General features: G+C 43.0%; 5 protein-coding genes and 1 long non-coding RNA gene across 9 annotated transcripts in view; 3 read left to right on the forward strand and 3 right to left on the reverse strand.

The window, feature by feature from the left end:
- Positions 1 to 10,695, reverse strand: part of fbxl6 (F-box and leucine-rich repeat protein 6) — a 27,183-nt gene extending 16,488 nt beyond the window's left edge. Inside the window, exons 1-2 of one of the 2 annotated variants that reach the window (XM_014177030.2) lie at positions 10,458 to 10,695; positions 1,577 to 1,756 (exon numbers count right to left, since the gene is read on the reverse strand). The gene's annotated coding sequence lies outside the window, so the exon portion shown is untranslated. The remainder of the gene's footprint in view (positions 1 to 1,576; positions 1,757 to 10,457) is intronic. The other variant, XM_014177031.2, reaches the window with a different exon arrangement.
- On the forward strand, positions 9,942 to 23,042 carry LOC106588228 (solute carrier family 52, riboflavin transporter, member 2). 2 transcript variants are annotated; one of them, XM_014177034.2, is made up of 5 exons: positions 9,942 to 10,076; positions 18,225 to 18,363; positions 18,567 to 19,422; positions 19,664 to 19,787; positions 20,565 to 23,042. In XM_014177034.2, exons 2-5 carry the CDS (start codon positions 18,234 to 18,236, stop codon positions 20,772 to 20,774), a joined length of 1,320 nt encoding a protein of 439 aa, XP_014032509.1. In that variant the 5' UTR covers positions 9,942 to 10,076; positions 18,225 to 18,233; the 3' UTR covers positions 20,775 to 23,042. The 2 variants fall into 2 exon arrangements, with proteins under 2 accessions (XP_014032509.1, XP_045565629.1); XM_045709673.1 differs by lacking the exon at positions 9,942 to 10,076 and having other exon boundaries at positions 18,055 to 18,363.
- Positions 10,474 to 16,526, forward strand: LOC106588226 (uncharacterized). The gene is made up of 2 exons (XM_014177028.2): positions 10,474 to 10,576; positions 12,908 to 16,526. Exons 1-2 carry the CDS (start codon positions 10,513 to 10,515, stop codon positions 15,649 to 15,651), a joined length of 2,808 nt encoding a protein of 935 aa, XP_014032503.1. The 5' UTR covers positions 10,474 to 10,512; the 3' UTR covers positions 15,652 to 16,526.
- Positions 23,043 to 24,690: 1,648 nt separating the features above from the next.
- Positions 24,691 to 31,779, forward strand: LOC106588229 (riboflavin transporter 2-like). The gene is made up of 4 exons (XM_014177035.2): positions 24,691 to 26,486; positions 28,149 to 29,189; positions 29,373 to 29,496; positions 30,305 to 31,779. Exons 2-4 carry the CDS (start codon positions 28,192 to 28,194, stop codon positions 30,512 to 30,514), a joined length of 1,332 nt encoding a protein of 443 aa, XP_014032510.1. The 5' UTR covers positions 24,691 to 26,486; positions 28,149 to 28,191; the 3' UTR covers positions 30,515 to 31,779.
- Positions 31,780 to 43,049: 11,270 nt separating this feature from the next.
- On the reverse strand, positions 43,050 to 115,194 carry nfatc1 (nuclear factor of activated T cells 1). 2 transcript variants are annotated; one of them, XM_014177036.2, is made up of 10 exons: positions 114,790 to 115,194; positions 111,260 to 112,295; positions 110,918 to 111,077; positions 106,620 to 106,822; positions 104,492 to 104,664; positions 103,578 to 103,718; positions 86,524 to 86,579; positions 58,554 to 58,686; positions 55,137 to 55,727; positions 43,050 to 48,762 (listed from the first exon to the last, which is right to left on the reverse strand). In XM_014177036.2, the coding sequence occupies exons 1-10, from the start codon at positions 114,806 to 114,808 to the stop codon at positions 48,707 to 48,709; spliced, it is 2,568 nt and encodes an 855-aa protein (XP_014032511.1). In that variant the 5' UTR covers positions 114,809 to 115,194; the 3' UTR covers positions 43,050 to 48,706. The 2 variants fall into 2 exon arrangements, with proteins under 2 accessions (XP_014032511.1, XP_014032512.1); XM_014177037.2 differs by lacking the exons at positions 58,554 to 58,686; positions 86,524 to 86,579.
- Positions 115,195 to 117,112: 1,918 nt separating this feature from the next.
- Positions 117,113 to 121,695, reverse strand: LOC123730935 (uncharacterized). Its single transcript, XR_006762374.1, has 2 exons — positions 121,440 to 121,695; positions 117,113 to 117,510 (listed from the first exon to the last, which is right to left on the reverse strand). It is a non-coding gene; the product is annotated as an uncharacterized lncRNA (long non-coding RNA).
- Between the last annotated feature and the right edge of the window lie 15,278 nt (positions 121,696 to 136,973).

Raw genomic sequence — 136,973 nt, forward strand, 5'->3', positions numbered from 1 at the left:
CTGCACACAATTCCTGGAAGCTGAAAATGTCCCAGCCTGCATACTCAAACATGTTTGGGTTGCTCTGGGTCAACGTGTATAACATATTGTACATTTTGCAAATTCGGGGGGGGGGGCATTGCGCCTGCATATGGAGAACCAATCCAAAAGTTGCTCAAAGCCACTCAAAATGTGAGCTAACCTCCCCTTCTACACAACCTGGTCTCAGAGCATTTCGTATTATTATGTATGTACATCTGAGAACTCTGTTTAGTGTGATATGCTACATTTCTTGTGGTATGTATTAATTTGTGGATGTTGATCAAACATTTCATATGATATGTTACAAATAACAATTCACATGATGATATGTTACGAATTTGCAAAACGTACAATATGTTATAAATTTGCTAAATGTATAATATGTTTTGAATTCCAATTCGATGTGGCTAACATTAGATAGGTGGCTAACGTTAGCTAGGCTAAGGAGTTAGGTTAAAGGGTTAAGGGAAGAGTTAGCTAACATGCTAAGTAGTTGCAAAGTAGCTAAAAAGTAGTAAGTAGTTGAAAAGTAGCTAATTAACTAAAATGCTAAAGTTGTCCGTGATGAGATTTGAACACGAACCTTTGGGTTATATGCCCACTCACCCCCATCCACCCCGACCAAGCAACCTCCTTTCATACCATACCAAAAGTGGCAAATCACACTAATTTGAGTGTGTCGGATTTACATTTACTATGTTACGTCTAGTCCATGAGACCAGGCTGGGGAGGGTGCATGCAAGTCCAGAGAGCTGGTTGGGGAAGACTGGGAGAGATGTGTTGGCCTCAGTCCATATGACCTACAAATGGTAGATGCAATGACGTGGAACAGTACTTACAACCAGTGGTGAACCGTGATTAAGGGCAGGTTGAGTTAATAAAGCCGCATCCAAACATGGTCTCTTTTTTGTTTTCTTGAGTAAGGCAGCTCCAAAATGCAGGTGTTTCAGCCTAGCTCAGTGCTTTCTGTGGTGGTGGAGCAAGCAAGCAGAAAATATGGAGTGTAGGGGTTGGTAATTTTCTCTAGGCCCAGTGTTCTGTCTCTCATGGGGACACTACGTCACTGCAAAATCAACGGGTAGAGCTAGAAAATTCAAGCTCCTTGGGTGCTGCCATAGAGTTATAGTAGAAGTGCCCATCCAAAAAGGCTCAAGGTCATTGGCCACAGATAGAATTACCTCAAATCACGTTACATCTACTGTAGCTTTGATTGGACTGAGCATGTCAACATCATCCTTTCAAAATCTTAGCTAGCAAGCTAGCAGTCATCATCATTATAGATAAAATGTATAGGTGCTCATCGGCCATAAACATTACATAACAAGTAGGAAATCATAAATTCAACAATGAGTGGTTTGGAAGGAATGAGTGGCAAACTGCAAGATTGCAAAGCAACTTACAGACACAGACAGTAATGCTAGTGACACATAACATAGGGACTATAGTACATCGTTTCTCAACTTTTACTGTGGCCGGTGAAACATAGTCCTCTTTTAACCCGCTCATGTTAAAGACACATACAACATGTAAAAGCACTACTGGAGATACAACTCACCACTATAACTGTGTCTCTGTTGCCTCCCTGTTGTGCAGTCTCTCTGCATCTTCTTTGCTGTTACTCTGTCTGTCTGTCTGTCTCTGTCAGTCAGTCTCTTTCTTCTCCTCTGTTGTCACTGTCTTTGCGTCTCCTTGTGCCCCTCTGTTGTCACGGTCTGTCACTTCTAAGTGTTCAATGCTATTAGATATAGAGCCAACATATTAAGGAACTGGCAGTACATCAGTGTCTCTCTGGTTTCTTCCTACCTCCACTGCCCTCACCTCTGAGCTGTCTCTGCTAAGCCCAGCATCCTTTCTCCCAGCACTGGTACTAGAAGACCAGGGGACCACACTACCTGTGCTGGGCCCAGCAACATCCTAGGGTAACACTTTAATTAAAGGTCAATCATTTTTGCTCACCGTTTATTAATCCTTACTCCCACATTTGTAAATGTTAGTAAGCTAGTTATTCACACGTATATATATCTTTCCTTAAACATCCTTTGTAGTATCCTTGTTCTTTTACCAGATACAGAAGGAATGTCTACCAATGGCATGCCCATCTTTCTGTGAGAAATTACACTGGTCACTCAAAACATTTAAGTATAAATAGCACTCACTTTAGAATAGGGACTGCAAAAAGACTTGACTAATGATTAGCAAATTGTTTATTAATGTGGGAGTAATGATTAATAAATGAACACAATTTATAAATGTCTTATAAATGGTTTATTACAGACCCTTAAAATAAAGTGTTACCCATCCTAGTTGTGAATGATTAAAACACATATTAGACAAAGGAGGAAATCAGCAAATAAATGCCTTATATATTACCATTGGTTTATATAATACAGCCTAGCTACATATTTAAAATTAGTGCATTTCAAGTGTTTCCCCCTGCAGCCCTGCCCACTTTAGACAAGTGTTTACATATTAGGCTATATGTAATTCAATTGAAGAACACAAAAGAGAGGGAGACTGACATTTATTTTACTTTTTGGCTGTAGCCAATGGCTACATTAAGGAACTGGCTGTCTCTCTCTCGGTTTTCTTCCATCGAATTCAATAAACCTGTCAAGTTACGATGCCGGGACTAGTTTATGTGGATGTGGATAGATTTCCAGTGTTGTGCTTCGTTTGACAGTGCCGCATGCATATGTGTATCTTTCTGCCAAGAAGTGACAGGCCTTGGGGCTAGGCGAAGGGGACTGCAAGATGGCAGACATGAAAAAAAAGGAGAAAAGTGGAACATACTCAACATGGCCATAAGTATGTGGACACCCATTCGTCAAACATCTCATTCCAAAATCATGGGCATTAATATGGAGTTGGTCCCTCCTTTGCTGCTATAACAGCCTCCACTCTTCTGGGAAGGCTTTTTACTAGATGTTGGAACATTGCTGCAGGAACTTGCTTCCATTCAGCCACAAGAGCATTAGTGAGGTTGGACACCAATGTTGGGCGATTAGGCCCTGGCTCGCAGTCGGCATTCCAATTCATCCCAAATGTGTTCGATGGGGTTGAGGTCAGGGCTCTGTGCAGGCCAGTGAAGTTCTTCCACACTGATCTCGACAAACCATTTCTGTATGGAACTTGATTTGTGCAAGGGGGCATTGTCATGCTGAAACAGGAAAGGGCCTTCCCCAAACTGTTGCCACAAAGTTGGAAGCAGAGTATCATCTAGAATGTAATTGTGTGCTGTAGCGTTAAGATTTCCTATCACTAGAACTAAGGGGCCTAGCTTGAACAGTGATAACAGCCCCAGACCATTATTCCTCTTCCAACAAACTTTACAGTTGGCACTATGCATTCGGGCAGGTAGCATTCTCCTGGCATCTGCCAAACCCAGATTCATCCGTCGGACTGCCAGATGGTGAATCGCAATTTTCCAATGGCGTCGAGCTTTACACCACTCCAGCCGACGCTTGCCATTGCAAATGGTGATTTTATGCTTGTGTGAGGCTGCTAAGCCATGGAAACCCATTTTATGATGCTCCCGACAAATCGTTCTTGTGCTGACGTTGCTTCCAGGGGCAGTTTAGAACTTGGTAGTGAGTGTTGCAACCGAGGACAGATTATTTTTTACGCGCTACAGTACTCGGCGGTCCCATTCTGTGAGCTTGTGTGACCTACCACTTTGCGGCTGAGCCAATGTTGCTCCTGGAAGTTTCCACTTCACAATAACAGAAATTACAGTTGACTGGGGCAGCTCTAGCGGGGCAGAAATTTGACAAACTGACTTGTTGGAAAGGTGGCATCCTATGACAGTGCCACGTTGAAAGTAACTGAGCTCTTCTGTATGGGCCATTCTACTGGCTCAGAATACCGATAACTGATATTAAAAATTTTAGCAGCCTTTTAGGCATTCCAGTACAGTTAAATAGTTAACACACACGAACGCAGCGGTCTAAGGCACTACATCTCAGTGCAAGAGGCATCACTACAGTCCCTGGTTCGAATCCAGGCTGTATCACATCCGGCCGTGATTGGGAGTGGCATAGGGCGGCGCACAATTGGCCCAGCGTCGTCCGGGGTAGGCCGTAATTGTAATAATTTGTTCTTAACTGACTTGCCTAGTTAAATAAAGGTTAAATACAAAAAGCTTCAAACTGTAACCAGTGCCTGCAACCTGGTTCAGGTTATCAGTCAACCTACCAGGGTATTTACAAACAGCACAGGAATTAAATCATCCACATGTATTGATCACATCTTTACTAATGCTGAAGAAATCTGCTTTAAAGCAGTATCCAAATCCATCGGATGCAGTGATCACAATATAGTAGCCATATCTAGGAAAACCAAAGTTCCAAAGGCTGGGCTAATATAGTATATACGAGGTCATACAATAAGTTTTGTAGTGATTCCTATGGTGATGATGTAAAGAATATTTGCTGGTCTGTGGTAGGGATGCACGATATATCGGCGAAGATACCGTAATCGGCCGATATTAGCTAAAAATGGCAACCTCAACACCGGCCCGATGTATAGTTTAACACCGATGTGCAAAACCGATGTCAAAGCTGCATACCTATAAAACGTAGGTACATGACGTAATGACGCCACGTAAAATGTAGCGCTACACGTGCAACACAGCATTTCTAACCTTGCCCGAAATGTCTGCTGTGTTGATTGAGCAGTCAACAAGTCGAGCAGTCATTTCAAAGAGTAAGAAAATTTCAGCGAGACAACTCAAAGGCGAAATCCATTAACGCCAAGATAATGGTATTCATTGCCCTTGGCAATCAACCGTTCTCTGTCGTGGGTGATGTTGGCTTTTGCCGACTGGTCGAGCACCGGTGCACACTAACGTTACCAAGTGTGCTATTTTTCAGATGTTGCCCTACCGGAGTTGCACAGTAATAGCATCACTGCTATTAGCTTCACGACTGACATTTGGACCAGCGATATCAGCCCCATGAGCACGCTGAGTCTGACAGCACAGTGGGTCATTGAGGATTTTGTACTGAGGAAAGTCATATTTCATGCTCATGAATGTGCTGGTTGTCATACCGCTGCTGCCATTTCAATGGCATTTGAGAACATGTTTGAAACATGAACACACCATCTCCATTCGAACAACTGACTTGAGAAATAAGCTCATCAACTGCGCCTGCAGCAGACGTGATACCCTCCGTCATGGCATTGAAACGCCTGCTCAACAACTGGTGACACAGGCCGTGAACAAGCGATTCGGTGGAATTCTCTCTTTACTGTGTCGCCACCATGCTCGATGCTATGTACAAGGACAGACAAGAAACAGGGTTTACGTGAAATGTTACATACATAGATGGAAACGGACAGACAGAGCTGAAACTTCACTGCTTGACATGTATGATGAAATCCTGGTTGAGAATGAAACGACTGAACAATTCGAAACAGCACAGCAAGTAAGTGAAATAAATAGGTTTTGATTATGCCAACCAAATAACTTTGTGTGTGTGTGTGTGTGTGTGTGTGTGTGTGTGACCTTTATTTAACTAGGCAAGTCAGTTAAGAACAAATTCTTATTTACAATGAAGGCCTACGCCAGGCAAAACCCTAACTCGGATGACGCTGGGCCAATTGCGCGCCGCCCTATGGAACTCCCAATCACGGCCGGTTGTGATACAGCCTGGAATCGAACCAGGGTCTGTAGTGACGCCTCTAGCAGTGAGATGCAGTGCCTTAGACCCCTGCGCCACTCGGTGGGCCACTTGATGAAAGCCAGTAAATATTTAGGTCACCCATTGCAGCTTCCCACAAGAATGGGCAGATGAACCTGTAGCCATATTACTTCAACAGCATTTAACATGAGATACTATTCTAAGCTTTATAAGAATGTGGCTCTGAATATAGACAACAACACCGCCCCCATTGGCATTGATGTATTTTCTGTAGATGTTATAACCATGTATTGCTACCATGCATTTCAGAGATAGTCAGAATATGAATGTCATCTGTTACTAGCAAGCTATCGATTTCATGAACCTTATTTCTTAGGCTACATACGTTAATGTAGGCTATTTTTAGCACAATTAAAATACACAGACAGTCCACGAATGTACCGTTATTTTAAAACATGATGACTTGTGTTTAGTAAAAAGCACTGATTAAAGGTCTAGCAGGTGGCTACTGCCTTACCAATGTATTAAAAGCCAATCTAATGACTTGTTAGGATATATTGCAAGTAGTCTAGGGTCTAAATGTTCCCCAGAATCCCCCTTCCCTAATTAGCCTACTATAGTAGGTATGAAATATATTTCATACAATATACCACCCAAATATTAGGCCTAACTGGCCTAAGCTATATGATCTGTGTCAGTGTGCATGAGTGTGTCACCCAGAATAGCTTTTGCTCTATAAGCCAATATGTACTCCATATACAGTGATTTGCGTTGTGGCCATTTATTTCACCTTGGAACATGTTTTACAACCCACATTTAATACAAATGTCACTTAAATATGAAAAAATATATCATGAATATATTTGTAATATATCAGGAATAAATACAGGTTATTGACACGTTTCTACTATTAAGTGGGGGACTTTTATTAAGAAAATGTACAAAATTTGGTGCTTATTTTGTGTTTCTGAGGAGACGCTGCTTCAGTTTGTGCTGATTGTACGGAGATTGTACGGAGATTGTGACATTCGGTTAAATGGCGTCCCTTGAGAAGGCAAGAACAAGATGTATGTCAGGAGAAGTGCAGTATTATCATAAGGGGATGAATACGAAGGAATAATGGAGGGAAAAAGAGAGGCAGAGGTCTAAGAGGGTGAGCTTGAGTCAGATAAAAATGGCGGTAAAAAGGGACATGGTTTGTTAAAGAAGAATGGTCGAAATTGTAAACAGAGTGAGCTGAAGACTGGAGGAGAAATGGAAGTGAATGAGGGCGAAGTATCTGAGGTGATAGGTGTGGTGAATTTCTCAGAGCCCGAGGCTTGCACCGAGGGTTAGGATAAAGATGAGTCTGACAGTAGGAGTGAAGTTTTTGGAAAAAGTGGACCCTTGCCTTTTGGCTGATCCATTTGTGGTTTCAGAGCGGGTGAAAACAGAGTTGGGTGCTGTGGAATCGGTGAGGGTAACCAGAAGTGGTCTTGTGATAATTGTTTGTGTTCCTGCTAGTCAGAGGGAGAAGGCACTCTGCGTTAAAATAATGGGGGCAAGAAATGTAAATTGTTTTGCTCTCTAGAAAAGGGCGCCATTGAAAGGAGTGATTACTGGGGTAGCAGTAAATGTAAAAGTTGACCAACATAAGGGGAAGATTGCCTGTGTTTGTGACGCTCGCCGTTTGGTGCGACGCAGACAGGGTGGCGTGAGTAGAGAAACAGAAGAGTCATTGTCTGTTCTTTTGAGTTTGATGTTGAGTCTAGGCTTGACAATGATGTTAGGATATATACAGTTGAAGTCGGAAGTTTACATACACCTTAGCCAAATTCATTTACACTCAGTTTTTCACAATTCCTAACATTTAATCCAAGAAAAATTCCCTGTCTTAGGTCAGTTAGGATCACCACTTTATTTTAAGAATGTGAAATGTCAGAATAATAGCAGAGAGAATGGTTTATTTCAGCTTTTATTTCTTTCATCACATTCCCAGTGGTTCAGAAGTTTACAAACACTCAATTAGTATTTGGTACATGGTAACTTGGGTCAAACGCTTCAGGTAGCCTTCCACAAGCTTCCCACAATAAGTTGGATGAATTTTGGCCCATTCCTCCTGACAGAGCTGGTTTAACTGAGTCAGGTTTGTAGGCCTACTTGCTACCACACACTTTTTCAGTTCTGCCCACAAATTTTCTATAAGATTGAGGTCAGGGCTTTGTGATGGCCACTCCAATACCTTGACTTTGTTGTCCTTTAACCATTTTGCCACAACTTTGGAAGTATGCTTGGGGTCATTGTCCATTTGGAAGACCCATTTGCGACCAAGCTTTAACTTCCTGACTGATGTCTTGAGATGTTGCTTCAATATATCCACATATTTTCCTCCCTCGTGATGCCATCTATTTTGTGAAGTGCACCAGTCCCTCCTGCAGCAAAGCACCCCACAACAGGATGCTGCCACCCCCGTGCTTCACGTTGGGATGGTGTTCTTCGGCTTGCAAGCCTCCGCCCGTTTCCTACAAACATAATGGTCATTATGGCCAAACAGTTCTATTTTCGTTTCATCAGACTAGAGGACATTTTTCCAAAAAGTACAATCTTTGTCCCTATGTGCAGTTGCAAACCGTAGTCTGGATTTTTTATGGCGGTTTTGGAGTAGTGGCTTCTTCCTTGCTGAGCGGCCTTTCAGGTTATGTCAATATAGGACTCGTTTTACTGTGGATATAGATACTTTTGTACCTATTTCCTCCAGCATCTTCACAAGGTCCTTTGCTGTTGTTCTGGGATTGATTTGCACTTTTCGCACCAAAGTACTTCATCTCTAGGAGACAGAACGCATCTCCTTGATGAGCGGTATGACGGCTGCGTGGTCCCATGGTGTTTATACTTGCGTACTGTTGTTTGTACAGATGAACGTGGTACCTTCAGGCATTTGGAAATTGCTCCCAAGGATGAACCAGACTTGTGGAGGTCTACCATTTTTTTCTGAGGTCTTGGCTGATTTCTTTTGATTTTCTCATGATGTCAAGCAAAGAGGCACTGAGTTTGAAGGTAGTCCTTGAAATACAGCCACAGATACACCTCCAATTGACTCAAATGATGTCAATTAGCCTATCAGAAGCTTCTAAATCCATGACATCATTTTCTGGAATTTTCCAAGCTGTTTAAAGGCACAGTCAACTTAGTGTATGTAAACTTCTGACCCACTGGAATTGTGATACAGTGAATTATAAATGAAATAATCTGTCTGTAAACAATTGTTGGAAAAATTACTTGTGTCATGCACAAAGTAGATGTCCTAACCAACTTGCCAAAACTATAGTTTGTTATCAAGAAATTTGTGGACAGGTTGAAAAACGAGTTTTAATGACTCCAACCTAAGTGTATGTAAACTTCCGACTTCAACTATAAGTTATCCTGTACGAGCTTTTGTGCCGAATACATTACGTTGTTGCAGGTGTAAAGCTTATGGTATGTGGCAGCAGTGTGTAGGAGGGAGGTTCCTAGGTGTGAGAAGTGTGTCGAAGGGCATGAGACAAAGGAATGTGTAGCATTGGGGAAAGTAGTGGTACGTGTTAATTGTAGAGGTACCCATGGGGCTGGGGATCAGAAATGTCCCGTGCGAGAGAGGCAGGTTGAGGTTTCCAGGGTTAGAGTAGTGCAGAAGTTGTCATATGCTGAGGCAGTGAAGAAAGTAGAGTAAGATGGGTCAAGGGGGAGGGATCCTGAGAGGAGCGGTGTGAGTAGTAGATCTGTACCAGTACAGAGGAATAAACTAAAAAGTGATATGTTTCAGTATGATTGGATTTTTAACATTTATAGCAATGGTTATCAACAGTACTGCAGGGATGGAACGTAAGTTGCAGAAAATTGAGGTTGTGGTGGTGCTGCAGAGAGGTATTTGGGTGTGCGAGACTTGACATCAGAAGAGTTACAGGGTGTGTTAAGTGGTTGTGTCCCATCCTTTCAGGTTGTTGGCCTGAGGTAGGACTAAATAGATTAAAATAATGGGGTTATTTATTTAGATTTTTTTGTGAGTATTGCTTTGGTAGGGTATTTGTTTATTTATTTTTCAAGCAAAGTATAAGGGAGTTTGATGTGGGACTTTCCCCACAATCTGTGTCTTTCCCTTACTATTTTCTTCTGCTTTGTATTTATAACTTGTTTTTATTCTTAACCTCCTGGTTATTAACAAATCTACTTGGAGTCTAGTAGGTGGCAGTAACGCAACATATTGGATGCCAACCGCCGTTAAACCTCATCGAAGAAGATACTGCTTCACATACACTATAATGGATTGACAGGAAGGATATCCCAAGCTAACTCTGTGGAGGGAAAACACAGCAGCTGTTACTAGCATTGCGTCTGAAATTAATGACAAAAATTGACGAGTCTGCCGCCCAAGTATTACAATTAAAAAGGAGATACGCGGTAAGCGGTTTTGTACTAAATTGTATGCTTGAAATGCAGTGTAGATATTCCGAAAAATCTGTTCGCTTTCATATAAGATAATACAATCGCACATATCTTTCAAGGTAACGTTAGCTAGCTGTATGTAGCCTAGCGCGTTAGCCAACTAGCTTTTTCCTTATTTTATATAAATCTATTTTCATGGTTAACTATATAGTTCCAGCTAAGTAGGTGAGCCCTTTCTAATGGCCCTTTAGCTTGTAGCGCTAGTATATTAGCTAGCATTGTTTGCTTGCTAGCCAGTTAGCCAACTACAAACACGCCTGTTTGACCAAGCTAACTAGCTATTTTGGTCGTTGGACCGAGCTCATATTCACGACTACATAGAAAGGTGACAGTTACCTCGGTGTTCCTCCAGATGTTTGTATACCTGCCTCCAAATCATTCTTGAGATATCATGGAGGAAGAACAGGACTTTACTCTGAGCGGTCCAAATACTGCCAGGATTGATGCTGATTTGAGTGAGTATGGATTTATCAGTCGCATTTATCTAGCTAAAGACAAACTACATGTGCAATCACGGCCTGCAATTCGGTGCATTACTGCATATGCGGAATCTCTCTTTGTACTTCTATTGGTCAATTTTTAAACTAGGACAGACGGGGGCGCTCCAGTAAAGTTGAATGCCAGCCGCCTATAAACCCCGCAGAAGAAGAGGCGGGGGCGACATGCAGGAAAACCCCTAATTGCGGGCTGCTGTTGCACAATATTGCCTTTTTTAAGAGTTTAATGTCCAATGTCATGATGCATATAGTTTCAGTACTATTTTAAATTAATCAAATTATTGTAGCTAATCCTCAAAGCATGTGAAGTGTTTTTTTTTTTTTACAAGTTTTATAGGCTCCAGTTAATAACTGATAACATACTTAACTATATTAAGATGATAGTTCGCTCCAAAATCGAAATGTGTCAGCCTGTTTAAAACCTCAATAGTGGTCCATCAAGTTTGTAGCTCAAGCTGTTCTTCAAACAAATAGGAAACGTTTGTGCTGGATAGACCACAGATGGAGTCGGACTTGGACTCCTCTTGACATTAGACCACCTTTGAGATCACTTATTGAATCTTCTGAACAGCATTCAAAACGGCACTGTTTGTTGTAGCCTATCCATCACTGTGTCAAAGCTAGCTAATGAGACCCTCTTCTGATTGGTTGTCGTGCTTTGTTTAACTGATAATTAGCTGTGAATGTGACGGACAATTCTTCTTTGCTTAGTTTCCCTTGCTGATTTGAATGGGCTACTAGGATTTTATCATCAAATTCATGAGAACACGGTTGTGTGTGTGTGTGAGTGACTTGTTTCAGGAAACTAGGTGTATGTCATTATCAAAATCAGTTTTTTGGCAGAAATGCCTTCTGGAACTTGTGAACTTTCATGTGCCTTAATAAGAAACTTGTATGCCATCTGTAAATATGAATACAATTGTTAAATTATGAGCCTAGTTGGTTTAGCCATGGAAAAAGACAACCTTCTCGCAAGCCATGATTGGGCTGGACATGCCGAGAGATGAGTTTGGTTTGGTCTGCCATGTAGCACGCTTCTGTCTATAACCATGAAATGGTCTGTATGTGTAGGTAATCCTTTCTAATACAGATTTTTTTGAGATATCACATAGTACATCTGCATAAGTGTTCCTCTCCACTTTCTGGAGGACCACGTTTTGAAATCATTGGAATTACAGTATGATACTAAGGAGATGGAGAAAATCTGGCATTTGATTGCAAATATGAAGACAGAGTCGAAAACAGAACACACAGAAAGCTGTTTTATAAAACACGTCTCTGGATAACATCTTCAAACTAAGGGCAACCATGGCATCGGTGATAGAGAGGGTGAAGTGTCCATCCATGTATACAGGTAAAATAGTCTAGCTAGCAACAATTTCAGATATTACATGTCTAATTTTGTCATTCGTTTTCATTTCGAGTTAGTGTAATGTTAGCTAGCTAGCTAATGTTAGCTGACTGGCTAGCTCAGAGCTATTTGCATTGCTAGTTATAGCCTAATGTTAGCTAGCTAGCTAACATTGAACCTGGTTGGTTAGCTACCTGCAGATTCATGCAGGGTAATGTTGAGTTGGAATTATGGTTAATTGTTTAGCTAGCTAGCTACATGTCTAAACCAAAGACTTCACTATTCAAGTAACTATTTCAATAGAATGTTGATGTCACTGTGACAACTATCGATAGACGTAGCTCGAAAATTCGCTCTGGCTATCTACTCCGATTTCAGAGCACTCTTGTCTGAGTGTGCCAGAACGCAGAATAACTGATGAATTTACGAACGCTCAACACCCGCTCAAATATGAAATATATTTTGATTTATTTTACTACATGATTCCGTGAGTTATTTCATAGTTTTGATGTCTTCACTATTATTCTACAATGTAAAAAATAAAGAAAAAACCTTGAATGAGTAGGTGTTCTAAAGCTTTTGACTGGTAGTGTATATAATGTGTTTGTGGATGAATTTACTTCTACCAGATGCCTTTCTATGAAGTTTTTGTGCATTTAGGCCACTGCGCTACGTTTTTGCTCATTTGAAGATCCATTCAAAAAAAGTACTAAAGTTGAACAATTACAAGGCTGAGGGGGCAGTCACTACTTCCTGGTTACTTTCAGTGTATTCTCATGAAGTTCAGCTTTGCAGAACACTGATAAATGCAGGCCAAATCGCCCACCCCTATGTCTTACAATCTTTGATTTTGGAGCGAACCACCACTTTAAAGAACTATCTTTTAGAATCTGTATTTTATTACTTTCTGTTCTAATATAAATCAACATTTCTTTCAGGGGATGACAACTTCGATAAGCTTGCTGCAGACTACTTTGGATCTCAGACTGGGGAAACATTGAATCTAAATGAAAAACCATGTAAAAACAGACTTCTGATCCAAGTGGGACTTCTGAGAGAAGACAACCAACTCTCCTGGGGGGCAGTGGTAGACTGGCTTCAAAAGATTTTCCCAATGTATCAGTCTGCAGATTTCCGTTGTCTGATTGAAAGAGGCATTGCAACAACTTTAAGTTTGAGTGGAGATGCAAGACGAGCCTTCCTTGAGTCAAATGTTAACTTTGAATTCGTTGGCCCAATATGTGACAGCATTGGAGTTGGTAGAGCTGATCTTTTGGAAATGACAGATTTTTCTGAGCAAGCAGAGTCTATTGAGGTCACAAATGGTTTGATACTTGAGTTGAGTAACTTTGTCATCAGGGAGAAAATTGACCCCATTATCTTGGTGTCTTGGTTACGTCAATTTGACCCAGAGTTTTGTAGTGATGGTAACATCCAGAAAGCTAGCAAAGTCCTTCAGGCAAAGCTAAAAAAATTCAGACTACATTACCGCAATTACCAAACAACCAGACATAGAAGAAATGCTCAGATGGAAACCTTCCTTCAAAGTCCATTTGAACTTGTTAAAGACCCAACTGACGGAAAGAAATCGGGCAAAAGAGGAAGAAAGAAAAGAGTCTTTTTGTCAAAACTTGATAAGCCAGTGGTGAAAGTCTTCAAAGAAGAAAATGAGACTTTTGCCATAACACCAAACGAAGAGAGTGTATGGGAACCTTACTCTCAGGTGAAAGTGAAAGAAGAATACGAGTCTCCAACTGAAGAAAGTCCTCATGCAATGAACCAAAACTCACTCATTTTGATAGAGAATCCTGATGCAAGCAAAGGAGAAGCCCTCACACTGCTTGACATCGCTATGCTCTCTGTCCAAAAACTGTCAAGTGTGTATGGTGGAAAGACTGATGCTTCCAAACAAGTTTCCCTTGATCTTCTCAAAAACCAGTACACACTAACATGTAAAGAAAATGTAGCAATGAAATTCTTTGAAGAGAAAGTTGTGTCTCTTAAAGATCAACATTCCATGGCATCACCCTTGCGTTTTCTACACTACAATGCCCATTTTCTTGTTGACGTTCATGACGCAATTGAACAGCAGATGATGAGCTTCGAAAATGAGATCATGCAATCTACTGGAGAAAAACTAGGCCGTGACAGGAACCCGAAATTCCGAAGATTTGTGAACTTTTCTGAAAGTTCTACGTCACGCTACATCCACATGGCCTGTGATGTCTTGAGTCCTCGTGCTGCATCAAAGCAAAACTACAGAAAACACTGGATAGCTTTCTGTGAAGAGAAGAACAATCCCTCCAAACTAACAGTCAACCGCTCAAACCGATTTAATAACTACTTTGAAGCAGCAGCGGGTCTCATACACCATCATGGTGAGATTGCCCTTTTCTTTTCCGACCTGCTCTTACTGAACAACGATGAATGCCCCAATGTAATTCTGGAGAGTGTTACTGATGATGCCAATGATGACGTCATACAGTCACTTGTATGCGTTCTCGCCATTGTCTACTGCAAAATCCTGGGGCCTTACTGGCAACTTCTGAAGAGTGGAGGAGAGTACTCACTTTTTAGCCAGTATATACTCTGCCTCTACCAAAAACTGCTTGAGTGGGCTAAGGATGCCTCAGCCCTCCTTGAGCCAGATACCATTGCAAATGTGTTTCTCCAGTTGCCTCTGCAAGAGAAGACCTTTGATGGGGTTTTTTCATACTTCACAACTGGCATGGGACACATCCATGTTGACCTAATAAGGGTCTGTCTGCAGAAGATGGTGAAAGTAATCGCGGCTGTCACTGAGGTCAATCTGAGTGATTTTTTGCCTGGAGGCGCACATTGTCACAACCCCCCTCTGGAAATTTCCACACAGCTGACAACCTGCACATTTTGCGTCTTGATGGCCGAATACCCCTTTGGTCATGCCTACCCATACAAAAGGAAGAGGCCAGATCGACTTACGAACCTTGCATCAAATATATACGAAGAACCAGAGGGCCACTCTATTCCATCTGAAAGTGGTTCTCCTGGTGGTGCAACAAATGCAGAGAGGGCAACATCTGACCCTGTTCCAAGAGAAGAGTACTCTCCTCCTTCCAAGAAAAAGTCTCTTGACCAAAGCAAAACCCAGAAGAGGCCAGTAGGACGTCCGAGAAAATATCCTGGTTCAGTGACAAAGGACCAGCAAGACGAAACAAACAGAAACACGGTAATTGCTGCTGTTGCAAAAAACGGAGGACCTTGCACCTGTGAGCAAGATGTTGACAGACTATTGGCCCGACTAGATGGGACAAGCCATGCTCAAAAGCGCGAAGCAATCCGCTGTGAGATCAGTTACCAAAAACTGGTCCTGGACTCCAGAGACCCAAGCCTGAATCATATTGGTTTTTCACTCGCAGACATGATCTCTAAGCTGAAAAGTGTGTTGCCTGGTGACGTGTGTAGTTTGGATGATGTCTCAGCCTCTGTACAAGAGAATGAGCATGCCAACGAGCATAATGAACAACAGAGCGAGCATGACACTGTCACTATAACCCCTGCTGATGCTCAATCTGGTCAGAGTGTTGACTATGAAAGCAACAAAGGGGTTTTGGGAAAGGGTCAAAGAGGTATTGACTTGGGTGGAAACAAAAACATTGTTTCCTACCAGAGCTACAGAGGTAACTTTGATGAATTTTCCTAGAGATTTTAGAAAGTTAGCAACAAAACTGACACATGCGCAACTACGGTGAAAAGCAGATGGACCGTTGATAACATGTAAACTATATTTTGTCTCTTATGATTATTGAAAACAAAGTTTCAAGTACAATGAGTACTTGTCTCTCAAATACATTAGAGTTGTTGGTTAGCTTGCTAGCAAATTTTAGCCATATTAGCATATATTAGACATCAGTCAAAACACCTAAAAACAAGGCATGGTATGGTATCAAGAACGAGATCAAACGAGCTTACAATTCACCACATGATAGTTTCTTGTCATTGTTGCTAGCTATCTGGCCATCCAGAACCATAACACACAGCCTTTTGGCCCTTTGAAGCGCAAACATCGTTTTTGTGATGTCAGCTAACCCGTCTATAGGAATGCTAGCTTCACCCGAATCTTGTTCGTTGAGGCCAGCTTGATATGTCACCAATATTTGAGCAGAAGCAAGTAAAGCAACTTCCCTGAGTTTGACAGAGCTTATTGATTTTTGATGACTGTCATTGCTCTTTGTAAATCGTACATGCCCAATACGTCACCCGTACCAATTGTATTGGTTGGTCCTATATGCCCTCTGCCATTTTAGGCAGGGAAGTTTATTTTCTTTTTTGTGGGAAATATGTGTTCAAGACATGTTTGTACCATCATAAAGTTGTATGTTTGATGTTTAATCTGAACAGACATTATCACGTGTGTTGCAACTCCTGTAAGTGACATGTTTTCTATCGCCCCCCCCAATTTTATTTTCCAATCAAATGTGATGTGAAATAGTTTTTGTATGATTTCACCTAGATTTATATTTTGTACCTGGAAAGAGGATGGAATGCAAACAATATAATAAAGTTTTGTATACTTTCCCTTTTGTCACAATGTTAATTGATATACATGCACATACGGTCAGGTCCATAATTATTGGCACCCTTGATGAGCAAAAACATATTACGTTTGTTCTGTCTACCACACTGTAACTTATATTTACATTACATTTAAGTCATTTAGCAGACGCTCTTATCCAGAGCGACTTACAAAATGGTGCATTCACCTTATGATATCCAGTGGAACAACCACTTTACAATAGTGCATCTAAATATTTTAAGGGGGGGTTAGAAGGATTACTTAACTTAACTTAATAGAATAGTTAACTCACACACACTACCAAGCTTGTCTTGTTTGTGGTGCTGGGAGTTACTGCTCCAAAAATCAACATTGTGGGGAAAAATGTGTTATCAGGCCACAATTTCCAGATGTAAGGTTTTACACTGAGATGCCATTTATCTTTTACGCAACCTGTGATATATTGGACTATTTTAAAGTGTTGAATGAACATTTTAAACATTCTTTTGAGGGTGCACAGTGGGTGTCTGTATTCAATTTGTTTCCCCCTTTATGTCACACTGGGTAATCTGCTGTTTAGATATTAACAAAGCACAACCTGCTCCTGTTTTGGAAAAATGCTGAGGGATGGGGCTGGAGTAATGTAACCACACTCAAATTCAGTGTGCTATGGATACAGACTGACCACGCATGAGATCAAAATACATTTACATTTTAGTCATTTAGCAGACACTCTTATCCAGAGTGATTTACAGTAGTGAATGCATAGATTTCATACATTTTTTTCCCCCCGTACTGGTCCCCCGTGGGAATCGAACCCACAACCCTGGTGTTGCAAACACCATGCTCTACCAACTGAGCCACACAGGACCCCAATGATAGTTTTAGTCATGTTGAGGCTTAAGTGTTTGTTTTAAAATTATATTGTTTACAAACGGAGTAAAACAAGCTTATTGTGGGTTCTGATGGGGTAAGACAGTTGAACTAAGGTCATGAGTCATTAATAGGTTAAATTATTCAAGAATCAATGGGTATCATTTATTTAACTCAAATCGATGCACCAAACGCAGATTGCCACTTTTACTGAATCAACTCTCAGTTCTGAATATTATAATAGGGACCACTGAACATTCTGAAGGGTTTGTTTATGTGGTTATATAGCCCAGTAGGTCAATTAGTTCATTATTATGAAATGATTTGTTAGAAGGTGTATTGGGAAGGTGTATTAGACATACCGACTATAATGCAGTTGTAGTCAATTATGTCAGTGCATTTATGTAGACCGTACTACAATACAATTGCATTTATAAATGATCGATCACATCTTGTTGAGTAATTCTGATACATATCTGTGCACTCGATATTCACACCAGCACACTAAATCGAAGGACCGAGCGGGTGGATCGGTGTTCACTCTGCCTAGGGAAATGTGCCTCACTTTTCCGGTGCCATGCGCGTCTACCTAAATCGCATGCACTGTATTGAGCCTCTGAAGTGCAGGAATGCCCGCCTTCACAATCCCTAGAAGCTCTCTGAATGGCTACATGATAAGGGGAGGAGAGTCTACCCTTCACGTAACACGACACAAATCATAGATATTGTTTCTGCGGACGCATTTACTCAACTCGAATATCCTTCTGGCTGACATTTTAATAAGAAAGGGCATCGGCCCCACTTTTCAAACAATACATAACGTACATTTTGTCTGTCTTCTTCGTCAGAGCGGCTAAATGGCGGGTACTTGGTGGAATAGTGCCGCTTTTACTCACGTCCTTGTGGCTCTTTTCGGTATGGGTTCCTGGATTTCCGTGAACTGTCTCTGGGTTGAGCTACCCGTGGTTGTCAGAGTTCTGCCTGAAGGTTAGTATCTGATTCCAAACATGGTTTTTTTAATGTGCTTTCATTGTCATGTTATTCGTTTATACCATTCTATAAGAAATACTGGTTTGTCCTTTTACAGTATTATTATTGAGTACAGACACTTGCATGAAGTCTAGGCTAAAAGACTAGCTTAATCCTGCAGTGTATTCTGATTGACACTGACCATTGTTTTCTATATGTAGAGTGGAACCTGCCGGTCTATCTGTCAGTACTGATAGCCTTTGGGAATATAGGTCCGATTGCTGTGACCATAACGCATCACTGTGCCCCAGGACAGTTAAATGAGCGCCTGGTCATCCACAGTATCCAGGTTCTAGCAGTGGTGGCATCAATCTTCCTAGCCATCTTTTGGTCACAGGTGGCCACTGTGGCAGGGGAAGTGAGATCCGTACCATATCTGCTGCTCACGTTTGTTTTGGCTCTGGTTTGCTGTACGTCCAATGTCACCTTCTTGCCCTTCATGTTCCGCTACCCCCCTCAATACATCCGCACATTCTTTGTTGGCCAGGGGCTCAGTGCCCTGTTCCCATGTTTTGTGGCTTTGGGGCAGGGTGTGGGGAAATTGGAGTGCAAATCGAAGAATGGCACAGTACAGGCACACTACCTGGAAGAGAACTTCCCTGCCCAGGACTTCTTTTGGTTCCTGTTTGTAATGCTGACAATCTCAGCCCTCTGCTTCATGGCTTTGACGCGTAGAGAAATAACAGAGCCAGCATCACAGGAGACCCCAGAGCCTGAGATGGTGATGACAAAGGATAATGGGGAGGAGACCCACCCGCTCCAGAATGGAGGAACACTGTTGTCTGAGGACCAGGTGGAGTTGGAGAAAGCATCCCCGGTCCAAACCTTCTGGACGCCACGCAACATCTACCTGCTGGTGCTACTAGGTGTGTCCAACGCCCTGACCAACGGAGTCCTTCCCTCTGTCCAGAGCTTCTCCTGTCTGCCCTATGGCACCATGACCTATCACCTTTCTGTGGTCCTTGGCAACATTGCAAACCCATTGGCCTGCTTTGTGGCCATGTTTGTCCTCTGCAGGTGAGTAGATATGACTGAGTTAGACTTAATGATTAGTGTGTAGGCCTATACCACAGTTGTGTGTTGCACCCTCATGTACAGTAATTGATTGATAGAAATATTCATATTGATGTATGAATATTATAATGTAAATATGGACGGACACTAGACCTAGATATGGTTTGGAATAATTGTACATGGTTTATTAATGTTGAATCAGGAGATCTTACTTGTGGGTGTGTTTTTCCTCTCTGTGTTGCAGGTCATCTGTGGGTCTTGGTTTCATGTCTGTAGCAGGTGGGGTCTTTGCAGCCTACCTCATGGCTCTTGCAGTGCTCAGCCCCTGCCCTCCTCTCTTGGGGAGCCCTGCTGGTGTATCCTTGGTGGTAATTTATTTCAACCATCATCTATTAACTACTAGGCCTGTCAGTGCTATCATTGTGGACCTTGTTCACTACAACATTGATTGAGGCTACTATTAATAATGAAATAACTTTTTATCTTGAAGTGCATTCACTTCCTGGGTTGCCAATGTTTTGTGTGTGTGTGTGTGTGTGTGTGTGTGTGTGTGTGTGTGTGTGTGTGTGTGTTGTGTATGTATACCTGTAATGAGGACATTTTAAGATCGCTTTAGATTAGGTGTGATCCAGACCTGAGTTCAAATACATGTGTATTAAGTATTTGTCATTTAAATACTTATGTTCTGTGTATTTGAGTGCTTTCAAATAATCTGTTGCCAAATCAACCTCTTCTATTTGAGCTATTTTAAAGTGTTTTTTTTATATATAATTCTCTATAAATAACCTGCTATTTGAAACTATTTTCAAATAATTCTTTCCAAATACATTATTTCCAATAACCCTAGGACCAAACAGACCTGATATCAAATGTATAGGAGTATTTTAATATTTGCATTTGAAAATACATGCCAATACTTTCCAAGTGTATTTGTAAATGCATACCAAAATACATTCCAATTTAACTATTTCTATTTTCAAAGAAAAAAAATCCAAATGCTTACTTTAAAATGTATATGAAAGTAATTTAAATAATTAAAATAACACTTGAACCCAGGTCTGGTGTGATCAACACAATGTGTAGCATATTTAGAGTATCGGTAACCCGAACGATTTACACACTGACAGTTCTCTGTTTCTACACAGGTGGTGTCCTGGATCATCTTCACTGGTCTGTTCTCTTACCTGAAGGTAGTTATTGGGACGCTGCTCCACGAGGCTGGCCATGCTGCTTTGCTGTGGTGCGGTGTCTTCATCCAGGCTGGCTCACTGATAGGAGCCCTCTCCATGTTCCCCCTGGTCAGCATTTACCACATATTTGCAAGGTCTCAGGACTGTGTGGACAACTGCAGTTAGTTAGGCACCAGGAACCACAGCTAGCTGGGTGATCACGTCAGGGAGGGAAGATGGAACACCCTTTCCAGGCCCAGAAGGGTTGATGGGGGGGGGTTCTGTAAGGGCTGAGGAAAGGCATTCCAGGGGTAATGGGAGCATTGAGTTGCTGTGTCCTGGTTAAGGGGATGTAAGTGCCTGTGATGCAGTGCCGCAAGGGATTTTTAAAATTATTGATCTAGTTTCTTGGTTTGCTGAAGGAGCTGCTATTACCGGTATGTTTTCCCACTAAATCATGTGACAAGTCTTGTTTAATCAGGGACTGAATCAATAACACCCATTCATCCAGTTTGGCTGTCCCCAGGCCTTAGGAGTAAGAAACAAACACATTAATGGCCAGTTTCAGAGAGACAGAATAAGCCCAGTCCTCGACTTAAAAGCATGCTCAATGGAGAATCTCCAGAGAATGCAGAGAGTCCTGGACAGGGCTTAATCTTTGACTTGGATAGTGGCCCTATGAAACTCAAAAACCACGTTTCCATCCACAGCTTTCGTGTGATTTAAATTCATATCATATAACAAAAAAATCACGACAGCTGTGATGGAAACAGGACAGGTCGGTACAATTTTATAAATGCTGACAGATCATTTCCTGGGATCTTTGTCTAAAATTAATAATGTGAGAAATGACAAATATTGACGATCATCATATCGAAGTAAACTTGTGATGATATGGTGTGTGGTCCTCCCACTACGTCTTGGAGAAACCGTGCAGTTTATTAGGCTACAGATTGTACAAATTATGAACTTCACAGCGTGGTGAAAGTGCAAGGTGATCTTGATGCTTTATCTTATTCTGGTGACATGATGATCGATGCTTGAATGTTGTTTGACAAATTAACAGATTCTTGCTCTTATCCATAATCATCTCATGTGGACTAGCCTACCCGCACAGCCTGTCCGCACTGGATCTGCCGAATGTTGGCACGTGCAAAGACCAGAGTAGGCACATTTGCTATTTAACGCAACAGTTTTTGTGACTACTATCTGAGAGTTTAGACTATTTGAAAATGCGATGGAAACCCATTGTACTTTAGATTTTTATTTGTTACATGAAAACGTACATTTTGTATGCGCACCTCTTTTTATCCGTAATAAGTCCGTTTGGTGGAAACATACCACTGGTGGAATTTTTTTGTATTTTTTTAAATGCAGGTTTATTTTATATTCGCATGAAAATCTGTCACCAATTGGATGGAAACCTAGCTATAGACAGGTTTTAATACTACTGTTTCTCAGGTACAAATACCTATCCAAAGCTAACCAACAATGAATGGATACAAAATGTAACTGGAAGCTATTCACTTTCAGCCATTGACTGAAATGTTTAATTTTAGTCCTCTACTTGTTATTTCAAATACCTACGCTGCCCAAATCAAGGGCAGCCATTTAGTAAATTGACATTCAAGTTTTGATTTACTATTGGAGCAGTTGAATATAACTTGTAATTGATTATACACAATTTTGTTCTGAGTGCTGTAGTAACAATATGAGTTCGTTTTGCTGCTGAGTGGGGTTGTTATCATGCACTGTTGTGTAGCCAATCATTATTATGGCTCTAGTACAGCGGTGTTTTAATCCAAGCCTGGAGGTCCAGAGTACTGCTGTTTTTCTGTTCTACCTCATAATCACCTGCATTCACCTGGTGTCCCAGGTCTAAAGCAGTCCTTGATTTATAGGGGAAGAATGAAAATCAGCAGTGGAATTGTCTTTGAGGTCCATGTTTTGAATTTGCCTGTTCTAGGAGATATTTATATTTCTGCCATGTCTGTCATTTGGTATGTCATTGTCTGCCATGTCAGAATCATCATTCCAGAGAGATTATAGTTGAAGCTTATTTTGTGTTGTCCTGATAATTATGAAGAACTACTTGTTTATTTCCCTCCAGATTATTTCTCCATACACAATGTGATTGTTTCTTTCTACTAATGCCCTCGTCTCCTGTTGCGTTTTATCATCCATGTAATTTGGTGTTGAATCCTTTTTGATGACCATTATTTTTTAATTATTAACCGTTCCAAATGTTAGCCTTCCTTCAGATAAATGAAATGTTATCTTATTATCTAAAACATTTCGGTAATGTTGAAGCCTCTGTCTTTAGGCCAAACACCAGTGCTAAGTCTGATAATGTAAATGCGACCTAAGTTAGCCTACTAAACACGTCTTGACTGAGACACAAAGGGTTTCGGCTTTGGAAGGAATAAAGAAAATAAAAGAATCTGCTACGCGTTAGTACCTCCTACAGTGACTAATATTGGAAAACTTGCTGCTCAATGGAACTTATAGACTTTATGTTGACAATATAGAAATAGTATTGGTCCAACATGCATTGACTCTTTAGTCATGTTTATATCGTCACTATCTGATGAAAACCTGTTCAGGAAAAAAACACCTTATTTCCCCATTAACGAGAATACAATTATGAGACATCAAGTTATTTTGAATACACTTTCTTGGCCCTAGTCTTGAAATGTACATTGAGGGAAGTTACTGCTTTCAACAATTGTATAATAAATATTCAAATAGTCAAAAACGGAGTTAAAGGTTTTTGTCAGATGGCGACAATATTTTACTATACATTTTCTATATGACCATTTTTGTACAGTGGGGCAAAAAAGTATTTAGTCAGCCGCCAATTGTGCAAGTTCCCCCACTTAAAAAGAGAGGCCTGTAATTTTCATCATAGGTACACTTCAACTATGACAGACAAAATTAGAAGAAGAAAAATCCAGACAATCACATTGTAGGATTTTTAATGAATTTATTTGCAAATTATGGTGGAAACTAAGTATTTGGTCAATAACAAAAGTTTATCTCAATACTTTGTTATATACCCTTTGTTGGCAATGACACAGGTCAAATGTTTTCTGTAAGTCTTCACAAGGTTTTCACACACTGTTGCTGGTATTTTGGCCCATTTCTCCATGCAGATCTCCTCTAGAGCAGTGATGTTTTGGGGCTGTCGCTGGGCAACACGGACTTTCAACTCCCTCCAAAGATTTTCTATGGGGTTGAGATCTGGAGACTGGCTAGGCCACTCCAGGACCTTGAAATGCTTCTTACGAAGCCACTCCTTCGTTGCCCGGGCGGTGTGTTTTGGATCATTGTCATGCTGAAAGACCCAGCCACGTTTCAACTTCAATGCCCTTGCTGATGGAAGGAGGTTTTCACTCAAAATCTCACGATACATGGCCCCATTCATTCTTTCCTTTACACGGATCAGTCGTCCTGGTCCCTTTGCAGAAAAACAGCCCCAAAGCATGATGTTTCCACCCCCATGCTTCACAGTAGGTATGGTGTTATTTGGATGCAACTCAGCATTCTTTGTTCTCCAAACACGACGAGATGAGTTTTTACCAAAAAGTTATATTTTGGTTTCATCTGACCATATGACATTCTCCCAATCCTCTTCTGGATCATCCAAATGCTCTCTAGCAAACTTCAGACGGGCCTGGACATGTACTGGCTTAAGCAGGGGGACACGTCTGGCACTGCAGGATTTGAGTCCCTGGCGGCGTAGTGTGTTACTGTTGGTAGGCTTTGTTACTTTGGTCCCAGCTCTCTGCAGGTCATTCACTAGGTCTTCCCGTGTGGTTCTGGGATTTTTGCTCACCGTTCTTGTGATCATTTTGACCCCACGGGGTGAGATCTTGCGTGGAGCCCCAGATCGAGGGAGCTTATCAGTGGCCTTGTATGTCTTCCATTTCCTAATAATTGCTCCCAAAGTTGATTTCTTCAAACCAAGCTGCTTACCTATTGCAGATTCAGTCTTCCCAGCCTGGTGCAGGTCTACAATTTTGTTTCTGGTGTCCTTTGACAGCTCTTTGGTCTTGGCCATAGTGGAGTTTGTAGTGTGACTGTTTGAGGTTGTGGACAAGTGTCTTTTATACTGATAACAAGTTCAAACAGGTGCCATTAATACAGGTAACGAGTGGAGGACAGAGGAGCCTCTTAAAGAAGAAGTTACAGGTCTGTGAGAGCCAGAAATCTTGCTTGTTTGTAGGTGACCAAATACTTATTTTCCACCATAATTTGCAAATAAATTCATTAAAAATCCTACAATGTGATTTTCTGGATTCTTTTATTTTTCTCATTTTGTCTGTCATAGTTGATGTGTACCTATGATGAAAATTACAGGCCTCTCTCATCTTTTTAAGTGGGAGAACTTGCACAATTGGTGGCTGACTAAATACTTTTTTGCTCCACTGTATATGTTTTTTAATGTGAAATGAAAGGTAAACTAGTTTTTCAGTCACTGATTTTACATTTCCGTGTAAAACAAAATGTGGCCTTTTGTAATCCTTCTTTCCTACCTTAGATCTAAGACATATTTGTTGACAATCAGCTAATTATCTTTAGCTCGCTGTATTAACAATCCTTTTGACTGCCTTTCAGATATGGTGACTCAAAATCAATTGACATTAGAAGTTTGGGATGTTTGGAAAACCAATGAAAAAATAGGAGTGTTGAAGAATCTGTTACATTTTGTTCCTCAGAATGTGATGTTGAATCACCACATACTCAGAAAAATGAATCAACCTCGATTATTCAATCTCAATGAGAGATTTGCAATTAAAACTTCCAATCAACAGCTACTTGTTTTGTAAGCTTTGACAATATGGCAAAGTAGTTACTACTTGGCTCAAATGACAGGAAGGGTGGAGGTAGCAGTTTTTCTATTGCCTCTTGAGACTCGTTATTACTCCTCACAGGAATTGCCTTCTATGGACTGAAGTTGCATTGTTATGGGTGAACAAAGCCCTAATGCAAAGCACAGGTCTCATCCTGTTGCTATTCATTCTCAGGAAATGTTACAGAAGAGTTATCGAAATATCTGAATGCATTTGACGTGCCTTTTAACCAGGATGGTATTTTGGCCTACATTATCATTAATGATAATTGTTTGGGTCATTCAGTATGCATAATGTTTTCCTATGGAATTTTAGTCAGATCTGTTTTGTTACATTCAGGACAGTTTTGCCTAGTCCTTAGTGTAATTTGGTCAACATTCCAGTAGATAAAGTTAAAGCACTGTTTGGCTTGCTTCATTGCTTTGGTTAATTTTTCACCTGTTACTGTGGTTATGGATTGCATTTCAAGATCATCACCAATTTAACTTTCTCTGTAAAGCAGTTTGTGAACCAAAGTGAAATGAGGGAAAAGTAATCAAGTATAACTTCAACAAAAGTTCAAGATCAAACCATTTTAAAACTAATTTTAAAATGTGCTCTGTAGAAATGGATGGAATTTGTGTATATCAGGAAAAACAAAACATTCTAAGCCTTAGCTAGTTCTACTCTATTTCCATCTTCCAGCTTAGCTAGTTCCCTTGATCTCCTTAGGGAGAATTAGAGAAATGCTTAGATACAAGAATGTTGACTCAGCCATAAGTTGAAAAGAAACAATGAAAATCTTGGTGTTGGTGTAATTATTGTAAACCATTACATGTGATGTCTCAATGGAAAATATCCTGAAGTGTGCCTATTGAGGGAACTGTGGATGAAATATCAACTCAGGTGTTGAACAAACATGTGTCTTGGTTGGTTGACAAAAGCACACCCACCAAGGAATGGGGCTATAATCCCCAGGTTCCCTCAGAGGAATCCTTCAGTGCATAGGACTTTGGCTTCTCTGCTCTGCAGAAACTCTGACTGAACTCCCTGCTGTCTACCCAACGTGAGTATATGTGCACGGATGCATGCCATCCTCTTCTTACTGTTTTTTAAATGAAGTGAACAATCTGTACTCTTATCTTTTGGTTTACTTTGTGCACTTGCAAAGGTGTAAAATATCATTTGAATAGATGGAATATATTTTATGATTGTGATGCATGCTTTTTCATGTATGTGTAGTCTACTTTTTTGGACTTTGTTTTATTTTTACCTGAAAATGTTATTTCTGCTGACATGAAAGTCTGAGACATCTGTTTCAATGTCTTGCTTTTATCTCCTCTTTTACTTTTAACTTAGGAAATGATTTTCTTACATCGTGTCCTCTATTATTTTTTTCCATTCCTTTTGAGTTGTTTTTGTACCAGATCAAAGACACTGCAGCAAGCTGGTTTCCTTGTCAATAAACAATATCCTGCTCAGATGTTTTTATAGTAGTTATGCAATACTTTTACAGTATAGGTAACCAATGTTACCTTTTGGCTGCTTCATGGTGATATTTGAAGAAAATTAAGGAAATGTGACAGTGTCCAATTCACTTTGTCATAAGGTATACTGGGCAGGTCTTTCAGTATTGGAAGCGTCATAAAGTTATTTCCACTAAAGCATTTTTTACATAATCATTTGTTATTTCACATCTGAAGCCTTGTAAGAATCTGTAATGAATTTGACATTGTCACCTTTAGCAGAGAGCTTCAACTGATAAGAATCTTCTCCCAGATGACACTACAGGTTTAAGTGGCCAATATCTGTCAACAGTAAAATAACATTTTACAACACACCTTCAGACAAGACGTTGTCTGGACCCTTAGTTACAAAACCCAATGTTTTAAAAATGTGTTTATGTAAGGCCGAGATTCAATCCACAGCATTTTCTAGAGCAGCGCACTACACAGCTCTGTAACACCTGGGTTGAATTATGTCTTTAAAAAAATACTGGGAAATCATTTGGCATGTATTTTTTTACACAACCAGAAGTAGACTTTTCTCAGTGAGTTGAGCCACTTAGCTCCTAAATATATTCAGCTGACTAATTAATAACTATCAGGAAAGAGTGTTTGGTATTTGCTTAGCTGAAAGGGGATTAAACTAAGGTGAAATGTGCGGGGTCTGCATCGGATGACTAACGCAATTTTATAACTTTTATGGTTAATGTATGGTAAAGTGACAATGGTTCCCACCCACCATAGACATCATGATGTTTACTGATGTGCCTGCATTTTAACTAATAACATCATGGTTCTGTTACAAGCCATTAGTTTGTTTACCTGCATTTCAGTGGAGAAAGTAAAAACACTTAGATTGGAGTCAAGTAGACTTTATAGATTTTGGGGGTACTAAATGTCACATACCATAGCAATCGTTGAGTAAACACAGGAATAAGTTACTAAGCTGGAAGGAGTATGCCTTACCAGCTGCACGGGGTGAGTGAGACGATGTTTTCTTTTCAAATAGATGCGGTCGAGACGTGTGTTTGTATCGGCCGTTGTTGTGGATTTGGCGTTCTACTCTTTAACCTCAAGCGTTGCATCATTTCAACCTTGTAACACATTGCTTTTTTCTTTAAGCAAAGTACATTTCTGTGAATAACAGACAAAGTGTAAATATAATCTGTGTTAATTTCATTGTATTTTATGCTGCCCTAACTCTTATTTCTATCTCATTCTAGAATCTACTTCCGAGCACACCAGTGTTCAGTACCCAGATTCACAATGTCACTTTTCATCCATATATTGGCCTGCCTGTTTGGCATGGGCTCCTGGGTGTCTATCAATGGACTATGGGTAGAGCTGCCTCTCATCGTGCCCCAGATCCCCGAGGGTTGGTACCTGCCATCCTACCTATCCGTCCTCATCCAGATGGCCAACGTGGGACCCCTGTTCATCACCCTCATGCACCGCTTCCGCCCTGGGGTGCTCAACGAGACAGTGGTCATCTATGTGATCATCTCCCTGGGCGTGGTGGCCAGCTTTCTCCTGGCCTTCTTCTGGAAGGAGACGCTGGTGGTGGCGGGCGTCCCTCGCAGCGTGGCCCTCCTCCTCCTTACCTTCTTCCTCTCCACTGTGGACTGCACCTCCTCTGTCACCTTCCTGCCCTTCATGATGCGTCTGAAGCCCCAGTACCTCACCACCTACTTTGTGGGGGAGGGTGTCAGTGGTCTGCTACCTGCCCTGGTAGCCCTGGTCCAGGGGGTGGGGGTGGTTCACTGTAACAACTGCACTCGGATGATAAATGACACTGGCTCAGTCAGTCTTAGCTACGAACTTCAGGCTCACTACCAGCCGGCCAACTTCTCAGCTGAGGTGTTCTTCTTCTTCCTCTGTGCCATGATGTTGGTGTGCCTGGGAGCCTTCATCCTTCTGAACTACCACCCTGCCGTGGCCCAGGAACGCCCAAATGCCCGCTACCCTAACGGGGTGCTGGAGAAAGGCGAGGCAGCTCAGATGAACCCGACAGAGCAGAAGGCCATGATCAAACAGTCTGATATCAAGACCAAAAGCTGCTTTGGGACTGGGATGTACAGCCGGATACAGGTGCTGTACATGTTCTTCATCCTGGCCTGGGTCAATGGACTGACTAACGTTGTGCTTCCCTCAGTGCAGTCCTACTCTTGTCTGCCCTATGGAAACAGTGCCTACCACTTATCGGCCACCATGGCTGCGGTGTCCAACCCTCTAGCCTGCTTTATTGCCATGTTTTTCCCAACAAGGTTAGTTTTGTTCAAATGTATTTCCAATAAATATGAATGAATCGTTATTTAATTTACTCATTATCAAGTCAATATATGTAGGCCTATTTGTAGGCTTATTTTATGGCCAACAAAATGAGACAATTATTAAACTGCACCTCCTAACCCACTAATAATGATAATGTTACTGTCATCCTGTCACAGGTCCTTATTGCTGTTGGGGGCTCTCACATTGTTTGGCAGTGGGGTTGGAGCCTACATTATAGGCATGGCAGTACTGAGTCCATGTCCTCTGCTGGTCAATGAAACCTCAGGAACCTTCCTCATTGTATGTTTCCACAACATAAATTCACAATGTACAGTGTGGTTGGAAATTATTGACACCCTTGATAAAGATGCGCAATAGACTATAAAATAAACAATTAAAATACTTAGCTACTGTATATTGTAGACAAAAAAAGGGTCAAAGATCATACCCCCAAGACATGCTAACCTCCCCCCTCTGTAACCTTCTCATTGATTATTAACAATACATTCAGGCCTATCCGTAATCATGGTAGCATCCACATTAATGTAGAAGTGTTTAGAAACATATTCTTATTTGCAATTAGTGACTCCAAAATGACACAGTACATTATTTACCATGCATTTATATTGGACACAAATTAATCTGAAACACAACCAAAGCTAACTGCAAATAGATCCAACAAGTTTGTAGAGTCACAAACTTGATGTAGTCATTGCGTGCTAGGAACATGGGACCAAATACTGAACTTTTGACTACTTTATTTAAAATAATCTTTAGGGATGTCAATAGTTTTGACAACTACCTTTTGAGAAAAATATATATTACTAGTTAAACAAAATCTCTTTCTCTGAGCAATTGTATAAGAATATAATTTCCCCTTTAAAAAAAAACGATAGCTCAGTATGTGGATTTTGTTTTTTTATAAAGTCATTATTGCTCATCTTTATCAAGGATGTCAATAATTTCAGACCCCACTGTAGTTCTATGCTACAGATGAAAGCATAACATAGAGGACTACATCTCATAGAAATAATTATTACACATACAGTATATGGTAAACATTACAATGGATTGAATAAGTAAATGTTATACTTGTTCCTTATCTCAGGTGGGCTCCTGGATCTTCTTCATCCTCACTTTGTCCTATGTTAAGGTGATCATTGGAGTTATCCTCCGTGATGAGGGCCACAGTGCCCTCGTGTGGTGTGGAGCAGTGGTGCAGTTGGGGTCCTTCATGGGTGCAGTTACCATGTTTCCCTTGGTCAGTGTGTATAGTTTATTTTTATCAGGAGACCCATGTAATACAAAGTGCCCTTAAATTATGCTAAACAACGATGATCCAGGCATATTCTAAGAAACATATTTGATTAATTCTTCCGAAGCATGTGTACTTCATTAGTAAAATGCAATTGAACAACTAACTAGTGAGGTGAACAGAATTCAACCAACTCGTCATAGTAAAGTAAGGTATACCCTATAAGGTTCAGGGTGATTTACTATTTGGACAACACCCTCCAAGTATCTTGTCATGTGACATTGGTGCTATTGATAAGCTACCGTCAGAGCCTCTTTTCACTTTACACTAGCAGCTTGTGGATAGTAAAATTAGGGGCTTTTGTCAGTGCATGCAAATAATACCAGGCAGTGAATAAGTACCTTTAGAGAGTAGCACATACCAGAAAGAACATTCAGCTCTCTGGAAGATAAAAGCCTAGTGTTTTTGTAGTAGACACCATTGAATAAATGGACTTGTGATTAGCTATGTCAACTATTATGGTTGCCCTAATCTAATGTTGACAGATCAATGTCTGACAGTTTGGACTTCACAAGAGTTATGCGGAGAGTCTTGAATGAGCCATTCTCACAGTGGAGAATCTTTCATAGGAATTCAGTGATTATGTAGCAATTTTAACATTTGGTCATTTATTTACTCATTTGGTCATTTGTTTACTCGGCTCCCGAGTGGCGCAGCGGTCTAAGGCACTGCATCTCAGTGCAAGAGGCATCACTACAGTCCCTGGTTCAAATCCAGGCTGTATCACATCCGGCCATGATTGAGAGTCCCATAAGACAGCGCACAATTAGCCCAGCGTCGTCTGGGTTTGGCCGGAGTAGTCCATCATTTGTTCTTAATTGACTTGCCTAGTTAAATAAAGGTTACATTTTTAAAAAGTTAAACAAAAAAAATTAGCACAGGGGTTCCCAAACGTTTTCACTCTGGGCCCCCCCTTGAACATCCCACGTCCCCCATGCGCCCACAGCTTATTCCTGCTATTCTACACATTTTAGCAAATTTTCTTGCAATTTACATTTTGCCATGTCTAATGTGTATTCATGTGATATTTGAGTGACTCAAAAATTACTATCCATTGGCTAAAAAAACCAAAAAAAATAAAAGTTAGCTGACAAAAAAACTAAGCAAAACAAAATGTTTGGAGGGGGGCACCCAACTGCTGATTTATCAGACGCTCTTATCCAGAAGCATTTAACTTAAGGTAGTTCGGTAAGACGCATATCACAGGCGTTGTAAGAAAAACTTTCCTAAATAAAGCAGCTATCAGCAAAATCAGTGCTAGTAAGAAAGACAAGGGTGTTTAGTTTCGTTTTTCTGACTAAACATCATGCCTGGTTGTATGATTCAGATAATGATTTTCAACCTGATTCATTTACAAATCACATGTTTATTCTTATACTGTACAAGTCATTTAAGTATATTGACAAAACAAAACAAAAAATGTTTTGTCACATACACCAGATAGGTGCAGTGTAATGTGGTGTTTTACAGGGTCAGCAACCATTTGAGCAAATTAGAGTGCCCTGGCCATGGGCACATCAACAGATTCTTCACATTGTTAGCTCAAGTATTCGAACTAGCGACCTTTTGGTTATTGGCGCAATGCTCTAACCACTAGGCTACCTACCGCCCTGTATTGTAGTATACTGTAAACCTATTACAGTTAATTCATATATTGCAGTGGCTTTAAGTGTTTAGAATGGATTTGACAGGTGATAGCAACAAACTTTACATATTCAGGGACAGTCAACTAAAATGTTTAGGCTATACAGAACCATACAAGGCTTTTTCATAGCCGATCTTTGAGAGTATCTCTACCGCTCCTGCTGTCTCTAGAGAGTTGAAAACAGCAGGTCTGGGACAGGTAGCACGTCCGGTGAACAGGTCAGGGTTCCATAGCTGCAGGCAGAACAGTTGGAACTGGAGCAGCAGCACGGCCAGGTGAACTGGGGACAGCAAGGAGTCATCAAGCCAGGTAGTCCTGAGGCATGGTCCTAGGGCTCAGGTCCTCCGAGAGAAAGAAAGAAAAAGAGAGAATTAGAGAGAGCATATTTAAATTCACACAGGACACTGGAAAAGACAAGAGAAATATTCCAGATGTGACAGACTGACCCTAGCCCCCCGACACATAAACTACTGCAGCATAAATACTGGAGGCTGAGACAGGAGGGGTCAGGAGACACTGGCCCCATCCGATGAAACCCCCGGACAGGGCCAAACAGGTAGGATATAACCCCACCCACTTTGCCAAAGCACAGCCCCCACACCACTGGAGGGATATCTCCAACCACCAACATACCATCCCGGGACAAGGCTGAGTATTGCCCACAAAGATCTCCGCCACGGCACAACCCAAGGGGGGGCGCCAACCCAGACAGGAAGACCACGTAGAGTAGGCTATTGCCACCTATACTAATAAATGTTTTATTTTGAACAGGCATACCGTATTCCTTGAGTAAACAGGTATCGTATTAGATGTACTAGGCTGGCAGCAGATAGCATGAACACACGCATAGGAACAACTAAACAGTTTAAAAGGTTTTCTGTATAATTTGACTTTAAGGCCAGTAAAATAGTTGTAGGGTTGTAACAAATGTACAACCATATTAGTTATGCGGACAGTTCTATAGGCACACTTTCCCTGGCCCTGATTTCTTTACAGCAAATATAATACTCATGTTGCACCACCACATCACTATAACAAGGAAATTCACAATCCCACATACAATCCATCCATTCTCATCAATTTCTAAGAAACTCTTTGCCAGAGCAGTTGGCAATACTATAACCCACACAGCCACATTGCACACCTCTGTAAACCTGTACATTTTCAGCGATGGGTAGGTTGTGGGGCATGTCACTGCCACAGCGCTCCGTGCAGATAAAACACAAATTCATGGGTCCCCCTATAAGCAAATAGCCAAACTATAAATGCCCTAGTTCTAAATGAGTGAAGAGTGGAAAAATGAGAGGAAGTCTATGAAAGACTGACAGTATTGCATCGTGAGGAAGATGGAGAGATTTAAATTAAGGATGTCCAATGTTCTCTTTGCTGTAATGGAGAGCCACAGACGTTTTGGGATTACTGGAACTTCAACAAGAACGGTGACAATATCAACGGTTGGGAAAAGGGCTCCATAGGCAACCTGGGTGTGGCATTTTCCTGTGCTGATAATTGTCAAATTATTGTCATTTGTCAGATTATCAAATTGCTGGGTTACAAACTCCATGTCTTCAGGTTAAGTTAGAAGTCTGAAAGAATAGGTCAGTCATCTGTCACTTTCATTCTGCAGTTTAACAGACTTTCTGTTCAGATACTAATGAATAAAATACCCCGATAACATTAAAGGGGATATCGGCAGTTCAACTCAGAGGTTCAACTCACCATTGTTTTGGTAAATAGCTGAGGGATGGAGTTGGAGAAATGTAACCACTCTCAAATGTATAGTCAGAGCTAATGGGGAAATTAAGCTTATATTTTGGGTTGTGATAGGGAACGAGAGTTTGAGTTATATTCTTTAAGAATCAATGGGTATATAACATTTTAAAGTCCACAAATGTATGTACCAATCACTGATTTTTCTGCATACACTCATTTCTTAAAATATCAGAAAATGTGATTTACACACCAATGTGTTTAAAAAAAAAAATTATCTTCCAAAAATCAAGGTATTATAAGCAATTGTACATTACTTTGTATAATAAAAATAATAGGTCTTTAATTTGTTACATTCACTGCTAAAATAGACTAAATTTGACTACGAAGATGTGGTACTCAAGCTCAAATGGTGGTCCTGAAGCTTTTGACTGTGATTTGGAGGTCCTCGGAACGGAAAATGTTAACTGAATAAATTTGTTAATCCCAACATTTCATTCAAAATGTACACTGCTCAAAAAAATAAAGGGAACACTTAAACAACACAACTCCAAGTCAATCACACTTCTGTGAAATCAAACTGTCCACTTAGGAAGCAACACTGATTGACAATAAATGTCACATGCTGTTGTGCAAATGGAGTAGACAACAGGTGGAAATTATAGGCAATTAGCAAGACACCCCCAATAAAGGAGTGGTTCTGCAGGTGGGGACCACAGACCACTTCTCAGTTCCTATGCTTCCTGGCTGATGTTTTGGTCACTTTTGAATGCTGGCGGTGCTTTCACTCTAGTGGTAGCATGAGACGGAGTCTACAACCCACACAAGTGGCTCAGGTAGTGCAGCTCATCCAGGATGGCACATCAATGCGAGCTGTGGCAAGACGGTTTGCTGTGTCTGTCAGCGTAGTGTCCAGAGCATGGAGGCGCTACCAGGAGACAGGCCAGTACATCAGGAGACGTGGAGGAGGCCGTAGGAGGGCAACAACCCAGCAGCAGGACCGCTACCTCCGCCTTTGTGCAAGGAGGAACAGGAGAAGCACTGCCAGAGCCCTGCAAAATGACCTCCAGCAGGCTACAAATGTGCATGTGTCTACTCAAACGGTCAGAAACAGACTCCATGAGGGTGGCATGAGGGCCCGACGTCCACAGGTGGGGGTTGTGCTTACAGCCCAACACCGTGCAGGACGTTTGGCATTTGCCAGAGAACACCAAGATTGGCAAATTCGCCACTGGCGCCCTGTGCTCTACACAGATGAAAGCAGGTTCACACTGAGCACGTGACAGAGTCTGGAGACACCGTGGAGAACGTTCTGCTGCCGGCAACATCCTCCAGCATGACCGGTTTGGCGGTGGGTCAGTCATGGTGTGGGGTGGCATTTCTTTGGGGGGCCGCACAGCCCTCTATGTGCTCGCCAGAGGTAGCCTGACTGCCATTAAATACCGAGATGAGATCCTCAGACCCCTTGTGAGACAATATGCTGGTGCGGTTGGCCCTGGGTTCCTCCTAATGCAAGACAATGCTAGACCTCATGTGGCTGGAGTGTGTCAGCAGTTCCTGCAAGAGGAAGGCATTGATGCATGGACTGGCCCGCCCGTTCCCCAGACCTGAATCCAATTGAGCACATCTGGGACATTATGTCTTGCTCCATCCACCAACGCCACGTTGCACCACAGACTGTCCAGGAGTTGGCGGATGCTTTAGTCCAGGTCTGGGAGGAGATCCCTCAGGAGACCATCCACCACCTCATCAGGAACATGCCCAGGCGTTGTAGGGAGGTCATACAGGCACGTGGAGGCCACACACAGTACTGAGCCTCATTTTGACTTGTTTTAAGGACATTACATCAAAGTTGGATCAGCCTGTAGTGTGGTTTTCCACTTTAATTTTGAGTGTGACTCCAAATCCAGACCTCCATGGGTTGATAAATTGGATTTCCATTGATTATTTTTGTGTGATTTTGTTGTCAGCACATTCAACTATGTAAAGAAAAAAGTATTTAATAAGATTATTTCTTTCATTCAGATCTAGGATGTGTTGTTTAAGTGTTCCCTTTATTTTTTTGAGCAGCATATAATGATTTATACATCACATTGTTGCTATGGATTTTCCTTGTACACACAATTTACAGTACAATATCTGAGTGGCAGACCACATGTAACAACACCTGCACAGGATCGGTACATCCGAACATCACACCTGTGGGACAGGTAAATAAAGGATGGCAAGAACAACTGCCCGAGTCACACCTGGAATGCACAATCCCTCCATCAGTGCTCAGACTGTCCGCAATAGGCTGAGAGAGGCTGGACTGAGGTCTTGTAGGCCTGTTGTAAGGCAGGTCCTCACCAGATATCACCGGCAACAATGTCACTGGTTATACGCTGTAGCGGCAGGATAGAACAGCAGCGTCTTGTAAGACAAGGGGTGGTGGGCTATGTATTTTTGTAGATAACAGCTGGTGCACAATATCTAAGGAAGTCTCAAGCTATTGCTCGCCTGAGGTAGAGTATCTCATGATAAGCTGTAGACCACACTATCTACCTAGAGAGTTTTCATCTGTATTCTTTGTAGCTGTTTACGTACCACCACAGTCAGAGGCTGGCACTAAGACAGCATTGAATGAGATGTATTCCGCCATAAGAAAATTCTGGACCACCTTTACAACACATAGAGACGCAAACAAAGCTCTCCCTCACCCTCCTGATTCCTGCTTACAAGCAAAAATTAAAGCAGGAAGCACCAGTGACTAAATCAATAAAAAAAGTGGTCAGATGAAGCAGATGCTAAGCTACCGGACTGTTTTGCTAGCACAAACTGGAATATGTTCCGGGATTCCTCTGATGGCAATGAGGAGTACACCACATCAGTCACTGGCTTTATCAATAAGTGCATCGATGTCGTCCCCCACAGTGACCGTACGTACGTACCCCAACCAGAGGCCATGGATTACAGGCAAGATCCTCACTGAGCTAAAGGCTAGAGCAGCCTCTTTCAAGGAGCGGGACTTTAACCCGGAAACTTATAAGAAATCCCGCTATGCCCTCCGACGAACCATCAAACAGGCAAAGCGTCAATACAGAACTAAGATTGAATCGTAGTACACTGGCTCTGACGCTCGTCGGATGTGGCAGGGCTTGCAAACCATTACAGACTACAAAGGGAAGCACAGCCGAGAGCTGCCTAGTGACACAAGCCTACCAAATGAGCTAAACTACTTATATGCCCACTTTGAGGCAATTGGCACTGAAACATGCATGAGAGCACCAGCTGTTCTGGAAGACTGTGTGATCACACTCTGTAAGACCTTTAAACAGGTCAACATTCACAAGGCTGCAGGGCCAGACGGATTACTAGGATGTGTACTGCGAGCATGCGCTGGCCAACTGACAAGTGTCTTCACTGACATTTTCAACCTCTCCCTGTCCGAGTCTGTAATACCTACATGTTTTAAGCAGACCACCATAGTGTCTGTGCCCAAGAACACTAAGGTAACCTGCCTAAATGACTACCGACCCGTAGCACTCACGTCTGCAGACATGAAGTGCTTTGAAAGGCTGGTCATGGCTCACATCTACACCATTATCCCAGAAACCCTAGACCCACTCCATTTTGCATACCGCCCCAACAGATCCACAGATGATGCAATCTCTATTGCACTCCACACTGCCCTTTCCCACCTGGATAAAAGGAACACCTATGTGAGAATGCTGTTCATTGACTACAGCTCAGCGTTCAACACCATAGTGCCCACAAAGCTCATCACTAAGCTAAGGACTCTGTGACTAAACACCTCTCTCTGCAACTGGATCCTGGACTTCTTGACTGGCCGCCCCCAGGTGGTAAGGGTAGGTAACAACACATCCGCCACGCTGATCCTCAACACAGGGGTCCCTCGGGTGCGTGCTCAGTCCCCTCCTGTACTCCCTGTTCACTCATGACTGCACGGCCAGGCATGACTCCAACACCATCATTAAGTTTGCCGATGACACAACAGTGGTAGGCCTGATCACCGACAATGACGAGACAGCCTATAGGGAGGAGGTCAGAGACCTGGCCGTGTGGTGCCTCTCCCTCAACGTGATCAAGACAAAGGAGATGATTTTGGACTTCAGGAAAAAGAGGACCGAGCACTCCCCCATTCTCATCGACGGGGCTGTGGTGGAGCGGGTCGTGAGTTTCAAGTTCAATCACCAACAAACTAACATGGTCCAATCACATTTACATTTTTACATTTAAGTCATTTAGCAGACGCTCTTATCCAGAGCGACTTACAAATTGGTGCATTCACCTTATGATATCCAGTGGAACAACCACTTTACAATAGTGCATCTAAATCTTTTAAGGGGGGGGTTAGAAGGATTACTTTATCCTATCCTAGGTATTCCTTAATCTTGGGGCAATGTGGGACGCTAGCGTGCCACCCGTGGTGCACCCTATCAACAGCAGGTGCATTTCAAGAGCAGCAAATTTGAAACCAAATAAATGTCAAAATTCACATTTTTCAAACATACACTCTTTGAAAGATAAACATCTCCTTAATCTAACCACGTTGTCCGATTTCAAAAAGGCTTTACAGCGAAAGCAAAACATTAGATAATGTCAGCAGAGTACCAAGCCAGAAATAATCAGACACCCATTTTTCAAGCTAGCATATAATGTCACATAAACCCAGAAGACAGCTAAATGCAGCACTAACCTTTTACAAACTTCATCAGATGACACACCTAGGACATCATGTTACACACAGCATGCATTCTTTTGTTCAATAAAGGTCATATTTATATATAAAAACAGCATTTTACATCGGCGTCTGAGTTGACTAACTATTTTCCCCTCAAATGCGTCCTGGGAAACAGCGCATAATTCCATTTATTACTATTCGAAAACAATTTTTTAAATTTATATTGTCAATCTAACATTTATAGATGAATATCTCTTGAGAACACCTGTCATACCAGATTTTAAATTAACTTTACTGGGTAATCACACTTTGCGATAAAAGGAGATGCGATACTCAGAAAATGAGCCTGGAATACTAGCGCCGCGCCATCTTGGAACAATCGCATGTCACATCTCATCTTGTATAATATTGTCAATAATCGCCTACCTTTAGTTGTCTTCATCAGAAAGCACTTCCAGGAATCCCAGGTCCACAACAGATGTATTTTCGGTCGAAAAAGTCCATAATTCATGTTCCATTAGCCTGCTGTTGGTAGCGTGTCCTAGGGCTATCTCCAAATCTTCCGACGTGCGCGGGACAGAAGTTTAGGAAAATTTACTTTTCCCCTCCTCTAGGTTCGTTCAAACATGTCAAACGTTGTAAAACATTAATCTTCAGGGCCTGTAACACCAAGAGAGCCAATAAGATTCGACGGGTACGATTGCAGAGTGTTTTGAAACACTCCCAAAGGTGGGGGTAGACAGGGCCGCCGACGTCATAATGGTGATGGCCCATCCCCTGTTACCAATTTCCAACGCGTCTCATTCACTGAGTTTCGACTGTATAAGGCTCAAACCACTGTGAAAAGACTGGGGACATCTAGTGGAAGCAATAGGAAGTGCTCAGTGAACCATTGCTCACGGTTTGATTAATAGGCAAAGTGATGAAGTCGAGTCCACAATTCAGAATTACACTTCCTGTTTCAATCGGTCTCGGGGTTTTGACTGCCATATGAGTTCTGTTATACTCACAGACACCATTCAAACAGTTTTAGAAACTTTAGGGTGTTTTCTATCCATATATAATAAGTATATGCATGTCCTAGCTTCTGAGTTTGATTAATAGGCCGTTGAAAATGGGAACAAATTTTTTTCAAAATGCGCTGTGGCCCCCTATCCTAGGGTAGCCCCAAGAGGTTAAAGAGGTGGGGTTTCAGGTGTCTCCGGAAGGTGGTGATTGACTCCGCTGTCCTGGCGTCGTGAGGGAGCTTGTTCCACCATTGGGGTGCCAGAGCAGCGAACAGTTTCGACTGGGCTGAGCGGGAACTGTGCTTCCTCAGAGGTAGGGGGGCCAGCAGGCCAGAGGTGGATGAACGCAGTGCCCTTGTTTGGGTGTAGGGCCTGATCAGAGCCTGAAGGTATGGAGGTGCCGTTCCCTTCACAGCTCCGTAGGCAATCACCATGGTCTTGTAGCGGATGCGAGCTTCAACTGGAAGCCAGTGGAGAGAGCGGAGGAGCGGGGTGACGTGAGAGAACTTGGGAAGGTTGAACACCAGACGGGCTGCGGCGTTCTGGATGAGTTGTAGGGGTTTAATGGCACAGGCAGGGAGCCCAGCCAACAGCGAGTTGCAGTAATCCAGACGGAGATGACAAGTGCCTGGATTAGGACCTGCGCCGCTTCCTGTGTGAGGCAGGGTCGTACTCTGCGAATGTTGTAGAGCATGAACCTACAGGATCGGGTCACCGCCTTGATGTTAGTGGAGAACGACAGGGTGTTGTCCAGGATCACGCCAAGGTTCTTAGCACTCTGGGAGGAATCACACCAAGACAGTCGTGAAGAGGGCACGACAAAACCTATTACTTCTCAGGAGACTCCAGATCTTCAAAAGGTTCTACATCTGCACCATCGAGAGCATCCTGACTGGTTGCATCACTGCCTGGTATGGCAACTGCTTGGCCATGACTGCAAGGCACTACATCAGTACATTACTGTGGCCAAGCTCCATGCCATCTAGGATCTCTATACCAGGCGGTGTCAGAGGAATGCCCTAAAAATCATAGACGGTACCGGAGTGCCAAGTCTAGGTCCAAGAGGCTTCTAAACAGCTTCTTAACAGCTTCTACCCCCAAGCCATAAGACTCCTTAACACCTAATCAAATGGCTACCCAGACTATTTGCATTGCCCCTCCCCCTCTTTTACACCGCTGCTACTCTGTTATCTATGCATAGTCACTTTAATAACTCTACCCACATGTACATATTACCTTAACTAACCGGTGCCCCAGTACATTGACTCTGTATCTGTACCCCCGTATATAGTCTCGCTATTGTTATTTTACTGCTGCTCTTTAACTTTTATTTCTTATTCTTATCTGTATTTTTTATTTAATTTTTTTAAACTGCATTGTTGGTTAGGGGCTCGTAAGTAAGCATTTCATTGTAAGGTCTACACCTGTTGTATTCGGCGCATGTGACTAATAAAATTAGATTTGATTTGATCTAAAACAGCACTGACCACCACTGAATTCTATGTACACTAATCTTCCTTCATTGCCATGGGTTGAAAAACAATGTGTCAATTTTCTGAATGAATCAAACCACCGTTTTCTTTATTTCGTGCATAAAGGCCCTCCAAACTTGTTTTCTATGATTCATCAATACTTTCCTAAACCTAAATCTACAAGATCAGAGTATTTTTAAATCTACCAATTGGTGCTGAAACAGAGCCGAGTAGGCTGTGCATAGCCTATATTTAGATGGCTTTCTTTCATTGATCCCTAATATTCTGAACCTGTTCTCTCTATATCTAGTGAGTTTGTTGATAAAAATTATAACTAAAAGGTACAGCATATTTAAAGGGATGGCTTAATTTAAAATTACAAACGCTATTCAATCAAAATTCCACATCTGCTGGCCAGCAAGTGGGAGGGTTGTCAGCAGTTGCATTCAATTTATTCAGAGCACGCATGATAGCTACACCTGCAGAGCGCCTTACATGTCTGAATAAGATACGTCTGAATTCCAAATACTGAGAGGAAAGGCATGGGAAAGGCGTAATTGCTAAGTCGGAATCGGACACATTTTGCATAGCAGGAAAGGTTTGGTGAAAGTTGTAATGGAAGAGATTTAAGTGGATGCAGCGTATTTGTTCCATATTATGTATTCTGCAATTTTGTAAAGATTTCTTATGCTTTTCATATGCTTCCATGGGCTGGATTCAATACATATCATGGGAAGTATCTCAGAAGATCAGCAGTATAGCTCGATTGAAATGTAAAGTCAACGTTTACTAATACACCAGACAAGGCCTGGGTTCAAATATGTGTGTATTTGAGTATCTCGTACTTAAAATACTTTGAGTATTTTCAAACACACAGCCCAAAACAACTACTTTTATTTGAATGGCTATTTGTAAAAACTATGTAGACTGCCAAATTATATTTGACAGTATGTTCAAATACTTATTTCAAATACCTGGGGTAAAATGCATTGGAGTGCATTTGAGTCGGTGTATTTGAGTTTTTCAAATACTTTCCGATTGTATTTCAAAATACATACACATATTCAACTACTTGTCTTTTCAAATGAAATAATTCTGAATACTTACTTTGAATGTATTTCAAAGTAATTGAGGTATTTGAACCCAGGTCTGCACCTGTAAAGAGTCATGCCTGACAGAGAGAAGCTGGCCACTGGAGGTCAGTATACACCATACTAACACCTTTTCACATAGGAGACATTGGACTTTGTCTCATTCAACATCTGTTTATTCTTCTGTTTATTTCCTAACATCTTACAGTAGCCGGAGATAATACAATAGCTGCCAGTTGAGGACTTGTGAGGCATCTGTTTCTCAAACTGGACACTAATGTACTTGTCCTCTTGCTCAGTTGTGCACCAGGGCCTCCCACTCCTCTTTCTATTCTGGTTAGAGTCAGTTTACACTGTTCTGTGAAAGGAGTAGTACACAACGTTGTATGAGATCTTCAGTTTCTTGGCAATTTCTCACAATGAATAGCCTTCATTTCTCAGAAAAAGAATAGACTGACATGTTTCAGAAGAAAGGTCTTTGTTTCTGGCCATTTTGAGCCTGTAATCGAACCCACAAATGCTGATGCTCCAGATACTCAACTAGTCTAAAGAAGGCCAGTTTTATTGCTTCTTTAATCATGACAACAGTTTTCAGCTGTGCTAACATAATTGCAAAAGGGTTTTCTGATGATCAATTAGCCTTTTAAAATGATAAACTTGCATTAGCTAACACATTGTGCCGTTGGAACACAGGAGTGATGGTTGCTGATAATGGTCCTCTTTACGCCTATGTAGGTATTCCATAACAGAATCTGCCGTTTCCAGCTACAATAGTCATTTATAACATTAACAATGTCTACACTGTATTTCTGATCAATTTTATAACTATTACTAAATTTAACTGAGTGTATTATTAATTAACTAAATATAACTGTCTAAAATCTAAACTACATGAATGTAATATTCAATATAAATAATTGAGACAACTGTAGCATTCAAAAGAAGGTATTTATTATTGACAATGCATACAGTATATGAAGCAGAATTGGAGCCCACAAAAAAAACTTTGAACAATGAATCTGCATATCTGAACAATATAATAGTCAACTTTTCAGTAAACATGGCTTCATGGCTTTGTTAATTTCCTTTAAATTCATGGATTAAGACTTAATATAAAAGAGCAGAAATAAATGCAGTTGTAATAAGGGAACTTATGCGAGCTAATGATACAATGAAGCAAAAATCGGATTATTTAGCATGTATTCAGTCTAGCTATTGTGCATTCTACAAACTGAATCTTAGAATTCTATATATTGTAGTGTATTATATAGTTAACCATTTGGTAATATGAGGAGCTACATGAAACACTTGAATAAACAAAGTACATGCTATAAGAATAAATACATACTTATAAAAAAAATGTAAAAGTTTTTGATCTCCTACGTGAGAATATTGCTTTTCACCGTTGTTACCAATTCTTTGGATTAAAGGAAATAATAAATGTACATAAGAGACACCTTTTTCTATTACAGTCTTAAATGCATACATTATTTGAGAAACAAACGCTATATCAGCATATTGCATAGGTATCCAGGAATTATTTTCAAGTTGACAATTTAACCAAAGTGAGATGATTTCTTCCTTTCATATGAATGAAAGAATGATTGCTAATATATGTATTACCAGATTCCCCACTGTTTGTACAAGCGAAACAAAAAAAACTGAATTTCAGGGATGGCATGATTAGTGTGGCGAAAACCTGCTGTATATGCTCAATCCCATTCACATATTTTTTCCAGCATAATTCTTTCCCTCAGTATCTTGTAGACAAGAACTACACAACTATGTAATACCTATGTAAAGGCAATTCATTTGAATTAGCATATGGCAACCATATGAAGCAGAAGCAAATCAAGCATTGTCCAGTAAGCAACAGAGTTATTATCACAAGCTGACTATTGGCTAATCAAGCATATGAAATGCAAACATTGCATTATCCCAACAGGACAGACGGCACTGGTACTTGAGATGACATTTTGGCTTTCCAAAAGGCACTAGCCTTGAATATCTTCAAAATCCTCTTGACAACATAGCCAACACATTGCCCTAGTTGTATTTCCTTAAAATAAATATACACCTGAACAGATTGAGGTCTTTGTCTTTTATAAGGCATGTGCTTTTAACTCACTGTACTCAAGGACTCAATGTTGATGCCATTTCTCAGTCCTTGGGTGACTTGAAGAAATGGCTCAAGTCACAAACATACAAAGCTATACTAAACAACAGATCAAAAGTAAAATTGAACATGCAGGTAATGCAATCATTGGTGAGTGTGAACAAGTGCTTAAAGGTCAACTGCCCCTTGGAACTAACATCACTGGTTTTAAACGGCCTATGTGGCACCGATATGAGTCAAATTCATTCTAGTGTCAAAATTGACTGCAAAGTGTAAATAGAATAATTTTTATTATAAAGTCAGTCTCGTCCAAAACAGAGTTTTGTAAGTGCGTTCGTCACGACTTACTAGGGGGTTGGGTATGGATTACTTACATGGCCACTTTTGCAGATGATGCCCAATTGCCTAGAGACAACACGTTGTCGTACCATGTGGACATTTAATGTCAAGTCTGCATATGGATACAACACACGCACGTTTCCCTCAGCAAACAGGAGTGAAAATAGGCTTCCATAAAGTTGCTGCAAACTCCCAATGCATTTCAACAATATTGCTAGATGGCCAGGAATAGATTGTACTTGACACAGTCAATTCTGCTGCCTGTCAACCGTCAAACGACTGGTGTTGGTGAGTATGTTAGCCGAATAGATAAATGGTACTAGCTATTTAGTAGCTACTTTTGGTTATACATAGGGTGTGAAAAATGCCATCATAAGGCGACTGGCTACCTCACTTTCCTGTTGAAATCATATCTTTTCTCGAATCTGCAAGACATAAAACAATATAGAGGTAAGATGGATATTGATTTTGAGACATGGCATGTAGTATTTTCATATTTTAGTATACGCTTTTCATATTAAGTCAATTCCTATTTAAAAAAAAGATTTCTCACAAAAACAAACGTATCTCTGTGAAATGTCACTGACCATAAACCAAGCGTTTTATTTTCAAAGCTTTTTATATTTAATTCACCGCTATGTCAACAGAGCTCCGTGCTTATTATTGGATGTATTAGGTTACTAATGTTAGAGAAAGACCCCACGGAACGATTCAGAACATAAATAATCATATTTGTCTTGGTAAAATTTATTTTATAACATAAGGAAGTGAAATATCATCACCAAAGCACGTTTTCACCCACTCTGGGCAGGACACCCTATTATAAAACATTATTTGATCATGCTAGCGAGCCAGGCTAGCTGTGATACCACAGATGAAAGGGGAATGATACTGTAACTAGATAAATACATTACTCTAATGTGTAATGTGATGTAGCATGTCAGAGGAAGATGTGCATAGCTCACGTTAGCTGGTTACCTTGGTAACAACAGATAACTGTAGCCCATTGGCATTTAGGGTCAATAACAGGGCAAGCACTTGGATACTAGCTTGTTAGTTAGTCATAGGATGTAGCCAGCTTGTTTTCAATAATGTTTTAACTCGAACTGGATAGCTAATGTTACGTTAGCTAGCTAGCCAATTCATTTGAAACTCGTATAAAGATATAACTAACCCGGATTTACAAGTTAGGTCTCTAGCTAGCATTCGGGGGCTTTGTCTGCTAACCCAAAACAACATGCCTGTTCTCATAAAAGTTTATCATGTATTCTCTAGGGCAAAAATAAATGTAGGATGGCACTTGTCTACTGTAAATATAGCTATGACTCTGGCAGCAAATAGCAAAACATATCAGTAAACATTCAGCAACGTAGACAGCTGGTTGCATAGCAATGGCATCAGCGTCACCGGCCTGAATCTATTCCGTAGTTACAGTCCCTCTATTAGCATATAAATTGCTTCCAAACTAGAGGAAATTATTTCTCTTGCTATATTATTAAGTGATGATATGTTATTCCATTCACAGGCTACATACAAAACCTGGTGGATTTGTTGTTCAGCAGCTTCGTGAGTAACCCCATACCATATTAGGAGCTGTTACAGAAGGCTGAGGCAGTGGTGAGGCACCAGCCCTGCTTCAGAGTAATGGAGGTCACATTTGGTGTGGTCAATGGTCAAAATTACTATCTGTCCTGAAATTCACCTAATCACCATTCATAATATAATGAGTGCCGTGTATATATGCATGTATTGTATGTTGTAAGGAGGTGGCCCCTTCCACTGTGCCAATGGACTACTCCTGGGCCTCAGTGAGTAATGCCAACCAGTCAGTGCCATGCTGGCACGTGTCCCTTGTGAATTAGCTATGAATCAGGATTTCTGATTGGCTATGTTCAACCGTGAAATAACTATTGGCTTCCATGACTATATAGTGACAGTCTTTCTCCCCGCCTTTGGGATATAGGATCTGGGTCCCATATCGGAGCCGAAGTCGGGCTCCTTCATGACCAGTATCTGTGACGAGAGGGGCCTGGAGCTGATCTACACTGCCATGCCCATCAGGCATTGGCAAACACCTCAGAAGGGACAAAAGGTGATTACTAATAAGAGAGTACATCGCAAGTGTTTAGTAATATCACCCTTTCAATACATGTCACTCATTAACTCTTCCTCATTTTTCTACAGCTGGGCAGAAGAGATGCTTTTGAAATGGAGTCCTCTGACTGAAAGACAAGTTGATACTGATGTCTGAACTGGGAGAGACGTTGCACTCAGCATTACAATTATACAAGACACATCTATTACTTTGTATCATCTTTTGTTACTATTGAATTGAATGGTACTATCAATAGGGGGGAGGGACCCTGTGTATTCTTCAAAAATGTCAGGGAACTCTTGTCTTACACAGGACACCATACAGGAAGGTACAATATTTGCACATTATCAGAACACTTCTTCTACAGTATTATGTGAAGTATGGTTTATTATACATAGAACTGTTACACTTGAAAGTTATCAAAACACTTTGTTTAGAATATCTACATAAGTTTAACAATTGCACTCTTCTCATATTACTCGGTAGGCTCCTGGATGGAGCCTTGAATTGGTCAGTTAGCCTACAAAGTGGTATGAAAAGAGGGCCATTCTCCTGCATCTCACATCTGCCTGTAGTTATTGAACTCTGCCTGCAGGACCCATGGGTTAAGGCAAACTCTGTCATATCCAGGATGGACTGTCATGCACTCCACTCCTCCTGCGACCTGACTGCACTTGTCTATAACCTGTAATACATTACATAGATTAAAGGGACCTCCCCACCCAGAGAGCTGTGCATGTCAGTGTGTGGTTAGACAGACAAATCCTTAGATTTGGCCAAATAGAATGCCGTTCTGGTTAGACAGCTGGAGTTGTACTCAGTTGTACTCTATTTGCTAGCTAAGTGTAGGCACATCAATATGATATTTACATTATACAATACTTTGTCTTTGTAACACAAACTCATCCCTTTTTTGGGGGGGGCGATAAATGTCAAGCTGGTCTATGTTTGTGCAATGTCAAGATGTAGGCTAGGCGACACCTGTTTTAGGGATATTAGTAGTTTGGGGATTTGTCCCCCTGGGAAAGATGTAACAGTGGACATAAGGAGAGATGAGACAAAACTAGCCAGTTATAGAATATTGTGTTGGTGGACAGCTGAGCTGACTTAAGTGCAGGCGTTCAACTCGAGGTTTAAACCATTTCCACGGTAACATGCATTACATTACTTGTCGAAACACTGAAACTAAGTTCTAAGCTACTTTCGTAGCAAGGTGTTGTAGAACGAGTGTCTTATGAAACACATTCCAGACACTGTCTCTTGCTATCTTGCCATAACTGATTTGACAGAGAAATATTAGCTAGATAGCTGCAGCTGGCTATCCTATCACCAAGCTACGCTAGCTACCTGCTGTCAGCTTGACTAAACACAGGCTCACACATACTGTAGAACTGAATTAGCTGACCATCTTGAGAAGGCGAGTCAGTCAGGAGGGGAGAAGTCATCTTCAAAACGTTGTTCTCGCCATAGCAAAGCTAGCTTGTTTGTTGTGATTCCGCTAGCATTTCTTTATGAGCATTGATGAAAAACAAGGCCAAATCAGGAAGTGCAGTTGCCCTTTAATTCTCACCATTTCCTATTTCCAGTCAAAGGCACTTATTTTGGATTAAATCATCTCATTGAATTGCCAGATACACAAAACAATCTGAAGCACTGTACACAAAACGTACACTCAGGCACTGAATCATTTACAATATCTGCAGACAGAAGTGAAAAAACAAAATTATTGGTCCACTAAAAAGCATACTTATTGGGGTTGAGGCTGGAAGGTGCGGTGCTGCATAGTACGCCTGTTTTTATTTTCTGAGAGATCAGCCATTTCATTTCATCTTCAATTTTTATACATTGGCGAATCTTCTGAAAGGCACACATTAGATTCTAATCTTCAAGATGCTCAATCTCTGTTCCCCTTGGTTGTTTTTTGGGCTTCCTGCATACTGTAGTCCAAGCATGCAGACGTTGTAAAAATGATTGGTACAGTATGGTATTTCCCTTTCTTCTGCTTCAGTCCTCCTGTGTCCATGATGAAAGTGGTGCTACGCATGACTGTGGACAGAGATGCTTGAGAGGTCGTTCCTGATGATCTCATTGACTGTGAAGAAAGGAGAAAGATGTCAATATCTCCCAATCTACATCAAAGCATCTCCGGTACATTCTTAGAAAAAAAGGGTTTGAAAAGGGTTATTCGGCTGTCCCCATAGGAGTCCCCTTTGGGATCCATGTTAAACCCTTTGTGGAAAGGGTTCTACACGAAACCCCAAAATGTTCTACCTGGAACCAAAAAGGGTTCTTCAAAGGGTTCTCCTATGGGGACAGCCGAAGAACCCATTTAGGTTCTATATAGCACTTATTTTTTTAAGTGTATAGTTCATAGTATTTGAGAGATATAGCTAGGTGTTTTAGCAGGTAATACGTCATGATGCGTACAGTGTGCAAAATATAGTCATTTGTTCAAATGGAAAATAAATGGAGTCTTTTTAACACAGATGAATAGAAGTCTCAGACTGTTTGGTTTGGAGAGGATGCAGCGTCTTGCCCTCTACAAAGGATCCAAATGCACTTGTCATCCACTTGTCTCTCCCCCTTTCCTGCCTACTGCCACTCTTTCAGTGTTCCCACAGTCGGAGAGCCTGTCCCCTTTTATCAGCTGTGTTCTTTGGCTGATGGGAGGGAAGTGACCAAACACCAAAGGGACCAATTGGAACTAAACAAACAGCAATGTGCCAGTGTGTGCCTTCTGAAAAAGAGGATGGCAAAGGCAGCCATCTTGATTGAGGAGTCCACCATGAACCAGCAGTGTCAGACTCACCAAGAGGACCTGACTCTCCCTTTACAGTGCTTTTTCTGGCAAGCCTTATCAGATCTGGAATCTGGCAATATTTCACAATCTGGTAACATCTGCATAACCTAAAGCTTTTAGCAAGAAAAGGTCTCCTTCATATTAGAACAAGCTATGCCCCTTCATTACTTGTGAGACCGAATCACCATCTGTGTTATAGTTGCTTCAGTATCTGTATATAAATAAACATTATTTTCCTATGACGATAATAGGATAGGATAAAGGGTCAATAGTACAAGGCACTTCTTTTCATTTACACAGACACCTGATTGAGGAGCTTGGAGGAAAATTCCTTACTTGATAGTTTTTTTTCAATTCAGAGGATATATCATTTAATAGTACTAAATGAACCAGCACCACTATCATTTAACAGCCTCTGTCTGAATCTCAAATGGCACCATAATCCCTAAATAGTGCACTACTTTTGACCAGAGCGCTATGGGCCCTGGTCAAAAGTAGTGCATTATATAGAGAATAAGGTGGTATTTGGGACTGAGTCTCTAACCACCTCGGCAGCAGCTCCTCCTGGACTCAGATCTAGCCATAGGCCAAGGATGTGTCTCACAGCTCCACCAGATAGCAGCCAGATAGGAAATGAATGAGGGGAACACCCCTGGAGCCTGGTGGTGGAAGCCAAGCCCACGAGCCTACAGAGGAATTCCCTTTGACCGGACACTGGCCCTGCAGCATTAGCTCGCTCCCATTACAGCCAGGAGCTGGGGCCTGGAAAAGCAGCCTGGAATTGTGAGATTCCCTCCCAAAAAATGGGGTGGTGCTTTTTCATCTATTGTGGTGCGGTGCAGCTCTTCCCTGTGTGGCCCAGCCCTGACACAGCCACTTCCTCTCAGCCTTCTCCCTCACTTCCCTGCACAATAAGAGTGACAGGGTGTGCCTAGCAGTGTTTGGCTGGTCCCGGAGGAAAATCCCAGAGGTGTTTACATGGTAGAGAGAAGTCTTTGTGGTCCAAACAATGTGCAGGTCAAACTAATTTGACATGATCACAACCGGTGGTATAAATGTACAGAGGACAGAGCTGAATGTGAGAAACCGAGACCCACATAAGCAACCAATAAACTGAACTAAAGAGGCATTCCATAACATGTTCAGGGATTTCAAAGACAAATCACTTGAATTTTGATAATAGGGAAGCTCTTTTATTATGGCTACAGAGTACAGTACAAACTTCCCTGAATCTGAGCCGTCAAGTCGTCTAGACATAAAGTTAATATGTTTGGCCAGCTGATTGACTGCTATGAATAAAGAAATAGGAAAACGATCTGTGTTGGCTAAATGACGGAGTAGAGCTCTCATACGTGTGTGTCATAGAAACACACAGACACACTATTACGTGTCTTTGAGGACAGGGGTGTATTTCAATGTGACTTCATGAGGAACTTGGCAAGAGCAGATACTTGTTAGTGGAATTATGGCATTTTTATTCAGGTACATTAAATCACCTCTTGATCTGCCATAATAGTGGATCTAGAAAAAAATGGCTATTCAGTTTCCAATGGTTCACTTCTGTGCTAAAGTTTTATCTTTGTAATACATCATCAGCAGACGATTTCCAAGCCCATCTTTCAGATATTAGCAAAGCATGTGCTAGGAGAGCAGGCTAGCCATCTTTCAAGGGAGACCTTGGAGTATTCCCATTCAGTAATATGGAAGATCTGTGCTTCTGTGGGGATAATGTACCATACTAGGCCTCAGCTTGAATTTGATTGAAATCTTTAACAACTCTACTTAGGTTCAGTGCAAGTCAAATTTACATCATGACATTTTCTAATGCATACAAGGTGCATAGCTTAATTTCAACATGATCTTCAGAGTCCCACACTACTTCTTAGTCTTTGTCAGCAGCAAGGTGTATAACTTGGCCTTTCAAAAAGAATAGCCATTAACCACAAAGTGAAGAAATAACTACATCCTGAAATGGATCCCAACCCCTTCACTTTATTCTCCCCAACCCCTGCCACGTGTGTCCTTCCCAGAACTCAGTCCACTGGCCCGGCCGTCACTCGTCTGTTTGATCTGGCATTAACCTTCTCTGCATCTGGAGGTTATGGGATATCCTTTTCCAAACTCAAACAACCAGGGACGAGTTGTGCTCCAATGTCTCGATACATACAGTACATACATCAAGTCATGATGTCAGACATAAATCGGAGACATTAATACATCAGAAACATCCACACCATATCATCACCTGCCCATTTAATGACCAACATGGTGGATGGATTACGGAGGTTGAATAGATTTGCAGAAATATGCCACATATGGTTCAATAGGTTCTAGATATCTGCTGAACATAGAAAATATACATCTGTAAAAACATTGTATTTTAAAAAGATTGACAGCAGTTTACATGAATCTAAATCTGGGATTGATTATTAAATGTAAGTGTTGAGTTTAACGCCAACTATGTTGGTGGTAAATCCTACAGTGCTGTAACAAGAGCAATGTCCCCCTTTCTGAACCAGTGCTGTTCATTTTGACACTGCAAAAGCAAGCTGACCCACTGACTACAAGCAGAAAACACTATGGCTTACCCCCACCAAGCCCACACCGTTGTCTGTTTATGTCTGTTGCCATGGACTACATTTCATTCTGTTGCCACATTTCATGTGAGGGATCTAATTGAAAAAATTGAACCGTTGATCTGTGTATGTTTACGGATGATTCAGGCTCCCCGCCCTCAACAAAACGCTAAAAATAGCCTCCCGTATGAAAGTGACAGTAGCATGTGGAACTGGTTACTATGACGATGTTCAATACAGAGTCTTGCGATAGAGACATACTGAAAAACTGTGTCGTTCGAAGCAAACAATCCAGATGGGAATTTCTTGTGTGAATGGCAAGGACCGCTACTGAAGGAACGGTGGAAAACAATGACTCTGAACCGCTAGAGGAACAAAGTCAGTCACACCATTCACAAAACAATTAGCAGATCAGCGCTGTTAGCCTCATTAAGGGTTCCAGAGCATCAACAACCATGCCAATAACGAGTGTTTCTGTCAACACAATACATCTGTACTACAGGACAACCGGTCCACTAACATGCTAACTACCACCTTTAAAACCTATTAATATTCACAGAAAAAGACAAGCCCTGAAACAGTGAGGAAGGGTGGTGGACACGCACGCATGTACACACACGTCCTCCAGAATATGGCCACATGGCTGGACCATATTCAATATTGGATCATGGTCATCCAAAAGCCACATCATATCTCCTAACCAAAACCGCAAAAGTGGTTTTGTTTCCTTCCTTAGGTTGAGAATATTTACCAAAATGTTGAGGGAATCACAATCTCAAGCTATAACCTTAACCTCCCTCCCCTCCTCTCCCTCAGGTCTCTCTCCTCTACTACCCCTGGCTCTCAGCTGTGACTTTACAGTAACAGTACACTATGTGACCTGGTCCTCTACTCCTCCACTGCCTCAGGCCACAGTGGCAGCAGGCTCAGGCAGCATCCAGAACGCATAAGCTCCAGTCAGTAGCTTTTATAGCCACGTGGCCTAGTCAGAGTTTCCATGAGGAAAGAGGTTTGGAACCTCCTACAGGAGAATCTGAGAAATGGTAGACAGACAGGGGGGATCCTGAGACTGTAGGTTAAATGATAGCACGGTGAGGGAGATACTGGGATGATGGAAGTCAGGGATACCTTTTGGTGGTGTGGTAGGACAGTTATTAAGCATGGGGGTCAAAATATTAGAGGTCTGTTGTATACAGCTTTGTTTCACACTAAAATTGAATGTATGGACATTCCATTAAGATATTCACATGGAGTGGCAGGTAGCCTAGTGGTTAGAGCGTTGGGCCAGTAACCGAAAGGTTGCTAGATTGAATCCCCGAGCTGACAAGATAAAAATCTGTCCTTCTGCCCCTGGACAAGGCAGTTAACCCACTGTTCCTAGGCTGTCATTGTAAATACAAATGTATTCTTAACTGACTTGCCTAGTTAAATGAAAAAATATATATACTGTATCTCACCATTTTAAACGAATAAAAAGCTAGGAAGTATGACTTCAGCGGCCAAATCTAATGATAATTTTCACAAATCAAATTTCCTGTTAGTGCTGAAACTAATTGAACAGAATAAGTTACTAGTCCATGGACAGTAGGTGTCTCTGCACAAAAGAAAAATATTATATTTGTCTATGTGAACTTTAACGAGCATGGTCGACAATGAATTAGTGTACCACCACACCTTAGTGAGTCAATAAAATACAAATCCACATGTAACCGTGCCAAAACTCCTGTCCACATTACTGTAATTATACCTCTCCTGGTCCAAATCCACATGTAACCGTGACAAAACTCCTGTCCACATTACTGTAATTTTACCTCTCCTGGTCCAAATCCACATGTAACCGTGCCAAAACTCCTGTCCACATTACTGTAATTATACCTCTCCTGGTCCAAATCCACTTGTAACTGTGCCAAAACTCCTGTCCACATTACTGTAATTTTACCTCTCCTGGTCCAAATCCACATGTAACCGTGCCAAAACTCCTGTCCACATTACTGTAATTATACCTCTCCTGGTCCAAATCCACATGTAACCGTGCCAAAACTCCTGTCCACATTACTGTAATCATACCTCTCCTGGTCCAAATCCACCATTGTTCACTAAGTGTACAAGAGAAGCACAACTCCTGATAAATGTGGTTAGTGATAACTTGATTATTAGAGGAGCGATGTGAATAACCTACTACAATATAAGCTCTGCTGCTTGATTTCCCTAGACAGACAGAGCAGCCTAACAGAACTTCAGTCAGTGTGTTATTTAACCAGACTGTTAGCAGGAAGGGGGCAATTAGAATGGTTGGAGCGTAGCTCCAGCATAACAACCAATCCACCAGGGCTAGGAAGGCCCAGCCCAACCCAGCCAGACATTTGAGCTCAGTTCAGTTCAGCTGGGGTCTGGTGCAGATCACATCAAAGAGCTCTACTTTTACTGCTGCTGATAGCTGCTGGTTAGCGACTCTCCCAGCTCCAGGTCTGAAGGATGGTTTCCTCCCAGTGATTGATATGAGGCCAGGCAGCACTGTTGTCTAGCTAACCCCAGGGAAGATCATTTATCCCATTTATTGCAAATCAGCACACAGCCCAGAACCCTTAGTGGTGGTGAATGCTGGAATCCCAGACCAGTGAGATCATAAAACTGGGTTTCTAAAATTCCCCAGCTTGCACTCTGCTTGGGAGGAATGGTAGAGGAGAGTTGTTTATTTTATCAGTGGACTTTTAAAAGGCCTGGCCATTATTCAGGGGCTTCAAAGTACGATATTTCAACCACAGACCTACCAGGGTTCTATGATCTAACGGTAAATCCCTGTTCTAGTCGGCTGATAGCAGTAGGAGGAATTAGGACCAGAGGGTGTTAATCATAAATGCCTTTCTCACTAAGTTCATGAGAAGGCAATTACTGTAAATAGTGACTGATAGTAGCATAGCATAGTATTGTATTACGTCAAGTGTGCATTTACATAGCTTCTAAGCAGCTAGCTACACAAAAAATGATTTACAATATGCCAATAATATGATTTACTGTATGTTTCAATGGTGGCTTTAATTGTCACAGTGCATTAGGATAATCTGGAGAGGTTTATGATTAATAACTCACCATCATCTAGGTACATCTGGTCCAGTTCCTCTGGCTCCTGTTTGATGTTAATGGCCAACGTGGGGCTCGAGGAGCGGCTGCCTCTCTGTTGGGTCACTGGGCTGGAGCTGCCACTGATGGGCTGGGGCGGCGTTAGGCAGTGGGTAGGGGAGAACGGGGCTTCCAGGCAGCTGGTGTCAGGGGTGGAGGGCTGTGAGCCTGGTGAGGATGAGGCACTACTGGGTGGGTAGAGGACAGATTGCGGCTGGTAGCATCCAGGACTCTCTTGGATGATGGAGACATGTGGGATCGGAGACTGGGATGGGCCTGCTGACAGGCACTTGGAGAAGGGCGTGGTGGGTGACAGGTCATGCAGTTTGGGACTTGTGCTGGGGGAGGATGAGGAGGACAGTGAGGAAGGCTTCCCTCCCAGTCTCCGTTGGCAGGCGGAGTAGGTGCCCCCCACACACGGCCGGAGTTCTGTGGGTATAATGGAGGTCATGACCTGTGGGGTGTAGTAAGGCTTGGGGCGAAGCGCCAGGCCAGGGCCACGCTGGGGACACACCTGGGGGGGGTCGTAGTCATCATTCGGCTCCGTTTTTATCATTGGAACTGAAAGAAGGAGAAAAAGGAGAGGAAAAGGAGTAAAATGAATAAACATACGGTTCGATCTCCTGTCGAGTGTACGCGGGTGAGTGAGTGACTGAGTGAGTGAGTGAGCGAGTGAGTGAGAAAATGTCAGTGAGTGAGTGTGAGAATGTGAGTAAGTGAGTGGTGTGTGTGTGTGAGTGAGTGAGTGAGTGAGTGAGTGAGTGAGTGAGTGAGTGTGAGTGAGTGAGTGAGTGAGCAAGTGTCAGTGAGTGAGTGTGAGAATGTGAGTGAGTGAGTGTGAGAATGTGAGTGAGTGAGCGTGTCAGTGAGTGAGTGAGTGAGCGTGTCAGTGAGTGAGTGAGTGAGTGAGTGAGTGTCAGTGAATAAGTGATTGAGTGAGTGAGTGAATAAGTGAGTGAGTGTGTGTGTGTGTGTGTGTGTGTGAGAGTGAGTGAGTGAGTGAGTGAGTGAGTGAGTGAGTGAGTGAGTGAGTGAGTGAGTGAGTGAGTGAGTGAGTGAGTGAGAAAGTGTCAGTGAGTGAGTGAGTGAGTGAGTGAGTGAGTGAGTGAGTGAGTGAGTGAGTGAGTGAGTGAGTGAGTGAGTGAGTGTCAGTGAATAAGTGAGTGAGTGAATAAGTGAGTGAGTGTGTGTGTGTGTGAGTGAGTGAGTGAATAAGTGTCAGTGAGTGAGTGAGTGAGTGAGTGAGTGAGTGAGTGAGTGAGTGTCAGTGAATAAGTGAGTGAGTGAATAAGTGAGTGAGTGAGTGAGTGTGAGTGAATGAGTGAGTGAGTGAGCGAGTGAGTGAGAAAGTGTCAGTGAGTGAGTATGAGAATGTGAGTGAGTGAGTGTGTGAGTGAGTGAGCGTGTCAGTGAGTGAGTGAGTGAGTGTCAGTAAATAAGTGAGTGAGTGAATAAGTGAGTGAGTGTGTGAGTGAGTGAGTGAGTAAGTGAGTGAGTGAGGGAGTGAGTGAGTGAATGAGTGAGTGAGTGAGTGGCTCGGATACCCACAGCCAAACAAACACTCTCATCAATGAGACTCTGTGTCTTTTCCACCCTGCTGAAAATATTCAAAAATGAAAAAAGGGAGAGACAAAAGGGGATGAATCATCACCACAAGAGACTTCCAGCTGGTTCTACAATAAAAATGCCTATTTTCTTTGGATCAGACCCCGGCAATAATATTCTATAAACGTGCATTATGAAATATGTTGCTGCTGCAGAAGTTTCATACTGTACCCAAACATGAAATACAATCCTGCTCTCTCAAAAAAACACACAAAAAACTGTTTTACCAAATATGCTATGTATTGCTCCTTCAAACCCCAATATTTCAAGACGTGGCTCAATATTGAAACAAAATGGTGCCTGCAAAATGCTTTGAAGATTTCAATGATTATGCTTGTGGTGACCATGGTTGAGTTCAGAAGGGCCCTTTCTCCACTGTCTTGTTCTCAGTTCCCAGCCCTTGGCTACCAATACCAAATTCCTGTGTGGATCGTGTTGAACATTACATTTCAACAAGATCCACACGTGTTGAACATTACATCTCCTCCTGTATGATTCTCGGTCAATCTCGCTTAACGGCTGATGCCGCAGTCCACTGACAACCGACCGTTAGCACCGGTTTTGAACCTGAGATTTATCGTGCATCAAAAACTAAACTCGATTTGCACACCTAAAACGAGTGAAACCAAGCTACATCCTGCAACACCCAGCCTTGCTGAGCCCGCTGTCAAGTGAACAAGGTGAATTCTGATGAGACGAGTCATGCCAACAGCAGGTTTACAATAGCAAACCGCTTCTATTTTAGACCCAGTAGGAGGAAGTGTGTCTGCAAGCGACAGGATAGACTAATGCGCAGACACAACACACAGATGAGTAGGATAAGTGCAATGTTTGTGTTACCACAAAATCTGAGAGTGTGCCTTAGCATCTCCGCAATAAAAATATGTGATGTTGCTGAAATAACAGTACTGTTAGAAATGCCTGGGTAAGTGTACTGTAACAGAAATGTTTGTACTTCTGCAGGTTTTATTGATATATGCAAGTAAAAAAAAATTTTTTATAAGCGACAGTCATTTCCATCTCATTAGGTGTAGGCTTAATCCACATAATTTGGAGGGATATCAAATCTTCTTCTACTGTAGCTGTCTGGACCTAATGTGTAGACTACTAGAGTGTGTGGCATGACTTCACATACCACACTGTCCAGACAGCTTGTTTAATGAAGAGACTTGAGTCTAACCCTTTAAGAGACACTGACCAGGCCCAGTGTCCCCTCTCTCCCCCCTCTCTGACTCTCACCAGAGGCTGAGGACAATGCTGCACTTTCAGAGGGGAAAGCAACTGAGGCACGTCAGCGCCCACATACAGGACTGGGACCGCAGTTGAATCAGAGCTTTGAACCACCCACTGGATACTAGCTTTCTCCAAGCCGGCTGCAATTAGAAGTGTTTATTTTTTTACATTTGATCTGGTGTGGCGTTTTTCATTTAGTCTGGCAACAGTTTGGCTATTCAAAAAACAGTGTTCCCCTCCCCTTTTCCACTCTGGTGCAGTCCACTCCAAGTGTTCTTATAGCTGCAGGTATGGAAAATGATATATTTTATGGAGATCCATTTTTACAATGGGAATAACCCAAACCATCGCTTTGTTCCTTACTTGAAAACCACCAAAGACGGAATACAGAATGTTTGTGTTCTTTTCTTCAGATGTAAAAATTGTGCTTAAAGTTTTCTTATTGGTCTGGGATATGAAAGGACAAGGATAGACAAAAGAGGAGTAGGGGATAGGGTGCTGGGTAAAAAAAGAGAGAGACGGAGACAGACAGAATGAAAGAGAGTTTACCATTGGCAGACATGTAGGTGAAGTGCTGGTACTGGCTCCTTTTCCTCTTGCCATTGCACACATAGAAGTTCACCTGAACAGGATTGGATATCCTCTGGTTCCGATAAGGAGGGATTTCAATGAGAAGAGATGTCTGCAATATAAAGTCAAAGGCAATGCCATCCATAGTGAGATGCAACCGAGTGCCTTCAGAAAGTATTCACAGCCCTTGACTTTTTCCAAATGTTGTTGAGTTAAAGCCTGAATTTAAAATGGGATAAATTTAGATTGTTTGGTCTCTGGCTTACACACAATACCCCATAATGTCAAAGTGGAATTATGTTTTTCATTTGTTTTAAACAAATTAATCAAAAATTAAAAGCTGAAATGTCTTGAGTCAATAAGTATTCAACCCTTTTGTTATGGCAAGCCTAAATAAGTCCAGGAGTAAAAATGGGCTTAACAAGTCATATGATAGGTTGCATGGACACACTTTGTGTGCAATAATATTGTTTAACATGATTTTTGAATGACTACCTCATCTCTGTACCCAACACATACAATTATCTGTAAGGTCCCTCAGTCGAGCATTGAATTTCAAATACATATTCAACCACAAAGTTTAGGGTGGTTTTCCAATGCCTCACAAAGAAGGGCATCTATTGGTACAGTGCTTGCAAAAGTATTTACCCCCCTTGGCATTTTTCCTATTTTGTTGCCTTACAACCTGGAATTAAAATAGATTTTTGGGGGGTTTGTATCATTTGATTTACACAACATGCCTACCACTTTGAAGATGCAAAATATGTTTTATTGTGAAATTAACAAGAAATAAGACAAAAAAACTAAACTTGAGTGTGCATAACTATTCACCCCCCTTACTAAGTCAATACTTTGTAGAGCCCCATTCTGCAGAAATTACAGCTGCAAGTCTCTTGGCATATAAGCTTGGCACATCTAGCCCCTGGGATTTTTGCCCATTCTTCAAGGCAAAACTGCTCCAGCTCCTTCAAGTTGGATGGGTTCCACTGGTGTACAGCAATCTTTAAGTCATACCATAGATTCTCAATTGGATTGAGGTCTTGGCTTTGACTAAGGCATTCCAAGACATTTAAATGTCTCCCCGTAAACCACTCGAGTGTGGCTCTAGCAGTATGCTTAGGGTCATTGTCCTGCTGGAAGGTGAACCTCTGTCCCAGTCTCAAATCTCTGGAAGACTGAAACAGGTTTCCCTCAAGAATTTTCCTGTATTTAGCGCCATCCATCATTCCTTCAATTCTGACCAATTTCCCAGTCCCTGCCGATTAAAAACATCTCCACAGCATGATGCTGCCACCACCATGCTTCAATGTGGGGATACTGTTCTCGGGGTGATGAGAGGTGTTGGGTTTGCGCTAGACATAGCGATTTCCTTGATGGCCAAAAATATCAACTTTAGTCTCATCTGACCAGAGTACCTTCTTCCATATGTTTGGGGAGTCTCCCACATGTTTCCTTATTTTTTTCTTTAAGCAATGGCTTTTTTTCTGGCCACTCTTCCATAAAGCCAAGCTCTGTGGAGTGTACAGCTTAAAGTGGTCCTATGCCAGATACTTCAATCTACGCTGTGGAGCTTTGCAGCTCCTTCAGGGTTATCTTTGGTCTCTTTGTTGCCTCTCTGATGAATGCCCTCCTTGCCTGGTCTGTGAGTTTTGGTGGGCGGCCCTCTCTTGGCAGATTTGTTGTGGTGCCATATTCTTAAAAAATGTTATTAATGGATTTAATGGTGCTCCATGGGATGTTAAACATTTTGGATATGTTTTTATAACCCAACCCTGGTCTGTACTTCTCCACAACTTTGTCCTTGACCTGTTTAGAGAGCTCCTTGGTCTTCATGGTGCCGCTTGCTTGGTGGTGCCCCTTGCTTAGTGGTGTTGCAGACTCTGGGGCCTTTCAGAACAGGTGTATATATGAGATCATGTGACAGATCATGTGACACTTCAATAAACTCCACCTGTGTGCAATCTAACTAATTATGTCACTTCTGAAGGTAATTGGTTGCACCAGATCTTATTTAGGGGCTTCATAGCAAAGGGGGTGAATACATACGCACGCACCACTTTTTCGTTTTTAAATTTTTTAGAATTTGAAACAAGTTATTTTTCATTTCACTTTAACAATTTGGACTATTTTGTGTACGTCCATTATATGAAATCCAAATAAAAATAAATTTAAATTACAGGTTGTAATGCAACAAAATAGGAAAAACGCCAAGAGGGATGAATACTTATGCAAGGCACTGTGGATGGGTAAAAAATAAATAATCAGACATTGAATATCCCTTTGAGCATGGTGAAGTTATTCATTACACTTTGGGTGGTGTATCAATACACCGAGTCACTACAAAGATACATGCGTCTGGAATCAGTTGCCGGAGAGGAAGGAAACCACTCAGGGATTTGAGGCCAATGGTGACTTTAAAACAGTTACAGAGTGGCTGTGATAGGAGAAAACTGAGGATGGATCAACAACATTGTAGATACTCCACAACACTAACCTAAATGACAGTAAAAGAAGGAAGACTGTACGGAATAAAAATATTCCAAAACAATACTTCAAAAAGTTTTTATCCTGAATACAAAGTGTTATGTTTGGGGCAAATCCAATACAACACATTACTGAGTACCAGTCTCCATATTTTGAAGCATAGCGGTGGCTGCATCATATTATGGGTATGTTTGTAATCATTAAGGACTGGGGAGGTTTTCAGGAGAGAAAAAAAAGAAACGGAATGAGCTAAGCACAAGCAAAATCCTAGAGGAAAACCTGGTTCAGTTTGGTTTCCACCAGACACTGGGAGATTAATTCACAGATAAGCAAGGACAAATCAAGGACAAATCTACACCGGGGTTGCTTACCAAAAGACAGTAAATGATCCTGAGTGGCCAAGATACAGTTGACTTAAATCTACAGCAAGATCTGTAAATGATTGTCTAGCAATGATCAACAACCAATTTGACAGAGCTTGAAGAATTTTGAAAATAATAATGTGCAAATGTTGCACAATCCAGGTGTGGAAAGCTCTTAGACTTACCCAGGAAGACTCACAGCTGTAATGGCAGCCAAAGGTGCTTATACAAAGTATTGCATCAGGGGTGTGAATACTTACAGTACCAGTCAAAAGTTGACACACCTACTCATTCAAGAGTTTTTCTTTATTTTTACTATTTTGTACATTGAAGAATAATAGTGAAGACATCAAAACTATGAAATAACACATGGAATCACGTAGTAACCAAAAAAGTGTTAAACTAATCAAAATATATTTTATATTTGAGATTCTTCAAAGTAGCCACCCTTTGCCTTGATGACAGCTTTGCACACACTTGGCATTCTCTCAACCAGCTTCATGAGGTAGTCACATGGAATGCATTTCAATTAACAGGTGTGCCTTGTTAAAAGTTAATTTATGGAATTTCTTTCCTTCTTAAGGCATTTTGAGCCAATCAGTTGTGTTGTGACAAGGGAGGGATGGTATACAGAAAGACCAAGTCCATATTATGGCAAGAACAGCTCAAATTAGCAAAGAGAAATGACAATCCATCATTACTTTAAGACATGAAGGTCAGTCAATGCCGAAATTTCCAGAACTTTGAAAGTTTCTTTAAGTGCAGTCGCAAAAACCATCAAGCGCTATGATGAAACTGGCTCTCATGAGGACCGCCACAGGGAAGGAAGACCCAGAGTTATCTCTGCTGCAGAGGATAAGTTCATTATAGTTAACTGCACCTCAGAAATCAGACACATCTCAAAGACACATCTCCACATCAAATGTTCAGAGGAGACTGCATGACTCAGGCCTTCATGGTCAAATTGCTGCAAAGAAACCACTACTAAAGGAAACCAATAAGAAGAAGAGACTTGCTTGGGCCAATAAACACGAGCAATGGGCATTAGACCGTTGGACATTTGTCCTTTGGTCTGATGAGTCCAAATGTAAGATTTTTGGTTCCAACCACTGTGTCTTTGTGAGATGCAGAGTAGGTGAACGGAAGATCTCCACATGTGTGGTGCCCACCATGAAGCATGGAGGAGGTGTGATGATACTTTGCTTGTGACACTGTCTGTGATTTATTTAGAATTCAAGGCACACTTAACCAGCATGGGTACCACAGCATTCTGCAGCGATATGTCATTCCATCTGGTTTGCACTTATTTACAATTTTTTTATTTTTTATTTTACTTGGCAAGTCAGTTAAGATCAAATTCTTATTTCAATGATGGCCTAGGAACAGTGGGTTAACTGCCTTATTCAGGGGCAGAACGACAGATTTTTACCTTGTCAGCTTGGGGATTCGATCTTGCAACGTTTTGATACTTGTCCAACACTCTAACCACTAGGCTACCTGCCGCTAAGTGGGACAATCATTTGTTTTTCAACAGGACAATGACCCAACACACCTCCAGGCTGTGTAAGTGCTATTTGACCTAGAAGGAGAGTGATGGAGTGCTGCATCAGATGACCTGGCCTCCATAATCACCAGACCTCAACCCAATTGAGATGATTTGGGATGAGTTGGACCGCAGAGTGAAGGAAAAGCAGCCAACAAAGCATTCCAGGTGAAGCTTGTTGAGAGAATGCCAAGAGGAGAGTGATGGAGAAAACAGTCTATGACTTGGGTGAATGGAGTCTGACAATTTTATGGGCTTACCTCTGACTCCGCCTATTATATAGGTCATCGATTGCAGGAAGCTTGGCCCCAGTGATGTACTGGGACGTACGCACACCACCCTGCAATAGGTGCTACAGAGGGTAATGCGTACGGGCCAGTATATCACTGGGGCCAAGCTTCCTGTAATTCCAGGACCTATTTACCAGGCGGTGTCAGAGGAAAACCCATAAAATTGTCAGAGACTCCAGTCACCCAAGTCATAGACTGTTTTCTCTGCTACCGCACGGCAAGCGGTACCGGAGCGACAAGTCTAGGACCAAAAGGCTCCTTAAAAGCTTCTACCCCCAAGCCATAAGACTGCTGAACAATTAATCAAATGGCCACCGGACTATTACATTGACCCTTCACCCCTACCTACAGTTGAAGTCGGAAGTTTACATACACTTAGGTTGGAGACATTAAAACTCATTTTTCAAGCACTCCACAAATTTCTTGTTGAAGTTTTGGAAAGTCGGTTAAGACATCTACTTTCTGCATGACACAAGTAATTTTTCCAACAATTGTTTACAGACAGATTATTTAACTTAAAATTCACCGTATCACAATTCCAGTGGGTCAGAAGTTTACATACACCAAGTTGACTGTGCCTTTAACCTGTTGGGGCTGCACAGGACCTCCAAAGCCACCTGTTGTCCTACTACCAGTTCCACCAGCTGATCTGCGCTCTGCGGGTTAGCTTGCTTGCTAACTTTTTAGCTGCGAGAGGGAGAGAGCGTAGAAATGTATCTATGACCACTTTCTCGATGGTTGTGAGCGTCAGTGGTTCAGCAGTTAGCCAGCTCTTGGCCAGCCTACTTACATCTTGCATTTGCGATCGGGGGGGATGCTGTACGATCATACGCCTAATCATGGAATCTTTGTGCCCTGCTAATCAGGGTGTAACCATACCGGCGCAGGGTTTCCTTTTTCAGCCCCTCGTAATGCGTCGCATTGTCAGCCTTCAGATCCTGATAGGTCTTCTGTGCCGCACCTGACAGGAAGGGTGCTAGCAGGCTGGCCCATTGCTCATGGGACCATTTCTCCCTAGCTGCTGTCCTTTCAAAGGCTTGGAGGTAAGCCTCGATGTCGTCAGCCTCTCAGCTTCAGTATAAACCTACTGGGTTTGGGATGAGAGACTGCTGCGCATGCCGCCCTGCCGGCCTGGGCGGCTGTCAGCTGGCTGAGTTCAGCTCGCAGGGGGAGCGGTCTGCTGATGCTGTTCCTCCAGCAGCTCCCAATACATAGCCTGCTGGGCTATGTTCGCCTCCACCAGCTGTTTCACCAATGCTTCCATGGTGCTCTGTGTCTGTTTCGTTATTGAGCTTGGTTTGCGGTCCTCGCATTCTCCACCACATGTAGCAGGTTTAAGGGTGTGGGGTTTCCACATACGTGTTTCACAACACAACACTCTTCACCAACACTCTTCACCAACACCCTTCACCAACACCCTTCACCAACACCCTTCACCAACACTCACTTCCCTCTCCATTCTCTGCCCCTTTGTGCAGGCCGCTTCCTCTTTTATCCCCAAGTACTCCCTGGCTTAATGAACCACAGGCTTGCCTCGTTGGGGCAGGAAGTCCATATAAGGCTCAGGGGTGGAGCCAGCGGGCTGCAAGGTATCTCCCTTCAATCACCACTCCCCTCACCTCTCCCTGCCGTCTGCCACAATGCACACAGATGCAAACAGAGACTGATAGTTACACATACACTGAGTGTACAAAATATTAAGGACACCTTCCTAATATTGAGTTTCACCCCTCCTTTTGCCCTCAGAACAGCCTCAATTCGTCGGGGCATGGACTCTACAAGGTGTCGAAAGCATTCCACAGGAATGCTGGCTCATGTTGACTCCAATGCTTCCCACAATTGTGTGAAGTCGGCTGGATGTCCTTGGGGTAGTGGACCATTCTTGATACACATGTTGAGCGTGTAAAACCCAGCAGCGTTGCAGTTCTTGACATAAACTAGTGCGCCTGGCACTTAAATATTTTGTCTTGCCCATTCACCCGCTGAATGGCACAATCCATGTCTCAATTGTCTCAAGCCTTAAAATCCTTCTTTAACCTGTCTCCTCCCCTTCATCTACACTGACTGAAGTGGATTTAACAAGTGATATCAATGAGGGATCATAGCTTCACTTGGATTCACCTGGTTAGTCTATGTCATGGAAATGTCCTTAATGTTTTGTATACTCAGTGTACATACAAAACTGGCCAAAATATCGTGAAACATTTATTTTGCGAAGTAAAGACACACCTGAGATATGTCACAGATGGCCATCAGGTATGTTTCTTTAAATCAGCCTCTTTATCCTGCACTGTCATTTTATATCCAGTTCAGGCAGTGTCCAGTGCATTCGGAAAGTATTCAGACCCCCCATTTTGTTACGTTACAGTCTTGTTCTAAAATGTGACTACTGCACAAATGTGACTACTAAATATGTTGCTACTGCTCTCAATAACATTGCTGCCCTGAATTTATCAGTCGCTATCGACAAAGGTCAGTGGGAAAAAGTTGTGATGGACGACCATCGGGCCATGCTAGGCTGACTCTCATTTCATAACACGTTTTGAAATCAGTGGAACACAACAGGACAAACAAGCTGTGCAAACTAAACGGAAACAACACAGGATGTCTGATAAAAGGGGTTGCAGTCTGCCGTGAAGCTTACATCCATGTATACAGGTAAGAATCTAGCTACAGATTCAGTTATTATACGTTTCTAATTTGGTCAGAAAGTTGTTTTCATTGCAAGCTAAAGCTTGCTGTTAGCTAGCCAGCTGGAGTTCGATGGCTGGCTTGTTAACTAACAATAAGCCAAACGTTATTTGGTTAACTTTAGCTTGCTATGACAATTGGTTTGTATTGCTAGTAATGTTACTCTATGGATTGGGATTATAATTTTTTAGCTAGCTAGCTAACGTTAACGTGACATGTCTAAACAAAAGATCCCAAGTTAAAGCTTGCTGTTAGCTAGCTAACGTTAGCTGTGGTTAGGTGGCTGGCTTGCTAGCTAACATTAACTTATGTGTAGGAAGTGTGTGTAATGTTAGTGATGTTTTCTCAGAATGCCATTTTGCATCGCTAGTTATAGCCTAATGTTAGCTAGCCAGCTGATGTTAGATGGATCCAGCTTCCGACAGGGCAGGCGGAGGGGCAAGTTTCGGGTCGAGAGCCAGACCCTGTCCCACACCGGGGCCTCACTGCGGTGACGGTCTGCGTCAACTTTCTGGCGCAGTACGGTGCGCTGAAGGTGGACATGGGCGGCGTCCCATGTTTCCTCCGCACGCCGGAACCAGTCGTCCACCACAGGAGCCTCGGTCTGACTCTGATGTCAAGGAGCCAGAACCGGCTGATACCCCAGTACACACTGGAAGGGAGAAAGGTTAGTGGAGGAGTGGCGAAGTGAGTTCTGGGCCATCTTTGCCCAGGGCACGAACGCCGCCCACTCCCCTGGCCGGTCCTGGCAATAAGACCTCAGAAACCTACCCACATCCTGGTTAACTCTCTCCACCTGCCCGTTACTCTCGGGGTGAAAACCTGAGTTAAGGCTGACCGAGACCCCAGACGTTCCATGAACGCCTTCCACACCCTTGACGTGAACTAGGGACCCCGATCAGACACTATATCCTCAGGCACCCCGTAGTGCCGGAAGACGTGTGTAAACAGGGCCTCCGCAGTTTGTAGGGCCGTAGGGAGACCGGGCAAAGGGAGGAGACGACAGGACTTAGAAAAACGATCAACAACGACCAGGATCGTGGTGTTACCATGTGAAGGTGGAAGATCGGTTAGGAAATCCACTGACAGGTGCGACCTCGACCGTTGTGGAACGGGTAAGGGTTGTAACTTACCTCTGGGCAGGTGTCTAGGAGCTTTGCACTGAGCGCACACCGAGCAGGAGGAAACATAAACCCTCACGTCCTTAGCTAAAGTGGGCCACCAGTACTTCCCACTAAGACAGCGCACTGTCCGACCAATCCCAGGATGACCAGAGGAGGGTGATGTGTGGGCCCAATAGATCAGCCGGTCGCGGATAGCAGACGGAACGTCCAGACGCCCAGCTGGACACTGAGGGGAGCGGGGCTCTGCACGTGACGCCCGCTCAATGTCCGCGTCCAGCTCCCACACTACCGGCGCCACCAAACAAGAGGCGGGGAGTATGGGAGTGGGATCCATGGGCCGCTCCTCTGTGTCATACAGCTGGGACAATGCGTCTGCCTTAACGTTCTGGGAGCCTGGTCTGTAAGAAAGGGTAAATACAAAACGGGTGAAAAACATGGCCCACCTTGCCTGGCGAGGGTTCAGACTCCTCGCCGCCCGGATGTACTCCAGATTGCGGTGGTCAGTCCAGATGAGAAAAGGGTGTCTAGCCCCCTCAAGCCAATATCTCCATGCCTTCAAGGCCTTGACGACAGCCAACAACTCCCAGTCCCCCACGTCATAGTTTCGCTCCGCCAGGCTGAGCTTCTTTGAGAAGAAGGCACAAGGGCGGAGCTTCGGTGGCGTACCTGAGCGCTGAGAGAGCACAGCTCCTATCCCAGCCTCGGACGCGTCCACCTCCACTATGAACGCCAAAGAGGGATCCGGATGGGCCAGCACGGGGGCCGAGGTAAACAAAGCCCTCAGGTGACTGAAAGCCCTGTCCGCCTCAGCTGTCCACTGCAAGCGCACCGGGCCCCCCTTCAGCAGTGAAGTAATGGGAGCCGCCACCTGACCAAAACCCCGGATAAACCTCCGGTAGTAGTTGGCAAACCCTAAGAATCGCTGCACCTCCTTTACCGTGGTGGGAGTCATCCAATTACGCATGGCTGCAATGCGGTCACTCTCCATCTCCACCCCTGACGTGGAAATGCGATACCCTAGGAAGGAGACGGACTGTTGGATGAACAGGCATTTCTCAGCCTTGATGTACAGGTCATGCTCCAACAGGCGACCAAGCACTTTGCGCACCAGGGACACATGCTCGGCACGTGTAGCGGAGTATATCAAAATGTCATCAATATACACCACTACACCCTGCCCGTGCAGGTCCCTGAAAATCTCGTCTACAAAAGCTTGGAAGACTGATGGCGCATTCATCAACCCGTATGGCATGACGAGGTACTCATATTGCCTAGAGGTGGTACTGAAAGCCGTCTTCCACTTGTCTCCCTCTCGGATACGCACCAGATTGTAAGCGCTCCTGAGATCTAGTTTGTTGAAGAAGCGCGCCCTGTGCATTGACTCAATCGCAGTGGGTATGAGCGGTAGCGGGTAACTATACCTCACCGTGATCTGATTTAGACCCCGGTAGTCAATTCTTCTTCACAAAAAAGAACGTGACTCCTGGGAAGTGCAGCATCTACCAGGAGAACTATCGCACAGTCGCCCCGTCGATGAGGTGGTAATTGAGTCGCTTCTTCTTAGAGAAGGTGAGAGCCAAATCGGCATATTCAGGGGTAATGCGCATGGTGGAGACCTGGTCTGGACTCTCCACCGTAATAGCACCAAGGGAAACCCCTAAACACCTACCTGAGCACTCTTGAGACCACCCCGTGAGAGTCCTCTGTGGCCAAGAAACAGTGGGGTTATAACAAGCTAACCAGGGTAGGTCCAGCACCACGGAAAACGCAGGAGAGTCAATAAGGAAAATACAAATTTTCTCCGTGTGACCCCCCCTGCGTCACCATGCCCAAGGGAGCGGTGACCTCCCTAATTAACCCTGACCCTAATGGTTGACTATCTAAGGCGTGAACGGGGAAGGGCACATCCACGGGAACAATGGGGGTCCCTAAACTATGAGCTAACGCTATATCAATGAAATTCCCAGCTGCGCCTGAATCTACGAGCGCCTTATGCTGGGAAAGCGAGGAAAACTCAGGAAAAGTGACAGACACAAACATATATGCAACAGAGGACGGGGTGACGCCAGAGCGCCCTGCCTGCTGCCTCGATTCCCAGAGGAACCAACCCGGAACCGACCAGCAGTGTGACCTCTGCGGCCACAGATGGTGCACGAGCGGAAACCCCCTCCGGTCTCCCTGCGCACCGCCCCTCCCAGCTCCATGGGTATCGGAGAGGGGGTGCGGGAGGATGGAACCACCAGACCCCAATCTGGAGGTCCGCGAGTAGCCAGCAGGTTGCCCAGCCAGATAGACAGGTCCACCAGCTGATCGAAAGTGAGGTTGGTGTCTCTGCAGGCCAGCTCCCGACGGATGTCCTCGCGCAGACTGCAGCGGTAGTGGTCGATCAGGGCCCTGTTGTTCCATCCCGCGCCGGCAGCCAGGGTTCTAATCTCCAGGGCAAACTCCTGGGCGCTCCTCGTCTCCTGCCTCAGATGGTAGAGGCGCTCACCCGCCACTCTGCCCACGGGCGGGTGGTCGAAGACTGCCCGGAAACGGCGGGTGAACTCCTCAAAATGGTCCAACGTCGCATCTCCCTCTCTCCACACGGCGTTGGCCCACTCCAGGGCTTTCCCGGTGAGGCACGAGATGAGGGCGGACACCCTCTCACAGTCCGATGGAGCTGGGTGGACCGTGGCCAGATAGAGGTTTAATTGAAGGAGGATCCCCTGGCAGTTGGCAGCACTCCCGTCATACTCCTGTGGCAAGGAGAGACGGATTCCACTGGGTTCAGGCGGGAAAGGGGCGCTCAGGGGAGACCCCGGTTGTGCTGGTGGGGGCGCTGGAAGAACTTCCTGTCTCTCACAGCAGTCCATTGTCTGGACAATGCGGTCCATGGCGGCACCAAGATGGTAAAGTATTACTGCATGCTCCTGGACGCGCTCATCCATCTCAATGGCCGGGGTACCTTCTCCTGCTGACTCCATAGAAGGGTCGGAGATTCTGTAATGGGTGCATGTTGGTGGCAGGGAAGTCAGGCGCAGGAGAACGAACTTGGTATAAACGGAGTCGTTTAATAAAAGTTAACAAAACTCCAAAACCAAAATATAAAAATAATCAAAGTGGGTACAAAACCCGTCGCGCACCAACACATAACTTGCACAAACATACAATCAAACAATCTCCGACAAGGACATGAGGGGAAACAGAGGGTTAAATGCACAACATGAAATTGATGTGATTGGAACCAGGTGTGAAGGAAGACAAGACAAAACCAATGGAAAATGAAAAATGGATCAGTGATGGCTAGAAGGTCGGTGACGTCGACCGCCGAACACCGCCCCGAACAAGGAGAGGGACCGACTTCGGCGAAAGTTGTGACATCTTGTACATACTGTATAAAAAAGAAGAGGCGACTCCGGGATGCTGGCCTTCTAGACAGAGTTGCAAGGAAAAAGCCATATCTCAGACTGGCCAATAAAAATAAAAGATTAAGATGGGCAAAAGAACACAGACACTGGACAGAGGAACTCTGCCTAGAAGGCAAGCATACCGGAGTCGCCTCTTCACTGTTAACTTTGAGACCCGTGTTTTGTGGGTACTATTTAATGAAGCTGCCAGTTGAGGACTTGTGAGGTGTCTGTTTCTCAAACTAGACACTAATGTACTTGTCCTCCTGCTCAGTTGTGCACCGGGGCCTCCCACTCCTCTTTCTATTCTGGTTAGAGCCAGTTTGCATTGCTCTGTGAAGGGAGTAGTAAAGAAGGCCAGTTGTATTGCTTATTTAATCAGATCAACAGTTTTCAGCTGTGCTAACATAATTGCAAAAGGGTTTTCTAATGATCAATTAGCTTTTTAAAATGATAAACTTGGATTTGCTAACACAACGTGCCATTGGAACACAAGAGTGATGGTGGCTGATAATGGGCCACTACGCCTATGTAGATATTCCATACAATATCTGCCGTTTCCAGCTACAATAGTCATTTACAGCATTAACAATGTCTACACTGCATTTCTGATCAATTTGATGTTGTTTTAATGGACAAAAAAATGTGCTTTTCTTTCAAAAACAAGGACATTTCCAAGTGCCCCCAAACTTTTGAACGGTAGTGTAAGTATTCAGACGCTTTACTTTGTTGAAACACCTTTGGCAGTGATTAGAGTACCGAGTCTTCTTGGGTATGACGCTACAAGTTGGCACACTTGTATTTGTGGAGTTTCTCCCATTCTTCTCTCCATATCCTCTCAAGTTCTGTCAGGTTGGATGGGGAGCTTCGCTGCACAGCTATTTCAGGTCTCTAAAGAGATGTTTTATCAGGTTCAAGTCTGGGCTCTGGCTGGGCCACTCAAGGACATTCAGAGACTTGTCCAGAATTCACTCCTGCATTGTCTTGGCTGTGTGCTTATAGTCGTTGTCCTGTTGGAAGGTGAACCTTCGCCTCAGCGCTTTGGAGCAGGTTTTCATCAATGATCTCTCTGGACTTTGCTCAGATCATCTTTCCCTCGATCCTGACTAGTCTCCCTGTCCCTGCTGATGAAAAATATCCCCAAAGCCTGATGCTGCCACAATCATGCTTCACCGTAGGGATGGTGCAAAAGAGTTCAATCTTGGTTTCATAGGACCAGAAAATCTTGTTTCTCATTGTCTTTTAGGTGCTTTTTGGCAAATTCCAAGCGGGAGTTTGACTTCCGTTTGGCCGCTCTACAATAAAGGCCTGATTGGTGGAGTGCTGCAGAGATGGTTGACCTTCTGGAAGGTTCTCCCATCTCTACAGTGGACCTCTGGAGCTCTGTCAGAGTGAATATCGGATTCTTTGTCACCTCCCCGACCAAGGCCCTTCTCCCCAGATTGCTCAGTTTGGCTAGGCGACCAGCTCTACGAAGAGTCTTGGTGGTTCCAAACTTCTTCCATTTAAGAATGATGGAGGCCACTGTCTTCTTTTTTGAGATTTTTTGTTACCCTTCTCCAGATCTGTTCCTCATCACAATCCTGTCTCGGAGCTCTACGGGCAATTCCTTCAACCTTATAGCTTGGTTTTTGCTCTGACATGCCCTTTCAACTGTGGTACCTTATATAGACAGTTGTGTGCCTTTCCAAATCATGTCCAATCAATTGAAATGAACACAGGTGGACTCCAATCAAGTTGTAAAAACATCTCAAGGATGGTCAATGGAAACAGGATGCACCTGATATAAATTTTGAGTCTCATAGCAAAGGGTCTGAACACTTACAGTTGAAGTCAGAAGTTTACATACACATTAGCCAAAATATATTTCAACTCCGTTTTTCACAATTCCTGACAATTAATCCTAGTAAAAATTCCCTGTTTTAGGTCAGTTAGGATCACCACTTTATTTTAAGAATGTGAAATGTCAAAATAAAAGTAGAGAGAATTATTTCTTTCAGCTTTTATTTCTTTCATCACATTCCCAGTGGGTCAGAAGTTTACATACACTCAATTAGTATTTGGTAGCATTGCCTTTAAATTGTTTACTTTGGGTCAAACGTTTTGGGTAGCCTTCCACAAGCTTCCCACAATAAGTTGGGTGAATTTTGGCCCATTCCTCCTGACAGAGCTGGTGTAACTGAGTCAGGTTTGTAGGCCTCCTTGCTCGCACACACTTTTTCAGTTTAGCCCACACATTTTCTATAGGCTTGAGGTCAGGGCTTTGTGATGGCCACTCCAATACCTTGACTTTGTTGTCCTTAAGCCATTTTGTCACAACTTTGGAAGTATGCTTGGGGTCTTGTCCATTTAGAAGACCCATTTGCGACCAAGCTTTAACTTCCTGACTGATGTCTTGAGATGTTGCTTCAATATATCCACATCATTTTCCAGCCTCATGATGCCATCTATTTTGTGAAGTGCACCAATCCCTCCTGCAGCAAAGCACTCCCACAACATGATGCTGCCACTCCCGTGCTTCACGGTTGGGATGGTGTTCTTTGGCTTGCAAGCCTCCCCCTTTTTCCTCTAAACATAACTATGGTCATTATGGCCAAACAGTTCTATTTTTGTTTCATAATTTCTCCAAAAAGTACGACCTTTGTCCTTATGTGCAGTTGCAAACCGTAGTCTGGCTTTTTTATGGTGGTTTTAGAGCAGTGGCTTCTTCCTTGCTGAGCGGCCTTTCAGGTTATGTCGATATAGGACTCATTTTACTATGGACATAGATACTTTTGTACCTGTTTCCTCCAGAATCTTCACAAGGTCCTTTGCTGTTGTTCTGGGATTGATTTGCACTTTTTGCACCAAAATACGTTCATCTCTAGGAGACAGAACGCGTCTCCTTCCTGAGCGGTATGACGGCTGCGTGGCCCCATGGTGTTTATACTTGCGTACTATTGTTTGTACAGATGAATGTGGTACCTTCAGGTGTCTGGAAATTGCTCCCAAGGATGAACCAGACTTGTGGAGGTCTACAATTTTTTTTCTGAGGTCTTGGCTGATTTCTTTTGATTTTCCCTTGATGTCAAGCAAAGGTAGGCCTTGAAATACATCCACAGGTACACCTCCAATTGACTCAAATTATGTCAATTAGCCTATCATAAGCTTCTAAAGCCATGACATCATTATCTGGAATTTTCCAAGCCGTTTAAAGGCACAGTCAACTTAGTGTATGTAAACTTCTGACCCACTGGAATTGTGATACAGTGAATTATAAGTCAAATAATCTGTCTGTAAACAATTGTTGGAAAAATTAGATGTCGAAGTAGATGTCCTAACCTACTTGCCAAAACTATAGTTTGTTAACAATACACTTGTGGAGTGGTTGAAAAACAAGTTTTAATGACCCCAACATAAGTGTATGTAAACTTCCGACTTCAACTGTGTGTAAAGAAGGTATTTTTGAAATATTTTTTTTGTTTATAAATGTTTAAAAATGTATAAAAAACTGTTTTTGCTTGGTCTGTGGTGGCTAATTTCCGCATTACCAAATGAGGAGTTACAAAACACCAGTCCGAGTGTAACGCCCTGGCCATAGAGAGGGGTTTTTTGTTCTTTATTTTGGTTAGGCCAGGGTGTTACATTGGGTGGGCGTTCTATGTTCCTTTTTCTATGTTTTGGTATTTCTTTGTTTTGGGCCGTGTGTGTGGCTCCCAATCAGGCACAGCTGAAGCTCGTTGTTGCTGATTGGGAGTCACACATAAGGAGCATGTTTTTCCTTTGGGTTTTGTGGGTAATTGTTTCTGTTTAGAGTATTTTCCTAACAGGACTGTTTGCTGTCGTTTTTGTTCATTTTGTAGTGTTCTCTTGCTTTTTTTTAATTAAAATTCAAATGATGAACACATCCTCTGCTGCACCTTGGTTCCCTCTTACAGACAGCCGTTACACCGAGTTAAACTACATCTTTAATACTTAATTAAGATACTTTTGCAAAAGTTCATGACCCCCAACAATGCACTCTCTCGAATGAATCATTTAATGAGGTGATTACAGAATGGCTACAGGGATCTTTTATAGCAACGATACCCTCTTCAACGTACATTGACAAACCACAGATACTTAATAACAGTTCACAAAGGTTACGTTTTGTATGACAGATATCAATAAAACACATCAGACAGTAACTGCTATGTCAACAGGATTAATGGTATAGCCCAGTATCTGGTCTTCTTAGAACTGTCCCTCCCTGGTACGGTATTGAACAGAACTATTTCATCCAATGGCATATATCAATTGTCAACTCTAGATACTCCCATCTCAAGCAAACCCCCTCTTGACCCCACTCCTGGACAGGCTCACTGGGGGCAGTGAGCCTCTAGGCCATATATTATCACAGGATAAGTGTGAGATCTAAGAGAGGACATACAAGGGTCCATTTACTGCCATAATCCTCCCCACAATAAAGACAAGGAGGGAGTGACTTGCTCACAGACATTGTGGAGACAAGTCATTGGTTCCCCATTAATCACGCCATCCCTTCACATGGTTTAAGAAATAGGTAAAGACACATTCCCATGATGACAAGTCTGACCTCTCCCCTCTCTGGTCCCCAACTGTCTGAGCCCCAGCTAAGGTAGACATGCAACTGAAAAGACACCAGAGTCCAATGGACACTTTCTAATGACAAGTACCTCAAATAAGCATATTATACTAATAAAACATCTTAATTATCTATGTTACCCAACTAATTCTGATTCGTCCACGACAGGTCATTATGGGCTATTGTGTGTAGATTGATGAGGACATTTTTTTATTTAATCAATTTTAGAATAAGGCTGTAACATAACAAAATGTGGAAAAAGTCAAGGGGTCCTTTCCGAATGCACTGTATGTGATACTCCAGTCCAGATGGGGAATACAGTGAAAGCCTATACATTAGGTAAGGTTATACAGTAAACCATGGTGGTTTTCATTGTTATTAACTCTAAATTCATCCAGGGAGTATCCAGACGTTTCATTTCCCCCGGCACTGCTCCCTGCTGTCTGTGGGGGGAACGCAGGCCAGGACTGAACGTGTGTGACTTGGTTCAGCCCAGACTGTGAGCATACCACAGTACTACACTGCATGGAGTTTTACAGACCTGGGTTCAAATATTATTTGAAAACATACTAATACTTTTAATGTTTGCTTTAGTCTGCCTGGAGTGCCAAGTGACTGGTGCTGGTGCAGTTTTTGAGACTATTCTATTGGATTTATTGCACCAGGCAAGCTTAATCAAGCCCAGCTCAAGTATTTGAAATTAATTTTAATAGAATTTCTACCCATGTCTGGAGTTTAATCCTTAAGAGTCTATTGACGCAACAGTGCGTCAACCTAAGTAACATAATGAAAATTTCCTCATTAAAATCTGTCAGTTTAAGCTAGAGATATCTGTTTTTTGCATGGGTTGCGTCTCAATCAACCACGTCCGCCTATGTCGGCCTTTCGCATCTGCAGAGGAAGGTGGCTGAGCTACAGCGGTCTTTGTCATGGCTTCTCACAAAAACATCTGTAGCATCTGAACGGTTTGGAACACAAACTAATATGACCACTCTATGGAAAGATGAGACTCTTATGATGGTGTTCTCTGTTTTGCTCTACGACGCCCACAAGTGTCACGGGACTCGTGAAGGTAACCAGTACTGTTTTTGGAATTATATTAATGGAAGTATGGTGGCAGTTCTGTGCCAAAAAATGTGTTAAATTTGTATCCAAAAACTAAATATTTCTCCTAGATATAGGAAAGACACTACAAAACCATATTCCTTCTGATTTATTTTTGGAGTGTCTATTTTGCCATTTATGAATGTGTTATTCAATGCCTTTCTATGGGCTATGATAGAAAAGGCCAAATTCAATTACATTTATAAAATACAATAATTGATACCTACATGGGTCCTAAAATTCTAAATCAAATAGCTAAATTATCCATGGTATGAAAATCTTAAAACAATTCCATATGTTAGTTAGTAGAACTCCCCCACAAAGGCTTAGACCTTTTGAGGTTAACACAATCTATTGCAGACTTATGGAGGTGCTGAGCAGTAGCCAGACTGGAAATCATTTATCTTGGCATAAGTCTTTGGAGGAAGGCTGCCCCTGGCAGGTGCAGGTGAGGCCTGACACACTTTACATAAAATCAGTACAGCCGTAAACTAAAGTGAAGCCAGATGAAGCACTTCTGTTGCATTGCACGTTCCGGCTTCACTCCGCTCTATTCTCCGCACTGATAATGAGTCAGAGGATTAGTTAATGAAAAAGGGTCAATATAGAGTTTACTGTTTTAATCCATCATACTTTCAGCCATGAACAGTGTCTGGGGTGCTAGGGACTGTAGACAGCATTTATTTTATAGAGAGGGTGGAAAACAATAAGAAAGTGAGCAGAGAGGTTGCTATTTGAGAGGATCAAAAACACACAAAATATTAATTCTTTCCTCATTCCTACCAGATGGCAATTGCGCTACAACCACTATTTATCAGTTTCTCAAGAAACTAACTTTTGAGTTAATTGGCAATGACATGTTTAATTGCACACCTTATACCTAATTTGAGTAACTCCCGTCACAACAGAAATTGTCTATATGACCAACCCTAGACCAAAGACTGACATACCAGACACTGAGAAGTTACAGTCTAATCAGCTCATCATTCAGGAGTAACACCTCTAAATGATGATTTAATCTCCTCTTTGAGTCTGTTTAACATTTTCCTTAGTGCTGAATGTGTTGTCTCACAGCTTTGTGGCACAATAGGCAAGGTTAAACCTGGCTAAGGCTCTGTCGGTGTTTAGAATGGGACTGATCCAGCAGTCTGGGCTGTGGAGAATGCCCCTCGTCTGTTTGAGATTCACACAGATGTGTCCCAACAACAACAGTGAGTGTGTGCCCTGCTGACAAAAAACAGCATAGACCAGCATAGGCTGGTGACCAGCCTTCATTGTGTTTTCGCTGGTGACCAGCCTTCGTTTTGTTGCTGCTGGTGACCAGCCTTTATTGTGTTTTCGCTGGTGACCAGCCTTTGCTGTGTTTTGGACACTGGTGATCAACATGAGCTGATGATCAGCGTAACAGCATATGCTGGTCACCCACAAAACTAGCATCAAGTCACATTATACTGGCCGGCTAAGTGATGTCTAATTTCTATTGGAATCCAGCCTGAGTGGGAAGTTCCAACAATTGGAACTTTTATTCACCCACAATCTGCATTCACAATGACTGCCAGGGTTAAGAAAATTAATGGACTAGACTATCTAAACCATTTCAACTGGAACAACCATTTCAGTAATGGGTGCAACTAACAGCTCCAACTAACAGATTGGATTAGATTAGAAAAATGTATGTTATCTATCTTTGTGTAGCATAAGATAAATTAATTGATTAATTAGTCAATCAATGTACATGCCAAAACATAGATGTTTAAACAAACAATTCTAAAAATCTAATTGCAATAGAGCATGCTGGGAAATATGATAATAGTCATGGTTTTGCAGACCAGCTTCAACAGACCATGCTGGACCAGCATACACTCAAAAAAAGTTATTGAGAGGTTCTTTGTCAGGGGTGAGGGGGATAATAGGGGTGAGGCGGATAATAGGGGTGAGGCCGCCTTCACTCACTCCGCCAAACATACCCTTGTAAAACTGACTATCCTACCGATCCTCGACTTCGGCGATGTCATTTACAAAATAGCCTCCAACACTCTACTCAGCAAACTGGATGCAGTCTATCACAGTGCCAGCCGTTTTGTCACCAAAGCCCCATACACCACCCACCACTGCGACCTGTATGCTCTCGTTGGCTGGCCCTCGCTACATATTCGTCGCCAGACCCACTGGCTCCAGGTCATCTATAAGTCTATGCTAGGTAAAGCTCCACCTTATCTCAGCTCACTGGTCATGATAACAACACCCACCCGTAGCACGCGCTCCAGCAGGTATATCTCACTGGTCATCCCCAAAGCCAACACACCCCCTTTGGCAGCCTTTCCTTCCAGTTCTCTGCTGCCAATGACTGGAGCGAATTGCAAAAATTGCTGAAGCTGGAGACTTATATTTCCCTCACTAACTTTAAACATCAGCTATCTGAGCAGCTAACCGATCGCTGTAGCTGTACATAGCATCTGTAAAAAGCCCATCCAATCTACCTACCTCATCCCCATATTGTTTTTATTTACTTTTCTGCTCTTTTGAACACCAGTATTTCTACTTGCACATCATCATCTGCACATCTATCACTCCAGTGTTAATCTGCTAAATTGTAATTACTTAGCTACTATGGCCTATTTATTGACTTACCTCCTCACGCCATTTGCACACACTATATATAGACTTTCTATTTTTTCTACTGTGTTATTGGCTGTACGCTTGTTTATTCCATGTGTAACACTGTGTTGTTGTTTGTGTCGCACTGCTTTGCTTTATCTTGGCCAGGTCGCAGTTGTAAATGAGAACTTGATCTCAACTAGCCTACCTGGTTAAATAAAGGTGAAAAAAATATATATATCTGCATATCAGTAAGGGTTCTTTACTGCTGAGATGGTTGTGAAGAACCATCCTGTGCTTTCCCTCTCCGCCATGTTTTCCTTTTATGTCATGAAATGCTACACTGTTAAAAAGTTCCTATAATTTATCGGACATTACAGGCTACTGGTTGCAGTGAAAGTAAGGTAAACATCAACAAGTTACTGAATTTGCACAGCTGAATTAAGGTGTCATTGCAGTAAAAGGACAGTATGCTGATGAATGCTGGTTACTTGAGACTATACCTCACTTGGGATTTGAACTCACAACCTCTTGGTTGCTCATGACCTGAGATTGGAATACATTTCTGCACTTTGCTAAAGGTTGCCCAGAATCAAGTCAATAATTGTCAGATTATCTGACAACACCAACGTAAAAAATAGCAGTGCTCCGGTACACTTGATGTAAAGTGGGCATGAATGCTTTGAGGATTTGAATTTGCAAGCTTTTGGGTGGAAGTGCATGAATGTTTTAGCAGTGCCACCAGGTACATATTTATTACCAAGAACATATATCCACACACTCTCAGAATTAGGGTACAATTAAGGTACAGTGTTGTTCACTGGGTACAAAAAGGTCAAAGATACACATAAGGTACCTTCACATGGTACTGGTCGGTTCCTTTTAGGGCACATGTGGAGATAATCTAGTATAAAGGTACATTTTTCTGCCCACTATTTTGAATATAAGGTACAATCATCACTGCACTTTGAAATGTAGTTGGGGGCAATGTACCAGCGGGTCTTATTAGCATATTTGGGGGGATTATCTAATATATGTGTAGTTGTGCCAACCATCAGTGGAAGTGTTGTACCAGTTTAAGTGGTTGATGATTCAGTTCTGTAATCTTTGTAAGAGAATGTGACATTAAAGAGCTGCAACGTTAAGAGATTGGTGTGCATTTCACGGTAACTTAATGGAAGTTAATTGCCTGGAAGTCGCTGTGAATCTTGCGTTACCTAATTGCAACCAGCTGTCAGTAAGTTATTGTACAATTCACAGTATCTTAATAGCCAGTAGCTGCTACTAACTCACTTGTACCTAGGTGGCAGTAACTTACTGGCAGCTTAACTTGCAACCAGATATCAGTAAGCTATTGTAAAATGCATTGTAACTTACTTGCAACTAGCTGCCAGTAGCTCACTGTACCTTCACTGAACTGTTCTGATTACAAGAAAGCTTGACAACTTGTGACAACTACTAAGTATTCTTTGTGGTGAGCAAACTTGGGAACCAGCCTCACTTGGCCTTAACCTCTTGGTTGGTAGCAAACTGACCTTCCTTTCAAACCACCAGGTCAGTGAGCGTGGCAGAGATCAGCAACAGTAAATTACTGTGAATTTTACAATAACTACTTGCAGCAAGCTCTACATCTGCCCTTCTAGGCAGAGTTGCAAAGAAAAAGCCATATCTCAGACTGGCCTATAAAAATAAAATATTAAGATGGGCAAAAGAACCCAGACACTGGACAGAGGAACTCTGCCTAGAAGACCAGCATCCCGGAGTCGCCTCTTCACTGTTGACATTGAGACCCGTGTTTTGCGGGTGCTATTTAATGAAGCTGCCAGGTGAGAACTTGTGAGGCGTCGTTTAATCAAACTGGACAGTCTAATGTACTTGTCCTCTTGCTCAGTTGTGCACCGGGGCCTCCCACTCCTCTTTCTATTCTGGTTACAGCCAGTTTGCGCTGTTCTGTGAAGGGAGTAGTACACAGCATTGAACGAGATCTTCAGTTTCTTGGCAATTTCTCGCATGGAATAGCCATCATTTCTCAGAACAAGAATAGACTGACGAGTTTCAGGAGAAAGTTCTTTGTTTCTGGCCATTTTGAGCCTGTAATCGAACCCACAAATGCTGATGCCCCAGATACTCAACTAGTCTAAATAAGGCCAGTTGTATTGCTTCTTTAATCAGATCAACAGTTTTCAGCTGTGCTAACATAATTGCAAAAGGGTTTTCTAATTATCAATTAGCCTTTTAAAATGATACACTTGGATTAGCTAACACAACGTGCCATTGGCACACAGGAGTGATAGTTGCTGATAATGGGCCTCTGTACGCCTATGTAGAATATTTCCACCTACAATAGTCATTTACAACATTAACAATGTCTACACTGCATTTCTGATCAATTTTATGTTATTTTAATGGACAGAAAATGTGTTTTTCTTTCAAAAACAAGGACATTTCTAAGTGACCCCAAACTTTTGAATGGTAGTGTATATTGATTGATTAATTAAAACATGAATTTATGTTATGCTACGCAAAGGTGAATAACATGAATTTTTCTAAACAAATCCATTCTGTTACTGAAATGGTTGTTCCAGTTTAGATGGTTTTGGTGACGTGTCAAACTCATTCCACGGAGGGCTGAGTGTCTGCGGGTTTTAGCTCCACCCTTGTACTTGATTGATGAATTAAGGTCACTAATTAGTAAGGAACTCACCTGGTTGTCTAGCTCTTAATTGAAAGGAAAAACCAAAAATCCGCAGACACTGGGCCCTCCGTGGAATGAGTTTGACACCCCTGATTTAGGTAGTCTCGTTCATTAGTCTTTTTTATCCCTGGCAGTCTTTCTGAATGCAGATTGTGGGAACCCACTCTGGCTGGATTCCAACAGGAATTAAACATCACTGTGCAAGCCAGCATCATTTGACTTGATGCTCATTTTGCAATAGCTTATGCTGGTCACCAGTATCCAAAAGACAACGAATGCTGGTCACCAGCGAAAGCACAATGAAGGCTGGTCACCAGCAAAAACCCAATGAAGGCTGGTCTGCCAGCATAACAAGTTAGACCATGCTGATGTACTAGCAAAACCAGTTAGACCATGCTGGTCAGACCAGCTTGACCAGCATCTGACCAGCATTGACCAGCATACACCAGCATGGACCCATTTGAAATGTATGCTGGTCTAAGCTGTTTTTTTCCCGCAGGGTGTACGAGCGTGTGTCAGACAGAGAAAGAGATATAGAGTGTGTGTGTGTGTATGACCGTGTGTGTGCTCACACGCTTGCATGTGTGTGTATGCATCTGTGTGTATGTATCAGTGGAGGCTCCTCAGAGGAGGAAGGGGAGGACCATCCTCCTCAGTGAATTTTATAATGAAGGTCTACAGTAGCCTCAACAGCACTCTGTAGGGTAGCACCATGGTGTAACCGGAGGACAGCTAGCTTCCGTTCTCCTCTGGGTACATTGACTTCAATACAAAACGTAGGAGGCTCTTGGTTCTCACTCCCTTCCATAGACTTACACAGTAATTATTACCAGTTCTGGAGGATATCCTCCAACCTATCAGAGATCTTGCAGCATGAATTAACATGTTGTCTACCCAATCAAAGGATCAGAGAATGAATCTAGTACTGAAAGCATGAGCTACAGCTAGCTGTCACTGCAGTGCATAAAAAGTGTTGAGTAGCTGACTCAAAGAGAGAGAAAGACAATAGTTGAACAGTTTTCAACAAATTAATTTCTTAAAAAATGAAGGAGAAGCAAGAGAAAGAGAGAGAAAGATGGTCATTTTTTTCCCACTTTCAGTTCACTTACTTAGCTAGCAAATGCAGCTGGCTAGTTTAGTTACTCAAACACCCGGCTCCAATAGAGGGATACTATGTTAGGTAGATGGCTATGACTATCCAACACAACACTGGAACTCTTCCAAGTCCAAGGTAAGCTTTTGATTTTATTAATGTATTGCCACCGTGGTCTGCCGGTGTAACTGCTTACTGACTCTACACTGCAACATTGCTGCATGACTGTAGCAGGTTAACTAATGCATTAGTTCTATGAGCTATGTTGACTAGGACGATACTTTAGCTAATATGTGTAGCGGTTATGACATGGTTTATCTTGGTAAGGTTTTTTCGCAGGTAACATAGCTGATGTGTTGTTCATTGAAGTCCACAAACGGAGGGAAAGGTAAGAGGAGAGTGCATAGAGGCGAGAAGAAATACAGTGTGGCTGCTATGAAAGTGAAATTGTTTTATGCGTGATCGGGGGTGTATTCACTCCGCCAATTCTGTTGAAAAACATTTCTTAAATGTAAGCAAAAAAGAAATGGGGATGTTTGCAACTGTTGGACTAATGATTATGTATGTTGTGTATATATGAGTGTGTGAGAGAGCGAGGAGAGAGAGAGAGAGAGAGAGAGAGATAGAGAGAGAGAGAGAGAGAGAGAGAGAGAGAGGGAGAGTAAAAGGAAGTAAAAAGCACATGACATACCGTTTGGAGTTTGCCAAAAGGCACCTAAAGGACTCTCAGACCATAAGAAACAAGATTCTCTGGTCTGATGAAACCAAGATTGAACTATTTGGCCTGAATGCCAAGCATCACGTCTGTAGGAAAACTGGCACCATCCATACGGTGAAGCATGGTGGTAGCAGCATCATGCTATGGGGATGTTTTTCACTGTCAGGGACTGGGAGACTAGTCAGCATCGAGGGAAAAATGAACGGAGCAAAGTACAGAGAGATCCTTGATGAAAACCTGTTCCAGAGTGCTCAGGACCTCAGACTGGGGCCAAGATTCACCTTCCAACGGGACAATGACCCTAAGCACACAGCCAAGACAACGCAGAAGTGGCTTTGGGACAAGTCTTTGAATGTCCTTGAGTGGCCCAGCCATAGCCCGGACTTGAACACAATCGAACATCTCTGGAGAGACCTGAAAATAGCTGTGCAGCAACGCTCCCCATCCAACCTGACAGAGCTTGTGAGGATCTGCAGAGAAGAATGGGAGAAACTCCCCAAATACAGGTGTGCCAAGCTTGTAGCTTCATAACCAACAAGACTCAGGGCTGTAATCGCTGCCAAAGGTGAGAAAGAGAGACAGAGAGAGAACCATTGTGTGTGTATGACTGTGTGTGTGTGCAGGGGAGAACACAGGGAGCAAGTGCAATACCTCACATACAGTGCATTCGGACCCCTTGACTTTTTCAACATTTTGTTACGTTACAGGCTTATTATAAAATTGATTAAATCATTTTTTTCTCATCAATCTACACACAATACACCATAATGACAAATCAAAAACGTTTTTTTTTTAACATTTTTAAAAATTACATTTGCATAAGTATTCAGATCCTTTACTCAGTACTTTGCTGAAGCACCATTGGCAGCGATTACAGCCGTGAGTCTTCTTGGGTATGACGCTACAAGCTGGGCACACCTGTATTTGCCTTTCCAAATCATGTCCAATCAATTAAATTGACCACAAGTGGACTTCAATCAAGTTGTAGAAACATCTCAAGGACGACCAATGGAAACAGGACGCATCTGAGCTCAACTTCGAGTCTCATAGCAAAGGGTGTGAATACTTTCATAAATAAGGTATTTCTGTTCCTTATTTTTATACATTTTCGCTTTGTCATTAGTGGATATTGTGTGTAGATTTATGAGCAAAAAAATTGTGAAATCAATTACAGAATAAGGATGTAATATAACAAAATGTGGCAAAAGTCAAGGGGTCTGAATACTTTCGGAACGTACAGTTGAAGTCGGAGGTTTACATACACCTTAGCCAAATATATTTAAACTCAGTTTTTCACAATTCTTGACATTTAATCCTAGTAAAAATTCCCTGTCTTAGGTCAGTTAGGATCACCACTTTATTTTAAGAATGTGAAATGTCAGAATAATAGTAGAGAGAATGATTTATTTCAGCTTTTATTTCTTTCATCACATTCCCAGTGGTTCAGAAGTTTACATACACTCAATCAGTATTTGGTAGCATTGCCATTAAATTGTTTAACTTGGGTCAAATGCTTCGGGAAGCTTTCCGGAAGCTTCCCAAAATAAGTTGGGTGAATTTTGGCCCATTCCTCCTGCCAGAGCTGGTGTAACTGAGTCAGGTTTGTAGGCCTTCCTGCTCGCAAACGCTTTTTCAGTTCTGCCCACACATTTTCTATAGGATTGAGGTCAGGGCTTTGTGATGGGCACCACAATACCTTGACTTTGTTGATCTTAAGCCATTTTGCCACAACTTTGGAAGTATGCTTGGGGTCATTGTCCATTTGGAAGACCCATTTGCGACCAAGCTTTAACTTCCTGACTGATGTCTTGAGATATTGCTTCAATAAATCTGCATAATCTTCCACCCTCACGATGCCATCTATTTTGTGAAGTGCACCAATCCCTCCTGCAGCAAAGCACCCCCACAACATGATGCTGCTTCACAGTTGGGATGGTGATCTTCGGCTTGCAAGTCTCCCCCTTTTTTCACAAAACATAACAATGGTCATTATGGCCAAACAGTTCTATTTTTGTTTCATCAGACCATAGGACATTTCTCCAAAAAGTATGATCTTTGTCCCCATGTGCAGTTGCAAACCGTAGTCTGGCTTTTTTATGGGGGTTTTGGAGCAGTGGCTTGTTCCTTGCTGACGGCCTTTCAGATTATGTCGATATAGGACTCGTTTAACTGTGGATATAGATACTTTTGTACCTGTTTCCTCCAGAATCTTCACAAGGTTCTTTGCTGTTGTTCTGGGATTGATTTGCACTTTTCACACCAAAGTACGTTCATCTCTAGGAGACAGAACGAATCTCCTTCCTGAGCGGTATGACGGCTGCGTGGTCCCATGGTGTTTATACTTGCGTACTATTGTTTGTACAGATGAACGCGGTACCTTCAGGCGTTTGGAAATTGCCCCCAAGAATGAACCAGACTTGTGGAGGTCTACAATGTTTTTTCTGAGGTCTTGGCTGATTTCTTTAGATTTTTCCATGATGTCAAGCAAAGAGGCACTGAGTTTGAAGGTAGGCCTTGAAATACATCCACAGGTACACCTCCAATTGACTCAAATGATGTCAATTAGCCGATCAGAAGCTTCTAAAGCCATGACATCATTTTCGGGAATTTTCCAAGCTGTTCAAATGCACAGTCAATTTAGTGTATTTAAACTTCTGACCCACTGGAATTGTGATACAGTGAATTAGAAGTGAAATAATCTGTCTGTAAATAATTGTTGGAAAAATTACTTGTGTCATGCACAAAGTAGATGTCCTAACCGACTTGCCAAAACTATAGTTTGTTAACAAGACATTTGTGGAGTGGTTGAAAAACGAGTTTTAATGACTCCAACCTAAGTGTATTTAAACTTCCGACTTCAACTATATACACACTCTAATCGCCTAGTCTCAGTCCCAGTCTCCCAGAAGAAAAGAGTGCTCTGGGTGACTCCCCCGGCCCCTAGCCTACCTGCAGCAGCATCCAACCCCCCCCCCAGCTGTACCAGACCAAGACAGCTAGCACACCCTGTCAAACATACACTCCAACAAGGAAACGCTGAACTCCTCAGAACCTTTTAAAACATTTTTGCTCAACACCGTTTCCCCAGGAGTATCCTTAATTCAGAAATGAAAATAATCAGAAGTGTGTCTACTGTACTGTCTTTTCCAGACACAGGTCATATGCTGGGTGTTTCAGAGAGAGTAACAGAGACTCAGCAGAGTGTCTTCCAACTACCACAAACATTGCTGTGAAATACCTATCAAAAATGCAGAATGTCTAGTTTATTGGACTTACAGACTTGGAGGAGTCCTTGTCAACCTTGGCCTCTGTCTCCCATAGGTGATGGCCATCTACAGAAGGGAGAGTAGAACAGAGAGGGTAAGCATGTGGAAAAATTATATGTGACAAATGTACCAGTATTCAGATTTGCAAAAATGAGTAACTACCGAAACTAGCTAGACTAATTCATGTAAATGTTGAAATCATAAGCCATGATGTTGTGAATGATTTTATTATTAGCTCTGTCTGACATCAGTGGTCTATTAAAAAGCTCCAACAGAACCAAGGCTATCACCAACATCAGTTGAGTCTGCCGATGAACTCATATCCTCAGTCTCAGTCTTGGCTAAACCACTTGGGCCAAGGGGGCCGTTCTGATGCACCTCTGAGACCCGAGTCATAGGCCATACCAAAGGGATCTCTGACGTCTTTGGTCGATGAGAGAAACCCTGAATTCATTCCTTTGTGGAATCCCAAACTGCATGACCAATTGTGACTTGTGGGCTTGTTAATGAGGTTATAAAATGGGGATTCCGATAACCAATGGGTTGTGAATGACTGGAAAGTGAAGCCTTGGCATTAAGTTTCTCTCCCCAACCCACCATTTTAAATAGCTCATATTCAAATATCGGTGCTTTTGTCATGCTCATTAAAGCATTATTAAATGTTTTACTTGTTTTATATTCTGTTTAATGAAACTTCTTTTAACACTCAACTTGTCGTAACAAATAGGCTTTCCCATCAGGCAATAAAATAGTGCATCACAGCTGTTGGAAACAGAAACAATTCTTCTATTTCATTTTCACACAGTTTATAAGAAACAGTGTAACCACTACACTATTTTCTCTTACACCAATGACTCGTTAACAAAGCCTGAAATAGAAATGAAATCACATAAAAAATGTCCTTAAACTTTCTAAGAAGTGCCTTTGTAACAATTCTGGTCATGTAATATATTATAAAAAATAAAGAAAACTGGATGGAATATGGGGAAAAAGGTACCAAATTCTTTTTTAATCTTCAACATAGAAATGCTACCAAAAATAATTTACTGAAACTTGTTACAAATGACTGAGCGGAGTCACCCATGATTCACCAAATTATATTTTGAAAGAGGAAGCAAAGTACTTTAAGCGTATGTTTTCGTTTCAGTCTCCTCGATCTCCTCTAACCGAAGCTAATTGTATGGATGTTTTCTTATTAATAATGTAAAATTAACAGCCGTACAGAGGAGGAACTTCTTGATGCAATTAAAGCCTTTTATTCCGGGAAAACTCCAGGGCTGGATGGCATACCAGTTGAGGTATACCAAACCTGTTTTGATATACTCAGAGGACCATTATTAGCATGTTTTAACCACTCCTATGTAAATGGTAGATTATCAGACACTCAATAAGAAGGTCTGATTTCATTATTACTGAAACAGGATACAAGTGGGAAATATAAAGATCTTGTCCATTAAAATAATTGGAGGCCTCTTACACTTCAATGCTGTGATACAAAAATACTTGCATATAGCGCATAGAATTAAAATAGAATTAAAAAAGTATTGTCGGACATTATTCACTCTAATCAGACAGGTTTTTTTACATGGACAATACATTAGAGACAATATAAGGCAAGTACTGGAAACAATAGAATACTATGAAGAATCTGGGAAACAAGGCCTGCTATTCATAGCTGACTTTGAAAAGGCTTTTGATAAAGTACGACTGGAGTTTATATATAAATGCCTGGAACATTTCAATTTTGGAGAATCTCTTATAAAATGGGTTAAAATCATGTATAGTAACCCTAGGTGTAAAATAGTAAAGAATGGCTACTTCTCAGAAAGTTTTAAACTGTCAAGAGGCGTAAAACAAGGTTGTCCACTATCGGCATATCTATTTATTATGGCCAACAAAATGTAGCTATTAAAATCAGATCGAACAATAATATCAAGTGAATAGAAATCTAGGGCTTTCAAACAAAGGTTTCATTGTACGCTGATGATTCATGTTTCTTTTAAATCCACAACTTGGATCCCTCCACAGCCTCATAGAGTATCTAGATCATTTTTCTAACCTCTCTGGATTACAAGCAAATTACGATAAGTGTACTATATTATGTATTGGATCACCCACCGTAGCACTCGCTCCAGCAGGTATATTTCACTGGTCACCCCCAAAGCCAACTCCTGCTTTGGCCGCCTTTTCTTCCAGTTCTCTTCTGCCAATGACTGGAACGAATTGCAAAAACCACTGAAGCTGGAGACTCATATCTCCAGTGAGCGATTGTAATCTGAATAAAGGCCAAAATAATATTTGTAAAGGCCAAAACATGAATTTCTGTTTTTCGAGGGAGAGAAACGCTGGGCCAATTGTGCGCCGCCCTATGGGACTCCCAATCACGGTCGGATGTGATACATAATAATACTTTTTGTTGTATTATTTGTTTTGTCTTTTCTGGTGGATTAAACTGAAACTGCAACCAATCACGGCCGGTTGTGACACAGCCAACCTAACTAAGAAATACATTTGACGATAGAATTCTCCCCCTACCCTCCTTCTAGGCAAGTCTATTGTCCAGCTACCTGCTAATAACCATAATGGCGCTGTACAACGTGACCGTGTGTGTTTGAAAGAGTATTTTCCAGTTAAGCAACAATTTCTTTACCTTCATTAGACAACTTTTTTCCAATATTTCTGTAATTCAGTGATATTTATTCCCATACTAATTTGCTAACTAAATAAACATTGGCATTTTGAAAGAGTATTTTTATCATTATTTTATTAACGAAAGCATGAAAGATGCCATTATTAGTTACATTGTTTTAGTTTGAAGATGCAGACTGGCACTAAGAACAGCGGGAACGTTTCCCTAGTCAGCGCCATTATTAGTGCAATGCCCCTTAAAGTGTTGCTCTGTGCTACCCAGTGGGGCGCCCCCTCCCCCATCCTCCTCCTCCCTTCCCCATGGGCTAGGTCCATCTTCTGTGCGCGGCTCTGCAGCCCATCCCGTGCCCTCGTGCCTTGAACCTCACGCGCTTTCAGTGGATACAACTGGAGAACTGCAAGGCAATCCCATTGTGCGCCACTCGGGAGCCATGACCAATATGACCAATATACTGTATATATTTATATATATATATAATGCATTTTTTTGTGTTTATAATGTGTATATTTTTGTTGTATCATACAGTGCACATTGGAAAAAGAGACCTACTGTAGGTCGCAATATGCGTTTCCTGTTCAAATAAGGGTTAAAAAAAATGTCAGAGGGGAAAAACAATGTTCGTTGTTTGCAGTAACACTTTGTTGTTGTAATGTTGCAGTTTTCCCATTAAGGATTACAACTCTACAGATAGAAACACTCTTGATTATGTCTATATTATGACAGATGTTATTTTGAAGGCTGTCTGGTCTTATAAAGTGAGACAGAGGTAAACACAGACACAGGCAGTGGAGCAGACAGCCCATTGCAGATAGGGCATCCTTGGTTTGGCTCTGCTTAGGCTGTGATGTGGCAGAGACTGATGCTGGCACTGACTGATAGCTCCCAATGCCTCCCATTATGTCTGGAGACTAGAGGCAGGAGGGGCCCTCTCCACATCCACCTACACTCTCTCCCTCTCTCTCCCACTCTGGGAACCACTCCAAAAGGGAAACCTTAGATGGCTACGCAAAAAGTAAACATGTTTTTCAGATCTCCCCTCTCATTTCCTATCTCCCTTTTTTTTCAATTTCGTGATATCCAATTAGTAATTAGTCTTGTAGCATTGCTGTAACTCCCTTACGGACTTGGGAACGGTGAAGGTCGAGAGTCATGCGTCCTCCAAAACACAACCCTGCCAAGCCATATTGCTTCTGACACACTGCTCGCTTAGCCCGGAAACCAGCCGCACCAATGTGTCGGAGGAAACACCGTCCAACTGGCGACCGATGTCAGCTTGCAGGCACCCGGCCTGCCACAGGAGTCGCTAGAGCGCGATGGGACAAGGAAATCCCGGCCGGCCAAACCCTCCCCTAACCCGGACGACACTGAGCCAATTGTGCGCCACCTCATGGGTCTCCCGGACCGCTGCACCACTTTTTTTTTCATGCAGAAGCAACACATTTAATTGAGCAATTTGTTGTTGCCCCTCTGCCTGAAAAAGTGTCTATAGGCATCACATGCGTGGGATACCTTTACCTTTACTTTGATGGCAAGAGGTGTTGTGCAGAGTGTACTGGGGAACTGATAACCACAGAATGTTCCATTGAGCCTGAGCAACATCTGCACAATGCCTCTCACCATCAAAACCCTTGGTAACAGTGCCAACCAGACCACTCCCTCACCTCAACAAACCCTGGTCTACAGGAGTAATGACCTTTCATAAGGCAGACATAACACAGGTTAGCCAATAGACACAACACTGGTGGTGTACTACACTGTTATGGCAGCCAGCGTGGATTTGAATGAAGTAGTATACAATACAGCTATTTGTCATGCAGAGTTTATAAAGGGAATCAAACAGCTCCTTGTGCTCTTTAATTGGAGTGGGGTGGAGTAAACTCTAGTGCCTGAAGCCAAACAGCAGGGTGGCGTATACCCAAAGCCCTCATAACTTACAGTAAATATAAACACATGCGCTACCCAGGCCCATGTGGCATGGTGAAAGAGAACCCTTGTCCTGGTTCTGATGACTGTAACTTCTTCCTTCCAGTGCTACCCCCAGAACACGTGGATTGTGGGTATTGCATGCAAGCATGCTGTCGCAGGGAAGGGCGTTAATTGAGGCAAGCCAGCTCTTCAAACTGCTTCAATCAATTGCAGCTGGAGGAGATACTGTATTTGCTAAAGTGAAGTTCACTACTCAAAACAACACACTGTCTGTCTTCTACATTACAATATATCACTTTACACTCTATGCCACCATCAATTCATAAAAAATATGTCTCTTGTTTTCCTCAAATATGAACGGTACGCTGTAATTTATAAAAACATAAACTCCCTGTTTATGTGCATATAATTGATTTGTTTATGAAAACAGCAATTGTTCTCTGAAATGTTGAGGCCAGCCAAACCGCTGAACGGTTTCAAAGTGGAAGTCATTGTTCTGAGAATGCAATTAATTAAATCCAGAAGCACTGACCAGATACGTAACACAGAGCACCCCTCCCACTGAGTGTAGGCTAATCATTGCTGAGGAAGACGGATGGTTATGCCACGTTTACTCCCGCTCCCCCTCTCCGGCGCTCGATGTCGCCAGTTGTCTCATCATTACGCACATCTGCCACCATCATTACGTGCACCTGCACCTCATGACACTCACCTGGACTCCATCCCCTTCCTGATTACCTAGCCTATATCTTGTCACTCCCCTTGGTTCTTTCCTCAGGTGTTATTGACTCTGTTTCTGTTTCATGTCTGTACGTTTTTCGTGTTTCTTGTTTTGCACTATGTTCTATTTATTATTACATTTTCACTCCCTGTACTTGCTTCCCGATTCCCGATTATTAGCGTACACGTTACAGAATAACGCCTCACCAAGGGGAAGCAACCGGGATTTGTTTTTTTACTGGTGATGCTGGTCCAAGTGCCGCTGAAGAAGCAACCAGGGATGCCTCAGCTGGCTCGACAGGTTCTCAAGCCTCGGTTGGCTCGTCAGGCTCCCCATGTCTCAGCCGGCTCGTCAGGCTCCCCATGCCTCAGCCGGCTCGTCAGGCTCCCACATGCCTCAGCCGGCTCTACAGGTTCCCTCGCTTCAGCTGGCTCTACAGGTTCCCGTGCCTCAGCAGAAGCGACCGGCCCGCTGCTGGTCCTCGGGACCATCCCTCTGGTCGGTGTCGTCCGGCGGCTAGAGCCACGTGTCAGGAAGGGGGTACTGTCATGTTTACTCCCACCCACTCAATTAATGCCCGACGTCTCCAGTTGTCTCATCATTACACACACCTGCCACCATCGTTATGGACACCTGCACCTCATGACACTCACCTGGACTCCATCCCCTTCCTGATTACCTCCCCTACATCTGTCACTCCCTTTGGTTCTTTCCTCAAGCGTTATCGACTCTGTTTCATGTCTGTGTGTTTCTTGTTTTGTACTATGTTCTATTTATTATTACATTTGCACCCCCTGTACTTGCTTTCCGACTCCTGATTATTAGCGTACACGTTACAGGTTAGCTATAATTTTCTCAGGTAATTCCAGACACCATCTGGCAAGGTTCTTGCAGTTTGATAATCCTCACAGAATTCAATTTGGAGGTCCTTGATCATACTGTAGACATAGACGGCACCTCTGGCCAAGAACAACCATGCCTGTATGGGTCTGTTGCTGTTCCAGGGCAGGTCTGTACAGTACCTGGTTAGACTGACTGTCCTCATTGGCTCTGACTCACAGGGAGACTGTGAACTTTGGGTCATGTGTCACAAAGTAGTCAGTCGATTCAGGCAGGGGAAACTGGTGAAACTGAAGGCCAGTGGGTCTCTGACTGACACAGTGAGTATTTCTCCATGGTTGCTCCAGCCTGCCTGCAGTAGACCAGGCAGCCATCCAGTCAGCCAGGCCCAGATGTGAAAGCACTCTTTTTATGAGCGACTTTCTCACCATGTCTGACTTTTCTGCTAGGAGGATTCCCTCACAGCTTCTTTGCTCTCAGCCATAATTCATGGTTGCTAGGAAATACTGTGCAGACATAGACACACGCCATGCAAATACTCTTACTGTGGTGTGAACACAAGCACGCAACTTGACACACAACTCCACATGCTTTAAAAAAAGTTTTTATGATTTTGAAAAGGGTAATATTATTCTGCATTATTTATGGTCCTCAATAAAATGTCAGAAGTGGAAATGATTCCGGTGGCTATCCTTAATCTATCAATCTTGGCCTGGAGATGCAAATCCAAACAAAATCCATCTCTATTTTTAGACATTTACATAATGTTGTGTTTTGAGTCAACAAACTTCAGCCGCCAAAATCAATTTGAAAACAAATTCAGGGGCAAAACCTTGAGAAAGTGACTAAACGATTAATAATTTCCCCAAGCGGTACAGAGGCTAATCAAAGAGCCCATCTCTGGGCAGGCTGAGGCTGGAGAGAAGCAATGTCAGATTGAGGCAGTTTCAGATTACAGCCTGACTTCTGGGAGCTCTGAGTGCTGTAGTGTAATTTCCTATAAGGCTCTCCATGCTCTACGCCAGTGGTATTCAAACTTTTTCAGCGGGGACCCCCATTTCTTGGGACCCCACCCCAAATCTAATGACACAATGTTAAAATTGGTAAATTTACATTTTTACACCAACAAATAACCTTCAACTAATCTCTTATTAAAATGAAAAGAAACCAATGAATACATTTACTCAATAAAAGTGTATTTTTCAAATGATCTTTCTTAAAGATGTTTGTACACTGCTCAAAAAAATAAAGGGAACACTAAAATAACACATCCTAGATCTGAATGAATGAAATAATCTTATTAAATACTTTTTTCTTTACATAGTTGAATGTGCTGACAACAAAATCACACAAAAATAATCAATGGAAATCCAATTTATCAACCCATGTAGGTCTGGATTTGGAGTTACACTCAAAATTAAAGTGGAAAACCACACTACAGGCTGATCCAACTTTGATGTAATGTCCTTAAAACAAGTCAAAATGAGGCTCAGTACTGTGTGTGGCCTCCATGTGCCTGTATGACCTCCCTACAACGCCTGGGCATGCTCCTGATGAGGTGGCGAATGGTCTCCTGAGGGATCTCCTCCCAGACCTGGACTAAAGCATCCGCCAACTCCTGGACAGTCTGTGGTGCAACGTGGCGTTGGTGGATGGAGCGAGACATGATGTCCCAGATGTGCTCAATTGGATTCAGGTCTGGGGAACGGGCGGGCCAGTCCATAGCATCAATGCCTTCCTCTTGCAGGAACTGCTGACACACTCCAGCCACATGAGGTCTAGCATTGTCTTGCATTAGGAGGAATCCAGGGCCAACCGCACCAGCATATGGTCTCACAAGGGGTCTGAGGATCTCATCTCGGTACCTAATGGTAGTCAGGCTACCTCTGGCGAGCACATGGAGGGCTGTGCGGCCCCCCAAAGAAATGCCACACCATGACTGACCCACCGCCAAACCGGTCATGCTGGAGGATGTTGCAGGCAGCAGAACGTTCTCCACGGCGTCTCCAGACTCTGTCACGGCTGTCACATGTGCTCAGTGTGAACCTGCTTTCATCTGTGAAGAGCACAGGGCGCCAGTGGCGAATTTGCCAATCTTGGTGTTCTCTGGCAAATGCCAAACGTCCTGCACGGTGTTGGGCTGTAAGCACAACCCCCACCTGTGGACGTCGGGCCCTCATACCACCCTCATGGAGTCTGTTTCTGATCGTTTGAGCAGACACATGCACAATTGTGGCCTGCTGGAGGTCATTTTGCAGGGCTCTGGCAGTGCTCCTCCTGCTCCTCCTTGCACAAAGGTCAAGGTAGCGGTCCTGCTGCTGGGTTGTTGCCCTCCTACGACCTCCTCCACGTCTCCTGATGTATTGGCCTGTCTCCTGGTAGCGCCTCCATGCTCTGGACACTACGCTGACAGACACAGCAAACCTTCTTGCCACAGCTCGCATTGATGTGCCATCCTGGATGAGCTGCACTACCTGAGCCACTTGTGTGGGTTGTAGACTCCGTCTCATGCTATCACTAGAGTGAAAGCACCGCCAGCATTCAAAAGTGACCAAAACATCAGCCAGGAAGCATAGGAACTGAGAAGTGGTCTGTGGTTACCACCTGCAGAACCACTCCTTTATTGGGGGTGTCTTGCTAATTGCCTATAATTTCCACCTGTTGTCTATTCCATTTGCACAACAGCATGTGAAATTTATTGTCAATCAGTGTTGCTTCCTAAGTGGATAGTTTGATTTCACAGAAGTGTGATTGACTTGGAGTTACATTGTGTTGTTTAAGTGTTCCCTTTATTTTTTTGAGCAGTATATATTGTCCCATACAATAAACCCCGCCTCCCTGACTTTGAATACTACTGATCTACACTGTAACCACGGGTGACAATTAAAATGATGTTATCTTTGGTCCCTCTAACTGTGCTGAGAGTGGACAGGAGCTCTGAGACAGGACTGTGTCTGCATTATGAGCTGCTGTTTTTATTATGGGGCTGGAGTGGTTCTGAGAAGCAGGTAAATGTCAGTAGGCCTCTCTACAGGGACATTATTCCTTAATAAAACTCTAATGTTTGCAAAGGAAAAATAAATCTGTCAAATAATGTTTCTGACAATTATTCTCAACAATAGAAAAAAAGAGTTTCAGTCAATATTGGCTAGTTATTCTCTACAGAAGGAGCCTCAAAATTCTGGGTGTTGTTTATTGGAATATTCATAGGATATTGGTAAAATGGGTAAACCCTCTGTGGCAGGATTTATGAGAAGGTTCGTTAAACAGTTTTTAGACCTATGCCTTGGCATGGACAAAACAATAATACAAACATTACAATTAAAACAATATAAAAGAACAAGCACTACAATTTCATTTATTTGTATTGTATGAAGCCAGGCAGCGGTCCAAAAAGTACCAAATTGTCATACTTGAGTAAAAGTATTGATACCTTAATAGAAAGAAACTCAAGTAAAAGTGAAAGTCAGCCAGTAAAATACTACTTGAGTATAAGTCTAAAAGTACTTGGTTTTAAAGTATCAAAAGTAAATGTAATTGCTCAAATATACTTAAGTATGAAAATGTGAAAGTAAAAGTATAAATCATTTAAAATTCCTTATATTAAGCAAAGCAGACCCCACCATTTTCTTGTTTTTAAAATGTATGGATAGCTAGGGACACACAACCCAAAAATCTAAGCAAATCAAATGTAATTTGTCACATGCGCTGAATACAATGGGTGTACACCTTACAATGAAATGCTTACTTACAAGCCCATAACCAACAATGCAGTTTTAAGAAAAATAAGTGTTAAGTAAAAAATAGATAAGTAAAAAACAACAGATAATTAAAGAGCAGCAGTAAAATAACAGTAGCGAGGCTATATACAGGGGGTACTGGTACAGAGTCAATGTGCGGGGGCACAGGTTAGTCGAGGTAATTTCAGTAATATGTACATGTAGGCAGAGTTAAAGTGACTATGCATAGATAATAAACAGTGAGTAGCAAAAGCGTAAAAGAGGTGGGGTGGGGGGGGATCAATGCAAATAGTCTGGGTAGCCATTTGATTAGCTGTTCACGAGTATTATGTCTTGGGGTAGAAACTGTTAAGAAGCATTTTGGACCTAGACTTTACGCTCCGGTACCGCTTGCCGTGCGGTAGCAGAGAGAACAGTCTGTGACTAGGGTGGCTGGAGTCTTTGACAATTTTAAGGGCCTTCCTCTGACATCGCCTGATATAAAGGTACTGGATGGCAGGAAGCTTGGCCCCTTTCAGTGATGTACTGGGCCGTACGCTCTACCCTCTGTAGTGCCTTGCGGTCGGAGGCCGAGCAGTTGCTCTACCAGGCAGTGATGCAATCAGTCCGGATGCTCTCGATGGTGCAGCTGTATAACTTTTTGAGGATCTGAGGACCCATGCCAAATATTTTCAGTCCCATCAGGGGGAATAGACTTTGTCGTGCCCTCTTCACGAAGGTCTTGGTGTGTTTAGACCATAATAGTTTGTTGGTGATGTGGACACCAAGAAACTTGAAGCTCTCAACCTGCTCCACTACAGCCACGTCGATGAGAATTGGGGCGTGCTCGGTCCTCCTTTCCTGTAGTCAACAATCACCTCCTTTTACTTGATCACGTTGAGGGAGAGGCTGTCATCCTGGCACCACACAGCTAGGTCTCTGACCTCTTCCCTATAGGCTGTCTCATCATTGTTGCTGATCAGGCCCACCACTATTGTGTTGTCTGCAAACTTAATGATGGTGTTGGAGTCGTGCCTGGCCATGCAGTCATGAGTGAACAGGGAGTACAGGAGGGGACTGAGCATGCACCCCTGAGAGGCCTCAGTGTTGGCAGATCAGCGTGGCAGATGTGTTGTTACTTACCCTTACCACATGGGTGCGGCCCAGGATCCAGTTGCAGAGGGAGGTGTTCAGTACCAGGGTCCTTAACTTAGTGATGAGCTTTGAGGGCACTATGGTGTTGACCGCTGAGCTGTTGTCAATGAATAGCATTCTCACATAGGTGTTCCTTTTGTCCAGGTGGGAAAGGGCAGTGTGGAGTGCAATAGAGATTCCATCATCTGTAGATCTGTTGGGACAGTATGCAAACTGGAGTTGCTCTAGGGTTTCTGGGATAATGGTGTTGATGTGAGCCATGACCAGCCTTTCAAATCACTTCATGGCTACAAATGTGAGTGCTACAGGTCCGTAGTAATTTAGGCAGGTTAGCTTAGTGTTCTTGGGCACAGGGACTATGGTGCTCTGCTTGAAACTTGTTTGTATTACAGACTCAGTCAGGGGCAAGTTGAAAATGTGAGTGAAGACACTTGCCAGTTGGTCAGCGCATGCTTGGAGTACATGTCCTGGTAATCCGTCTGGCCCTGCAGCCTTTTGAATGTTGACCTATTTAAAGGTCTTAATCACATCGACTATGGAGAGCGTGATCACACAGTCGTCCGGAACAGCTGATACTCTCATGCATGCTTCAGTGTTGCTTGCCTCGAAGCGAGCATAGAAATAATTTTGTCATGCCTACTCCCGCTCCTCCTCTCTGGCGCTTGAGGGCGCCAGGCTGCCCACCATTATGCACACCTGTCACCATCATTACACGCATCAGCGCTCATTGGACTCACCTGGACTCCATTACCTTGTTGATTGCCCCTCCTATATCTGTCTGTTCCTCGGTTAGATCCTTGTGTCAGCATTATTGTTGTTTTGTTTTCCCCTGTCCAGATGCTGTCTATATTCTGTTCCTGTCCGTTTCATTATGTGTTCACTCCTGTCACGTCCTGACCAGCAGATGGAGCTGGTGTAGTAGTTTGGGGGTCAGGACGTGGCAGTCTGTTGTGTGTCTTGTGACTCCTGATCAGGAACAGCTGGGAATCGTTGTTCCTGATTGGGAGTCACATATGTAGGAGTTGTTTGTCACTGGGGTTTGTGGGTAATTGTTTCTGTTTGAGTATTTTCCTCACAGGACTGTTTGCTGTTGTTTTTTGTTCATTTTGTAGTGTTCTCTTGTTTATTTGAATTAAAACTCTAATGATGAACACATCCTCTGCTGCACCTTGGTTCCCTCTTCAAGACAGTCGTTACAGAATTACCCACCAACAAAGGACCAAGCAGCGGAAGAAGGCTGGCGAGGTAAGGGAGACCGGGAGGCACCCCCAATAATTTTTTAGGGGGGGGCACAAGGGGAGTTTTGCGGGGCAAGAATGGAGCCCCAGGCCAGCTCCCCGCACTAGCATGGAGGTGCGTGTTCGCAATCTGGTACGCCCAGTACCAGCACCACGCACCAGGAGTCTAGTGTGTCAACCCAGCCTCGCCAGTCAACAGTCGTCATCAGAGCTGCCCGCCAGTCAACAGTCGTCATCAGAGTTGCCCGCCAGTCAACAGTCGTCGTCAGAGCTGCCCGCCAGTCAACAGTCGTCGTCAGAGCTGCCCGCCAGTCAACAGTCGTCAGAGCTGCCCGGCAGTCAACAGTCGTCGTCAGAGCTGCCCGCCAGTCAACAGTCGTCGTCAGAGCTGCCCGCCAGTCAACAGTCGTCAGAGCTGCCCGGCAGTCAACAGTCGTCGTCAGAGCTGCCCGCCAGTCAACAGTCGTCGTCAGAGCTGCCCGCCAGTCAACAGTCGTCGTCAGAGCTGCCCGCCAGTCAACAGTCGTCGTCAGAGCTGCCCGCCAGTCAACAGTCGCCGCCAGAGCTCCCCGCCAGTCAACAGTCGTCGTCAGAGCTGCCCGCCAGTCAACAGTCGTCGTCAGAGCTGCCCGCCAGTCAACAGTCGTCGTCAGAGCTGCCCGCCAGTCAACAGTCGTCGTCAGAGCTGCCCGCCAGTCAACAGTCGCCAGAGAGGCCAGACTGCGCTGAACTGCCGGAGTGGCCAGACTGCGCTGAACTGCCGGCGCGGCCAGACTGCCCTGAACTGCCGGCGCGGCCAGACTGCCCTGAACTGCCGGCGCGGCCAGACTGCCCTGAACTGCCGGCGCGGCCAGACTGCCCTGAACTGCCGGCGCGGCCAGACTGCCCTGAACTGCCGGCGCGGCCAGACTGCCCTGAACTGCCGGCGCGGCCAGACTGCCCTGAACTGCCGGCGCGGCCAGACTGCCCTGAACTGCCGGCGCGGCCAGACTGCCCTGAACTGCCGGCGCTGCCAGACTGCCCTGACCGTCCCGAGCTGCCAGACTGCCCTGACCGTCCCGAGCTGCCAGACTGCCCTGACCGTCCCGAGCTGCCAGACTGCCCTGACCGTCCCGAGCTGCCAGACTGCCCGGACCGTCCCGAGCTGCCAGACTGCCCGGACCGTCCCGAGCTGCCAGACTGCCCGGACCGTCCCGAGCTGCCAGACTGCCCGGACCGTCCCGAGCTGCCAGACTGCCCGGAACGGCCAGAGCCTGAGCCGCCTCCAGGATAGGTGGGTTGGGGAGGGAGGGTGTAGCACAGTGCCGTCGTTGACGGCAGCCACCCTCCCTTCCCTCCCTTATTGTTTAGGGTTACTGTTTTAGGGTTTTGTTGGGGATTTTGTTGGTTGGTGGTTTTGTTGTGGTTAGGTGCATTCCGGGGTCTGCACCTTGAGGGGGGGTACTGTCACGTCCTGACCTGCAGATGGAGCTGGTGTAGTAGTTTGGGGGTCAGGACATGGCAGTCTGGTGTGTGTCTTGTGACTCCTGATCAGGAACAGCTGGGAATCGTTGTTCCTGATTGGGAGTCACATATGTAGGAGTTGTTTGTCACTGGGGTTTGTGGGTAATTGTTTCTGTTTGAGTATTTTCCTCACAGGACTGTTTGCTGTCGTTTTTTGTTCATTTTGTAGTGTTCTCTTGTTTATTTGAATTAAAACTCTAATGATGAACACATCCTCTGCTGCACCTTGGTTCCCTCTTCAAGACAGTCGTTACAACTCCCTTTACTTGCTTCTCATCTCCAGCGTCTGTCCTTACAAATTGAGCTTGTCTGGTAGGCTCGTGTCACTGGGCAGCACGTGGCTGTGCTTCCCTTTGTAGTCTGTAATAGTTTGCAAGCCCTGCCGCACCCGACGAACGTCAGAGCCTGTGTAGTACTATTCAATCGTAGTCCTGTATTGACGCTTTGCCTGTTTGATGGTTCGTCAGAGGGCATAGCGGGGATTTCTTATAAGCTTCTGGGTTAGAAAGCGGCAGCTCTACCTTTTAGCTCGGTGCGGATGTTACCTGTGTTCCATGGCTTCTGGTTGGGGTATGTACGTACAGTCACTGTAAGGACGACGTCATCGATGCACTTATTGATGAAGCCAGTGACTGATGTGGTGTACTCCTCAATTCCATCGGAAGAATCCCGGAATATATTCCAGTCTGTGCTAGCAAAACAGTCCTGTAGCTTAGCATCTGTGTCATCTGACCACCTCTTTATTGATCGAGTCACTGGTGCTTCCTGCTTTAGTTTTTGCTTGTAAGCAGGAATCAGGAGGATAGAATTACGGTCAGATTTGCCAAATGGAGGGCGAGGGACAGCTTTGTACACGCTTTGTACATGCAACTCTGGTTGCACATTTAACATGCTGGTAGAAATGAGGTAAAATGGATTTAAGTTTCCCTGCATTAAAGTCCCGGCCACTAGGAGTGCCGCCTCTGGATGAGTGTTTTCCTGTTTGCTTATGGCCTTATACAGCTCGTTGAGTGCGGTCTTAGTGCCAGCATCGGTTTGTGGTGGTAAATAGACAGCTACGAAGAATATAGATGAAAACTCTCTTGGTACATAGTGTGGTCTACAGCTTATCATGAGATGTATTTTTTATTTTTTTATTTAACCTTTATTTATAACTAGGCAAGTCAGTTAAGAACAAATTCTTATTTACAATGACGGCCTACCCCGGCCAATCCCTAACCCGAATGACGCTGGACCAATTGTGCACCGCCCTATGGACTCCCAATCATGGCTGGTTGTGATACAGCCTGGAATCGAACCAGGGTCTGTAGTGAACCATCTAGCACTGAGATGCAGTGCCTTAGACCGCTGCACTATTCGGGAGCCCAGATACTCTACCTCATGCGAGCAAAACCTTGAGACTTCCTTACTATTAGATTTCGTGCACCAGCTGTTGTTTACAAATATACACAGACCGACACCTCTTGTCTTACCGGAGGCAGCTGTTCTATCTTGCCAATGCAGCGTAAAACCCACCAGCTGTATGTTATTCATGTCGTCGTTCAGCCACAACTCTGTGAAACATAAGATATTACAGTTTTGAATGTCCAGTTGGTAGGATATTCATGATCGTAGTTCGTCTATTTTGTTATCCAATGATTGTACGTTGGCTAATAGGACTGATGGTAGAGGCAGATTACCCACTCGCCGTCGGATCCATACAAGGCACCCCGACCTACATCCCCGATATCTCTGTCTATTTCTCATGCAAATCACAGTGATTTGGGCCTTGTCGGGTGTCTGAAGTAAATCCTTTGCATCCGACTCTTTGAAGAAAAAATCTTTGTCTAGGACGAGGTGTGTAATCACTGTCCTGATATCTAGAAGCTCTTTTCGGTCATAAGAGACGGTGGCAGAAACATTGTGTACAAAATAAGTGACAAATAACATGAAAAAACACACACAATAGCACAATTGGTTAGGAGACTGTAAAACGGCAGCCATCTCCTCCGCGCCATTCTAATCTTTTGGTTGTCATGGAAAATTTATGGAGTAAAAAGTACAATATTTTCTTTAGGAATGTAGTTAAGTAAAAGTCAAATTATAAAAATACAAATAGTAAAGTACAGATACCCCAAAAACGTCTTAAGTAGTACTTTACACCACTGGAGACAGGGCAACAGCTGAACTGAAGATTCACAGGGTATTCCACAGCACACAATGTTAATGAATTGGGATATTGAGGCTGAAACGGAGACTCAATGGAGAGAGGGAGGGAGGTAGAGGAGAGTGAGAAGGGTGTTTCCATGGTAGGATTGCCCAGGAATCCTAATTCTAGTGCCAGATGCAGGGAAACCCTCATCAACTGCAAGGGAGCATCAACGCCAGCCCAGAGGCTGCACTCGGCCCTAAAGACAGTCTGCTAAACCTCAACACATCTGAGGGAGCCACTGATCTTCTTCAAACTGACAAAAAACTATAAACCAAAAAAGGAGTTATATAGAATTCTAGGCAAGGTAAATATTTTAAATTTCACATACATAAATCAATAGCAATCCCCTAGAGATTAGGAGAAATCAAGAAATGTAAAAAGAGATATAGCAAAGCTCTCACATAATCACTTCTTGTTTTGAAAAACAATCTCACACTGTTGTATTGTATAACAGTGGGGCTTGAGACCCCACCCAACCCACCTAGAATTCCTCTCCTCACAGGTGGAACAATGGCAACGGATTCCCCTCTGTTCTGAGTGACTCACAGAGCGATACAATTAGATGTGTTCATATTGCACAACCTTGGCCCAAACCATACCTCATGTTACTTTTCTAAAGCAAATCAAGGACATTGCTGTTAGTAAACCCTAAGCGTCAACATCTCGGAGCAGTCCCTCTCTCCCTCCTTCCTAACCGAGAGAGCTTAGAGAGAGGATAGGAAACAAATTCACAACTATGAGGGACAGCACAGCAGCACACACAGCCTATAGTGCATTTGTGATCCATTCCTGTGCTGAACAGGCAATGGAAACTTCTGCAAATGTAAATCTGCTGTGTTAAAAATACAGCGCATTAATGTGCACCACATGTGGCACTCTGGCAGGATGGGGGATATTTTGACGGCGGGGGAAGAGGAGGGAGGAAGGAGGGAGGGAGTAGACCTGAGGTTTCTCCAACCCAGAGAGAGGAGGGAGTTGGAGCCCGCACACACACACACACTTGAGTAGACACACACAAGCGTGCAAGCACACACACACACACGCACACACACACATGCACACTAACCCACATACAGCTACATCTGCACTGCGTTAGCTCCTGCTCCATCTCCAGCTCCTACCTTGGGCTTTCTCCACGAACACCACCTTGGAGTCGTGCTGGAAGTTGTGTCCGCTGAGGAGCATCCTCTCTCCCCCAGCAGCAGGGCACGTCTCCAAGGTCTGCTTATCCACCAAGGGCAGCTCCTGGGCTGATCTCTGGGCTGTAGGAGGGGGACAAACACTATCCTCACGAAAGAGTCAAAACAAACCCATTCCCCATGCAGCCCCAAGCATCCAGACCAAGTCATTTTCACAAGCTTGACAACTCTTAAAAGAATCATCACAACTAGCAATGCCATGAGCCATTAGCTCTAGAGACATAGGGTTCCTCTGACCTGAGGGTGAGGGCATGGATCCATTTACTATTTGTTATTGTATAATTTTCTCAAATTATTGTTTTTACAAATAATTTCTTGGCATCAGGATCATACTTGGCCATCACCTCCTGGTTAACTTCAACCGCCTTGAAGTGTGTTATATTCCTTAATAAAAGTCTAATGTTTGCAAATGAAAAATAAATCTGGCAAAGAACCTTTCTGATAATTATTCTCGACAATAGAAAAAAAGAGTCTCAGTCAATAACAGTTTTGTGGCAGTGTATCAGCGACCAATAATGGTCTATTCTTAAGAGCTGAGATCATGGTTTAACCACATTTCTCATTTACCTCATAGCACTTGATCTCTGTGGTGTGATTCTTAGCCATAAACCCATGAGATTACCAGATCTGCTCAGATTTATATCTAGTTCTTTCAAGGTCAATGGTGTTTATCTACCAAAGTCAAAATGATCTGCCATGTTAAACCATTTCCCCCCTGTATAAGACATTGCACAATTGGAAAAATTGTTCACATGAAAGACTCTTTGTAGCATGGATGTCAGCCCAAAAAGGCATCCATACATTTTAAAGCAGGCTGATAGTGAAGGTGTACTCACAGCACTCTATGGGGTTGGATGCAGCCTGCAAGGACAATGTCCTTCCTGTGGGCTGGTTGATGTGAACCCGGAACACCATCCTCACACGTGTGTTCTTACGCCCGATGTCCGTCTCGCCCTTCCTCAGCTCGATATCCGAGTTGCGAAGTTTCAGGATGCCAGCGCAGTCAATTCTAGATGAAACAGATAGAAAATAAACTGAGTTAGACCTTAGAGAGGCTCATAGCTATCATCGCGTTAGATAGATCCCATCATTATTGAGATCCCAAATCATTATCCCTGTGACACTTACCACATACAGTAAATATCAACACTCAGCTAATTAAGGTATAGTTTAAGAGTTTCTCTCTAGCACCACAAAGGGATTTCACTGTAGAATAGATCAATAGAGTCATCAGACAACAGTATTTCAGCAGAAGATTATCATCCGTATACCCAACGGACAGTTTACTCAGCAACCACTGCTTTCAGGTTGTTCCAACCCTCCAGCAACCCAAACGCTGTGAATGTTAATAGTTTCATAAATAGCTTTTTAATGGACCAAATGAGAACACCCATGGGATGTTGATCCAATGTTGGTCCCTCTATGGCTCTCCCAGCCAGCCCATTGGCTGTAATTATGCTTTTTACACAGTCTCCGAGCCTTCATCAGGCACTTTATAAATGTCTCATTTCTCACCCATTCCCTCCTGTTTATGCTGTGCACTCACTTTTAACATTTCAGACTTCTATGGTGTTAGCTTTTACAAACAAATGTTAGTTTTTCCATGGCAGTACTCCTCGATGCTACATTCCTTTAATTTAGTTAATGTCAACTTTTACACTAACTGAACACTCCCGAAAATTCTTTGTCAATCACTGGGGGCTGCTCCGCTGGTGAGGCAATCAGGTGTTGAGGCTAAGGACCCCAGCTGTTCAGCTCTCCCTCCGCCTACAGCAGGACAGCTTGGGGTGTGATGAGTGAACAAAGCACAGGCTGAGGCTACTGAGGCGTCTCTAGTCTCTATACAACGCCTGAAAAGAAGGATTGCGTCACAAATGGAACCAATTACCTATATAGTGCACTACTTTTGACCAGAGCCTATGGGGAATAGGGTGCCATTTCGGACACAGATGAAGTCTCAGTCAACTGTGCCAAGGGTTCAGCTCAATGCCAATCTCAGGAGGAAAAACGTTTCTCCATTGAACCCTATGCAACCCATGTTAAGAGTGTTTGGCTTTTGGAGTGTAGTCGGTCATTGGTAACAAAAGCATTGAATTTATCTCTAATCGAGTCAAATTAAGTTGTCAGCATTGGTGCCCAAATAATACTGAAAGACTTGTCACGTGTTGAAGTTGATTAAAACTTTACCATAATTGATGACATGCTATTACTGGTAACTTCCCAGATCACGATGAATTAATCCTTGTGATATATTATTTTACTTGTATAAAATATACGAAGTCACATGGGAATATACTTCAAAATGTATAAACCCCTTGCTTACACAAACATCACATTTCGGGCTCCCGAGTGGCGCAGCGGTCTAAGGCACTGCATCTCAGTGCTAGAGGCGTCACTACAGACCTGGTTCGATTCCAGGTTCTATCACAACCGGTGTGATTGGGAGTCCCATAGGGCGGCGCACAATTGGCCCAGCGTCGTCCGGTTAGGGTTTGGCCGGGGTAGGCCGTCATTGTAAATAATATTTTTTTCTTAACCGACTTGCCTATTTAAATAAATCAAATAAAATCACTTTAAGGTGTGTTCTCCAGAAAGACTACTGAAACCAAACACTGAAGTGAAAATGGTTCTAGAAGTTGAAGTGTTACATGCAGTAGAACTGCTACTGCCTAGACAGACCCCAGTTAGCAGCTTTGAGTTCCCCCTGTAATATGAGCTCCAGGGATTATTATACCGTGTAATGGGAAACCCATCCATCTGTACAGAGGGGTGATCCAGTCCACACAAACTCACACACAGACAGACACACTCAAGCTGGTGCTGATCAGCCGTCATGGACATAACTCTACAGATGTTCACTCATCATTTGAGTTGCTTGAGGAGGAGCATAAATGTCTAACTGACTGATAGGCACAACAAAAAGACATACACAGTGGCGAATAAATACACACACACACTACTCACATGGCGCGCATTTTGTTCTCGGGCAGCAGTGGAATCTCCAGCACCTTGGTGTTGGACTGCAGGACCTCATGGCTGGGGGTGGAGACGGTCTTGCCGGTGATGCGGTGGACCTGGTAGAAGGCATGGGGCCGCAGGAGACGGTCGTCTGCCGTACCAATGAATAGCTGCAGGGTCAGGGGCTCACTCTCCATGTAGCCTTGGAGCTGGAGGGAGAAGACATAGAGATTAAATTCCATGAAATTGTATTCAATTAATAACTTATTGCCAATCAACAATGGTTAATAGGAATTTGTTTTACACTGGTAATAGATAAGAAACAACTTATGTCTGGTATCTAGTATCCCCCCACACACACAACTCTAGACAACTTGTTAAAAAAAAACCCAGGGATACCATTCAACCACAGTTTACATTTTTTCCCCCACTCTTTATCCAAGGCCAACAACCCATACACATACTTCCTCCATTAATGTCAGTCCGTGTCAGTACTGATAGGCTGCGACACAGCATGATATTACAGTAGCTCCATCCCCAACGTTCCGCTGGCTGCCCAAGAGCCAGATAACCATCTGAGACAAACGTCCCTGGGATTTCACAGGGTAGTTCACCCTGCGGACAGAACTAAGCCCGGGTTACAGTGAACTAAATGTTATAGTTGTCTCCCAAATGGCATCCTATTCCTTATATAGTGCACTTCTTTTGACCAGAGCCCTATGGGCTCTAGTCAAAAGTAGTGCAGTGGGCCCTGGTCATAAATAGTGCACTATAGAGGGAATAGGGGGCCATATGGGACGTAATCCATGTCACTTACACATGCTCTCATTGACCAAGGTCAGGGATAGATTTTTGTAGCAGTGGACGGAGTTAACTTTTTATCAGCGAGACAATCACATTATTATTTAATTGGACAGGATTCAGAACGGCTGCAGTACAAAACGGTTCTTAAAGAATCCCAGACCTCCATAGGTGTTGCTTGACAGCCACCCAGAAAGCCGAGCAAAGGCATGGAGCCTAATACCCACTCTGAAACCTGATAATAGAGACTACAACCGACACAGAGTGTGGAGCTATGCATGTTATCTGTACGCTATGACAGTGGAGGCATTCGCAGAGAAAACTTGGCATGGGGGGTTCAGACTGACATAGTAAAAAAAAATAAGCAAAGGCATTGAGTTACGGTAGTCTATTTTATGCATTAACTTAAAAAGGAGTTACCATACAATTTTATTTACATTTATTTAAGCAGGGAATCCTATTGAGATCAATTCCTCTTTTTCAAGGGCGCTCTGCACACAATTATACAACGCAATAAAAGCATACAATATTTACAAGCAATTTAAGAGGAGTAGGCCAATCTAAATTAAAACCCCCCAAAATGACTAATTCAGATGACATAACAGGTTTAAACACTCAGAAATAGGACCAACAGCGCTCCGCTAGTGCAGGGGGGTGGTAAATTCCCGCAACAGATTAATGTGTATTTTGGCTTATGGCCACATCTATAACCAAAAGCTCAATTGTTGGGGGGATAGTGATATTCAGAGTACATGATGCCACAAGAGTTGATTGCAAGCCAAAAATGCTTGCAAGCCAAAGAACACCATCCCAACCGTAAAGCACGGGGGTGGCAGAATCATGTTGTGGGGGTGCTTTGCTGCAGGCTGGACTGGTGCACTTCACAAAATAGATGGCATCATGAGAATGGAAAATTATGTGGATATATTGAAGCAACATCTCAAGACATCAGTCAGGAAGTTAAAGCTTGGTCGCAAATGGGTCTTCCAAATGGACAATGACCCCAAGCATACTTCCAAAGTTGTGGCAAAATGGCTTAAGGACAACAAAGTCAAGGTATTGGAGTGGCCATCACAAAGCCCTGACCTCAATCCTATAGAAAATGTATGGGCAGAACTGAAAAAGCGTGTGCGAACAAGGAGGCCTACAAACCTGACTCAGTCACACCAGCTCTGTTAGGAGGAATGGGCCAAAACTCACCCAACTTATTGTTGGAAGCTTGTGGAAGGCTACTGTAAATGTTTGACCCATCGCCACTGGAGGACGCTTTTTTCGGCACAGGCAGTGCAGTCTCCCCTCCCTAGATCGTATTATCACCTACTAGAGGAATGTCAAGACTGGCCGCTCATGGCATCAGAAAGAGATTAAAAAGGGAGAGAGGGAAGAGGGCAACAGGTGTTCTCTCTTTCTCTCCACCCCTCCAGCTGACTTCACAGTCCTATCGTGCTTTTGAAAATATGGTTCACATGACCTCAAATGTTGTTTTCTTGAATACATAGAAAAAGCATTAGAATTTAAAATAACATGGTTACATGATGTTCATAGTTAAGATTAAGAAAATCAACATTTAGCTAATGAAAAATGAATCTATCAGTGGTTACATTTACAATATTATCTTTGGCCAGTTTTAGATATTTTCACTCACTTTATTTTACATCACTTAATGATTTTTGCCATAAAATCCCCCACAGACTTGACTATGGGGTTTTCCCTCGGACTCAGCAATGAAAGCTAAGCCTAAAACCTAGAACATACAGTTCTTTAGGAGAGCATAACTCAGTCTGCCATCTGTATAATGGCGCGTGTGGTCTGCAGCAGCAGCAGCTGTGGCATTAGAAAAGAACAGAAAACACCAGGCTTAGCTGTGCTCGACATGGAGGGAACCAGAGTGACTTCGAGAACAAACTCTGTACAGTTTGGGCAAGGTTTGACTCAGAGGAAGAGCAAGAGAGAAGGGCCAGGCAGCCAGTGTCCACAGCTCCACAGCCCACAGTGTACCATGTAATCAGGAAGCTAGGGAGAGATTGAGTGGCCTTAGGCTCCCTCTAACATCTCTATCAGGCTGCCAGAAACGTGTGTGGTTTGAGCCCGGCCTGGACTGGCCGCCTCCACAGGACGCCACTGTTGATGATGTCAGCATTACAGACGGGAACTTTCCTAAACAAAGGGAAGCCTGTGTGTTTGGTCGGAAGCTGGTGGAGGGAGGGAAGGAAGAGGAGGGGAGGGAGGTGGAGGTTTTGAAAGAACACACTATTTCATGATGAAAGTAACCCAGAGCCCATGTCATTAAATCATTAGCACCTAATCACAGAGAAAAACATGCTACCCAGTACAGATGTGAATTCTGATGTTTAGACACACAGGACCATACAACATGCTTAGCTAGCTACGTTCTCAGGTTCCCATTCAGCCCCACTGTAGCCTTCCTGGTTAGAATTCCAGGTTGGTCGCAAACTTTGGGGTGTTACCACACAAGGATATGTGAGAAGTTCAACCGTCCAGATACTATTCAACACATGTAAACTTTGCCTGCTGAAACCTTTGATGGCTTACTTTCTCTTCTCAACGTAGACACTGTGGTTTATTCAGAGGTTGAAGTCAAGTCAGTGATGTGGTGCAATGATTGGGAAGACCAGCCTTGTAGTCCAAGAATTACAATTACTCAATAGTTCTTCTGAGTTGACCACCAAAGCTACTGTGGTTTAAGCTCATGACTAAGCTGTACTGGCCACACTACCTCGCTTTGCGACTGTCTGTCTGCACTTCAGACGTAATGGAAAAGTTTGAGTCACCCTCGTCTGGACAGGAACCGACTGAACGCACTGGTCTGTCTAATAGCATACCTATGGTATTTCATTCAGAACTATGACGTCTATCAAATAACATCATAGACGTGTAATGATAAAACAGATACCCACTAATCTATTTAAGCGCTGGTGATATAAATAGGTTGGAAAGAAAGTGATCAGAGAAATACAGTGAGCTCCAAAAGTATTGGGACAGTGGCCATTTTAGTTGGATCTGTACTCCAGCACTTTGGATTTTAAAGTTACAAACACACAAATATCATACCCCCCCAAAAATGCTAAACCCTGTTATTGTAATGGTGAGAGGTTAGAATGTCTTGGGGTTATGATATTTGTGCTTCTGTAACTTTCTCACTGATCATTATTCACGATTCATTCAGGACTATCTGTAATCACGGTAGCATCCACATTAATGTAGAAGTGTTTAGAAACACATTCTATTCATATTTACAATAAAAGGGACTCCAAAATGACACACTACATTATTTACCATTCATTTATATTGGGCACAAAATAATCTGAAACACAACCAAAACAAACAGTAAATGCACAAAAACGTATGTACTTTCCCAATACTTTTGGAGCTCACTGTAGGTCGGAGAAAGTGGTAAGCCGAGAAGTGATGGGGCTAATAGTATTACATCCAGACAAGTCTATATTAGAGTATGATATGTTAGTATAAGGAGGATAGCAGACCTGCACCACAGGGTGTCCTCCTGCCAGAGCCTTGACTGCCCCTCTGCTCCCTTCGGTCTCATAGTGGGCACGGTGGTGAGATTTGGGCTGCACCTCGATCTGCAGGCTGTACGGCCCCGAGCTGGATGGCAGCTGCCAGTCAAGGGCTGGTAGAGATGGGCTAAGGTGGAGAGAGTATATTTCAAGTTTGCAGTGTAACAAGACATAACTGCAGATTGTCAATGCTTTGCTTGTATATTTTGGAGTTGACTTTACTTTGACCTCAAAAGCTTTCTGTTGTTAGGAGCTGTCAACCTTATTATGAATATTCTTTCAGTCAGTCAAAGTCTTGCTTCAGCTTACCTGACATATTGCTTTGGCTTAGACCATGAGTATGGGTGCTGTGGCACATCCAGGAATCCCCCACAGTAGTTCTCCTTCTTAAAGGGCAGGCAGGAGAAGGGGTACTCATCCTGACAGAGCTCCCTAGGGCTGAGCTCCTCTCCTCCAGGCTCTACCTTCAGGCAGACTGCCCCAGGCTCCAGGCTGGTCTTCCGGGCCTTCAGAGGGATGCCCTCCACCAGGTCTGCCACACCGTCTGTGGTCAGAGCGTTGATGGCTGCAACTATGGCTGAGTTGGTGTACTGGTTGGTGTTGTTAGGCATCCAGGACTCACCTGTGACGCTGAGGCGTGGGGAGGTGTGAGGGGACGGCCCGGGGGAGTGGTTAGGGGAGTAGGAGTACTTGGAGGTTGTGGTTCCATTGAAGCTGTATTTCCTCTTTCCACCACAAGGGGAGTTGGGCCTGGAGCCCTGCTGGCCCATCCAGCTGTCGTCTGTGACACTGGTGCTGGGGGAGGTGGAGGGGGAGTGCCGGGGGGAGCCCGCATTGGCGCAAGCGTCACCCGGAAGGGCGAGAGAGGAGGAACCCCTGGGTGAGACGCAGGGCGACTGCCAGGGCGAGTTCTGGGGTGAGTTTTCGTAGTTGTAGGAGAAGCCCGACTCATAGGACGAGGCCTCGGAGTGGCAGCTGCGTGACGACACACTGCTGGCCGGGCTGACGCAGCTGGGGTCACGGTAGCCATCTGCATTGGGCAACGTCAGGGTCACGATGGAGTTGACCCGTTTAGCCACAGTAAGGTTGTTGCTCTCTTCAACCTTGTCCTCAGGAAACTGCCCGTAGGCTGTGATCTCAATACGAGGGCTCTCGAGGGCTGGCGCCCCATTTGGACGGATGCTAGGGGAGGAGTAGTAACCCACTGTCCTCATGTTGTTGCGGGCGCCGTAGCTGGGAGGCTGGCTGATGGAGACTGAGATGGTGGGGCCAGACTGGAGACTGTTGTATTGGGAAGGCATGCAGGGGTTTCCCTGGGAGAGACTGACGTTGGGGGTGTATGCATCTGAAAAGCAAATACATGGAATGAGTTAGAATTATGGTCCATACGCACTCTCATTGGCTCACACACTGAAACACATACTGTAGTTGCCAGTTAACTACAAAGAAAGCTGCTGCGATGGTGTTGCTCATGATGGAATGTAAACTGCATCTACACGCTGACGCAGAAAGTAAACATGTTCCTCTATCCAAATAAGAGCAAGACCAGAGAACTCCAAACTAAATGGGTTTCCCCAATCACAGAAATAAAACTAGACCAGAGAACTCCAAACTAAATGGGTTTCACCAATCACAGAAATAAAACTCGACCAGAGAACTCCAAACTAAATGGGTTTCCCCAATCACAGAAATAAAACTAGACCAGAGAACTCCAAACTAAATGGGTTTCCCCAATCACAGAAATAAAACTAGACCAGAGAACTCCAAACTAAATGGGTTTCCCCAATCACAGAAATAAAACTAGACCAGAGAACTCCAAACTAATTGGGTTTCCCCAATCACAGAAATAAAACTAGACCAGAGAACTCCAAACTAAATGGGTTTCCCCAATCACAGAAATAAAACTAGACCAGAGAACTCCAAACTAAATGGGTTTCCCCAATCACAGAAATAAAACTAGACCAGAGAACTCCAAACTAAATGGGTTTCCCCAATCACAGAAATAAAACTAGACCAGAGAACTCCAAACTAAATGGGTTTCCCCAATCACAGAAATAAAACTAGACCAGAGAACTCCAAACTAAATGGGTTTCCCCAATCACAGAAATAAAACTAGACCAGAGAACTCCAAACTAAATGGGTTTCCCCAATCACAGAAATAAAACTAGACCAGAGAACTCCAAACTAAATGGGTTTCACCAATCACAGAAATAAAACTAGACCAGAGAACTCCAAACTAAATGGGTTTCCCCAATCACAGAAATAAAACTAGACCAGAGAACTCCAAACTAAATGGGTTTCCCCAATCACAGAAATAAAACTAGACCAGAGAACTCCAAACTAAATGGGTTTCCCCAATCACAGAAATAAAACTAGACCAGAGAACTCCAAACTAAATGGGTTTCCTCAATCACAGAAATAAAACTAGCACCAACACACAGTCCAACACACCATCCCTGAAAGACACAACCTTCACAAAATAACTAAGGTGAGAAGTATACAAATAAGTGGCAAAAATAATTACACAAAAAATACCAAAGCTGTAATATATTTATTTATTTAACCCTTATTTTATCAGGTAAGTTGACTGAGAACGCATTGTCATTTACAGCAATGACCTGGGGAATAGTTACAGGTGAGAAGAGGGGGGATGAATAGGAAAGCAGATGTAGACTATAACTTTTTTCCAATTTCACATTGACTCTGGTTTTATATACCACAGCAATCAAAACATTGAACCAAATACTATACCTTTTGCTGGCTAGTTTATTTTCAAAAGCTATAGGAAAATGTATCACCTGTGTGATATGATGCCAGCCAAGATGCCAGCTCCCCCACTGGGTATGAGGGCATAAGAGACAGACTGACTACCCATGTGGCACAGACAGAAGAGAATGGGGGAAGGGGTGGTTAAGGGTAAAGGGACCTGAGTAATCTTACTACAGTCGGCTCTTAAGACTAGTCCAGTCTCAGACAGTATGCAGTTGCCAGAGCTCCCGTCTGCTGTGAATTAAGAAACATAATCACAACCATAAAGACATCACTGCACCACCGTATGACTCCCACAACATAATCACAATGTCATAGCCTTAACGTCACAGTGGTGTCACAGCATTGCTATGTCTTTATGCTAATTCTTGATGGATTACAGAAGATGCCACTTTACCAATGAGAACCACTGGTAGTTATGTGTATGCTCTCTGATTCAATTGTAGTAAATCTAGACATGAACACTGAAACACTGTACATTTGGTGTAAATGTATCTTCAAATGGGGTCTGTTTACTCATGCAAGAAGAGGCATTGAGGCATGGATTACCAATTTGAGTAAACCCTCCTGAATGTGAGTTTTGGTGACACCACTGCCACTCCCAGCACTCCCTACTCATAGGAGAGGCACCTCATAATGTGATGTAGAGCTCATAATAATGTGTTTCAAGTTCATAATTCCTTATGGCAATCTCAACATATTTCTTATTTCAATACATTCAATGTTAGTAGGTACTTTAAATAAACATTTTGATGAAACCAAATATGTATTTCAAAATGTAAGTAGCTAGCTACCATGAATAAGATAACAATGACGTAGCCTATCCTAGAATCATGTCATTATTCAGTACGCTGCATTACATTGTCATACCTGTATAATAGTAGGCTGTCTAAACAGAGAATAAACCCATTGACTGACTCCTGAGGAGAATGTGCGCCACTAGACGAGACAGGCAGCTATCCTAAACGCAGAAGCATCTGTTTAAATGTCGATTGAATTACCGTTTACGAATGCTATATTACTCTTACACACAGTCTGACATTCAAAAATAACAGTAACAGCCTACTCACCCTCTTCAGCAGATTTCATTTTTTCTGTCAGATAAGGTAACGGAATGTCTGAAATCGAACTTTTGTGTGCGTAATCCAATATCCATAAAACGGCGCTTTACCCCTCCAATGATGATGGCGATGCTCGCTCGCTATATTCTAACAAACCTCGAAACTATAGAAAATGTCCTTAATGAGAAATAATAAATAAATGTAGATTAATTCAAAATTGACTCGAAGAAAAATACAAATCGTATCTGCAGAGTGAAAAACTTTTGGATACAATTGGATAGCGCAAAGAAATCAAAACGCTGAGTCGGGATTCAGTTTATGATTGAGAGTAAATATTATTTTAGTGCCTGATTTGAAATATCGGACTTGATTTTGTGAAAAGGAATCCTAGCTGGTATTGGTCTGTGTGACGCACTGCTTGGTTGCAGAGAGCTCCTCAGCAGTTATAAACCTGGGGATCACCTCCGGTGGGAGCGCACCGCCCCTCGAACAGTGACGCATCTCCACGTCTGACCAACCAACAGACGCGTTGAATTGAGATTCTCTCCACTCTCTGGGGTTTCCAGCTGCTTTCAGACGTGGTTGACTAGTTGGGCTGGCAGTGTACAGTTGCAGTTCAGGGAGAGATGCAGGCTAGTGGAAAATGTTATGCAATATTTAGATGTAAAGATAATGGAAGAAAGATCAGATAATGGATATGCCATTGTCCAGTGCCACAGCTGCATCAGCTTTAAAAATGTTGACATTAATCTATTCTCTAATATATGAATAAGCAGTTGCAGGAAATACATCCACATCAAATATATGGACCCTGTTCTTTCCATATACTTGATTTTGTGTCCATGAGAATATCATATACCTATTTACAAGCTTGTCTCTTGGGAGTGCTCTAAAAACAGTGGGCAGGACCAACATTAAACTTTAATATGGCGATACCCTTGTTAACGAATATTTTCAATGCTTGTATTATTTTCACTCCCCCAGATACCTGGGTCATTCGAAACCCTCCCTGCTCCTAGTCATAATTCATCCAGCATCGTTCCATCTCTTCCTTCTGGCATCATACACAACGTCTGAGCAGTCATTCATGCCTCATGGTATGATGGAGTGTGACATTCTACAGAAGGAATGTTCTTAATCAAGATTTACAAGCAGCTTAATCCTGGCTAATGTTTTACATTAAATCACTGCCATTTTCACCCTGATACAGACATTCATCACATGGCATTACAGCAAGCAGATGCTTGTCTGTTCAGTTAAATAGCTGCATTAAAGAGCCCAATCTGCTTACTTTCTTCTGGAGGAAGGAATACAGCGCAGTATGAGGACCAGGTGATCTGAACCAAACATGCATGAGCTTAGCTTGCCTCTGATTTGAAGCTAGATAAATATGGGTGCTACTGTATCTTCAAACATCATACAGGATGACTTCCTTCTGATCTTCTTATGGATGTTGCTGAACTTGCAAGACCAAATCATCACTTTCCCACTTCCTTTGACTGAACAACTAAGTGCATATCTGCTGGGCAAGAAACCCATAATTATCTGTAGTTACAAACAGTATAAGGGACGTATAAAGTTAGTGCCATACCCAGTAATTTGGCATTTGGAATCTTCTTAAACCTTTTTTCTTATTTCCATAGAGAACTATCTATGGTGGTGTACTGTACACTTATCCAACCTCATAATGCAGTCAGCTATCGTTGGCAGGTCTGGACATCTCAGGGCTTTGGGAACTGCTTCTGTGACAACACACAACATTAGTCACATGTCTATCACATGGTGACTCTCAAAGAGTCTGCCCATCTCTGTAAGTGGGAATCTCTACAAAACAGTGGAATGTAATCAGCTGCTCCATACAATGTGTAGGCCTTCGTGATGCAGAGGTGCCATGCAGTAATCACCTTCAATAGACATTATGTGGGTGTCTTTCAGAACACAGCACAGCTTGCCAACAATGCTTGCCTCATTCAGATGTTGAAGTTGCACTTTTCAGTGTAGGTTATGATAGTGGTACTTCACTGAAATTATTTCTCTACACAACAATGCGCTGTGAATGCCAAATGTACAACAACAACAAAATGTTGGGTCAATTATGACCCAACACTGCATTATTTTAACCCAGCACTGTTGGGTTATGTGAATGACCCAATATGTTGGGTTACTTGATTTTCCCCAAAATTTGGTAATTTTTTCCCCCACCTTTCTATTACAGAATCTGTTAATTTTCTAAAAGAACAAATAATTCTAACAATCAATGTTAAGATGTTAGTTACTACACAGTCAACAAAATTCTTAAAATGACATATGGCCAATCATGACAAATTGTAGATAAAGTACAAAATATTTATTTTCAGATATTCATTTCAGTTACAAAATTAAGTCATGCGAAAGATAACAAATTACGAAGACACAAATAAACAAAAACTTTAGAAGCACAGTCCATAATTTGAAAATCACAGCAGCCCTACCAGTTAAAGCTGAGGAATGGGGCTGAAGAAAAGTAAACACTTTACCCTCTACTCCCCCAACCCCTACCAGGTATCAATTTCAATAGGAAATGATGTAAAAAAATAAAATAAAAAATGCTGAAACAATGTCTTCTGCTCCAGAGCCTGATGGTGAATACCAGGGATTAGAGGCGATTGTCCCCGAGAGTCAGAACGATGGGTTTGGGTCTCTTGTTCTTTTGGTCGCCTGGCAGAGATATTCAGCCATATTGATTCCAACCTGAGGATTAGAGAATGACTAAAATGTTGAACAATAATCAAGACACTCATCACACTCTTGCACAAGCCCGCGCGTGCACACACACAAATTGAGGCATTTCCTATTGCTCAGAACATGTTATACTCCTATACAGTCTATTGCTGTGTGCAGGATGTTGATATTCATTGGGTTGAGCCCAGCCACTTTGTGTGTAGTTTACAGCAGGGGTGGGAAGAGTAATGAAATATCCTACTCAAGTAGAAGTACTGTTACTTCAATGAAAATGTACTCTATTAGAAGTTAAAAAAAAAACTACTCAAGTAAAAGTAGCTCATTTAAAAAGGTACTTTTAAAATTAAAACATTGACCTTGACAATTAGCAAATTTCACTAAGGTTACCTGAATGTTGTTACACGTGGTCTTTTTCATGCATTAAATTGAAAAAGGGAGAGGAAATTAATGTACATTAGGAACTAGGTTCATTTATTTTATGAGTTGCAATAAGACATCTATCTGTATAAAAAATGAAGGATTTGTCCAAAATATACTATTAACATTTGAAAATATATTCAACATTCAAAGAAATTACAATCGGTGGTGGAAAGAGTACTGAAATATCTTACTCAAGTAGAAGTAAAATGACTGACCTTGAAAAAGACTCAACAAAGTACAAGTGCTTGGAAAAGCTACTAAATTACCATCATTACTACCAGGAATACGTCTTTCCCGAAGCGGATCCTTTGTTTGGACCTCCACCCTGGGTATGGGATCTAGTCCCAGAGGCCAACCCAAAACAACGCAGTCGCCACAGGAGAGGCCGATGGAGCGGTCTACTGGTCAGACTCAGAAGGCGAGCACACCATCCACCGCTTCCGAGCATATTACTCGCCAATGTCCAATCTCTAGATAACAAGGTTGACGAAATTAGGGCACGAGATGCCTTCCAGAGAGACATCAGAGATTGCAACATTCTCTAATTCACGGAAACATGGCTCACTCGGGATATGTTGTCAGAGTCGGTACAGCCACCCGGTTTGCTTGCTTTGAGGACAATACAGTGCCACTGACAAGGCCCGCTACCAAAGCCTGCGGGCTCTCCTTCTCCATAGCCAACGTGAGTAAAACATTTAAATGTGTTAACCCTCGCAAGGCTGCCGGCCCAGACGGCATCCCTAACCGCGTCCTCAGAGCATGCGCAGACCAGCTGGCTGGTGTGTTAACGGACATATTCAACCAATCCCTATCCCAGTCTGTTGTCCCCACATGCTCCAAGAAGGCCACCATTGTTCCTGTTCACAAGAAAGCTAAGGTAACTGAACTAAATGACTATCACCCCGTAGCACTCACTTCTGTCATCATGAAGTGCTTTGAGAGACTAGTCAAAGACCATATCACCTCCACCCTACCCTGGGTCTCGACCCTGCCCTGTGCCATTGGTGAAGGTAGGGAACAACATCTCCACCTCGCTGATCCTCAACACTGGGGCCCCACAAGGGTGCTTTCTCAGCCCTCTGCTGTACTCCCTGTTCACCCATGACTGCGTGGCCATGCTCTCTTCCAACTCAATCATCAAGTTTGCAGAAAACACAACAGTGGTAGGCTTGATTACCATCAACGACGACACAGCCTACAGGGAGGAGGTGAGCGCCCTCGGAGTGTGGTGTCAGGAAAATAACCTCACACTCAATGTCAACAAAACAAAGGAGATGAAACAGCAGAGGGAGCACCCCCCCCCCTTCCTACTGATGGGGCAGTAGTGGAGAAGGTGGAAAGTTTTAAGTCCCTCGGCATACACATCACGGACAAACTGAAATGGTCCACCCACACAGACAGCGTGGTGAAGAAGTTGCAACAGCGGCTCATCAACCTCAGGAGGCTGAAGAAATGTGGCTTGTCATCTAAAACACGCACAAACTTTTAGACGCACAATCGAGAGCATCCTGTCGGGCTGTATCACCGCCTGGTACGGCAATTGCACCGCCCTCAACCGCAAGGCTCTCCAGAGGGTAGTGAGGTCTGCACAACGCATCACCGGGGGCAAACTACCTGCCCTCCAGGACACCTACAGCACCCGATGTCACAGGAAGGCCAAAAAGATCATCAAGGACAAAAACCAACCGAGCCACTGTCTGTTCACCCCGCTTTCATCCAGAAGGCGAGGTCAGTACAGGTGCATCAAAGCTGGGACCGAGATGCTGAAAAACAGCTATTTCAAGGCCATCAGACTGTTAAACAGCCATCACTAGCATAGAGATCCTGCTGCCAACATACTGACTCAAATCTCTGGCCACTTAAATAAACTTACTGAATAAAGGTATCACTAGTCACTTTAAATAACGCCAATTTAATAATGTCTACATATCCTACATTACTCATCTCATATGTACATAATGTATTCCACACCATCTACTGCATCTTGCCTATGCCGCATGCCGTCACTCATCCATATATTTATATGTACATATTCATCCCTTCACATTTGTGTGCATTTGTGTGCATAAGGTAGTTGTTGTGAATTTCTTAAGATTACTTGTTAGATTTTACTGCATAGTCGGAACTAGAAGCACAAGCATTTTGCTACACTCATATTAACATCTGCTAACCATGTGTATGTGACCAATACAATTTGATTTGAAATACATTTACATTTTACATTTTAGTCATTTAGCAGACGCTCTTATCCAGAGCGACTTACAGAAGTGAATGCATACATTTCATACATTTTTTCTCCGTACTGGTCCCCCGTGGGAAATACAGTGTAGACATTGTTAATGTTGTAAATGACTGTTGTAGCTGGAAACGGCAGATTTTTAATGGAATTTCTACATAGGCGTACAGAGGCCCATTATCAGCAACCATCACTCCTGTGTTCCAACGGCACTTGTGTTAGCTAATCCAAGTTCATAATTTTAAAAGGCTAATTGATCATTAGAAAACCCTTTTGCAATTATGTTAGCACAGCTGAAAACTGTTTTTCTGATTAAAGAAGCAATAAAACTGGCCTTCTTTAGACTAGTTGAGTATCTGGAGCATCAGCATTTGTGGGTTCGATTACAGGCTCAAAATGGCCAGAAACAAAGAACTTTCTCTTGAAACTCATCAGTCTATTCTTGTTCTGAGAAATGAAGGCTATTCCATGCGAGAAATTGCCAAGAAACTGAAGATCTCGTACAATGCTGTGTACGAGATCTTCAGTGCAAACAGAACAGTGCAAACTGGCTCTAACCAGAATAGAAAGAGTAGTGGGATGCCCCGGTGCACAACTGAGCAAGAGGACAAGTACATTAGTGTCTAGTTTGAGAAACAGACGCCTCACAAGTCCTCAACTGGCAGCTTCATTAAATAGTACCCGCAAAACACCAGTCTCAAAGTCAACAGTGAAGAGACGACTCCTGGATGCTGGCGTTCTATGGCTTTTTCTTTGCAACTCTGCCTAGAAGGCCAGTATCCCAGAGTCGCCGCTTCACTGTTGACATTGAGACTAGTGTTTTGCGGGTACTATTTAATGAAGCTGCCAGTTGAAGACTTGTGAGGTGTCTGTTTTTCAAAAATGAAACTGGTATATATTTTATTTATCACAATTTTCTTTAACCAATGTTGGTCTTTTATGCAGACAAAATTAACATAGTTCAAGTGGAGTGTCAAAAACTGATAGCCTAAACTTGGATGAACAATTATCGAGCTTGCTACCTGATGTGAAACAATGCACCACACAGTAACGTTAATGTTAGGCTAACAGAAGACAAGCTTTCTACAGGCACTGAAATAGCTACCTAGCTAAAATTCAACAAAAAATGTTGCTACTACATGCAACACAGGAAAATAGCTTGCTAGCTAGCAAAGTTGGCAAACTTTTGAGCTAGCATGCATGGGGTCGTTTGCTAGCTAACATTATCTAAAATTGTCAATGACTGAGATAATAGGTAATTTAATAACTAGGTTTACTTAACCTGAATGGATCATTTGTAATAATAGTTAGCCTTTTGGTCAGCCACAATGCCTTGCCCATTTGTCAGTCGAAAATAAATCCCAGTCAGCAACTGCTGAACTATCTGGTAGCTACACCCAATCCTCATTTAGGAGCTTGCCAGATAAATTTGATTTTCAGGATTTGGCGGGAGAATTAACCCACTGACTGAGTTATATCTCAATAACCCAACATCAATAACCCAGCATTAACAACCCAACCAGAGGATTCTGGTGGTAGGAGCTATCGGAGGACGGGCTCATTGTAATGGCTGGAAGGGAATCAATGGAAGGAGTCAAATGTGGTTTCCATATGTTTAATACCATTCCATTTATTCCATTCCAGCCATTACAATGTGCCTGTTTTCCTATAGCTCCTCCCACCAGACTCCTATGAACCCAAGCACCCAACCTTGCTCTGTTTAAAGAAAGCAACCCAACTACGTTACCCAATGCCTGCAACCAAGCAAATGGGTAATTTCAAAGTAAAATTAATCGTGTAAAAAATGGGTCATCCAAACAGTCTAGCATTTTTTTCCCGAATGTAATATTTCCTCTCACCCATGGGGAGGGGATCCCATTTCAATTGAGTATATATATTAGAGTATCCTTATGAACGACAACACTTGTGTTGCAGCCTGGTCTCATAGAGTAGACATAGCATAGTAAATGTAAATCCAGGATCTCAAATTAGTATAATATGTTATGTTTTGTATGGTTACATAAGACAGATGGTTACTTAAGGCAAAAATGAAGGGGGTGGGTGGGTGTATAAGGTGTTTAAGGTAATTAGCAACTTTCCAACTACTTACTACATTTTAGCTATTTTGCAACTACTTAGCATGTTAGCTAACTCTTCCCCTAACCCTAACTTTAACCCTTTAAGCTAACCCTAACCTTAACCCTAACCTAGATAACGTTATCCATATAACTATAATTCGTAACATATCCTACATTTTGCAAATTAGTAACATATATTACTTTTTGGAAATTCAAATTGTAATTTGTAACATATCATACAAAATGGGTGATGGACACAAATTAATACAAACCATATGAAATGTAACACTAAATGGACTGGCATGGATTTATGTACAGAATAATACAAAATGTTCTGAGACCAGGTTGCAGCCAGCCAGCCCAGCCCAGCCAGCCATGAAATAGTAGCTGTCTATTTCATTATGGGGTCATTGGCTCAGTGCACTTCCCCATTCGTTTAAAGAGCCCCCCCTTATTTCTTTGACCTCATGGAAATCTCTCTCCCGAAGCATGGGGCATAATTGTGGGAGACGGTATCATTGCTCCCCCTGCTCTCAAGCTATGTGTCACTGACACATGTGCTGCAGTAAACACTTCCCCATCTGCAGTTAATAAATAGCCCCACTGTTGCTGATTGACGCGCAGCTCCAACTACGTCAGGGCAGCGTCGGATCACTGTGGATTTCCCACCCATGCTATAACTTCAATTTCTCAAACATATGACTATTTTACACCATTTTAAAGACAAGACTCTCCTTTATCTAACCACATTGTCCGATTTCAAAAAGGCTTTACAACGAAAGCAAAACATTAGATTATGTCAGGAGAGTACCCTCCCAAAAATAATCACACAGCCATTTTCAAAGCAAGCATATATGTCACAAAAACCAAAACCACAGCTAAATGCAGCACCAACCTTTGATGATCTTCATCAGATGACACTCCTAGGACATTATGTTATACAATACATGCATGTTTTGTTCAATCAAGTTCATATTTATATCAAAAACCAGCTTTTTACATTAGCATGTGTTGTTCAGAACTAGCATACCCACCGCAAACTTCCGGTGAATTTACTAAATTACTCACGATAAACGTTCACAAAAAACATAACAATTATTAAAAAAATTATAGATACAGAACTCCTTTATGCAATCGCGGTGTCAGATTTTAAAATAGCTTTTCGGTGAAAGCACATTTTGCAATATTCTGAGTAGATAGCCCGGTCATCATGGCTAGCTAATTTGACACCCACCAAGTTTGGCACTCCTCCTCCAAAAACAGCGAGTTGAGTTGATGCCAAAGAGCTCCATTTTGGTCTCATCTGACCACAACACTTTCACCAGTTGTCCTCTGAATCATTCAGATGTTCATTGGCAAACTTCAGACGGGCATGTATATGTATTCTTGAGCAGGGGGACCTTGCGGGCGCTGCAGGATTTCAGTCCTTCACGGCGTAGTGTGTTACCAATTGTTTTCTTGGTGACTATGGTGCCAGCTGCTTTGAGATCATTGACAAGATCCTCCCGTGTAGTTCTGGGCTGATTCCTGACCGTTCTCATGATCACTGCAACTCCACGAGGTGAGATCTTGCATGGAGCCCCAGGTCGAGGGAGATTGACAGTTCTTTTGTGTTTCTTCCATTTGCGAATAATCGCACCAACTGTTGTCACCTTCTCACCAAGCTGCTTGGCGATGGTCTTGTAGCCCATTCCAGCCTTGTGTAGGTGTAGCTCTTTGGTCTTGGCCATGGTGGAGAGTTTGGAATCTGATTGATTGATTGCTTCTGTGGACAGGTGTCTTTTATACAGGTAACAAACTGAGATTAGGAGCACTCCCTTTAAGAGTGTGCTCCTAATCTCAGCTCGTTACCTGTATAAAAGACACCTGGGAGCCAGAAATCTTTCTGATTGAGAGGGGGTCAAATACTTATTTCCCTTCCCTCATTAAAATGCAAATCAATTTAGAAAATTTTTGACATGGGTTTTTCTGGATTTTTTTGTTGTTATTCTGTCTCTCACTGTTCAAATAAACCTACCATTAAAATTATAGACTGATCATTTCTTTATCAGTGGGCAAACGTACAAAATCATAAGGGGATAAAATACTTTTTCCCCTCACTGTACATGTAGGTAGGGGTAAAGTGACTACGCATGGGGGGGATGCAAATAGTCCGGGTGGGCATTTGATTAATTGTTCAGCAGTAATGGGTAACAACGCAAGTGTCTTGTCTTAGTGGCGTAGTCGGTACAAGACCCAATACTTTCTAAACATTCTGATGTAGTAGTAGGTCTACCCCAGCAGACCCACCACTACATTATTAAAGTTCACTTTCATTAGCTGTGTCTTATGGGCTTGATACATACATTACTTACATTCCAATAATGAATGTGGATTTTGCAGATCAAGTCAAATGCATTCCTCAAAAGTTCAAAAGGACTGGGACCCTCACATCTGTGAGATTTCTTCCCGAGAACTATTACACACTACAGTTCAGTATGGTTTATGGAGAATATTTTGGCTGAACCCTACAAGTGATTATTACAGATAAACAGTGTCATGTTCACAACCCCAAAACCTCCCCTTACCCACCCCTCTCTCCCTGACAGCCCTTCAGTCTGGCCAGAATAGGGCCCTTTGAGGGGGGTCTCTGATGTCACAATCCTAATCACCTCGCCTGCTGTTCCATATCTGGCCTCAACCGTTTGGTGGGTTAACATCCCTGGTATGACGTGGGTTGGCCGGCGCATAGTTGAAAAGACCTTGACTCGCATTTCGTTCCATAACGCTTGCCCTAAATCCAGTGCCCAGCTTTATTTGTCTATGGACAAAAACATGGTAGAAAATGTCAACATTGAACAGATTTCCAAACAGAGCTATGATCAACACAAATGTTGGCCATGATGCAGAATCACCTGTTTGCTTTGGAAATATGATTTGGTAGGAAATTGAATATCCCTGATTCTGTGTTTGTGTGCAGAGAGGTTTTCTTTCCATAACTAGCAATAAATTCATCATGACTGGGATTTTATGATGTGTTTCTTGATTCAATATCATAAACATTTTAAATGGTCTTTCCAATTATAAGTACTGTAGAAAAGTTCAAATGGTTACAGCCCAATGACCCTAAAAATAGCGTAAAACGGCATGTTATTTTGTCATCTGGATGGGGAGGGGGTGTGGGTTAGGAGTGGATTGGATTGGAAAGGCTGGTAGATGGATGGAGGGGCTGGAGGGTGCACTGCCTACCCTCCGACCTCCCTCCCACTCAGCTTTCCTGTCTCCCATCAATGTGCTCCATTTTTCTCTGGCGCTGTGACGGAATCCCCCAGTCCATTTCCTGTTGTGTAGGGTGGTTGCCAGGTAACAATGGCAGGCATCCAGTGGAGAGGGAGTTTTCCGAAGCAGCAATTCCCCCAAGGCTGAGAGAGAACTCACAGCTCCCTAACACTGCACTAAACACAACCTCCACTAAACACACAGTATGCTTCAGCATTTTAATAGGTGTTTAGAGATCTTCCTTTCCTTGAGCACATAGAATTTCCCTATCTTACAGAGTATAGTGTAAATACTGGCAATGTCAGACTACTATACTGAGATATTTTATTTAAGCATCCCTAAACTGAACTCCTGCCAGAAGCCTGGACATTATATCTGGTCATTTGACTTATTTTGTACATAATGTTGCTGCTACCATCTCTTATGACCGAAAAGAGCTTCTGGATATCAGAACAGTGACTACTCACCTCGAACTGGATGAAGATTTCTTCTTTAATGAGTCCGACGGGAAGCATATACTTCTTCCCAGCAACCAGGCCCAAATCCCTGTCATTCACATGAAGAAAAGACGGAAATACAGGGGGTGGAGATCGGGTGCCTTGTGAGAATTCATCAGCGAGTGGGTAACCAACCCACCTTTACCATCCGTTCTATTGGCCAACGTGCAATCATTGGAAAATAAACTGGATGATCTCCATTCGAGATTATCCTACCATCGGGACATAAAATTATCTTATGTTTCACCGAATCGTTGCTGAATGACGACACGGATAATATAGAGCTGGCTGGTTTTTCCGTGCATCGGCAGGACAGAACAGCTACGTCTGGTAAGACGAGGGGTGGGGGTGTGTGTCAATTTGTCAATAACAGCTGGTGCGCAATGTCTAATATTAAAGAAGTCTTGAGGTATTGCTCGCCTGAGGTAGAGTACCTCATGATATGGTGTAGACCACACTATCTACCAAGAGAGTTTTCATCTTTATTATTCGTAGCTGTCTATTTACTACCACAAACCAATGCTGGCACTAAGACCGCACTCAACGAGCTGTATAAGGCCATAAGCAAACAAGACAACGCTCATCCAGAAGTGGCACTCCTAGTGGCCGGGGACTTTAATGCAGGCAATCTTAAATCCAGTTTACCTCATTTCTACCAGCATGCCACATGTGCAACCAGAGGAAAAAAACACTAGACCACCTTTACTCCACACACAGAGACACGTACAAAGCTCTCACTAGCACTCCATTTGGCAAATCTGACCGTAATTCTATCCTCCTGAATCCTGCTTACAAGCAAAAACTAAAGCAGGAAGTACCAGTGACTCGCTCAATACGGAAGTGGTCAGATGACGCGGATGCTACGCTACAGGACTGTTTTGTTAGCACAGACTGGAATATGTTTCCGGGATTCATCCAATGAGCATTGATGAGCATACCACCTCAGTCAGCAGCTTCATCAATAAGTGCGTCGCCGAAGTTGTCCCCACAGTGACCGTGCATACATATCCCAACCAGAAGCCATGAATTACAGGCAACATCTGCCCCAGTTACATTTACATTACATTTACATTTAAGTCATTTAGCAGACGCTCTTATCCAGAGCGACTTACAAAATGGTGCATTCACCTTATGATATCCAGTGGAACAACCACTTTACAATAGTGCATCTAAATCTTTTAAGGGGGGGGGGGGTTAGAAGGATTACTTTATCCTATCCTAGGTATTCCTTAAAGAGGTGGGGTTTCAGGTGTCTCCGGAAGGTGGTGATTGACTCCGCTGTCCTGGCGTCGTGAGGGAGCTTGTTCCACCATTGGGGTGCCAGAGCAGCGAACAGTTTTGACTGGGCTGAGCGGGAACTGTGCTTCCTCAGAGGTAGGGGGCCAGCAGGCCAGTGGTGGATGAACGCAGTGCCCTTGTTTGGGTGTAGGGCCTGATCAGAGCCTGAAGGTATGGAGGTGCCGTTCCCTTCACAGCTCCGTAGGCAATCACCATGGTCTTGTAGCGGATGCGAGCTTCAACTGGAAGCCAGTGGAGAGAGCGGAGGAGCGGGGTGACGTGAGAGAACTTGGGAAGGTTGAACACCAGACAGCGCTGCGGCGTTCTGGATGAGTTGTAGGGGTTTAATGGCACAGGCAGGGAGCCCAGCCAACAGCGAGTTGCAGTAATCCAGACGGGAGATGACAAGTGCCTGGATTAGGACCTGCGCCGCTTCCTGTGTGAGGCAGGGTCGTACTCTGCGAATGTTGTAGAGCATGAACCTACAGGATCGGGTCACCGCCTTGATGTTAGTGGAGAACGACAGGGTGTTGTCCAGGATCACGTTTAATCAGTTAAACGCTAGAGCTGCTGTTTTCAAGGAGTGGGACACTGATCTGGAAGCTTACAAGAAATCCAGCTATGCCCTCAGACGAACCATCAATAAGGCAAAGCATCAATACAGGACTAAGATTGAATCCTACTACAACAGCTCTGACACTCGTCGGATGTGGCAGGGCTTGCAAACTATTACAGACTACAAAGGGAAACCCAGCCACAAGCGGCCAAGTGACGCGTGCCTACCAGATGAGCTAAATGCCTTTTATGCTCGCTTCGAGGCAAGCAACACTGAAGCATGCATGAGAGCACCATCCGTTCCGGACGACTGTGTGATCACACTCTCCATAGCCAATGTGAGCAAGACCTTTAAATAGGTCAACATTCACAAGGACACGGGGCCAGACGGATTACCAGAATGTGTACTCAGAGCATGCACAGACCAACTGGCAAGAGTTTTCATTGACATTTTCAACCTCTCCCTGACCGAGTCTGTAATACACACGTTTCAAGCAGACCACCATAGTTCCTGTGCCCAAGAAAGCAAAGGTAACCTGCCTAAATGACTTCCGCCCCATAGCACTTATGTCGGTAGTCATGAAGTGCTTTAAAATGCTGGTCATGACTCACATCAACACTATCATCCCAGAAACAATAGACCCACTCCAATTCGGATACCGCCCCCAACAGATCCACAGATGACGGAATCTCAACCGCACTCCACACTGCCCTTTCCCACCTGGTCAAAAGGAACACCTATGTGAGAATGCTGTTCATTGAATACAGCTCAGCGTTCAACACCATTGTGCCAAGAAAGCTCATCCCTAAGCTAAAGACCCTGGGTCTAAACACCTCCCTCTGCAACTGGATCCTGGACGGGCTGCCCATGGGTTGTAAGAGACTGAAAAGATTTGGCATGGGTCCCCAGATCCTCAAAATGTTCGACAGCTGCAGCATCGAGACCGGTTGCATCACCGCCTGGTATGGCAACTGCTCGGCATCCAACCGTAAGGCGCTACAGAGGGTAGTGTGTACAGCCCAGTACATCACCAAGCTTCCTGCCATCCAGGACCTACATACTAGGCGATGTCAGAAGAAGGCCCAAAAAATTGTCATAGACTCCAGTCACCGAAGTCATAGACTGTTCTCTCTGCTACCACACAGCAAGTGGTACCGGAGTGCCAAGTTTATGTCCAAAAGGCTCCTTAACAGCTTCTACCCACAAGCCATAAGACTACTGAACAATATCAAATGGCCACCCACCTTTCCATTTCACGGTAAGGTCTACACCTGTTGTATTCGGGGAATGTGACAAATAACATTTGATTTGATTTGTGTTGGTCATGCCTACTTAATTCAAACAGGTTGCATTGGAATTCTAGAACAAACCCAGTCAAATGGAATAAGGCATTTGGCCATTTAGCAACAAGATACAGTAGCATAGTAGCTTAATGGTAGGTCTTTCCAGCATATAAAAAGCTGAAAATGTCATCAAAAATACACATTTGACAAAATGTTCCTCCACCCATCTAACATTTCTGCATTGCTTTAATATTACTAACATCATTTTGTCAAGAAATGTCAAATAGATGCATCATCCTGCAGCATTTAAAATTCTCTCACTCACAACCATATTACAAATTATTGATAATATGAATTCTCTGTTTACTGTAAAATCTCATTTGGACACTTATTACAGCTCTTTGATAATTTGCTCCAATGAGCCCTGCTGATCATTGACTAATACTCCCTAGTACCTTATTCTTTGTGTGTAATTTTCACCCTCACCCCTTTTCTCCCCAATTTCGTGATTATGATCTTGTCTCATCGCTGCAACTCCCCAATGGGCTCGGGATAGGCAAAGGTCGAGTCATGCGTCCTCCGAAACATGACCTGTCAAGCCGCGCTTCTTAACACCCGCTCGACTCACCCGGAAGCCAGCTGTACCAATGTGTCCGAGGAAACACCGTCCAGCTGATGACCGAAGTCAGCCTGCAGGGGCCCGGTCCGCCACAAGGAGTCGCTAGAGCGCGATGAACCAAGTAAAGCCCCACCCCCCGGCCAAACCCTCCCCTAACCCTGGACGATGCTGTGGGACTCCCGGTCACAGCCGGTTGTGACACAGCCTGGGATCAAACCCCACGCTGTAGTGACGCCGCAACACCGTGATGCAGTGCCTTAGACCGCTGCGCCACTCTGGAGGCCCAGATTATATTTAATTCTAATGAAGGTAACTATATTATTGGGAGTAATGGGCTTACAGTAGATATGACATTGTGCACTCACCTGTGTAGACTTTCTACAACACGTGTACAGAATCTGATTTGACTGTCAAACCTGTTGACTAACAAAGAAAACATCCAAACCAGGGAGTCATAGAACACATTAACTAGTTGTGTTATTAAGCACAAAAGGTCACAAAATAAACATGCAGATTTGCAGTGCTTGAAACTCTGTATTTATCTCTGCATCCTCTCTTTAGTATAGTGCAATGTCAAGTAAACCAGCGGTATTGCCATTTTCCAAATAACCACATAGAAAAGGCTATTCTTTCTACTTACAGTACCTTTTCCTCTTTGTGAATGTGAAGCTGTGTGTGAAAACAAGGGGGAGATGAAAGTGAAGGTTTCCTAACATGAGCCATCAGACCATCATATTCATCGCTGGGTCACCCACCATCCACAGTGTTTCCTAGTACTCTCGAGGGGGGAAATTGATAACACATTGTTTTCTGCTTAGTGAGCAGCTCAAACCTGAATACTGTTTTTACAGTATATAGTAACCCCCTCTCTGAGGGTAAAATATAAGAAAACAGTGTAATTACTGCTTCTGCATAGTGATGAGTTTTCTATGATCAAGTCATTCCTTTGTATTACTTTACATTTGGAATCAATTACTGCCTTGGGAAAAGTTGATTAAATGGTTAGGTTAGTCTGAGTATTTGGAGGTGCCTAAGGAGGAATAGATTAGCCCACAGACTAACATGAGGAGACCTGATGGGCCCATGAGGGATGGATACCACAGAGATCTTTGCAGAAACGTATACTACACCACCAATTTTAACAGCATAGTCCTGCATACACTTCAGTTGCTTCGACCTCAACGAGCCATTGTTTAGAATGGCTCGTTGCGGGACGAAGCAAACACTTCAACAGTCTTCAAATGTACTTGATTCTTAAACAACCTTTTTAGATTGTCATATCTTTCCAGTGTCTGGTCTTTGCTACCATCTTGTGGTCAAAAATTATTCTCCATCAGCATGAATACAATACTAAGGGTTACCAGTATTATAACCAAAGGCAGTACAGTAGCTAGGTTTTAAAAACTCTCTGATACAACAGTTACCACTCAAATCAGAAAAAGTTAAACCAGAAGAGTTTTTAACGAGATATAAAATATCCACGTAGTTCCTTGAGCATGATGACATTAGGGAATTGTTTTTAAGGAGTGCCAATCTAAGTAACATAATACAAAACCCAGTTTAAGCTAGAGATACACTACATGTCCAAAAGTATGTGGACACATGCTCGTCAAACGTCTAATTCCAAAATCATGGGCATTAATATGGAGACACAAGACGTATGTGGCAGGGTCTACAGGCCATCATGGACTACAAAAAGAAAGCCAGCCACGTCATGGACACCGACATCTTGCTTCAAGACAAACTAAATATCTTCTTTGCCCGCTTTGAGGATAATACAGTGCCACCGACCCGGCCCGCTACCAAGGACTGCGGGCCTTCCCTCTCCTTCTCCGTGGCCGACGTGAGTAAGACATTTAAACGTGTTAATCCTCGCAAGGCTGCTGGCCCAGACGGTATCCCTAGTCGCATCTTCCGAGCATGCGCAGACCAGCTGGCTGGTGTGTTTACGGACATATTCAATCTCTCCCTATACCAGTCTGCTGTCCCCACATGCTTTAAGATGGCCACCAATGTACCTGTACCCAAGAAGGCAAAGGTAACGGACAAAATGACTATCGCCACATAGAACTCACCTCTGGCATCATGAAGTGCTTTGAGAGACTGGTCAAGGATCATATCACCTCCACATTACCTGCCACACGAGACCCACTTATGCATAATATGAATACCGCCCCAATAGGTCCCCAGACAATGTAATCGCCATCACACTGCACACTGCCCTAGGAATACCTATGTAAGAATGCTGTTCATTGTCTACAGCTCAGCATTCAACACCATAGTATCCTCCAAGCTCATCATTAAGCTTGAGGCCCTGGGTCTCAACCCCGACCCGTGCAATTGGGTCCTGGACCTTCTGATGGGCCGCCCCCAGGTGGTGAAGGTAGGAAACAACATCTCCACCCCGCTGATCCTCAACACTGGGGCCCCACAAGTGTGCGTGCTGATCCCCCTCCTGTACTCCCTGTTCACCCATGACTGCGTGGCCATGCATGCCTCCAACTCAATCATCATGTTTGCAGACGACACAACAGTAGTTGGCTTGATTACCAATGACGACGAGACAGCCTACAGGGAGGAGGTGAGGGCTCTTGGAGTGTGGTGTCAGGAAAACAACCTCTCACTTAACATCAACAAAACAAAGGGGATGGAGTTCAGGAAACAGCAGAGGGAGCACCCCCCTATCCACATCGACGGGACAGCAAAGGAGAAAGTAGAAAGTTTTAAGTTCTCAGTATACACATCACGGACAAAGTGAAATTGTCCAAACACACAGACAGTGTGGTGAAGATTGTGCAACAGCGCCTCTTCAACCTCAGGCGGCTGAAGAAATTTAGCTCACAAACCCTTACAAACTTTTACAGATGCACAATTGAGAGCATCCTGTCGGGCTTTATCACCATTGCCTGGTATGGCAACTGCACCGCCCTTAACCGCAAGACTCTCCAGAGGGTAGTGCGGTCTGCACAACGCATCAACGGGGGCAAACTACCTGCCCTCCAGGACACCTACAGCACCCGATGTCACAGGAAGGCCAAAAAGATCATCAAGGACAATAACCACCCGAGCCACTGCCTGTTCACCCTGCTACCATCCAGAAGGCGAGGTCAGTACAGGTGCATCAAAGCTGGGACTGAGAAACTGAAAAACAACTTATATCTCAAGGCCATCAGACTGCTAAACAGCCAACACTAACACAGAGAGGCTGCTGTCTACATACAGACTTGAAATCATTTGCCACTTTAATAAATGGATCACTAGTCACTTTAATAATGCCACTTTAATAATGTTTACATATCTTGCATTACTCATCTCATATGTATACACTGTATTTTATACCATCTATTGAATCTTGCCTATGTCGCTTGGTCATCGCTCATCCATACTCTTCAATAAACAGAGACAAGAAGAACGACACCTTGTCAGACAGGCCACTTCCTGCATGAAATCTTCTCAGGTTTTTGCCTGCCATATGAGTTCTGTTATACTCACAGACACCATTCAAACAGTTTTAGAAACTTTAGGGTGTTTTCTATCCAAAGCCAATAATTATATGCATATTCTAGTTACTGGGCAGGAGTAGTAACCAGATTAAATCGGGTACGTTTTTTATCCAGCCGTGTCTATACTGCCCCCTAGCCCTAACAGGTTAATAATGTTTACATATCTTGCATTACTCATCTCATATGTATACACTGTATTTTATACCATCTATTGCATCTTGCCTATGTCGCTCGGTCATCGCTCATCCATATATTTATATGTACATATTCTTATTCCATCCTTTTACATAGATTTGTGTGTATTAGGTACCTGTTGTGGAATTGTTAGATTACTTGGTAGATATTGCTGCACTGTCGGAACTAGAAGCACAAGCATTTCGCTACACTCACAATAACATCTGCTAACCATGTGAATGTGTAATTTGATTTGATTTGATTTGAAAAACCGCCTCAGACCATTATTCCTCCTCCACCAAACTTTACCGTTGGCACTATGCATGTGGGAAGGTAGAGTTCTTCAGTCCCTACTGCTCGGCCATGGAAACCCATTTCATGAAGCTCCCGACAAACAGTTACTGTGCTGACGTTGCGTCCAGAGGCAATTTGGAACTTGGAGAACACCATCGTGTTCGTGAGTCTCCCCTTTCTATAGTGGGTTCATATTAGTTAATTTTAGAATAAGGCTGTAATGTAACAAAATGTTGAAAAAGTCAAGGGGTCTGAATATTCAGACACCTCAGAAGTCAGTAACGCTGATGTGCCAACTTCTGTCTGCACTGTTTGAGCTAATATGACCCCACTATGGAAAGTGGAGACTCACAAACACGTGTTCTCCGTTTTGCTCTCTGACCCCCACAAGTGTCATTGGACTCGTCTGAATGTAACCCATGTGAACTAATGTAAGTATGGAGGTAATTTTGTGTCAATTGTTTTTTTAAATCCATTTTAGAATAAGGCTGTAACTTAACTCAATGTGGAAAAAGTCAAGGGGGTTCAAACTGTCAGCAGGGGTTCAAACTGTAGAACCCAGTTCCTACATTTGAATATTAAAATAGATTTGATCAAACAAACTATGCTACATTTTATCTCTGGGACTCTCAGGATGAGAAATCAGAGAAAAATCACTGAATGTAAGTACATTCAGAGGTGAATGTATCAAACCAGTTGCCGTGATAAAAGTTGTTTGTTGTTGTGCACTCTCCTCAAACAATAGCATGGTCTTTTTTCACTGTTATAGCTACTGTTAATTGGACAGTGCAGTTAGATTAACAAGAATTTAAGCTTTCTGCCCATATAAGACATGTCTATGTCCTGTGAAATGTTCTTGTTACATACAACGTCATGCTAATCACATTAGCGCACGTTAGCTCAACCATCCCACGGGGGCGACACCGATCCCGTATAGGTTAAACAAATGTGGTTTCTACTTACAATTGAGATGTACAAAGGGGACAACAAGCGGATAAGAGGATATTCGTAATTTCGATTAAGACAATAATGAGCGAGCTAGGACGGACGTAGTGAATATAACTATTTGTTCAGCACTTTTGAAATGTACAGCGACAGAATTCAGAACATGGGCTGTTCTTACAGAGTACTCCTGTACACCAAGTCAGAACTGTAAGATGAATAAAGAAGTCATATAAGCAGACAATGAAAGCTCTTACAATATTCAATGATTACATTTCTCTAACACAGGTTATGTGCACCACCAAATTAGAACAGTAGGCGAAATTAAGAGATAAAAATAGACCAAATTATGAGGGTTTTTATGGAATTTCTATGGAACGCCGTTTGGGTCTTTGCGTGTCAAAAAAGATACACGTAAAATAACACTACTTGACGTGTTAAATAAGCTTTTAATTTGACATGTCAAATAACAAAATTCTATTATAGAATGTTGCGTGTGCTGAATTTGCATGTGCAAGCCAAGGGCCACTACTACAATCAGTAGCACTGTCAGCTGTACAAAAAAAAGTCTGCAAACAAGCACACTGTCACGGATCCCTCTGGACCTTACATTGCGCACACCTGGCCCCACTGATTGTTTTTGTGTAAATTAGAGGTCGATTGATTATAATTTTTCAACACCGATACCGATTATTGGACGACCAAAAAAAAGTCGATACCGATTAATCGGCTGATTTTTATATATATTTGTAATAATTACAATTACAACAATACTGAATGAACAATGAACAATTTTATTTTAACTTAATATAATACATAAATAAAATCTATTTAGTCTCAAATAAATAATGAAATATGTTCAATTTGGTTTAAATAATGCAAAAACACACTGTTGGAAAAGAAAGTAAAAGTCCAATATGTGCCATGTAAAAAAGCTAACGTTTAAGTTCCTTGCTCAGAACATGAGAACATATGAAAGCTGGTGGTTCAATATTCCCAGTTCTTCAATATTCCCAGTTAAGAAGTTTTAGGTTGTAGTTATTATAGGAATTATGAAGCGTCGACTATTTCTCTCTATACCATTTGTATTTCATATACCTTTGACTATTGGATGTTCTATTAGGCACTTTAGTATTGCCAGCCTAATCTCGGGAGTTGATAGGTTTGAAGTCATAAACAGCGCTGTGCAACAAGCATTGCTAATAGCTGCTGGCAAACACAGTAAAGTGCTGTTTGAATGAATGCTTACGAGCCTGCTGCTGCCTACCACCGCTCAGTCAAACTGCTCTGTCAAATATCAAATCATAGACTTAATTATAATATAATAAACACAGAAATACGAGCCGTTGATCATTAATATGGTCCAATCCGAAAACTATCATTTTGAAAACAAAACGTTTATTCCTTCAGTGAAATACGGAACCGTTCCGTATTTTATCGAACGCGTGGCAACCCTAAGTCTAAATATTGCTGTTACATTGCACAGCCTTCAATGTTATGTCATAATTATGTAAAATTCTGGCAAATTAATTACGGTCTTTGTTAGGAAGAAATGGCCTTCACACAGTTCGCAACGAGCCAGGCGGCCCAAACTGTTGCATATACCCTGACTCTGCTTGCACTGAACACAAGAGAAGTGACACAATTTCCCTAGTTAATATTGCCTGCTAACATGAATTTCTTTTAACTAAACATACAGGTTTAAAAATATATACTTCTGATTTTAAGAAAGGCTTTGATGTTTATGGTTAGATACATTTGTGCAACGATTGTGCTTATTTTGTGAATGCGCTTTTGTTAAATCATCAGCCGTTTGGCGAAGTTGAAGTAGGCTGTGATTCGATGATAAATTAACAGGCACCGCATTGATTATATGCAATGCAGGACAAGCTAGTTAACCCAGTAATATCATCAACCATGTGCAGTTAACTAGTGATTATGTGAAGACTGATTCTTTTTTATAAGATAAGTTTAATGCTAGCTAGCAACTTACCTTGGCTCCTTGCAGCCACAAGGTCCTTTTGACGCTGCACTCGCGTAACAGGTGGTCAGCCTGCCACACAATTTCCTCATGTATTGCAATGTAATCGGCCATAATCGGCGCCCAAAAAGGCCGATTACTGATTGTTATGAAAACTTGAAATCGGCCCTAATGCCGATTAATCGGTTGACCTCTAGTATATTTGTGCCCTTTGTTCACCATGGTGGTGTCGATTATTGCTACAATGTCTGTTGTGCTCTGTGTATTTTGGGCTTTCGTGACCTTGTGGATTGCGCAGATGATTACGGGTCTCGTCCCGTGTGTTAATCATCGTGCGCGTGTGTTATTTATTC

The sequence above is a fragment of the Salmo salar genome, chromosome ssa27, assembly GCF_905237065.1.
Source record: "Salmo salar chromosome ssa27, Ssal_v3.1, whole genome shotgun sequence".
Lineage (NCBI taxonomy): Eukaryota > Metazoa > Chordata > Actinopteri > Salmoniformes > Salmonidae > Salmo > Salmo salar.

Coding starts and splice junctions, on each gene's coding strand:
- LOC106588226 (XM_014177028.2), top strand. CDS start 10,513: ATGGAGGAAGAACAGGACTTTACTCTGAGCGGTCCAAATACTGCCAGG. Junction 10,577..12,907: donor CAGGATTGATGCTGATTTGA/GTGAGTATGGAT, acceptor CATTTCTTTCAG/GGGATGACAACTTCGATAAG.
- LOC106588228 (XM_014177034.2), top strand. CDS start 18,234: ATGGCGGGTACTTGGTGGAATAGTGCCGCTTTTACTCACGTCCTTGTG. Junction 18,364..18,566: donor TGTCAGAGTTCTGCCTGAAG/GTTAGTATCTGA, acceptor TTCTATATGTAG/AGTGGAACCTGCCGGTCTAT. Junction 19,788..20,564: donor CTGCTGGTGTATCCTTGGTG/GTAATTTATTTC, acceptor GTTTCTACACAG/GTGGTGTCCTGGATCATCTT.
- LOC106588229 (XM_014177035.2), top strand. CDS start 28,192: ATGTCACTTTTCATCCATATATTGGCCTGCCTGTTTGGCATGGGCTCC. Junction 29,190..29,372: donor GCCATGTTTTTCCCAACAAG/GTTAGTTTTGTT, acceptor ATCCTGTCACAG/GTCCTTATTGCTGTTGGGGG. Junction 29,497..30,304: donor CCTCAGGAACCTTCCTCATT/GTATGTTTCCAC, acceptor TCCTTATCTCAG/GTGGGCTCCTGGATCTTCTT.
- nfatc1 (XM_014177036.2), bottom strand. Junction 104,665..106,619: donor GAGAACAAAATGCGCGCCAT/GTGAGTAGTGTG, acceptor TGTTTCATCTAG/AATTGACTGCGCTGGCATCC. Junction 55,728..58,553: donor CACCTACATGTCTGCCAATG/GTAAACTCTCTT, acceptor TCCTTCTTTCAG/TTCCAATGATAAAAACGGAG.